At 35.2% G+C, this 136,361-nt stretch overlaps 21 protein-coding genes and 1 long non-coding RNA gene across 33 annotated transcripts; 8 read left to right on the forward strand and 14 right to left on the reverse strand.

Annotated features, from left to right (window-relative positions):
• The first annotated feature begins 2,903 nt into the window (after positions 1–2,903).
• On the forward strand, positions 2,904–6,225 carry LOC18614662 (transcription factor bHLH130-like). 4 transcript variants are annotated; one of them, XM_018114258.2, is made up of 8 exons: positions 2,904–3,280; positions 3,443–3,600; positions 3,747–4,341; positions 4,798–5,141; positions 5,234–5,398; positions 5,575–5,640; positions 5,741–5,809; positions 5,906–6,225. In XM_018114258.2, the coding sequence occupies exons 3-8, from the start codon at positions 3,762–3,764 to the stop codon at positions 5,975–5,977; spliced, it is 1,296 nt and encodes a 431-aa protein (XP_017969747.2). In that variant the 5' UTR covers positions 2,904–3,280; positions 3,443–3,600; positions 3,747–3,761; the 3' UTR covers positions 5,978–6,225. The 4 variants fall into 4 exon arrangements, with proteins under 4 accessions (XP_017969747.2, XP_017969748.2, XP_017969749.2 ...); XM_018114259.2 differs by having other exon boundaries at positions 2,904–3,267; XM_018114260.2 differs by having other exon boundaries at positions 2,904–3,172.
• A 499-nt stretch (positions 6,226–6,724) lies between these two features.
• On the forward strand, positions 6,725–8,619 carry RABA4C (RAB GTPase homolog A4C). Its single transcript, XM_007052521.3, has 2 exons — positions 6,725–7,253; positions 7,796–8,619. The coding sequence occupies exons 1-2, from the start codon at positions 7,027–7,029 to the stop codon at positions 8,244–8,246; spliced, it is 678 nt and encodes a 225-aa protein (XP_007052583.3). The 5' UTR covers positions 6,725–7,026; the 3' UTR covers positions 8,247–8,619.
• Positions 8,620–8,946: 327 nt separating this feature from the next.
• On the reverse strand, positions 8,947–10,052 carry LOC108663557 (Bifunctional inhibitor/lipid-transfer protein/seed storage 2S albumin superfamily protein). Of its 2 annotated transcripts, XM_018128601.2 has the most exons (3): positions 9,807–10,052; positions 9,163–9,411; positions 8,947–9,051 (listed from the first exon to the last, which is right to left on the reverse strand). In XM_018128601.2, exons 1-3 carry the CDS (start codon positions 9,811–9,813, stop codon positions 9,035–9,037), a joined length of 273 nt encoding a protein of 90 aa, XP_017984090.2. In that variant the 5' UTR covers positions 9,814–10,052; the 3' UTR covers positions 8,947–9,034. The 2 variants fall into 2 exon arrangements, with proteins under 2 accessions (XP_017984090.2, XP_017984084.2); XM_018128595.2 differs by having other exon boundaries at positions 9,163–10,052.
• A 140-nt stretch (positions 10,053–10,192) lies between these two features.
• Positions 10,193–13,558, reverse strand: LOC18614664 (2-oxoglutarate (2OG) and Fe(II)-dependent oxygenase superfamily protein). Its single transcript, XM_018128579.2, is given in 8 exon segments — positions 10,193–10,469; positions 10,471–10,542; positions 10,625–10,750; positions 11,347–11,553; positions 12,014–12,082; positions 12,165–12,257; positions 12,363–12,536; positions 13,081–13,558. Coding segments are annotated over 8 exon segments (1,053 nt in total). The 5' UTR covers positions 13,342–13,558; the 3' UTR covers positions 10,193–10,418.
• Positions 13,559–14,671: 1,113 nt separating this feature from the next.
• NOXY38 (tetratricopeptide repeat (TPR)-containing protein) lies at positions 14,672–26,500 on the forward strand. Its single transcript, XM_007052523.3, has 29 exons — positions 14,672–14,845; positions 15,652–15,887; positions 16,323–16,384; positions 16,595–16,784; positions 16,859–16,999; positions 17,102–17,258; positions 17,368–17,561; positions 17,672–17,773; positions 18,125–18,260; positions 18,939–19,067; positions 19,277–19,676; positions 19,820–19,924; positions 20,192–20,310; positions 20,598–20,706; positions 20,785–20,928; positions 21,399–21,524; positions 21,611–21,781; positions 21,923–22,009; positions 22,145–22,276; positions 22,570–22,725; positions 22,958–23,026; positions 23,455–23,613; positions 23,810–23,866; positions 23,952–23,992; positions 24,164–24,283; positions 24,444–24,753; positions 24,836–24,943; positions 25,091–25,162; positions 25,594–26,500. The coding sequence occupies exons 2-29, from the start codon at positions 15,662–15,664 to the stop codon at positions 26,056–26,058; spliced, it is 4,287 nt and encodes a 1,428-aa protein (XP_007052585.3). The 5' UTR covers positions 14,672–14,845; positions 15,652–15,661; the 3' UTR covers positions 26,059–26,500.
• A 744-nt stretch (positions 26,501–27,244) lies between these two features.
• On the reverse strand, positions 27,245–33,218 carry GFA2 (gametophytic factor 2). The gene is made up of 18 exons (XM_018113799.2): positions 32,867–33,218; positions 32,678–32,771; positions 32,387–32,461; positions 32,191–32,276; positions 32,016–32,099; positions 31,894–31,932; positions 31,670–31,759; positions 31,066–31,119; positions 30,884–30,971; positions 30,502–30,566; positions 30,353–30,427; positions 29,948–30,020; positions 29,330–29,421; positions 28,444–28,515; positions 28,298–28,354; positions 28,123–28,171; positions 27,701–27,767; positions 27,245–27,577 (listed from the first exon to the last, which is right to left on the reverse strand). The coding sequence occupies exons 1-18, from the start codon at positions 32,948–32,950 to the stop codon at positions 27,475–27,477; spliced, it is 1,347 nt and encodes a 448-aa protein (XP_017969288.2). The 5' UTR covers positions 32,951–33,218; the 3' UTR covers positions 27,245–27,474.
• Positions 33,219–33,348: 130 nt separating this feature from the next.
• On the forward strand, positions 33,349–34,093 carry LOC18614667 (Thioredoxin superfamily protein). The gene is made up of 2 exons (XM_007052526.3): positions 33,349–33,592; positions 33,673–34,093. The coding sequence occupies exons 1-2, from the start codon at positions 33,448–33,450 to the stop codon at positions 33,927–33,929; spliced, it is 402 nt and encodes a 133-aa protein (XP_007052588.3). The 5' UTR covers positions 33,349–33,447; the 3' UTR covers positions 33,930–34,093.
• Positions 34,094–34,175: 82 nt separating this feature from the next.
• Positions 34,176–38,454, reverse strand: SYN3 (Rad21/Rec8-like family protein). Its single transcript, XM_007052529.3, has 13 exons — positions 38,265–38,454; positions 37,622–37,883; positions 37,482–37,528; positions 37,316–37,365; positions 37,149–37,213; positions 36,633–37,042; positions 36,421–36,532; positions 36,165–36,301; positions 35,571–36,076; positions 35,100–35,139; positions 34,937–34,982; positions 34,710–34,845; positions 34,176–34,597 (listed from the first exon to the last, which is right to left on the reverse strand). The coding sequence occupies exons 1-13, from the start codon at positions 38,386–38,388 to the stop codon at positions 34,499–34,501; spliced, it is 2,034 nt and encodes a 677-aa protein (XP_007052591.3). The 5' UTR covers positions 38,389–38,454; the 3' UTR covers positions 34,176–34,498.
• A 3,948-nt stretch (positions 38,455–42,402) lies between these two features.
• PSRP2 (RNA-binding (RRM/RBD/RNP motifs) family protein) lies at positions 42,403–44,874 on the reverse strand. The gene is made up of 4 exons (XM_007052531.3): positions 44,431–44,874; positions 43,827–43,928; positions 43,440–43,739; positions 42,403–42,791 (listed from the first exon to the last, which is right to left on the reverse strand). Exons 1-4 carry the CDS (start codon positions 44,749–44,751, stop codon positions 42,753–42,755), a joined length of 762 nt encoding a protein of 253 aa, XP_007052593.3. The 5' UTR covers positions 44,752–44,874; the 3' UTR covers positions 42,403–42,752.
• A 1,274-nt stretch (positions 44,875–46,148) lies between these two features.
• On the reverse strand, positions 46,149–49,634 carry LOC18614670 (FT-interacting protein 1). The gene has a single exon (XM_018114361.2). The coding sequence runs from the start codon at positions 49,488–49,490 to the stop codon at positions 46,338–46,340; it is 3,153 nt and encodes a 1,050-aa protein (XP_017969850.2). The 5' UTR covers positions 49,491–49,634; the 3' UTR covers positions 46,149–46,337.
• A 4,082-nt stretch (positions 49,635–53,716) lies between these two features.
• Positions 53,717–56,824, reverse strand: UPM1 (urophorphyrin methylase 1). 2 transcript variants are annotated; one of them, XM_018127653.2, is made up of 5 exons: positions 56,066–56,824; positions 55,834–55,914; positions 55,665–55,734; positions 54,630–54,907; positions 53,717–54,214 (listed from the first exon to the last, which is right to left on the reverse strand). In XM_018127653.2, the coding sequence occupies exons 1-5, from the start codon at positions 56,615–56,617 to the stop codon at positions 54,068–54,070; spliced, it is 1,128 nt and encodes a 375-aa protein (XP_017983142.2). In that variant the 5' UTR covers positions 56,618–56,824; the 3' UTR covers positions 53,717–54,067. The 2 variants fall into 2 exon arrangements, with proteins under 2 accessions (XP_017983142.2, XP_007052596.3); XM_007052534.3 differs by having other exon boundaries at positions 55,834–55,911; positions 56,066–56,822.
• Positions 56,825–58,082: 1,258 nt separating this feature from the next.
• Positions 58,083–61,603, reverse strand: LOC18614673 (O-fucosyltransferase family protein). The gene is made up of 6 exons (XM_007052536.3): positions 60,794–61,603; positions 60,429–60,597; positions 59,793–59,882; positions 59,339–59,622; positions 58,959–59,217; positions 58,083–58,719 (listed from the first exon to the last, which is right to left on the reverse strand). Exons 1-6 carry the CDS (start codon positions 61,417–61,419, stop codon positions 58,492–58,494), a joined length of 1,656 nt encoding a protein of 551 aa, XP_007052598.1. The 5' UTR covers positions 61,420–61,603; the 3' UTR covers positions 58,083–58,491.
• Positions 61,604–72,864: 11,261 nt separating this feature from the next.
• Positions 72,865–76,768, reverse strand: LOC18614675 (beta-glucosidase 12). Its single transcript, XM_088809175.1, has 12 exons — positions 76,590–76,768; positions 76,359–76,417; positions 76,183–76,258; positions 75,379–75,456; positions 75,164–75,251; positions 74,667–74,919; positions 74,376–74,491; positions 74,050–74,267; positions 73,886–73,917; positions 73,687–73,789; positions 73,474–73,582; positions 72,865–73,291 (listed from the first exon to the last, which is right to left on the reverse strand). Exons 7-12 carry the CDS (start codon positions 74,411–74,413, stop codon positions 73,123–73,125), a joined length of 669 nt encoding a protein of 222 aa, XP_088665301.1. The 5' UTR covers positions 74,414–74,491; positions 74,667–74,919; positions 75,164–75,251; positions 75,379–75,456; positions 76,183–76,258; positions 76,359–76,417; positions 76,590–76,768; the 3' UTR covers positions 72,865–73,122.
• Positions 76,769–78,979: 2,211 nt separating this feature from the next.
• On the reverse strand, positions 78,980–81,165 carry LOC108662065 (uncharacterized). 2 transcript variants are annotated; one of them, XR_001927846.2, is made up of 3 exons: positions 80,920–81,165; positions 80,757–80,841; positions 78,980–79,227 (listed from the first exon to the last, which is right to left on the reverse strand). It is a non-coding gene; the product is annotated as an uncharacterized LOC108662065 (long non-coding RNA). The 2 variants fall into 2 exon arrangements; XR_016024162.1 differs by having other exon boundaries at positions 80,757–80,846.
• Positions 81,166–83,835: 2,670 nt separating this feature from the next.
• On the reverse strand, positions 83,836–86,599 carry LOC18614676 (HIT-type Zinc finger family protein). Its single transcript, XM_007052540.3, has 5 exons — positions 86,325–86,599; positions 86,013–86,220; positions 85,433–85,501; positions 85,134–85,266; positions 83,836–84,999 (listed from the first exon to the last, which is right to left on the reverse strand). Exons 1-5 carry the CDS (start codon positions 86,536–86,538, stop codon positions 84,412–84,414), a joined length of 1,212 nt encoding a protein of 403 aa, XP_007052602.3. The 5' UTR covers positions 86,539–86,599; the 3' UTR covers positions 83,836–84,411.
• A 1,572-nt stretch (positions 86,600–88,171) lies between these two features.
• Positions 88,172–92,448, forward strand: LOC18614677 (Protein kinase superfamily protein). 4 transcript variants are annotated; one of them, XM_088802910.1, is made up of 8 exons: positions 88,172–88,317; positions 88,881–89,372; positions 89,883–90,048; positions 90,140–90,190; positions 90,296–90,478; positions 90,614–90,698; positions 90,919–91,640; positions 91,750–92,448. In XM_088802910.1, the coding sequence occupies exons 2-8, from the start codon at positions 88,909–88,911 to the stop codon at positions 92,119–92,121; spliced, it is 2,043 nt and encodes a 680-aa protein (XP_088659036.1). In that variant the 5' UTR covers positions 88,172–88,317; positions 88,881–88,908; the 3' UTR covers positions 92,122–92,448. The 4 variants fall into 4 exon arrangements, with proteins under 4 accessions (XP_088659036.1, XP_088659037.1, XP_007052606.3 ...); XM_088802911.1 differs by having other exon boundaries at positions 91,753–92,448; XM_007052544.3 differs by having other exon boundaries at positions 90,922–91,640.
• Positions 92,449–96,881: 4,433 nt separating this feature from the next.
• Positions 96,882–102,238, forward strand: LOC18614679 (protein EMSY-LIKE 3). Its single transcript, XM_007052546.3, has 10 exons — positions 96,882–97,221; positions 98,955–99,163; positions 99,254–99,363; positions 99,475–99,727; positions 99,829–100,050; positions 100,127–100,195; positions 100,743–100,985; positions 101,105–101,173; positions 101,253–101,316; positions 101,692–102,238. The coding sequence occupies exons 1-10, from the start codon at positions 97,194–97,196 to the stop codon at positions 101,733–101,735; spliced, it is 1,311 nt and encodes a 436-aa protein (XP_007052608.2). The 5' UTR covers positions 96,882–97,193; the 3' UTR covers positions 101,736–102,238.
• Positions 102,239–102,933: 695 nt separating this feature from the next.
• On the reverse strand, positions 102,934–107,238 carry LOC18614680 (protein N-terminal asparagine amidohydrolase family protein). Of its 2 annotated transcripts, XM_088807006.1 has the most exons (11): positions 107,014–107,238; positions 106,453–106,641; positions 106,299–106,328; positions 105,576–105,640; positions 105,391–105,490; positions 105,246–105,284; positions 104,952–105,143; positions 104,448–104,626; positions 104,132–104,251; positions 103,369–103,662; positions 102,934–103,207 (listed from the first exon to the last, which is right to left on the reverse strand). In XM_088807006.1, exons 1-10 carry the CDS (start codon positions 107,086–107,088, stop codon positions 103,518–103,520), a joined length of 1,134 nt encoding a protein of 377 aa, XP_088663132.1. In that variant the 5' UTR covers positions 107,089–107,238; the 3' UTR covers positions 102,934–103,207; positions 103,369–103,517. The 2 variants fall into 2 exon arrangements, with proteins under 2 accessions (XP_088663132.1, XP_017969672.2); XM_018114183.2 differs by lacking the exon at positions 106,299–106,328 and having other exon boundaries at positions 107,014–107,237.
• A 253-nt stretch (positions 107,239–107,491) lies between these two features.
• LOC18614681 (proline-rich family protein) lies at positions 107,492–111,603 on the forward strand. 2 transcript variants are annotated; one of them, XM_007052553.3, is made up of 7 exons: positions 107,492–107,883; positions 108,077–108,129; positions 108,225–108,270; positions 108,380–108,457; positions 108,867–108,986; positions 109,817–109,896; positions 111,152–111,603. In XM_007052553.3, the coding sequence occupies exons 1-7, from the start codon at positions 107,548–107,550 to the stop codon at positions 111,258–111,260; spliced, it is 822 nt and encodes a 273-aa protein (XP_007052615.3). In that variant the 5' UTR covers positions 107,492–107,547; the 3' UTR covers positions 111,261–111,603. The 2 variants fall into 2 exon arrangements, with proteins under 2 accessions (XP_007052615.3, XP_007052616.3); XM_007052554.3 differs by having other exon boundaries at positions 108,870–108,986.
• Positions 111,604–115,347: 3,744 nt separating this feature from the next.
• LOC18614682 (ecotropic viral integration site protein) lies at positions 115,348–116,511 on the forward strand. Its single transcript, XM_088805530.1, has 3 exons — positions 115,348–115,537; positions 115,978–116,085; positions 116,215–116,511. Exons 1-3 carry the CDS (start codon positions 115,427–115,429, stop codon positions 116,446–116,448), a joined length of 453 nt encoding a protein of 150 aa, XP_088661656.1. The 5' UTR covers positions 115,348–115,426; the 3' UTR covers positions 116,449–116,511.
• Positions 116,512–117,104: 593 nt separating this feature from the next.
• LOC18614683 (uncharacterized) lies at positions 117,105–118,393 on the reverse strand. The gene is made up of 2 exons (XM_007052557.3): positions 118,203–118,393; positions 117,105–117,417 (listed from the first exon to the last, which is right to left on the reverse strand). The coding sequence occupies exons 1-2, from the start codon at positions 118,346–118,348 to the stop codon at positions 117,201–117,203; spliced, it is 363 nt and encodes a 120-aa protein (XP_007052619.3). The 5' UTR covers positions 118,349–118,393; the 3' UTR covers positions 117,105–117,200.
• A 616-nt stretch (positions 118,394–119,009) lies between these two features.
• On the reverse strand, positions 119,010–126,430 carry ATCS (Citrate synthase family protein). The gene is made up of 20 exons (XM_007052558.3): positions 126,289–126,430; positions 125,975–126,031; positions 125,802–125,864; positions 125,375–125,416; positions 125,017–125,082; positions 124,793–124,858; positions 124,566–124,679; positions 124,407–124,470; positions 124,217–124,299; positions 123,366–123,415; positions 123,199–123,276; positions 122,479–122,607; positions 122,263–122,305; positions 121,984–122,070; positions 120,976–121,077; positions 120,402–120,509; positions 120,246–120,296; positions 119,642–119,715; positions 119,458–119,509; positions 119,010–119,374 (listed from the first exon to the last, which is right to left on the reverse strand). Exons 2-20 carry the CDS (start codon positions 126,023–126,025, stop codon positions 119,282–119,284), a joined length of 1,416 nt encoding a protein of 471 aa, XP_007052620.1. The 5' UTR covers positions 126,026–126,031; positions 126,289–126,430; the 3' UTR covers positions 119,010–119,281.
• Positions 126,431–136,361: the final 9,931 nt, after the last annotated feature.

The raw sequence follows: 136,361 nt of genomic DNA on the forward strand, positions 1-136,361 counted from the left end.
AGTAGCAGCAAGCACTGCATAATTAAATTAGGGAGAAATTAAAGCTTACTACTCGTCAGCTTGTTTGTATGTGTTGAAGTGATCACAGTTTGCTGGAAAAATGCATGAATCATGGTAAAAGAGGAAAGTTTCCAAGAAAATGGAATGTGAGACGAGCGGGGAAGGAGTATGACATGCACTACGTACGTACTTAATATCATACGCTAGCTTCAATTTGAAGGAGTCGAATTGGACGAATGACTAATATAATTAATTGTGGAGCCAAAGATAATCAAATAATTGGCCTTTTTTTCTTTTTCCTTTTTGGGCTGTTTTATCTTTTACATGGTCATGGAATGACCTTATTATTTTGTAGAGAGAAATAATAATAATAATAATAATAAGTCTTGGGGGGTAAAAGTGAGACTGACCAAAGGGTAAAGAATCGTCTCAAGATGTGATGTATATATACGGGACTTGGTCGTAAAATGTTTGCTGTGCATTGGTGGTCGTCAGGGTTACGTTGAATTAGATTAGCCTCTCCTGACCTAATCAATGTTTATGTCAAACCCGAATGATTCGTTGTTGGGTATTAATAATTTGCTGAATAAATTCATCAAAACTTGTTAACAAGTTTTATATATATATATGGTCGCTGAAAAAATGATATAATGGGAAACTCCATATATAAAGTAGTTGTTTGGATCTTTCCTAAACCGTAAATAACCAAATAATGTCAAAGGAAACTGGTAAAACTAATTACTTGGGTATGCCATTTTCCAAACTTCAAACCATGTCTAGGCGCCACAACTTTATTGAAATTTAAATGGTTTAAACCTAATTTTGACTTCTTGGCAAGCTGTAATTTGCTGGATGTAAACCAGCTAGCGCAGCTCTGTATGAAGAAGAAGAAGATGAAGATGGTCAAAGGTCGGTCGACGACCCCCCCTTTTCTGTTCTGGGAACTTGGATGAATGTGTGGATCGATATGACTTTGTTTCATCAAGACTTGAGAGGGTTGACATTTGCATGCAAGGTCAACTGGTGCAGGAGCCATCAGCCATATATGGACAATTCATTGAACATAAATAACTAAATAGCTAGCTAAGGTCACGAGATTAGCGTGGGGCTTAATTATTTTGAGCACTTTGGTGATGGAAATAGCTTTAATTAATAGTAGCAATTCTCCTTTGAATGTTGATTATATATGTAATGCAAAACCACTTGTAAACTATTCTTTCATTAGATTAAACGACAGCACCGCTTTTGCTTAATTTTGGTGTGATAAGTTAAGGGTAGGGATCAATTAATAATTACCTTGACCAAGACCCTTTCTTATTTTGTCCTTTTATCCTGCCAATGCATTGAATCTTGAATCTTTGTGGGGTGCCTATATATATTATTATTAACAATTAATAATGTCTACTCTCAACAAATAAATATCCAAATGGAATTAACGTATGCTATATCTACACCACACAATAACTAGACTTTTTGCCTAAGAAAAATAATGGTCAACGTATACAATCAATGTGAAGTTCGTTTTTTGGTTTATTTTCAAGATATGTTCAGTTTATATACATATATATATATATAATAATAATAATATGCACCTAAGAAGTTCTTAATGTATTGCTAATACATGTGAATCTTCCGAGCAAGAGCGGAATTTCTTTTCTTTTGACCCATTAGATATCGATTTTAATTAATCATATATGTATTTGATTATATCAAGTTGATTTTTGATCAATGCTAGCTTTTTTCTTTTTGGTTGTATTTTGGTCTAATTAGCCCTTCATATTTCTCTCCGGAAAATGATTACTACTCGATCCATATACCATTTCATTTCCTGAAAGCCCAGAAATCATAGACAACCAAGGAATTAATGTGGCCTGAACCTGATAGATATAAATGGAAATGAAGTTTTTCTTCTTTCACAATCATATTCCATTTATATGTATATATTAAAAAGAAAAAGCAGACAGTCAATCCTTGTTGAGTGTGAACATAAAGCTGGGAGAGGCTATTAACTTGAACATGTGGGGCTGCAAGGAAGTGAGGAATAGTAATACTATTACGGACTCAAGTACTAAGTTGTATTTTGTACGTTTGGCAGTCGACCAACAAAACCCTTTAGCGGTATGTCAATACCACTCCCCAGTTCCCATGCTTTTGTGAACAACTCAAGAACAAAAAAGGAGTTTTTATCGTTTTATTTTATATAAAATATTGCATGCATAATATATATTCTGATCGGCAGTCAGCAGGAACTCCCAAACCAGGTTTTACAAAACCACAGAGTGGATGAGTTTGATCTCAAAACCGCTGTGAATACAGCTCATCCAAGAAACTATGAGCCTGCAGCAGAAATTTGTATATGGATAAGGCTGCTTAATATTATATTCCTAGTAATTACAAGAGTCCTACAATACAAGAGTCTAATGTGCAGCAGCACAGCTGCTACAGATTGAGGTTCCCTCTTCCTTTGACCCAAAGAACACCACCAAAGCCGTCGCTATTAATTGATACGGCACGTTGTAGTCCCCACGAGCATTTGCTTAACCCTCCATCTTAGACTTGAGACGCCTGGCTTGACCCATAAGTAAAGCATCATATGCTTTCAAGCCTAGATAAGGTTGTTTTCTTGAGACTTTGAAACAAACCCACCACACGAAAATAATATAGCAGTAGCAGTACCGTATGCACAAAACATCACTGTCTGTTTCCACAAACAGATGCTGGCTGGCTGACATATCCTTGAAACGGCTTAACCCAGACCCAGTAATTTAAAACTCCATTTCAGGGTAGTTTAGTCAGCCTATGCATCTTATCTGCTTACATTGCATTACATGTGATGTTACAGGGACCACATTACATCATCAATGGCTTGTCTGCTATAAGTACCCCATGTTAAGGGTGTTTAGGAAATAGTTTAGTTTATAAGTGTACCTCAAGGGGAGACAAGATTGTTTGCCTCTGCCGCTCTATGCTCTCGCTCCCTGCCCTTTCTAGTTCTCCTCTCTTTTTGGTCTTTTATTGATTTCAGTGTTCTCTGCAGAAAAAAAAAAAGAAAAAAGGGTTTTGGAGTTTAGATTCAGACCCACAAATCTGAAGGTGTTTTGAATGATCAAAATCCAATTTTTTCTTTGGCAGTCAAGTGCTGCTTCCTCTTGTGGAATACCTGAACATACATGTACTTTACATATGTCTTCTTTTCTCTTCGTCTTGAAGCTGTTTTCATGGAAAAGGAACAAAATTCAAGAAAGATCCTAATCTAATGAAAAGCTGGTTTACTTTTCTTGTACACTTTTCCATTCATTCCCTATATGTTTTAGTGTTTAATTTAGGAACTTAATCTTTAACTTTGAGCAGTAGTATCTCAGGGCTGGTGTGGTGTGAATGCAACAAGTTTCCATGGGGAGTCTCTCTGAAATGTCAATTCTTTTACCTTTTCTTTTGGCAGCTATTCGGCCAATTTAGCTTGAAGAAGCAGGTTTCCTCTTGGGTTTTTCCTCCAATTTTGAAGAAGCAACCTCCAGAAGTTTAAGCAAAGTTTTGAAGTTGGGAACTTAAGAAGATAAAGCAACCTTCATAATTGGAATCTTTTATAGAAATTATCAGGTGTGGACATTGGATACGGTATTACTTTCTTTTTCATTCATTAGTTAAAGAATCGGTGCTTCAAGCTTAGCATGTAATCAAACACAAAAGGAAAAGAAATGGTTGGAGCTCAATTATCATTGATGTATGTTTTTGGTTGTTCACAGGAATCCTCGAAAGACATGAGTGTTTTATACAGCTCTAATTTCAAGTTTCCAGATGGGGAATTGAGAAAGAAGCAAGAATTCACGGATTCAAGTTACTATCTTCAACAAAATCACCAGCATAATGCTGGTCTAATGCGCTATCGCTCAGCGCCAGGCTCATTCCTTGAGAACCTTGTGAATGGTGGTGTCACCGCAAGTGCAATCGGATTCGAAGATTATCGCGATGTCCGATCTTCAAGTCCTGAAATGGAAACATTCTTTATGTTGTCCTGTAATGGTTCGGGTAATTCCAGTTGTCATGATATGCAAGAATATGGAGAGAAATCTGTGAAGCAAGAAGAGTCGCTGCCTATTTCTCAACAGAATGGATGTTCTAATAGTTCAGAAATGATGTATCAAAGCTTACCAGTGCATAGTTTGGCAAATGATAATACAGTTAGTGTTGCTAATAGCATGGAGAGTTCATTTGGTCTTAGTAGCTCTTTGGGATTGGAGAATTCGATGCAAGCAAAGCCGGGTAATGAAAATGGCTCCAATCTTGTTAGGCAAAGCAGCTCCCCTGCAGAATTTTTCTCCAACCTTGGCGTAGATAATGGTACTTTCCTTTCACTCTCGTTCTTAATCAAGTTTGTGTGATTATTTGTTTAATCTTAATTTCTTCTGATGCTCTGTTTCTTGAGAAAGTTGCCAATCCATACAAACTTTTGCATTGCTTTGATCTCCGATGTGATTGCCTGGGAGCAATGCTTCCTTCAAGCTACAAAAGATGGATATTTAATGAAAGTCTTTCTGTTATTAGAGTTGACTTTTGCTCTTTGTAGTCTGAGAAAGGAAATGTTTATTTTGCAAATTCTTTGGATGAAAGGATGAGAAAAACTATAAATAGAAAGGAATTTGGGTTGGGGTTGTTCTAAATTTAATATAGATGCTAGCTATGCAGAGAGAAATTTGTAAATTTCTGGTTCCCTATGCTTTGATTGTTTCTTAACTTGATCCATCTTTGGTGATGCTATGGTTATTAATCATCACCTCGATTCTTAATGACCGGCAGGTTTTAATGTAATCGGAAAAGCGAGCACTTTCCGGGCTTGCAATGGTACTAATGATGAAACTACATCTAATGGTAGCGGTAGGTTGTATAATAATCATATCAGCTACTCCTCTGGGCCATCTTCATGTTCAAGGCATATGCCTCGAATCCCTGAAGTTGAGAGTGAAAGCATGGGGGTGAGTGGTCCTGAGACTGGAAGCTTGGGCAATGGTAATGGTAGCAATGGGCACTTCATGTCAAACTTGGGGACCGATTCTTGGAATAATGCTTCACTCAGTGGCCTAAAGAGAGCCAGAGAAAGTGATGGGGACTTATTTCGTAATTTAAGCAGATCACAAACTCAGGTAGCTGGCACTTTCAATTCATTGCTTGAGTTTTCTTAATTCTGCTAACATTTGTTTGAATACTGATATTATTAAACTTTAATCATAATCAGGATTACAGGGACCGTTCTACTGCTTTGACACACCATTTGAGTTTGCCTAGGACTTGTGCGGAGATGGCTGTTGTAGAGAAGCTTTGGCAGTTTCAAGGCTCGGTCCCTTGCAAGATTCGAGCCAAAAGAGGCTGTGCTACTCACCCACGCAGCATTGCTGAGAGGGTATATTTCATCATTTAAACATTCTTCATTCATATTCTCAGTGTTTCCAGATTCATAAGCTTACTGTCCCACTCCCACCCAAACAAGAAGCAGCCTTGGAAAATGTTCCAGAGTTTTTCATATTAATTCATGAGCGGGTCTTTAATTCTCTGTTCATTGTGGTATGCAAACTCCAGGTGAGAAGAACGAGGATTAGTGAAAGAATGAGGAAACTGCAAGGTCTTTTCCCGAACATGGAGAAGGTAGCTTAGACCCTGCATCTGTCATTCTACACATGCTGACTATAATCAGAGCTTAGTAACAAGATTTAAAGGGACTCAATTCTCTGTTTTTTGTTGGCAGCAAACAAATACAGCAGATATGTTAGACATGGCAGTTGAGTACATTAAAGATCTTCAGAAGCAGGTCAAGGTATATAATAAAAGACACAGCCTCAAAAGAAAGTTTTCACATGAAACTCGAAGCCAGAACACCTCCTCACAAAAATGCTGTTTCTTTTTCTTGCAGACACTCACGGATACTAAAGCAAAGTGCTCGTGTTCTAGTAAACAGAAACACTACTCTAACCTTTCTACGTGATTAGTTTCTGTACAGATAGCAATAGTTGAGAAGGGGGAGAAAGTGGGTAACTAGTCATTTGTAGCGCATTGGAGAAATAATAGAAATGTTGAGAGCTTGAGCATGTGAAGTAGGTTGCAGCTATAACCTTTGTGTGAGACCCTGAGCCAGATCCAGATCCAGATCCAGATCCAGTAGGCCGATGTCTTATTGATTAATGTATTCACATTCAAGTCTCTCAATAATATATAGTTGAGTTTGTTCTGTAATTTTATCATTTCAACCACAGTTGACCCATCCAGCCGTCGGGCAAGATCAGTATATACGCGTCTCTCAAAGTAATGCTAGTCAAGTTTTGTTGATTTTAAATGACAAACTGAAGGGTGGATTTGATATATATGATGAACTCATGGCCATGTCCTAAATCAATTGATGAGACATGACGTAATTGGTTATGAGCATGTTACTACCAGTAAGAAAAGAACTTTTTAATAATGTAACAAGCCTAGTAATCTGTTATAACAAGTCCCGTCGACCACAGCAATACTAAACAATGCTTGATACATTCCTATTGAGATATATATATATGTATATATATTTACACCCCCAAAAGCTTTTAATTATTTATTATTTGTGAAAGATGCTGTTATTTTTGTTTTTTCTAAACTAGTATTAGTTATCTTTGAATAGTGACATAATTACCTTTGCGAATAGTGAAAATAATAATTTATAAAATATTTACTATTCCTATATTATTGTAAAGAATTAGCTTTGAATTTGCCCTTTACCTTTTTGGAAGAGTCTGTCTGATTCTCTTCTTCGGCCTGCCTGCCACATCGTCGATTGTCAAAGGCTCAATTTTCTTTCTCTTCTATGTTTGCCTTCAACTTTCCTAGAAAGTTAACTCTCTGCCTCTGTGATTGTTAGCTCGCTCACAGGGTCGGGTCGGGTCCAGTAGTAAATCCAGCGAGCGAGCGAGCGAGCGATCGAGTTTTTTCAAGTCGGGGCAGAATCTTGAAATTTTGTGTCAAGTGAGAATTGTTTGATTCGTAAGATAGATAGAGATAGAGATGTCGAGTTTGCAAAGGGATTTCAATCAGAAGATAGATTACGTGTTCAAAGTGGTGCTGATAGGAGACTCAGCAGTGGGGAAATCGCAGCTCTTAGCGCGCTTCGCAAGGAATGAATTCAATATCGATTCCAAGGCGACGATCGGCGTCGAATTCCAAACCAGAACTCAGCTTATCGATCACAAAACCGTCAAGGCTCAGATTTGGGATACAGCTGGTCAAGAGAGGTATGTAACCTCTACCTCCAGAGTTCTCATAAATGCATCAGCATCCACTGTAACAAGAGGACCACTTAAGCTTTATTAAAGCAGAAAACATGAATATGATTTACTGTGTGTGGGAATTGGGATGATGCCCATTGTCAACCATTGAGAACTTGCCTTTTCCTACACTGCTTTGATCATCTTGAGATTGAGCTGGATCATACCATGAGCTTATAGTTGGTAGCTTATTCTCTGTACTTGTTCATTCTCCTGTGATCGTTTTCTTCTTCAATTGTCAAACCATATATGATTCATGGATGTATTAAGGGCTAAGGAACATTCTTCCTTTACATATGATGGGTAGCACATGAATGAGATGTAAGTGCATGTGCATATGGAAAGGATTTTGTTGCTGAAAAGCTATCACACTCTGTTAGGTGATCAAACAGAGATGAGTCCCTTAATTCTTTCTTTGCAAATGTGTTCTAATGCTTTACATGATTAAAGCATCCTAACATCAGATCAGTTTTTTCTTGTTCGATGTGTGGTGTTGGTGGTTCACCCAGGTACCGGGCAGTTACAAGTGCATATTACAGAGGAGCAGTAGGGGCAATGCTGGTCTATGACATAACTAAGCGTCCATCATTTGATCATGTTGCAAAGTGGTTAGAGGAACTGCGTGGACATGCCGACAAAAATATTGTGATAATGCTTGTAGGCAACAAGTCGGACCTTGGCTCCCTTCGAGCTGTGCCCGTAGAGGATGCTAAAGAATTTGCACTAAGGGAAAGCCTCTTCTTCATGGAGACATCAGCCCTTGAGGCCATCAATGTGGAATCAGCTTTCCTTACAGTTCTAACAGAAATATACCGAATCATCAGCAAGAAAAACCTGGTAGCCAATGATGAACAAGAATCTGAAGGTAATGCATCACTTCTCAAGGGAACCAAGATCATCGTCCCTGGACAGGAGCCAGAAACAGGAGGAAAGAGTTCCAGTTGTTGTGTGTCATCCTAGGAGTTTCGCCTTCTTTCAACTAATGCATATGGGGAATGGTGCTGTCTCTAGGGTTAGGAAACACCCGTCTCTAAGTGCCCTCTCTTCCTTTCAGCGAGTCTTATCCATCCAATTTTAATAGCATCATACCATCTTTATGTGTCTGGCCAGGGATCCTTTGCAGAGATTTGGTGTATCAAGTAGTCACATTTCAGTTGTTACTGTTGATTGGTGTATAGGTTTTGGTTCAAACCTGCGATGATGTAATGTATTTTACATGAAGATCTGGCTTGTAATCTATATCTGACTCATAAATTCTCACATGGTTCGGGGATTGTTTAGTTGCCAGTAAATTTTCTCAATTATACAAAGTAGGCTAAATTGCAGTTTGTGATTTGTATTTGTTCAAGTCATACTAGCGGTACCTGTACTCATTTTTAGCTTCCACATGGTAATAACTAATAACAAATTTAATGCTAGAAGTATGCATTTAGCCTGAATAAAGGCTGGGAAAGCGTATCTTTCTGAATTTCTAAAAACGTAGCATAGCTCCATAGAGCAAGAAGACACATTCATATAATAAAAGAAAATAGAGCCAATGGACTCTAACCAAACGAAACAAACTCTAATCTGCAACCAAACAGAAACAAGAAGAAGAAGAAGAAGAAGAAGTTTGACAACACAAGCCCACAAGCTTACATATACTACTTTTCATCTATCCTTTATTTTGGGCAATCTACCAATAGTACTAATTGGGAAAGGCACTAACGAGCTCTCCACAAACTTATTCATAAAAATCACACGTGCATCTACTTCATTATATCACCTGCATCAGAAAAAGGTTTTAAGGAATCATTAATTTGCTGGCATAAGGAAAAACATGAACTATAATATCCTTTTAGGATAAGTATTAGAGAGGGAATGAAGGAAAGAATACATGGTTCAAAGTTGGCAGTGCATTTCTCAGGGAGCTGCAGGGCCATGTTCCGATCAACACCAGATATGGGAGGGCCATTTACAAGTACACACAGACAAGGTTGCCCCAGAGCTTTGATGGCATTGCAGCAGGCCTCATTTGGTGGAATAGGGCTAAAGGGGGCAACTGCTGCTCTGCAGGGTATTAGCTGCACGAGCGCTGAGAAGAAGGTGCTGCTACAAGCAGAGCCCTCACTGTGCTCCAGCAAACCTGTTAGGACAGACACAAAAACCAGAAATGGCAGAGCCTTGGAGTCAAAAAGCTTCATATTTAAGCTCTACTTAATCACCCTTAGAATGCTTTCCTCTGACAAGGAAATTGTCTTGCCAAGCAGACATCTATATATATGAAAGCCACTCATGTCATGCGATTAGGTACCTCTATCCTAACCACAGATCATACATTTCGTGCCATTTCTGTGCTGATTCTGCTTTTGATCTGATTTTCACAGAGAAACTGACTCTTTTAACTTTTAAAACAGTTAGTAAACCAAAAGTTCATGACTCTTTTATCTTTTAAAATTTTGAGTAATACTGATATTGGTTACTGAGAGCTAAACCCTGCAAAAGATATGGATTATGTTAGTCAGCTGTTCTCAGGCATACCTGTCATGGTCAACTTTGCTGCATCAGAAATCTGTGCCACAGGATACAAAATGGCTTTCCTTGATTTTCCAAACACTCAGTAAATTACCTGTTTCTCATCATCAATTGGCTGTATGTTGACCATGCCACAAGCTAATCAGGATGCTTTATAATAAGAGGTTGATATGCACTTAGCATAACTGCTCCCACTCCTTCCCCACACCCCAACCAAAAAAGAAAGAAGCAAAACAAATTGGGATCCATGTTATTAAAATGGTGATAATTTAATATTTATGCCCATGCCATTCAACAGTGAAATGACAGCATCATTATTATTTAAATGAACAATGGCAATGTAAAATTGAATTTATGCACTAATACAATCATTGAGACAATGAACATAGAAATTGAAAAAGCAATGTTCTATATTTTAAATGAATTTGCAAGAATAAACAAAAATATTACACCATGTAACATTTTAAATACCATAATGTCGACCACCTTTCTTGCAAATAATTTAAACCAAATACCCTTTAAATGTTATTTGCATCTTTGGAACAACAATAGTGTACGATTTATTATATAATGAGAAACAAATTTATAATGATTCCCCTTTATTTCCTTTCAGATTAATTACTGCAAGCTCTTGTTCAACAAATTCTCCTGCACATATTGGTGGATATTTGCTGGCAAGGGGTGATTCTGCAAAGTGGCCGAGAGGCTTTAACACTGCATCCGAAGCTATGTGTGCGAACAACTGCACAAGACCAAAAAATATCTCATAACCGTTGTTTGTCAAATGCTAAATTGATGGCTAAGATATGGTTCAGTTCACTCACTGTCGAGGATACTCTCCATAAGCTATGATTTTGCTCTGATGCCAACTTTATAGCATCAATTGTCCTCTTTGTGACAACAACTTCATGCATACCAGCTGTGCACTCACCAGCAGTCAACCATTCTATCTGCACAGGACAGAGGAGTGACAATGAAATAATTATTGTGAGTAATGCATGATGCTTAATTCAATATACCAAGGAAGAAGTTAATTAAATCACTATCCACAAAGTTTCAAAAATTACGGGCAAAAAAATGATGGAACTAAGACAATTTAAAAACTCCAAGAATTTCTAGTTTTTCATTCTCAGTCCAATGGCTGAGGTATGCAAGGGTAGCTCTAGCTCATGCCCAAAAAGCTGTGCTGTTCTAACTGCGCACTTTCATTTACATTTGTATATTCTCTACCATCTATGGTACTAGACCATTTACAGTGAGCAATGATGTCTCTCAATCTTAACGTACAAAGAATTACATATGCTTTCTATAACTAAGACATGAAGGGAGATGCCAATGAAAGAATATCAGTCAGAAAAATCACCATACAGAATATTAAACCAACTTTTCTGACCATTAGAACAGGGCATCTAGACATGTGACTTTTTTTTTTGGAGGATATTTTACATCATTTACCTAGAAAGACAGCAACTTGGTTGGCCAACTAGTTCACAAGCAATAACCATCATTATCATTAAGCAATAGACATCAGTGCTCACATTCTTACCTGCTTTCCGGTCTGAATTAGAAGACATCCTACAGGAACCTTCACCTCAACCTTTTGCCCATTCCTTAACCAAATGTTCAGACCAGGGAACCTACTCCTTCCATGAATAGTTAAAAAGTTAAGGTCATAGTGGTAGCCTGCAAACACAGTGCCCTCGTGCCCATAACATCTGAGGTCACTCCCTGTTGGAGCTAGAAGATGTGGCCCCTGGATTTGGAAGGAAAAATGATTCCTTGTCAAGTGCAAAATATAGATAAGTGATAAGCTTCCCAGTGAAAAATGAAAAAGTATATAATGTGCACCATGACTCTATTGCAAACAAAGAATATATAGCATGACACACCATGACAAAAAAACAAGATCACTACCACAAAAAATAGTGAAACAAAGAACCTCATCAAGGTAGCACTAATATTGCTTATCCCACAATGAAAAAGTAGAGATATATGGATCCCACTAAAAAAAGGGAAGAAAGGGAGAAAACCATGAAAAGTAATTGGTGGGCCTGCAGGCCAACAAAGCTTTAAATAGACCATTCATGATCTTCATTTCTCATTCCCATTATTCCAGATACTTTATATCACAAGAATGAACAGCAGTAAGTTGGAAGGAAGATATTGATGTAGGAATACTAAAAAAGTTCAATCTGAAACTGATTATTTCATACCTGCTTCATAAGGGAAGTAAATGCATCTTTTGGCAGCCCAAACCCAATTGCTGCCATTTCAGCAACAGCCTAAGCAAGAATAGCAACATACTAACTTTAGTCTTCAGATAAAATGGATCACATAAAGGCAAGCAAATCAACAACGACTCACCTCTATTGCTGATATCATTTTGTATCCCCAAGTGTCCATGGTCTCTTTCCATTCAGGGAAACCTTCAGGTATGACAGGTTCAGAATTAAGTTCCTGCAATGGAGGAAATATGAAGAGAATGAAATCAGCATAAACCTTCATATCATTTGAACATGTTTGCAAGAGAAGAGAAGAGAAGAGAAGAGAGAGATATGAGACCTGAAACCGGGTATTCAAAGGGCGAGGCCCCACTCTCCACATGTATCGCCACTTGGGATCGGGCCCCTTGGGAGTGTATGGTTGGTGCTCTTTGGGCATTGCCCTTAACTTCTCTTGCATTTCTTTATCGACCAAGCTTCTTGGAACTTCCACACCCTCCGGTGTTACTCCTACCTGTAATCTCCATTTGGATAAAAAGTTAAATCAAATATTTATATTGTTTTTGCTGAAACAAACAAATATCCGAGTAAGAACTAAGAAACCAACACAATAAGATCTCCCTTGATTTTTTTATGGAGAATATATAGGTGGAGATGTAAGCTTCTTTTGTTTCATTGCGAGAAACCAAAAGAACCTAATTGAGTCAACTTATAATATTTAAGTACTTTATAGGGCAGGACCTCAATAAGCCGCTGAGAAAAAAGTTTTAAAGTATACATATAACTTTGAATGTTCTCCCAAAATCTTATCTGCGCAATGAAGTAAGCATCTTCGACTTTTCAGAAATAATTTCCACTCTTTTCCATAAATCAGTCGAACTTGTTTCGCTTTCCACCACACATTTCAACCAAACAACACAACACAAAAAATCTATACGGCTAGTTCAAAATTCTAGCAAGCATCCAAATTCCAATGAATGTTCTTCAGCGGCCAAACAAATCAGAAGAACAAAAATTAGATAATGAAAGATAATTACAGGGAAAGAGAAAAGGCGGACCTGGTAATGCAAATACGGACGCTCCTGCAAGCGCTTGAACTCGGCAGGCTTCTCGAAGTACTTCTCCATCATATCAATGAACCGATCGTTGTCTTCCGCCGTACAACGCGGATCCTTAACCAGTAATGCCCCCGTTTCCTTAAGCAGTCGACTCACCTCACGGCACAACTCGCTGAGTCCACTCGCTCGCTTAGCTGACTCACCATCCCTATTCCCAGCGATCTCCAAATACGGTGCTAGATCTATCACCGGTAGCTCCATTTGTCAATTTATTTTCTTTTCTTTTTTTAAGAATATTTGGTGTCGAATTTTGGATTCTTTATTTTTTTCCTCTTCCTTTTAAAGAGAGAATACGTGCAGTTTAGTTTAGAGAGGAGCGAGAGAGAACAAATACTGTGGGCCGTTTCGTGATGGCGGGAGAGGGGAATCATATAGGGTGCGCCGGGGCGTACGATTTGGAATTTCCTTTTTTAAGTTGGAAGAATTTATGCAGTAACTAGTTTATATTTCTTTTTGTCAAAATAAAAGGGAAATTTTTTATTTCTGTGCATCGTGGGAGGCTAGCATTAGCGTATATATTAATTAATGAATCTTTAATTATTAGGTTACGGTATAATTATAAATACTTATTTCAGAAATAAAACCGGAAATGAATTATATTAATTGCTATGTTTATAATAATTAATAATTGATTCAAGCACATTAATTTTTAACTATTGCAATTTCCGTTAAAAAGTCTTTAAATTCATTTTCTATCTTATTGCATTGTTGATTAATTTTTTTAATTGATTATAAGATATGATTCAAACTTTAGATACTAATATAATAAAGCAAGACGAGTTAATCAAAATCTAGATAAAAAATATGTCATTGTTATATACGGATTATTAAAAGTAAAATATAAATCACAATTTGTAGTAACTAATATATAGCTTATCAAACATTGTGGTGCTTTTGGTTAATCTTCAATTTCGTTTTGAGATTGTATTCATTGAAATATGTGAATGCCTTCCCATTAAAATAACTTAGGCATGCGCTGGTGCTTATGGTTAGTATTACACAATTCTTGAGAGTGCTAAAAGTTAAAAGTTAGCGTCTCTTTTTCTCCTCTAAACTCTAATATCATATGTACCAAAAATCAACTTATTTTAATGTACAAAATTACTTGACACTTAATGATATCGTCCGCTTGTTACTAGACATATATAGTAATTATTTACTTAAATCATGTACGAATGTGATGGGTTGAATAAACTTGTTTATGCATTTTATGACTGATTTTAATTAAAAAAAATGGTTCAACTTAGGTCCCAAAAGAGTTTAAAAGGTTGCACCGTTAATATGTACGGTGTATGTTTAATACTAGGCTTAGGCAAGCACCTGGTCACGTGCGCTGCGCATGACAAAAAAAAAAAGAGAAGCAGCAGGAGCAGGAAGGAAGGAGAAAGAAAAGGCCTAGGCCCCAGCCCAAGACCAAGCCCAAGCCCAAGCAGATTGATTGGGTTCTCTGTCGGTCCAAACGAAGTCCTATCCAATAACAATAATGGACGGTCTCATTCTCCCTAAATAATCATTAATAAGGCGCAGGGGGAGAGAGAGAGCAATCAAAAAAGGGCGAAATTTCGCCGCCTCTGAGCCATTGCCCTCTTTTTTTCCCCTCCTAAAACCTCACTTCGTTTCCTACTCTTTCTCTCTGTTTTTCTTTTTTTCAACTTTATACAGGAACACAGCGTTTGCGGTTGAGTTGCGATTGGAGTTCCTTTAGGTAATATGATACTAGTTTCATTTCTCATTAGACCTTTACCCACCTCTTGTGTGCTATGCTACCATAATAGTATTAGTAACATTAAACTCTCAACGAAATGGAAAGTTTCATCTTTTCCTTTTTCCTGCTTTTATGTTTTGCGTATGTGTAAATTTCTGAAAAATGGTACTGAGTTGCAACTCAGAAATTTAGTGGATTGGGCTTTCATTGTTCTTTGAAATCAGTCTTATATATACACACACTCATGAACGTTTAATGCATTCAATTTTCTTGTCCTTCCTTTACTGTTTATGAGTTTGTGTAATACATATACATACATATATACCTGGAAAGTTTAATGCATTCAATTTTCTTGTCCTGCTTTTACTGTTCATAAGTTTGTGTAATATGGAATTTGCCTCTTATTAGGTGACATGGAGATTCCCTTTTTCTTTCAATTCTTTTGAAATTTGTTATTTAGAGTTCAACTCTATATATGTCTTATGAGCATTCATAGTAGTGTATCATTTGCATGATTTCAAAGTGATAATGGTGCTTTATGCTGCATTCTGCCTGTTCAGGGTTTGGGAAAATTCCTTGTTGTTTTGTTCTGCCGTCTACTTTATTCAGGGGTTTAATAGAATTCACAGCATATGTTTGCATATGTAGTTATTTTCTTTTTAAAATTTAAAGGATATTACACACACACACACACATGCGCATAATATTTGTATTCTCTGCCTCAGATTTTGGGTGTAAAACAGCCAACGCATTGTAGAACTTTTCTGGACTCTTTATATGCTAATGAATTAAGGTATTGGAATCAGGTTGGTGCAAATGGCTGGCAAATCTAATAAGGGAAGGAATCGGAGAGGGTCAAACAATTCTACAACTTCTTCAGAGCCAGCTGTGTCATCTGATGCTCCCTTGAAGGATAATGTAACTGCTTCTGAGCCTCCCAAAGTTGAGTCTAATGGAGTTCCAGACATGGCTGAATCATCTGGTCCCAAGTCAGAATTGACAGAGCATGAAAGTTCGAATTTATCAAACCAACCAAAGCAAGGTGAATTTGGATATGCCATTGTTAAACTATTATTATTATTATTATTTTAAAGTTTTAACCGTTCATGAGCACATCCACGTCACCTCAAATATCTTATGAGAATTTACTTTTTCAAGAGATTTATTACCATAATGGTTTAATGGAAGAGCTTCAATATTTTTCTATTTTGAGAAAGAATGGCACGACATACATTTCAATGATTTATCTACATGCATACACGTGCATTTGCCAATTTTTGCCTTAAACAATTTTAAACAGACGAATCTTCCTTATCAGTACCTTTTTTATGTTTTAGACGCATCCAACTTAGGTTAACAATGTGTTTTCGACTGTTGTTTATGTGATATCTTGATTTTAGTATGTTTTGTGGTTCTGATGAATGCTTCTTTAGATTGTTGTTGGGCTCAATCGTTTCTTTCCTCCATGCTAATGCAGGTGACCTTCATCTTTATCCAGTGTCTGTTAAAACTCAAAGTGGGGAAAAGCTGGAGCTGCAAGTGAGCCAACTTGATTGTGAAACTATCTCTTCTCACTCCTTCTCTGGTTTACATTTGTGTGTTTGTATGGTTAGGTGTCCATATGCATCCGTGTGTGTGTGGATTCATTCTCATTGAATTCCGATTAAAAATTGAATTCTCTATTTTCATAGATACCTTATTGCTAACGTGGTTAAAATCCTGAATTGAGTAGTTTATTTGAATATGCAGTTGAATCCTGGAGATTCTGTCATGGACATACGACAATTCCTCCTTGATGCTCCTGAGACCTGTTACTTCACATGCTATGATTTACTGCTGCACGTTAAGGATGGTTCAACTTATCATTTAGAAGATTACAATGAAATATCAGAAGTAGCTGACATTACTATTGCTGGTTGCTCCCTGGAGATGGTTGCTGGTATAGTAGCACTGCTTTCCATTTTATGGTTTAAGGTCTGTATGTGGGCTCTAACCTGAAAATTATTGTGGCAGCATTATATGATGATAGATCTATCAGAGCTCATGTTCACCGCACAAGAGATTTGCTTTCCCTTTCTACACTTAATGCCTCACTCTCAACATCGCTTGCATTGCAGTATGAGAATGCACAAAGTAAACCTCCAAATTCAGGAGGTTTGGAATTGGACCTGAAATCACTGTCCATATCACTTATTTTATTTGTTTTACCAATTTATAGACTTTAGGATTTTGACTTTCAATTTTATTGTTGTTTAGATGCTGCAAGGACTGATGTTCCAGAGCTTGATGGCCTGGGCTTTATGGAGGATGTTGCTGGATCATTAGGTAAATTGCTATCTTCATCTTCAAAGGAGATCAAATGTGTTGAGAGTATTGTTTTTTCATCCTTCAATCCTCCACCAAGCTATCGAAGGTAAAATGCTGACATTTCTTTTCTATAATTACTTCTGTGTTTCACCTATTTCTTGAGCTTTTTTTTTTTAATGAGTATCAACAACATATTGTAACCTTTGTTGGGACAGGCTTGTAGGGGATTTGATCTATTTGGATATAATAACATTAGAGGGTAGCAAATACTGTATTACGGGAACCACAAAGATGTTTTATGTCAATTCAAGCACAGGGAATGTTCTTGACCCCAGACCAAGCAAAGCTGGTTCTGAAGCTACAACTCTCATTGGGCTCCTGCAGAAAATCAGCTCTAAGTTCAAAAAAGGTAACAGAATTTGTAAAAAATTATATTTAACTGTTGTTGAAGGTTGAAATTTTCTAGTATCGTTTACCGTTTCTCCAATAATTGTTTCCTTTTGTGTTCTTGTATTGAAGCTTTCCGGGAGATTATGGAGCGGAAGGCTTCTGCACATCCTTTTGAAAATGTTCAATCTCTGTTGCCACCAAATTCATGGCTGGAATTATATCCAGTTCCTGGTAAGTTTGACTTCCTAAAGTTTGATGTTTAGCTCCTGCACATCCTTTTGAAAATGTTTAGCTGTCTGACATTGAGGGTAATTTTTTTGTGGTAGAATATATTTCATCATTTTTTAATTAAATAACAAATTTAACAATGATGCATTGCAACAGAAGTATAGTAGTATTTGCTACAAATGTGTCTGTTGTTATGGTACTTTGAGGTTGACTGGAATATTAGCAGGACCCTTAGAGGGATGATATGGCTTCTTTTCCTTTATTATTATTTAATGGCACGAGTTTGGAGGTTAAAATTTCATAGTTTGATCCTTTTCCACATTAAGTTGATTCTGTTGTTTGTGCTGCTTTCAGATCACAAACGTGATGCAGCCAGAGCAGAGGATGCATTGACTCTCTCATATGGGAGTGAGTTGATTGGTATGCAAAGAGATTGGAATGAGGAATTGCAGTCTTGTCGAGAATTTCCGCATACAACCCCTCAAGAAAGGTACATAATTCCATGGACCCCCTTATAATTAATAGTTGCTAATGTTCGTAACTCCTGATTTGTCATTTTTTTGTTTTTGAAGAACTTAATTCGTTCTTTAGCTTTATGCTACTTATTTATCAATAATTGGCAAGTAATGTTTCCTCATAAAATAAATTGTTAGAATGTCTAGCTGGATGTATGTATTGCCTATCATTCACCTTCATAACAGTATGTTATGTGTGAATAACATTTTTTATATGCTTATGCACACTTTAACAATATGAACAAGTACTATATGATAACTGCAATAGTGTTGTACCCAAAATTTAGATTTAATGTGCCATATTGAAAATAAATTTAGTGTCTTTTAATCTGATCATGTTAAGTGTTGTAATCTTGGGAAATGAACCCCAAAATTCATGTGTGTGATTGAAGGGGAAATTTAGAAATTTCTTTTTACATTTGTCCCATGTGTCGTAATCTTAAGATTAAGGAGTGCAAAATAAACTAATCTAGCATGTTTTCTTTTTAAGATTACAAAGAATGAAAGGGAGTATTCTATAGTTTGAAAGTAAAATTACCATGTCATAAATGATATTGTTCTTTTAACCATATACATCCATGCTACTCACAAGCTTTAAGATGTTAGCAATCTTTGTAGAGTTTCTGCTTATTATGGGGATAATTTTGTGGCAGGATCCTGCGGGATAGGGCTCTTTACAAAGTGACCTCTGACTTTGTTGATGCAGCAATTAGTGGTGCTATTGGAGTCATCAACAGATGTATACCACCCATAAATCCAACTGATCCAGAGTGCTTTCACATGTTAGTGTTCCATAAAAGATCTCTGTATTTGTTCATTGCTTTCCAATATATTAGTTATTGATGGTTTATTTGAGGAGTGATGTGATCCTGTTTAACCTTTGGATCTCTTCATTTTGTGATACTGAAGTTTGTTCATATTGCACTATTATACTTCTTATTCTTCTCTATCATTGAGATAAACTTGGTACTATGTTTTCTTTTTATTTCAGGTATGTTCATAATAACATATTCTTCAGTTTTGCTGTGGATGCGGATCTGGAACAACTTTCCAAGAAACGTGCGGCAGATACCAATTCAAACAATCAGAGTGCAAATGAATCCATTTCATTTTGTTCATCTGAAAGGGTTGCTAATGAAATGTTGCATGGAGATAGCATGGATTCAAATGGGGAAAGATATCGTGGATCAAGTATAGGAGACAGTAATAATGTAAAAGAATCAGGTCAAGTGTCCGCCGAGACACAGTTGGCTGAGAGTGAGCAGGCTACGTATGCCTCTGCAAATAATGATTTGAAAGGCACCAGGGCATATCAGGAAGCTGATGTCCCTGGACTTCATAACCTTGCTATGGCCATAATTGATTACAGGGGTCATAGAGTGGTAGCTCAGGTGAAGCCATCTTTCTTCATTTTTTTAGTGAGAAGCTGTTGATGCCAGAGTTGTGTTCCTTCGTCAGCCTAATTCTTTTTTGCTTTTTGGTGTCTCTGTTTTTCTAAAATTTTGTAGCATAATTTGATACTTCTCTTTTGTAGAGTGTGTTACCTGGTATTCTCCAAGGGGACAAATCAGAGTCTCTCCTTTATGGATCTGTTGACAATGGCAAGAAAATTTGCTGGAATGAAGATTTTCATTTAAAGGTGAGGAAATATGAAATCTGACATTTCCTTAAAAGTAAAGTACTTATGTCAGGTTTCTCATATGGCATGTTTATTAGTTGTCTCTTTTGGGGTAGGGCATCAATTTCTTTCAACTGTACAATTTGTTTTATCTTGTGGTTTTACTTTCATATGTTTCAAACATGTTATTGTAATGAAAGTCTTGAGTTCAAATTTTTTTTTATCACATTATTAACTTTTTTGCAAAGAACAAATGTTTTAAGGGTGCTGACTTCTATATTTCTTTAGGTGTTAGAGGCTGCCAAATGCCTTCATTTGAAGGAACACACAGTACTTGATGCGTCTGGAAATGTTTTCAAATTGGCTGCTCCAGTGGAATGCAAGGGCATTGTTGGTAGCGATGACAGGTGATTGAATTTTCTCTTGTGATTTGCAATTGAATGAGCTGTATTAGAAAGTGGTACTAGTATTTTAGTTTTCAAAGATGTAGACTTTGCTAATATATTTTGTTTTCTACTTGCATCATCTTTGTCTTGATGCCTTAATGATGATTGTCAATGTTTTTGTTGTCATGGCACCGTCATTGGTAAATCATGTGTTGAAGCATGTTTTAATTTGTGCTTAGCCACATTGTCATCTTCATCTTCCTTTCCTTCTGCATTCCTTTCCCCCCTAATTTCATTTTTTGTTTTAGGCATTATCTTCTGGATTTGATGAGAGCAACTCCTCGTGATGCAAATTATACTGGACCTGGATCCCGATTTTGTATATTGAGACCAGAACTAATTACTGCCTTTTGCCAGGTATAACATTCTTACATTAACATCAATTTGCAACTTGTTTGAAGTGCTCCATATCTGATGTTGTCTGCTTAAATGAAGAGGGCTCAAGCTGCAGAGAAATCAAAATCTGAGCGTAAATCTGAGGGAGAGGCTAATGTGACAACTGATTCATCAAAGGTTGCTGGTGTAGAAGTGCCAGTGGGGACAGAGGCCCATGAGGCTGCAACTTCAGATGATAACCAGGCAAGGATCTCATAATGAAGAAAGATATTTAAGCTATTGCATTCTTTTTCTATATCCCCTGGTTGGGTATTTTTAGAACTCTCCTATATGCTCTTTCTTTTTTGTTGCCTGATGTGCCAATATGCCCCCCTCAACTTTAAAAAAGTGTCTGTAGTAGTCACTGAGTAAGTCAAAGCCTTAAAACTTTTCTGCAAAGGGCAATTGGAATTCTTATGTAAGGTATTAATCAGGGGGAAACTTTGAAATGGTTGTATGCATTTTTATTTTTTATTTTTACGTTGTATGTGGATTAGGGCATTGAATGTGAATGGTAACATGCCCATGTTAGATATGAATTTTTGGACATTGAATGTAATGCTTGATTATTCTCAGTTCTATCACCTAATTATTTTAGCAATAAAAATTATTTTGGTCTGTTTAACATGTGACTGTGCTCATGTGCTCAGTAATTTTTCTTCCTGTGACCACAGGGTATAACCAAGGAAGGTACAGATAAAGAATGTGTTTCTGCATCTGTTAAAAGTTGTGAAACATATGAAGATATATTCTTTAATCCCAATGTTTTCACTGAATTTAAATTGGCTGGGAGTCAGGAGGTGAGTCTCATACGTCTGCAACTTTCTTTATTTTGGAATGCTGTTAAAATCTGGATTTTCTTAGATTTTTCCTTTGTGCACACCAGGAGATAGCAGCAGATGAAGAAAATGTGCGGAAAGTAAGTTCTTATCTTCTAGATGTTGTACTTCCTAAGTTTATACAAGATCTTTGCACCCTGGAAGTTTCACCCATGGATGGCCAGACATTAACAGAAGCACTCCATGCACATGGAATTAACATCCGGTACATTGGAAAAGTAAGCTTTATGTATTATGTTTGTTGCTTGATAATTTTTCTATTTTGGTATTAGCATATAATAGCCGCGGGCTTACTCTTATAGATCAATAAAATTTGACAAATTAATTAGTCAATCAGCCATTTTAACACAATTTTACAGGTTGCTATTGGGACCAAACATCTACCTCATCTATGGGATCTTTGTTCTAATGAGACTGTAGTCCGGTCAGCAAAGCACATCCTTAAGGTGAGATCATGTTGTTGTATACTTGAACATCTATTTCCTGTTTAGATAATGCTTTTCTGCATTTCTCTTTCTATTGTCAAGTTTTTATTTGGTAATGGTTATTACCCCTCATGCCATCTATTTCTTGTTATGCAGGATGTTTTGAGAGATACAGAAGATCATGATCTTGGACCAGCAATCTCACATTTTTTGAACTGTTTCTTTGGAAGTTGCCAAGCTGTTGGTGCAAAATTAACTTCTAGTGTACAGTCCAAAAACCAAAAGAAAGTATGTTTAATCTAGATGAATTTTTCATCCCGAGTTACTTTAATATAAGTTGTTTCATATGTGTTATTTCAATAAATGCTACTCTCAGGGCCCTTTGTAGTATAGAATGTTTAGTGTGTAAATGATCAAAATCTATTTAAGCTAGAGATTCCATTGTCTAAGGGGAACTGCTTTCTAAAAACGGTTGTTTACTGTTCTTGTAAATCAGTTTTGCACTTGTATCCTATGGTGATGGTAAATCTAGTCTGGAATAGAGTGCCTGGGGTCTGTATTTATTTTCAAAATATTTGCAGGAGCAAGCAAGTCATCAATCGTCAGGGAAGACTTCGAGGGGACCTGCCAGATGGAAGGGCAAAGCATCTGCTAGGAAGAATATTTCCTCCCATATGAATGTTAGCTCAGAAACTCTTTGGTCTGACATTCAGAAATTTGCAAAACTGAAATATCAGGTATTGATTTGTATTATTTTGTATGGATATCCTATAAAGTAGCTAGATCATCTCATCTGTGGTGAAGGGATGCTATGTATTATGAATGAATGCTCATCAGCATATCTTTTTTATTAGTGCCCCAAGGAAACAAGATGTGTGAATCTGGGTTTTGTTGGATCTATGAGTATTTTGTACGTTTGAGTACATTAGTTTGTACTATATGTATGATTTTGGATTTTCCTTTCTGTAGTTTGAGTTGCCAGAGGATGCAAGATTAAGAGTGAAGAAAGTTTCTGTCTTGCGCAATCTATGTCAAAAGGTAATAATGGGTTCTTTCAATTTGCCATTTCTTATTTGACTCCCATCTGTCCTTGTTATTTGTTGATGATTGATTGCTTTTATGGCCTTTTTTGTTCTATGTAAAAAGCACCTTAAGAATTTTCTTATTTGCTTACATTGCTGGTGCATGCTTTGAAGCATTTCTTAGGAGATGCATTTTGTGTCAGGAGCAAACTGCATAATATTCCTAGTGGTAGTTTCTATGATTATGCATCTTTTTTATTAATGGTATTAGACTTTAGGTGGTTCTAGCTTGGACTACCTTGCACAACCTTTATAAACCTTCTACCCTTAATTGTGTTGCATGTGCTGAGTAATTTACATTGCAGCTGTGTATTATCTTCTGATAAAATAAACCTAAATGTTCTGATTTGTCCACTGCTTACATTAATGTGGTTCTCTATTCAGGTGGGCATAACTATTGGTGCTCGCAAGTATGATTTTAACACTGCAACACCTTTTCAAACGTCAGATATCTTGAATCTCCAACCTGTAGTGAAGCATTCAGTTCCTGTCTGTTCAGAAGCTAAAGATCTTGTAGAGACGGGAAAGGTCCAATTAGCTGAAGTAAGCACTGTATTCCTCATTTACTATAAAAATTTTGAAAAAATTTTCTCTAGAAAAGAGGAAAATTGAGGGTCAAATTTTTCTGCTATTGCTCATAGTTTAATGGTTGAATTGGATTGGATAATTATGTAGAATTTTTAGGATGTGTAATATTTGTGACAATTTTGAGAAACTCGTGTTTCAATCTTTTTCTTAGGGCATGCTTACTGAAGCATACACAATGTTTTCAGAGGCATTTTCAATACTTCAACAGGTAAGTTAAGCCATTTTCTTGGTTTCCACGTATTAAGAATATTTAAATATCAGCTTTTCATGATCTTCTCCTGAATTAATTTCAGGTCACTGGGCCAATGCATCGGGAGGTTGCCAATTGCTGTAGGTAGTTATCACAACTCAAACATTTTACTGATTTTTTTTCAAGTCATCTTTGTATCTTTAATATATATAGTACTCAAGGTTTTGTACATTTTGCTTTATATATTTGATCAAACTAGTGACATATTTCTTCACCTCCAATCTTTGTCTTAATGGTTTTCACTTCCATATTCAGGTATCTTGCTATGGTTTTGTACCATGCAGGAGATATGGCTGGGGCCATAATGCAACAGCACAAAGAACTAATTATAAATGAACGTTGCTTGGGTTTGGACCACCCTGATACTGCTCATAGGCATGATTTCTTTGCTCTATGTTTTTCATAGTGTCTTAACAATCTGAATATATCTCAATTGCTATGATTACAGTAGAAGTATTATGAATTTTGTTTATAGAAACTTATTGCCCTTTTCATAGGTCTTAATTCAACTTAATTTGCAATCCTCCTGCTGTAGTTATGGCAATATGGCTCTTTTCTACCATGGCCTCAACCAAACAGAGCTAGCATTACGGCACATGTCCAGGGCATTGCTCTTGCTAAGCCTATCTTCTGGCCCAGATCATCCTGATGTTGCTGCAACTTTCATAAATGTTGCAATGATGTATCAGGATATTGGAAAGATGAACACTGCACTTCGTTATCTGCAAGAGGCCTTGAAAAAGAATGAAAGGCTGCTGGGCGAGGAACATATTCAAACAGCTGTATGCTACCATGCCCTTGCAATTGCATTCAATTGTATGGGTGCCTTCAAACTATCTCACCAGGCATGTGTTACTGGAAGAATAATGTGTTGTCTTACACTCCAATATGATTCATTTAACTGATTATTGCTTTTGGTGCACACAGCATGAAAAGAAAACCTATGATATTCTCGTAAAACAGCTTGGTGAGGAGGACTCGAGAACAAGAGACTCCCAGAATTGGATGAAGACATTTAAGATGCGTGAACTTCAGGTAAGTGAATGGTTTTGCAATTACAGTGTGATATCAATCTATTCTAGAGTCTGATAAAGAGGAAATTTTTTTTTTTAACAGTAAGTTTAAGTCCATATTTGTATTTGTCCTTTGTGGTGTCTGAAGTTATTGATTTGGAATTTTCAGATGAATGCTCAAAAGCAGAAAGGCCAAGCTTTAAATGCAGCTTCTGCTCAAAAGGCCATTGATATCTTGAAGGTTCTTCAATTACCCTGCTCATTTCTTCCCTCCCTTCCACATTGTCAGTTCTCTAAGGCAGCTGCTATCAGAAATTATTTTGTTTTCATTTGGTTGATGCTTTGGTTGTTTGCTCTTTATTCTTTGGTTTTCTTTTTATTTTTTGTTTTTTGCTTTCTCATTCCTTTCCATTTTTTGCATAAAAAGCTAAAAGCAAAATGTAACATCAACCAAATGGAGCCTTAAAAAGTCATCTCTAGCTTTTGAGCATTTTTTTTTTTTGTTGCTCTGGGTTCCTTTTTCAGCCCAAAACCAAAAAAAAAAAAAACGGAAAACAATTAAGTAGATGCAGATATGTGTTATTTCTTGCTATGGTTAGCCATCTGACATTCTTCAATGAAGTATGGGTTTTCAACCTTTTTGTTTACCTGATTTATGATTTGGCATGACAGGCCCATCCAGATTTAATACATGCATTCCAAGCTGCTGCTGCAGCTGGAGGATCAGCGAGTTCCAGTGCTTCTTTCAACAAGTCCCTTAATGCGGCAATGATCGGTGAGACTCTACCGCGAGGACGGGGATTTGATGAAAGAGCAGCTCGTGCAGCGGCAGAAGTAAGGAAGAAAGCTGCTGCTAGGGGTCTTGCGACTCGCTCACATGGGATGCCAGTCCAAGCTGTGCCACCACTAACTCAGCTCCTTAACATGATCAACTTGGGGGCGGCTCCAGAGGCAGGTGATGGTGAGGAAGCTGGAGAAAAGGGGGAAGCAAACGGCCATCATCCAAATGGACCAGTTGATGCCAAAAATGATACAGCAACATCAAAGGAAGGAGAACAAGCGCCTGTTGGATTAGGCACAGGCCTGGCGTCATTGGATTTGAAGAAACAGAGAACAAAACCAAAAGCCACGTCTTGAGATTTTGACTGGCTGATTGTCGATGTGTAACTTGATGAATTTCAGGAACAATTGCCACATAGTGGGTGTGAGTGGTGAATGGGTACTCACATGCAAGTCGGGAGAGTAGAATTGCCAGCAAGAATTCAATTTTTTTCCCAATAATCTGGCTCACAGTGATGCAAAATAGGTATTTATAGAATTGTCAAAGAGTCGGTTCTTAGTTTTGTATTGGGCATGATTTGAAGGTAGACTGGTACAAGTGTTTGGTATTGTAGTGTAAAGGGTTAATAAATGGCCCTCCTGAAATGAGCTGTCCTAGCAATAATTTGATACTTGAATTTTAGGCTAGTTATTAATAGCAATTTTGTTTTTGCTTTTGTTTTTGTTTTGGGATTGTGGTGCTCTTAAAACTTGGAACTAGTCTTTTTTGATAAAGGGATTATTTTTCTTGGTCAGTCAATTTTGCTCACTATAATTATGCATGCTTTTCAAAGTAAGAAGTAGAAGAAAATTTAAGAGCCTGTTTGATTTGGTTTTTTTTTTTTAGCATAAAAGTTATTATGAATTTTTTTTGCAAAATAATAATTTTTAACTTAAGTTAAACTGTCAATAAATTATAAAAATTTTAATTATGATTAAAATTATCATAAAAGTATTTATGTTATCTTTAATTATAAATGGAATAGTTTTTAAATTTTATATAGGAATAATAGTATTAGATTTTTGTTGATTTAGCAAAAAATAAGATTTTAATGCTTCAATTCCATAACAAATAAGAAAAAAGAAAAAACGGTATGTTTAATTAGTGAAAAATACAAATTTTAGATTTTTTTAAAACTTCTATAAAAATAAAAAATTTTAAATTTTTTTATTCCACTGTTGAATAAAATTTTATAAAAATATATCGAAGAAAGAGACGTCTCAATTTGAAAGGTGACTTGCAGAAAACGAGAAAAGAAGAATTTCAGTATTTTTTGAAGAGTTTTACATTTTTTTAAAAAAAAAGTTTTTCTTTTAAGTTTTTTTTTTATATATTTTAGTAATTCATCAAAATGTTGAAAGGGTGTAATGGAAGAGCCATGGGGTCTAGTATTAAGGTTAGAGCTAGTTTACATGAAAAGCAGACCATACTCCTAACCTAGGCTTCTTCTTTTGTTGGCTCACCATACCATTCATACACACAAAGCAAAATATAGAATAAACGTATTAAAAAATTCAGCCATAACATACATATGTTATACCTAAATAAAAATTATATACACAATATCACTATTGGCCTCAAAAAGATGATGGATCAATCTCATCTGTGTGTGAAAAAATTACATAACCTTACAAAATGTTAATGCATTCCAAAATTTTCTCATACAAAGCAGGCAGGCAGCATATGACTTATTACTCAATAAATTCTATAAAAAATGCAAGTCAAGTCATTCTTCAGCCAGATGCCCCAGCAGCAGCAGCACCACGCTTCTCATCTTCACCTTGCTCTTCTCTAGCAAATTCTTCTATCAATTCACGCTGTCTTGGGGTCAGATTCCTGTACATTGCTTCATATGTGAGAATATGCTCAAGAGCACATTGGGCTGCCTCATAAATAAATATATATATATATATATTACAACCATTCACAACAATATATTTAGGCATCTACAACACTTACTTTGGGATGCTGACATTGAAATGCACATATTGATCACCAAATGAGTAAGAGTTCCTTGTTTTAATCCCTGTCAAAAACATCCAAATTTTCTGTCACCTCAATGTGCCAGATAATACAAACAAGGAGAAAAATGTACTGAGGAAGAGGAATTCAAATAACATGATTATACAAACATGATTATAAAGATGACCAATAAATTCCATATTCTAAAAATATGACAGAGTTGTCTAGAATTCAAGTTAAATTAGACTCTTTTTTTTCTGTTGACATCTATCTTATTCCCACATCTCTGAGGCCAAAATCTCATTACCAATGCTAACCAAGTACTTAACATATAAACAGAAAGGGACAACAAAAAGGAATTTTCACCATATACACACCACAGAGACCAACAAAACAAGTATCTCTCTAGTCTTTCTCACCTTTATTCTTCAAAACTACCTTCTGGCCAGGTTGAGTGCCAGGGCGGACCTGCAAATAGGAAACCACATAAATTCACAATTTTAGTGACAAAATAAGCATTCACTTCAACTACAAGAAATAATCAAAGGTCAGTTTCTTATGTTTTACATCAATCATACAAAATTTCCAACAAACCTTGAGCACAACATCACCAGTAAGAGTTGGGACCTGGATGGTTCCTCCCAAGATTGCCTGTAAAAAGCAATCAAAGTAACTCTGGTAAACCAGATAAAAGGACCAGTCTAAATAGTTTGTTTGAAAATATAAAATTTCATATTTACCTGATAAACACTCAAAACTGCATCTACGTGAATGTGGGCACCTTCTCTACGAAAAACCGGGTCTTGGCGGACCTGCAAAGAATAACATAATTAATTGAGATAATGAAAAATTTACCTTTAAGCAATGATGAAGTATAGACACTAGGCCTTTAATAAGTGCGTATAGACACTAGGCCTTTAATAAGTGCAAGGGTAAAGACCAAGAATAGTCAAAAAAGAAAGAGCAAGGTCAATTCCGCACAAGTGTCAAGGGTGGGACCATACGCAATTTTGAAAGAATTCAGCAAACTAAGGTACATAAAAAATAACAGTATTCATCTATTAGATTATGTTCCTAAGTACAAACGATATACAACAGCAATGAGGGCCATCAATTGTAGATTAATTTGAATTCATAATTTGCTATCACAACCAACTATTTATACTTAAACAACCTGCCTGAAGCACAGAGAATTTTCCACCATTAAATATTTGAGTTCTAACCCCTATTACCACCAACACCACCACATATTCACTACTTCACCAGGGCTTACTATTGCTTTGCCACACTCATTGTCACTGATCTTCTCAGTCAACATCAAAGCATAATTCTAAAATTCTTGTCCCTGCCACTGCTTCCTTTAGCAGAACACTATTTTTTTGTAAGTATTATCCTGGCCACCGGCCTACCATCTTTGCCAACTTCACCCACCATTCAACATTGTTTACATAAGTTGAGAAAAACACTCATCCAAAAACTTAACATCTTCTATTCAGTTTTCAAACAAGTATATATTGTGATTATGAATAAATTTTCACAAGTAAAAGGCTATAAATTTACAATTATTTCATTTCCTTGAAAGGTATGCAAACTGTCAAGATATCAAACAAGCCCTGAACAAGTTACCTTGATGGTAACATAAAGATCCCCAGGATGAGTTCTATCGGGATCGGCTCCACCACTTCCATAAACCTTCAATGTCTCATTGTTATCCACTCCTGAAGATGCAACACAACTTTGAGTCAACCATTTGATAAAAACAATACTAGAAGACCATGCCTTTGATACTGGATACAAATTTGGAATCGATCACTGAAAAGGGATCACCCTAACACCAATTTGTTGTTTGTAGTTCTGATGTTGAAAATGAAAATGTGATTGTTAATGCACTGTTATAGTCAACAAGCATTGAGAAGATGAATAAATCATGAAGAAAGATATCAGTAACATCACTTTCTCTAGTTCCCAACTCTACAGTCAAAAATGAGAAATGATAAAACTCATAGGAGATAAGAAAACAATTTAAAAAAATTATCAAAGGCAACATGGATAAGCTTATAGTTTGTTTCACTACTCAATATATAAAAGTTTCAATGCCTTAGTTTTAGTTTCAGTTTTTAAACACACACGCACACACATAGTAAGTAGAACAAGAGACTACAGACCCATGATACAATGCAGGACATAACAGGTTAAACCATTAGCAAAGCAACCACCAAATAGACCTTTAACTTTGCTACACACCTGGCATTATGTCCAATTTGACTGTTTTTGGTCCTCTCACTAACCTAGCTCCATTGCATGACCTGCAAAGCCTCTGTTGGCAGCAAAAAATAAAGGATCTTAAATGACAGTTGTGAAAGAAAATTCAAACTGGAAGAAGCTAAAATCATACAACATAAATTCGTCATGATTAATGCATGAATTAATAAACAACATTAGTTGCACACAGCATTTATCCATAGAAAAGAAAGAGAAGTCATCACAAAATCCACATTGAGAAAATTAATTACCACTGTTTAATCAAGAAAAAAACCATCATGCTAAAAGAACCCCAATAAAAACAACATAAAGCAACAACAACAAACTAAACATGACCAAACTAGACGAGATTCATCAAATATGAGATAATGTGGATGTATAACTTACTGATACAAACTGGCCAGTTCCACTACAATGAGGACAAGTAGAACGAATACTCATAAAGCCCTTGCTGATAGATATCTGAGACAGCAGCAAAACTATAAGTTAACAAGGAAAGAAATTAAGTCCCCTCCATAATTATCCATTAAACTAACCATGCCTGAGCCTCCACAATGCCGGCATCTTTCAGGTTTCACACCAGGAGGGACACCTTCTCCACCTGAAAAATGGAGAAAATAACTTGTCCAAATAAAAAAAAAAAAAAACTTATTAACTAAGGCTCTATTTGGTTGATGCTTTTCCTACTTGCTTTTTGCTTCTTGGAAAGTTGGTTTATACAATGTCATAAAAAGTGCACAAATAATTAAAATGTAACACTAATTCTTACATATTTAATCTATACAAAAGTAGAATTATGCATTTGGTTATCTAAAAAATTTAGATATTTTATCTATAATCTTTCAAAAGTATCTAATTCCAACATATTATTTTTATCTTTTCAAAAAAGTATTATTTGAGAGGAAAGATAAAGCATACCACAAGCTTGACAAAGCATTGGAGCTTGAAATGTCACTGTTTTGGTGCATCCCTGAACAGCTTCCATAAATGATAGTTCAACTGCAATCTAAGTAATGATAAATCCACACATGACCAGTCAGAAAGATAAAAATAGAGGAAAAAGCATAATCATTAACACAAAATTAGAAAATGATGGAAACCTTGACATCTTCACCGCCAATTTTATTTTTGAATATATCTTGAAAGTTGAATATCTGACCAATATGCATATTAAAATATCATATTAGAGCATTGAAAACCCAAAAAATAAAACAAAAAAAGTATCAAAAAAACCTACAGATAATCACATTCATTCCTCCAACAACCATATTCACATGCAAGAAACAACAAATCACAATGCTCAATTGCTCGCTAACAACAAAAGTGGTGAGCTCATACAAATACCAGTAAACCAAGCAGCAAGAATCAACCAAGTACAGGGCATTGATGCCTCAAATATCAATAATAGCATGAGAAAACATCACATATATACCCACTTGTCTACTGATCTTGACAGTATCTGATCATCCAATGACACTACAGTTCATGAGAAATCTTTTCATTATGAAATACTAATAGTACACTACCAAAATAGCACCTGGAACTAAAACTAAACAAAACAAAATACAAGATGGGCATCAGATATCATCATATTTCCAATTTCTAGAATTCAAATTCTTGAAAACTAGAATTTAGCACCATAAATGAGCATATCTAACCATATGAAGCTTTAGGTTCAGTAATTAACAAAAAGAAACAAATTACATCTTGAAAGTTGCTGAAATTGAATGGATTAAAATCTTCGTTAAAGCCGCCGCTATTGTTTTGTTGCTGCTCAAATGCATCATGGCCAACCTATAAAATTTTGTAGATACTAAGGTCAGCAACACAAACTATTACGAGAAAAAAATAGCATAAATGTTCAGAAAACAGTGTAGAAGCAAGAATATGCACAGGAAAAGAAGAATTGGTCGTAAATTTTACAAAACCTGATCATACTCTGCACGCTTGTTCTCATCTTTTAAAACCTACAAAAGAACAAAAAAAATGTTATTCCGTTAGGGATATTAACCACGCAAATAGGCAATAATTTGTAATGAGATAAACTTACTTCATAGGCCTTGGAAACTTCTTGAAATTTTTTCTCAGCTTCAGGATCATCTTTATTTACGTCTGGATGGAGTTTTTTTGCGAGCTACAAAATAGTAAAAAAATTTGAATACAGAATAGTAAGAAAATTTGAATTAGAAATTGATGGAAGTACAAACAAACTACAGAAAACTTACACCAAAATAAGCTTTCTTTATTTCAGATGCAGTAGCATTCTTGCTTACACCAAGTATATCGTAATAATCCCTAGCAGACATAGCAGCTGAACCAAACCAAAAGATAAAAATCAAGTCAAGAATCAAAATGAGAGAGAAGAGAGAGCGAATCAAATTAAGAATCAAAATAAGAGAGAAGAGAAAGCAGGTATAATACCAGTGCCATGAATTGACCGTGTTGCATGCAAGTTGACATTTAAAAGTCCCAAAAGCAAGCAGTTTTTAGTGTTAACTGCATTAAAAAACATAGGTTAACTGCATTAAAAAGCATGTAATTTAACACTCAAGAACAAACAAAACAAGAAAGGATTCTCTGATTAGTTAGGAAGAAATGTTGCAAAAGCACTGGAATGGTAAAGCCGACAACCGACAATGGCCGTGCCCAAACAAAGATGAGAAAGTGCAAAACAAAGCAGAGAAAGCAGAAAGGGGGGAGATGGTAAATTACCAAATTGGGGAGCGTGATTTCGAATAATGTTAACTGGATTGCAAAGTCCGTTAGTGAAACTCCTAAAACCCCCAGCAATCAGAGTCTTACATATCTACAATTGAAAACAATATTATGAGACCAAAACCAAGAGCCAATTCCGTAATTATATGAGAAAAAGAAAGATAAAATTAGAGAAGGAGGAGGTACAGAATAGGGCTGGAAAAGGTCGGACTGGGAGTAGGAGCGCCGGACCAAGCATTGCATAAGCCTAACGCCATTTGAGCCAACCATTTGCGACCTTTCTCTTAAATTCTCTTCTTTCTTTTAGGGTTCTTATCTATATTTGTATGTATATATCTCCCTCTCTCTGGCAGTAATAACTGAAGAGAAATCAAATCAAGTTAGGGCTTTGGGGACGTGAATAATAAACCCTCGCAAAACCCTAAAATTGATTGGATTGATAGATAGCTTGAAGCTTCTAGCGCTGTAGTTTATTGTGGTTTTAGGAATGGGGTAAATGACAACCAGCCAGAGGGCACAGCTAATGACGTATGGCGAGAGCCCAATTTTGCTGGAAATCAAGGGCCTTTTTATAGTGTTTGGGCCTTGTATAGCTTCTGCGGCCCATGAATAAGTTGGGCCAAAAAGAAAGCACAAGTTTTGAAGGTGTCTGCCACTGGATGATGAAATGTTAGTAGACTAGAACCTTTTGAAAGTAGCGCTGCAACTGCAACTTATCCTCACAAATCACAGAGACTTTTGGTTCCTATTTCCTAGTAGTAGAAAGGATGCCGATGAAGTCGGTGGATGCGACCGTTTCAGGCTTTGACAGCGTCTTTGAGAAATTCAGATCAGATGCGCCCAACAACAAAGCCAATCTCATCCTCTTCTTGGCCGATAAAGACCCTAGTACCTCTCTCAGTTGGTGTCCTGGTACTTTTTCCTTCATTTACTACTTTTGCTTAATCTACATGCAAATAAATAAAACTTTGGCCCATTTTCTGTGTGTTTAGACTGTGTGAGAGCTGAGCCTGTGATATACAAGAAGCTGGAAGCATCAGCAGATGATGTGGCAGTGCTGAGAGCTTATGTGGGTGACAGACCAACGTGGAGGAATCCGCAACACCCTTGGCGACTAGACTCGAGATTCAAGCTCACCGGAGTCCCAACTTTGGTTCGCTGGGATTGGCAGAATGATGCCGTCAAAGCTCGTCTGGAGGACCATGAAGCCCACCTTGAACACAAAATCGATGCGCTTCTCTCCGCCTAATGAATCGAAAGCGACCTTTGATGTTTGGGTTAGCTTCTGAATAAATATTATTTTATCATCCCATCACCTTCTTATTTTATCACTTTCCTGTCTACCTGATGAAATATTTTGTTTTACTATTAGTATCTTTCCTATCATACAATTCGAATTCATATTTTATTGAAGTGATTTTCAGAATAGTCAACAAGAACTAAATTAAAATGGTACTAATCAGAGGGATAAAAAAAGGTTTGCTACTTACGTATATAATTTAGAACCACCTTGTTAGGGTAAATTAGATTAGATTCCAAAACCACTCCAAGCAGTCGGAATGAGATTTTTACAAAAAACTTTAAAGCAACCTATCACAATTTTGACTATGCACAACATCCCTGGATTTTCACTTTTGTACAAAAAAACTGTAAAACTGTTTATAGCTCTCTACTCTACCTCTTCCTTTCTCCTCCGCAGGTCAATTACCCCTATTCCTATCAGCGAAACAACCTATACTTAGCCTAAGTTGGTCAAGTAGCGAAATGGAAGTACACTAACAAATATTACCAAGCACATTGCATATGACCAACATAACCTCATATTCCACACTTTGATAGTGTAGGAGTCAACTTCAGAGTTATATCACCATTAGCGTCATCTTGTCGTACATCAACTAGTCCATAACTCTTCAAAACCTGTGTTTTGGCCATGAGTGCAACATAGGCATTGTATGTAAACACGAACAGGAACAGGAACAGGAACAAAAGGAGATTCAGCTTACATCTATTTTGAAATGCTTTTACTTACCAATGTCTCAAAGAACATTCGAGCACATATTTTTCTTGTTTTTCCTTCTAAAATTTTGTTCAAACTGAGATCTCTATGAAGATCTTCTGAAATTGGGGTTATAGGGGACTGTTTTTTCAAGTATTTAGCCACTGCCCTGCACAGCAGCAATATAACCAAAAAATGAATCTGGTCAGTGGTAAAGCAAAAGGTGAATATTCTTCATTTAATTAAAAAAAAGGCAGTACCTTGTTCTCACAGATAAGGAACCCACCCCTTGGCTTCCTTGGGATTCTGCAGCAGAATGTAACAAGAAAATCTGTAAATCATGGAATTTTGTAACATTCTTATATTGAACAAGATAAAAAAAAGACAACGTGCACTTAGAAACTAAAAGCTTATTCAACTTACCTGTTGGTGTATTGCCATCTTCTTCCAAAAAATAAAGATCCTACAATACAATTCCTTGTGTCATAAGCATGAGCAAGGGAAGTAGATATAGGAAAGAACAATTTTCTACTGCTAATTATATCACCACAGTATTCCGTAACCTCTATTATAAATGTTATTATAAAGTGCTTTTTCTGCGTACGGAGTCAATTTTTTTTTTTATCCAAACTCATGGTGATTGTCATTAGATATTAAGTACATCATGCACACGCGCCGATGTTTGAAGCACTGCCTCTTATGTTAAACTCTAGAAATTTTCCTGAGTCTTATTTCAGGGCAACACACCCTCGAGGCACACCAGAATGGACCATTAGAATAGGACAGACCCTTAACAAATAACTATTGAAGAATAGGAGACATCGTTAAAACATTCAAGCAATAGACCATCACCACAACAATAATCTGACAAAAATGCAACATAGAAAAACATACTGCTTCAGAAGACCCAAATTCAGGAATAGCTGAAAACCCAGTGTTTTCCAGATGTGATTGCTCCTCCAATAATGTCATCGGCGTATCAATCCCAGATCCATGAGTTCCACTAAATGTTGCAATATCTGGTGTGCTAGTTGCTCCTGCCTTAGGTGCCAACTCTGACTGTAAACTGTTAGTTGAGAAAGGAGAGTCATCTCTTCTAAACGGAGAAGGCATGGATCCAGCTGGGATAGACCCAAATTCAGGAAAAAGATTGTCAGTGGCATTACTTTCATTACGTCGAAGACATTCAATTTCAGGAGCTGAAACCGGAGAAAATCCAACTCTTGGATCTGGGATAGAGGCATCATATTGCCCAATCCTCAGCTCCGAGATAACATCAGTTGTAGGAGCAGTAGACTGTAGTAGTGTAGGTTCTGGGACAACTTTCTTTGGTACCACCAAATGGGATTTTGTAGAGATATACTGCCCGTTGAACATAATGCATATATCAGCACACGACCCTGCAGGTATACAAGTTCCATGTTCCCATAAACTTATCTTTCGACATTAGAACCAAGCATCAAGACAAAATAAGCAAGCAGGATGTACCAGTAAATGAAGGCTCGTCAAAAACCTGTCCCATTCTTTGACTGCAATTCAACTTCCATACACCCAAAGCAGAAGAAGGAAGTTTCCTTCTCTTTCGTACTAGATCGCTACAATCTTCAAGTGCCCTCTTCATCAACCTTTTCATACATATATATCAACAATCAATACCAGATGAAAAAGGAAGGGAGAGAGAGAGAGAGAGGGAGAGATAGAGAGAAGAAGTAAAACACCATATCAATCATGAAATCAGCTATACCTATTCGGTAACACCAGTTTCTCATCAAAGAACCTCCTCCTTGGTATTCTTCTCTGTCTTGGCTGCTGCACTGGTGGAGATTGTTGAATGACAAGCTGAGGTGATGCACACCCTGAGACAGATTAAAAACTAGGATCATGTAACGATATCACTTAAAAACTGAAAAGGACAATTCTTTAGGCACCAATCTAATTTTCACGATAAGCACCCACCAAATGAAACCTCAGGAGGCCCTTTCGAAACAGCAGAAGTTGGTGGATCTGAGTGCTGCTGAAAAGGCATAGATGGCACACCAGAAGCTAACATGTTCAAACTTGGAGTATGGGCTTCCTTCTCGTTCAGGACTTCCTCCAAAGTACCGGTCATTTCAGGTGTATCATTTCTGTGATCTGAAAACACTGGGGGGAGGTTTTCAGTGTAAAAGTCACGGGGAGCATCACGGATCGTTTCAATTTCTGGAAAATCTTGAGAACTGTCATTGCTCATAGACTCAAGTACTTGTGACTTATTACTTGGACCTGGATCCTGAAAAGCAGCACTTGCACTAGGCACTTCTATCTGATTGTGTTGACCAGGGTCTTGAGAACGCACATGACCATCCTCTGGAGGACCATGAAGTTTGCTATAATCGTAAAAGGGAAAAAAATCATAAATGTGAACAAAGAAAAATGTATTGCTCTTCAAAAAGTTTGAAAATATAATCTTTAAAGATGAAATTAGGGACATACTCATTTATTTGTATGGACCCAGACTTTTGGAACACTTCCGGAAGTGATGCATCCCTCACGATATCCTGCACAATATATGTTTCTGTGGGTGAAAATGCAATTCTAGTAGTTTGAAACAAAAAATAAATCAATGGCAAACTTCAATTTGCCAGGGAGAAATGTCTTACCTCATCAAAAGTTATAGCAACATACGGATCCCCGCCAATAGGAATTTGATCTATTGAAAATATAAAGCACAAGTTACATCATCGCCATTAGGATAGAAATATGGACACGAGAATATAGTTACTTTTTCAGAAAAGTGGCAAATAGCAGTCCCATTCCATATAGTACCTGTAAGTGTTATATCTTCTTGATTGCTCAGATGATTATCTGAAGATCTGCGAATGAAAGTTCACATATCATATTACTTATCAGCCAGAGGCCCCAAAAACTGTAAAACAGAAAGAATGAATTTTTCTAAAAGCACTTACCCTTCGGTACACATATCACCATCCAATTCCATGGCATCCAGATTAAAGGTCTGCGGCAGAGTGATAGCTTGAAAGGGTGCCTGTCTTGCATCCTCAGGCAAATCAACTTGAACGGAAGCAAAGACCTTTCTTAACCCAATCAGGACGATATTGCAGTCATGGAAAAGATAATCAACTTTCTTAGAGTATATACGAACAACGCCCAAAAGAAGGTGGCCTGACATTCTTAGTGCAATGGGAACTTCTGGGAACATTATGAGATCTGCAGATTGACACGAATAGAATGAGGATGAGGAAACGAAAAAAACAGCTAGAGTATACTACATGCAGCTTCAATTCACACGCATAAAGACTAAGAAAACAAATGCCAAATGGTTTATTGTATTTTTTGATCCAATTCCAAGCAAAGTTTATAAGAATTTCATTAATGATTGAACTATTCAAAATTTTTAAGCAAAATGTACACCCGACACATTATAGATTAAAAAAAATCAAGGAATTAAGGAAACCAATTGGATAGCATCTGAAACAGGAGGGGAGGGGACGAAAAAAGCATCAAGCAAAAGAGTGGGCGAAACGTAATAGCAAGCAGTGGAAATAAGTGGCGAATTTACAGTAAGAAGGAAAAGAGAGGAAGACAGACCAACGGTGGAAGGGATATCGGCGGCGGTGTAATGAGACTTCTTGAGGCGGTGCTGGAGATGAGCGGCGCACCACACTGTTCCAAGAGGGCCCTTACGAGCCAAAAATGTCTGCGAATAAAACATGTTCCTTTTCCCTTTCAAAAATTGCTATTCATTCAGATTTCTGAGAGAGAAGAAACTTTATTTCACTCGTTGCGTTGCAGCAGAGCAGAGGGTTAGGGCTAAATTAAATTAACTAGTACAGCAAAACGGAAGAAATGATTCAAGATCCTATTTATATATATACGCCAACACTTCTTTTGATTTTTGGGTTGGGGAGCGGCGAGGGCGCGGGAAACAAGTTTAGGCGCCAACTTGACATACCACTGAAATTTCTTTTGTATTATTACGAAAAACTCCTTCACTTGAACAGAGATTTACGGCTGTTGCCATTGGACAACGAACTCCACTTCACATCACTAACCGCATACGTGGCGGTTAAATAAATGGTTCGTTGCCATTGTACCCACTTATTTATGGTTCTTACCTTATACTACATGACATACATGGGGACCGAGATGAGACAAAGAAACTTAGATTTTGTTGAGGCAATTTTACACACGACACCGAACGAATATAATACAAATTTAAATTCACAATAGTCACATTTTATAAATTCAATGTATCAAATTTGTTTAATGCATTTAATTTATTTAATTAATTATGTTTTTGTATTGATTCGTATAATTTGTTTATTTGTTTAATCAATTATGTTAGTGTATCAATTCGTATAAAATTTTATCACAATTTAGATAAATTTCATATAATTTAATAAATAAATTTTGTGGTATGAGAATGATATGTGACAATGATGAGATAGTCTTTGATCCTTCACTCTCGATGTTCTATTAAGATGATACATTATATTATTTGGATTTCATTATAATTTTTTTATTTTGATGTTAATGTTAGATTTTATCATGCTTATGTTAATATCAATGAATTTTTCACATGATGAATATTATTGTTTGGTTATACTCATTTTATAATTACTAATTTTAAATTTAAATAATAAATTTATATTATGTTAAAATAAAATTATAAATAAAATATATATTTAATTTAATTATACTAATTGTGTTTAAAAATTTAACTATGTTAAATATATTAACCATGTAATATCATATTAAATTCCTATTCGGCATAGCTTTTGTTTGACTTAAAAATTATTATTAAGCTCTTATGAAAAATAATAGTTTTTAAAATTAAGCTAAAATTGTTTAGTAAATTATTTAACAAAATAAATTATGTAAGCTCTAATTTCGATTAAAATTACCATAAAGGGTATTCATATAATCTTCAATCACCGAATAAACTATAATATTATGCTTCAAGTTTATATATAATTTCATATGTTAAAATCGAAGAAATCAATCAAAAAAATGAATAACTTTCAAACTTGTATAGTAGTAATAGCATTATATTTTTGTTGATCTAACAAGCAATCAGACTATATACTTTAATTCCCAAAAAATAAGAGAAAAGGGGAAACAATGTATTTAATATTAAAATCTTTTTAGGTGAAAAAGAGAGAAAATCTTTAAATAATATCTGAATGCAGTTTTGAATTTTAGATTTTTTTTTCTCTTAATCTTTGTAAGATAAAAAAAATTATAGATTTTTATATTCTATTGTTAGGTTTTTTGTTTTTTTTATTAGTTTTTGTAGAAAGAGGTAAAGAATAGGGAAATCGTGATTTACGTTGAATAATGGTAATTTGCAGAGAGAATAAGAGGAGAGGGAGATTAATTGAGAGAATAGTATTTTTTTAAAATTAATGTGTTTTTAAAAAAAGAGAAGAAAAAGCTCTTCCCTTGAGTTTTTTTTAAGCTTTTTTTTTTTTAAATTGTATTCTTAAAAAAAAACTAATTTTTTTTTTTAAGAACTTCTCAACATATTATGTTTTGCTTGGCTTTACTTTTAAGAGGTAGATAAATTGAAAAAAATGTAAGCTAAACATGCACTTAGTAGAAGAGAGGAAGTTCTTGTTGGCTGGATACCTCTTACCCTAAGCTGGGTGGTTTTGAATTCAAATGAAGCATTTAGAAGATCTGTCAATATGGCAGTAATAACGAAGTGATTTCTGATTCAAGTGGGAGCTAGCTCGGAGGTTTTTCTATAAGACTTGGAAAGGATCGATCTTTGGGTGAAGCCATCAAAGCAAGGACTTTAGGCCTCCAATTTGGGACAGTCCCAAATTTGAGAGGTTTTATAATTTAATAATAATTATAATATAATTAATTATATTAAAAATATATAAAAATTGAAAAAATATATAAGAAAAAATAATTCTAAAATTACTTATTTTCTCATTTCTCTAATTATGTATATAATAAATTTCAATTTTCTATCACTTTCTAATTTTTAGAATACTATTAATTCTCAACTATATTATCCTATTTCCAATCAATTAAGGGTTATATATATTTAATCATTTTCAACAATTATTTTATTCTCACTTATTTTTCCTGTGTCTCATCAATGTATTTAATGATTTCCAACCGCTATTTTTTTTCTCTATATAAAATTATTTTTTTAATATATAATATCTACTTAAAAATTTTTCTTTTCTCATTTGCTATTTCTTCTTTTAACTTCAATTTTCCTCCAAAAAATACATAAAAAAATTTATTATGTTATTATATTCATAATGCCATAAGCCTCATTAGCAATTTGCAATAAGCATTTAATAATTAAGTATTATTATTCTAATGTTTACAAACTTTTTTACTTTAATTTAAAGTTTATATTATATTGATATATTGTCTTTATCTTTTATAATAGTTGATTTATTTGAATTAAAAATCTTGATTGTTGATTTTATATTAGTCATTTAAAAAATATAAGATAATTATAATAGCTAAATATTTTTGTACTTCATAATAAACATTTGCATATGTCAAATCGAAAATATGAATTTGGTTATTCAAAACTTAAAAGCAAAAAGTAGAATTGAAAGTTTAATAAAATATAAAAACAACGCATTTGATAAATTTTTTACAAGTAATAAAAATAATGAATTAGAAATTATTAATGAATATCCCTTAAATGAACAAGTTAATAATCTTAGAGAGTTAGATGATAATAAAATACTAGAACAAGAAGTTAATGAAAAGATTCAAAATGATCATAGAAATCATGATAAAGAGGATCAGTCTATTAATTTAAATGATTGCATTCTTAAAAATATTTATGATCCAAGTCAATGGACAAATATTGATACAAATTTAAGAGATTTATTAGTAGAAAAAGGCACACGACTTAGATTTTCCTAAAGATGGATTTTCAAAACATTTTTCAACTACATACTATATTCAGGAGTTGGCAAATGAGAAGATGCATGAAAGAAGATGGTTAGTTTATTCAGAAGACTTTGATAGAGTATTTTGTTTTTGTTGTAAATTATTTAATTTGGTTTATAGTACAAGTAAACTAGCTAATGTTGGCACTAGAGATTAAAAAAACCTTAGTACTAAACTTAAGAATCATGAAATACTTTTTTTAAATATTTCGTTTTAAGCTTTTAAACTTATTCAGTTGCTCTTGCACTTGGAATATGCACAACCTACCGAGCAGAGTTGCGTGAGGTGCCTATAAGGGACTATGTTTAGCTTGGGAACTTGGTTATCGGAAAGTTGAGCTACAAGTGGATAGTAAATTAGTCTTGCAGGCTGTCAATTCATCTCACTTTCAGCCACGGACTAACTTCGATATTATTCAAGCCATTCAACAACTCCTTCAAGGCCAACGAGGAAGTTAAAACACAACATAATTTTAAAGAAGGAAATGTGTTAACCGACTAAATGACTAACAAGAATTTTGATATAATTGATGATTATGTGTTCTATGATGTTTCACCACCTGATATTAAAAATTTTCTGATGAATGATATATTGCAAATATGTTCCTCTCATTTGACTAAAATTTAATAAATTTTGACTCAAAAAAAATTAGTAAACATATCATATTATATTATTATATGTTTAATAAAGTTACGCATAAAAGTATTTAAGATTAATTAATCATATTGTATTTATATTTCTCCATATAAATATTAAAACTTTATATTTACACAACACTTCAAACATGAAACACGAATTCTTGGGTCTAAATTTTTCCTCTAAGAGGATTCGCATTGTATTATTTAGAAGAACAGAAGGGAAGCGTTGAGGACATAGTAACAAACCAACTTCGCGCTTTGGAAAAAATCACACATTCATCAACTTCCCAAACGAAATGTGTTCATCCTCTATTCCCACCACTAGCTTCTGCCACATATAATTACAGAACTTCATGACAGAAATAAGCCAGAATTTTCTATAGCAATAGCACTAACAAAGTTGATTTTACAATCAGGAGAAACAACCACTCCAATTTGCAATGAAATGGATACAGGATTAGATAAACCACCCCCTCTAGCCCCCATGGAGCTGCCAGTGCCAATCATTCTATGCCTTGTTTACACGAACTTGTTGCCCTTCCAACAACTGCAAAAAGAAACCATTTTATATCAGTAAGAAACAACTATATATTGCAGTTGCCCGTCCATGTGAATCTTACCAGTGAAATCAAAGAACTAAAGAAGCTCATCACAGACTTATTGAGATGCATTGTGCGTACAAGAACATAACATCCAATGATTACACCATTTGTGCCATAACTCATCGCATGTTATGAAGGATGATCCAAAGACTACATAACAGGCATGAGACAAGAGGCATCAACTGACTAGACTTAAAGATCCATAGTATGCCGAACTAGATGAACACACATGCATGCACAACAGATTTCCAAAAATGATATCAGCAGAGGAATATGTTTGATAGATTGAGATTATCAAATGAAAATTGCATGTTTGATCAAGACACAATAAGCAAAAAGGAGATGGCAACTGCCAGGCCAATGGTTATCACCAACAAATCAAGAGTTTTCTTAATAAATCCGGGAATCATAAATTCTCAAGTTATTGGCATAAGCATAAACAGTGTTATAATAACAATAAGAAGCAAAAACAAGATTGCACAAACATGTATGTTTTTATGGAACCATTGCATATCAGCGTTGGTGCACAACAGGGGGTATTTTACAAATCTAATGTCCAACAAAAATCAAGGCAAAAGCGGTGAACAACTTACAGAATTGTTAAAAGCAGAGATGGCAGCTTCAACTTCCTCTTCTGAAGAGAATGTTACAAACCCAAATCCCCCGGATTTTGATGTCCCTGGAACCCGTGAAACCTTAGCGCTAAGTACCTTCCCTTTCTCAGAAAAGAACTTCTTGAGTGTATCTGTGGTTATTGTCTTTGCAAGATTTCCCACATAAACTTTGTGGGGACTATCAACAAATTGGGAATCCTCATCCTGAAGGAGAGACAAATCCACTTGTGGCAGAGGTTTCTCAGTGATGTTTACCTTGATCTCACGCTGCCCAATTTCCTGCAATAAATGATCACCATGAGAAAAACAGAGAACAACATATGTCTTCTCATTATTTTGGAACAATAAAGAATGATTAAGGCTTACAGTGCCATTTAGTTTCTCAATTGCTGCATTTGCATCCTCCACGGTTTTCATTGTAACAAAAGCAAATCGGCGACTCCTTCCAGAGTACTTGTCATACATCACCTACAACAAAAACATAAGCACACAACCATTTTCAGCAAGACTCGAACCCTTTTTCTGTCCTCCTTTTTCTCATCAAGTGATACTATAACTCATGTGGCTAGTCAAGTTTCAGCAGGCTGCACACAGTCCCAACATTGGCTATTAAGCTACATATATTCAATGCTAAAGCTAAAGGTTATAAACTTATGGTGCTATTTTATCCTTATATTCTGCCAAATACAACTAATTTAGTGCCTCTCACATTCCAATTAGAAAAATCCACAAGAATCATGACACATCCTGTCTGCGCTCAGTAGATGGAGCTAACTTCAAAAGTCAAAGTGAAAAATATTGAAAAGTTCCGTGCAGGTCATTGAATTCTAACATAATTTGGGAATAAACACGCAACATCCATTTTCCGGCCGCAAACTGGGGAAGAAAGGAGGGGAAAAGAACAGTTTTAACACAATGGCAAAACAAAGTAACATGCACAAGGCAGGAGGAGCAATAGAAAAGGAAGCACCTCCGCTTTTTCAACAGCGCCATGTTCTTCAACAATCTTTGTGAGCTCGTCATTGTTAACAGTTCTGGGAATATTGCCAATGTAAAGCCTCCTGGCAGCCTCAGAAGACGGGGAGGAAACCACTGAGGTTTGCTCTTCTGCGACCGCAAACAACCTAACTTTCTTTGGACGTGAATTCAAGAGGAGGTTTTGAGGCAAATTGGCAAATGGATTTGTCGTTGGTTGGAGGATTTGGAGAAAGAGTTTGGATTGGAGTGTGAGGGAGAGTTTCGCGGGATTGGGGAGACCTGGTGGTGATATTAGAGATGATATTGAAGCCATTTTCTCTGCTTTGGGGAACACTATTACCCTCCGGTTGAGGAGAGGGAAGGGGTTTTATCGCATTATCCGCTGAGGGGCTTTGGCTGTGACTCACCCGCCTGTAACTCTTACCTTCCGCATAATGGGGCAGAAAATAAAAATACTATAGTATATTTAATTGTGTAACGCTTGTAACTCAAATAATATATATACATGTATGTATATCTTAAAACTTAATTTGATAACATAATTAAAATATAAAAGAAAAATCAAATTAATTAAAATAGTATGGATTTAAGTAGGAGACAGACGTATGGAGTATAAAATAAAAAAAAAATCAATATGCTTAGAATATGAGTAAATAGGTAATCATGCCCAAGGCGGCCCAACAAGTTCAAAGGTCTAAAGCAAAATATTCAAATGAGATTTTTTTATTAAAATTTTATTCTTCTAACTTTTTGAGATGTAAAATTTTTAATTAAACTTTTATAATCAAGTTGTTCTAATATTTCTTTTTCAATTGATAATATAGTCAATCCATTTAATCTTTCTTGAGATATTGTTGATCTTAAACAAGATTTTATTAATTTTAATTTTGAAAAACTTTTTTTTCCTGAAGTAACACTTATTGAAATTATTAATATTATTCTAAAAGTAATATATACATTTGAAAAAGAATCGAGTTTTCTTATATGATTAAGTATGTCAATTAGACTGTTGTATTCCTGTATAATTTCTTTTAAAATTTTTAACTTTGAAAATAAATCTAAACAATCAATATCAAAATAGTTGTTATATTTTAAAGAACATTCAACATTAAGGCAATATTCTTTCAAATGAGGCTCACAGTTTTATGAAGATAATAAAAAAATATACTTATTGTGTATTCTTTGAAGAAAAATTAAAATTAAAAGAAAAAAGAGCAAATGAGAAAATAAGATTTTAAAAGTAAATATTATACATTGAAAAAAAATAATTTTTTTTATATATATAAAAAATAGCTGTTAGAAATCATTAAATGTATTGATTGAAAATAAAAAAAATAAGTAAGAAAAAAATAACTGTTGGAGATGATTAAATACATATGACTGTTAGTTTATTAAAAATAAAAAAATATAGTTGAGAATTAATAACATTTTAAAAATAAAAAAGTAATAAAAAATTAAAATTTATTAAACATATAATTAAAAAATAAAAAATAAATAATTTTATTAATTATTTTTTATTTTTTATATTTTTAATATAATTAATTATATTATAATTATTATAAAATTATAAATCTTTCTTAAAATTGGGGCCTCAAATTGGAGGCCTTGCATGGGTGGCTTCACCCAAGGGCCGGCCCTGATCATGCCCATCCCATCCAGCAGCGGTACCAGATCTAGTACCCCATGTTGAAGAACAGGTGAAACAAGATGGAGATAAAAGTCAAGAGTGAATAAGTTATAACTGCAACTGCAATGTAGGGGAACAATTTATGGAAAAATAAAAATATTAGTCATTATTTTAGGACCAACATTTGTTTAACTTCACACAAGAAAGCAGTTAATCTTGGATCGATGTTATCCTGTAGGCTGTAGCACACGTTGAGACAACTAGTATGGATATCACAGTAAGCTATCTGTTCGAGCGGGCAACCTCTTGAAGAAATTGCTGGGTACAGATGGCAGCTTGCTCCGGAACCTGGGGTGCCGCAAGTAATACAGACCAGCAAGCAGAGCTACCACTCTAAATGGGGTCGCATACAGCACAACAGCTGCACAAAGACAGAAAACAATGAAAAGACTGGTAGCTCGGGGGTCTCTCCACCCCAGCAGAGACTGAAATCTCTCCCCTTGTGTTGCTATGTCACCCACAACAGTTTGAATCCTCCCTGCAACACTTCTAAGCCGATCATATCTCATTCTAACTATATCATGTGATTTGGAAGTTGGAAAGGTATCAAATTCTTCATCTAGCTCATCTGGATGTACTGCCTCTGCCCATGAAAGTTTTGTGTCCATATGGGGCGGGTACCTTGGGCGGAACCTGTAGTTCCATATTCCTATGAGGAACATGTACAAAAATAGAGTCGGGAGAATCAACTCCGGATACCAAATCAGAATTAGAAATAGAATATGAACTAGGACAGATGTGATGGGGTTCTTCCAATCGCAAACATCGCCAAACCATCGACCCACAGAAATCATACCAGAGAGGAGTGACATGATCCGGAGGAAATTAGCTTTGCTTCTTCTCATGCTCCACATGTGAGAATCTACATCTAACATATATTCCACCACCTCTTTTCTTAAAGGTGGTTCAGCTCGGCCAAGCCGCATTGCAACAATATTCATGGCTTGGTATCTCAAATTGTCTACTTGATTGACTGTGAATGGATGTAGATAATGCATTTTAGGCAGCAAGGGGTGCCCATAAATGTAGATCATGTTAGCAAGTGACAGAGTTGTAAATCGAATTGCTAGTTGGAGCTCGCCCATTTTCTTCACTCCATGTGGGTGTAAGACGAGCAGTGGATAAGAATGTGTATAAATCCGATGGGCTTCTAGAGTTGACAGCCGAATTCGTACCTTTCCAATTCGTGAATCTCGTGCTGCATTGCTCCCTGTTGGTTTCTCACCACCGCCCAAGTGGCTGTTGTCAAAAACTCCCAATGTTATCACTGTGCAAGGATCATAAACTTCCCACGTATACTGCTCGTTCCACTTGGGATTGAAAGTGTCAAGAATGGTTCTGGTACGAACCCACTTCTGGCCATACTTAGCGGCGCAATAGGCATCTGTACTCCCTAGGCCATCCTTCATTTTCATTGGGAGGAGCCCTTGTGCACCCAAAATGCCCACTTCTAATATCCCAACTGGTTCTTTCCAAAGCTGCCTTGCCGTTGGTCGTTGATCACTAATGTACATTGTTGACTCATCCAGCACATGGTATCCACCTTCAAGACAAACTCTCAGGTGAATCCTACTGGAAAACTTGAGTTCTTTCCTCCTATCAGCTTCCAGGGCACCAAAACCGTATTTCTCGAGATTGAACCAGCGAGATTGCACTGGGCGGTGGTCTAGCCGCTTCTCAAATGCGCTGAGTGGTAGGTTTATCTTCCCTAACACATCCTCCTTTGAAGGGTGTACTCGATCCTCAACAGTGATGAAAAGCTGTTCCTCAAAAGGCTCAGCCGTTACAAAAACTAAATCTTCATTCCAGAGTGGGTTGGCTGTGCGAGTTGGGCATATCTTGGTTCGCAGCACTTGGTTTCCGATCTGTGCTTTTACAAAAACTTCTGGGAGGCGGCTTCTGTCATTGGGCAGCACATCCTGCGCTTCAATCACATTCACCCTTAGGTACCACAGTTTTGGTGACACATAAACCTTTGATCGGATGTTAGAAATACCCTCTCCATAGACTGAGGCAGCATCTGAGTGCCATGCATCTGGCAATGCTTCATCAGCTTGAGTTCCCATCCAAACTGCAAGCATCACGTCTCCCCTTACCTTTCCTTCTCTACGCCTGTCCTCTAGTCTGTACCATTGAGGAGCCAATGGGCTGTCGGGTGGAACCCTCGTTGGAATCTCATTCAAATCGAAAACTACTCTTCCAAGATAATCATCTCTGCCCACCATTTCTTTATCCTTCACAAAAACTTCTAGTACTGAGGATTGAACACGGTCCTTTGAGAAGGCAAACACTTGGTTCCATTCAGGGTTCATTTTCCTCTCAAAATGCTTTGTTCTTCCTTTGTAGTTCCCCAGCTTTACTTCCACATACGGATCGCAGCTTCCAGTTACGGAGCTGGGAGGAAGATCTTTAGCTTTTACGACCCTCACATACAGATAGAACATCTGCTCAACAAGATCGTAAGTGCTCGTGAATCTCTCGCCACTAATCCATCCTCTTCCTCCATAAGCTCCACCATTAGGCCATCGCTCACCAAGCTGGGGACTGGTGTCCTTCAGATTATAGTCCTCTTGGTAACCAGGCTGGGCTTGTGCATTCACAGATTGCATGGTGAACTGCACGCTGTGTGCCCTTTTCTCCACTGGTAGGCTTGTTTGTTGCAGTACTTGGTGTTTATGTACGTACGGAGTTGTCTCTACTGTCCCTTCACTGGGTTTTTTGATCTCTTCCTTCAGAGCTTTGGAAGGATCACTACCTCTCGAACTGGTTGCTGCAATAGGAGAACTGGATTTCTGAATCGGAGCAATGGAAGAACTAGCTTTGGCAGTGCCAACAGCAACAACTGCTTTTTGGTGAGCTACTAAAGTTTTGCAGTTGGTGTTATCTGAAACAGGGGCTGAAGTTGGTGGTGATGATGGTAGTGGTTGATTGAACAGCGGGGTTTGTAGTGGGGAGGGAGGAGGGGACTTTGTTTCAGATTCTGATGAGATATAGACTTTCAGGCCAATCTCACCTTTGACAGATGAGAGAAACCACTTTTTTTCTAGTTGAAATTGTTGATAGACTTCCTCGCCTTTTCTGACAATGCTTGAGCAAGGAATTGTCACCCTACCAAGGAAATTTCGACCTGGAACAAGTCTCCTTTCATTGTAAACAGAGACCTCTAGTGATTGGTGATTGGAGTCATTGGTTTCATCAAAATCGAAGAAAAGTTTCTGATTCCAAACGGGGTTGAGGTTTTTAGGAATGGTTTTAGTTTTGCTTTGTTGGTTTTGGAAATCAACTTCCACAAATGAACTAGCAGACCCCTCACCATCTTTGGGCATAAGATTATGAGCATCCACAACTTCAACAACCAGCTTCATACTACTTTTTCTGGGTTGCTTGCTGCCGCAAGAAGCTAACGTAGTAGCTCCTCACAAGAAATCTCAAACTCGATTCTGAAGCAAAGAAGTTCTAAGTAGGAAGGAGAAGATAAAAAAGAAGGAATAGTTAAGGTTCTCTGCTAACATCGTCTTTTTGAAGAAAGGAATGCTTTGTTGGAGAAGCTTACTTTGAATTCAGTGGAACCCTGCTGATTGCAAGTAAGAAAGGAGGGAAAGCATAAAATCGAAGAATTGAGAAAGTGAAAGTTTGATGTTCCTTTTTGTCTCTGCAATAAATATCTGGCACTTTCTAACTATTTGTGAATGCTCGTTGTTGAAATTCTTTGAGTTTTTACCACTCAGTGACAGAACGTTGAAACGTGTAATTAAGGTCAATTGAAGCCATATCTGAGATGATAAAGAGATACTTTGCTTAGTGAGATTGACTACTGCACAGTACCTGTGCCAAGGGCTGAAACTGATCTTATTTCGTTATGCTTTTGCCCTTTTCCTCCGATGTGAACAAGGTTAAATTGTTTCAGAGATTGTGATTCTCATAACTCACATCCAGGGCTGTTGTCTGAGGAATACTACAATTTACAGCATAGCTCCCCTGTTGATAGCAACATATAATTAACAAGTCAGACAATTTCAGATTTATTTCTATTTGCCAATCTTTGAAACAATATTCTACTGTGAATCTTTTTAGCATTTAGTCAAGGTATGCTGGCCAGTAGAATGGAAATAAATTTAAGAATTTAGTTAGGTCTGATATGGCTTATGGGCATTCCTTTCTTCCGTGCACAGCAAAGACAAATGCAACAAAGAGTTATAATAGGTACAAAGTGAGCCGAAAGAGAGAAAAAGCAAGGAACGCCTAAGCCAAAAGACGCCTTTCGTGTCATTTAATATGTATGTTCTTTTCTTTTCTTGTACTAGCAACTAACATTGGTTTATTATTGTACTTTCAGATCTGGTCCAACCTGAACCAGTGTCAAAATGTGTTGCCAACTTAGTTCCATCTTTGATTAAGTTAGCCTCACCCTCATAATGACTTTCCTCAGGCTGCATAATTAAGTTGTTTGATTCTAAGAACAGCCTTAATTAAAACGAGGCAACCAGCTGTACCATGAAGAAAAGAAGGGTGGAGAGGTTTTTAAGCGATTATGAGTTCATCTCGCACTGAAAAAAAAATGCAAAAGAAAAGAGTGCACAGAAGAAGTTTCCTTTCAATCTCGATGGATTCCAGTTTCGTGATACTTTGCTTAGAGGTTAGAGCCATTTTACAAGGTTGGATTCTGAATATCCAGCTGTCTATATATTTCCTAGACCCATCAACCAAACACAGGGAGTTCTCAGCAGGATTTTAACACAGAGGATGTCAGGGCGAGATTCTCTGCTTGCAACTGAAACCCAAAACGAGATATATATATATATATATATATATCTATAGTTATCAGCATCATCATGCAATTGCAAAATGATTTTGAAAGTTAAGGAAGATTTATGGGTTTATTGATCACAATGATATGCTTCAGAAGTCAGAAAAATTGGAAGAAGATTGCTAAATATAATACTACTGTAGTACACCAATAAGCTAACGAGATGACCATGCCCTAGTAGAGAGAAAAAAAGAAGCAAAAAGCATCAGTTCAGTTGAGAGTTGAGACAAGCAACGGTTAAAGAGTTTTTTTGATCGGAAGTTGACAGTGTTCCTCGTCCCAGACTCGAACAGATGGATAGATTCGCATGTTTCCTAATGATGTTTTAGTGTTTTAGATGTCCAGTCCAGTGAAGCTGCTCTATCACGTGTCCTTGGCCACTTCGGTCTTTTGCAATCATTAGACAAGAGGCAGAAGCAGTTGGCAAAAGTCAACGAAAGCTTGATAGTTTAAGGAAAGGAAGGGAACCATCTTGGAACGTGGGAAACATTATCTCTCTAGTCTTTAGCTTGTCCCGCAAGTCGCTTGAATTGTAACACACACGCCTCATCCCACTATATATTAAAATCAATCAAGGAGCATCTCTATCCATCTCCCATTGTTTTCATCTCCATCTAAGCATCCAAAACCTTTCACTCATTCATATTCCGCAACACAACACAAGCAAATACCGATGGTTTTCTTCTCGCTCTCCGCCATATTCAGATGTTTGATGCCATCATCACGAGTCTCTGACAATGCAAATGGCGCAAATCTTGCCAAAAAGTCTTCTTCTTCTTCGAAACGAAAATCATCCAAAGCTCCAGTCATAGTTTCCTACTTCCCTGCCAATCCATATATCTCTCGCTTGTAGTTGTACCAAGAAGATACTTATTCATCATGGTTGTTCAATTCATTCAGACTGCAACTCATGCTTCATGGTGAATGGCTCATCACTGACGCAAATCGAACTAAGAATATGTTGGCGTGTAAATGAGAACCTCAGCATCATATTGTAGTCTTTGTTTAAATTGTATTTCTCTAAATTTGCATCGTGTTTGTGTATCCTGATTTCACAAATTCGAAAATAAATTCAAAGACATTTATTTTTTCTTTTTACTTAAAATTTCTGAGGTAGACAAATTGCTTAAATTCCTAAATTATGACATAAAATATTAGTTCCTCGGATAAAATTCTTGCTAAAATCATTCTAAAGCAAAAAAGCCAATTTGAGTATTATATTGTTATATACAATATTTTGAAAAACTATATCGTATAAATCTTGATAAGAATCAATTGCAAGTTCAAACTCACCATTCCAACGTTACATTTATTTATGTTAAAATAAGGATTGAAGTGTCCAAACATGATCAACATATATATAAATATATAAAAGTGGAGAAGCTTGTCAGAAATCTGCAGTATTTATAATATCCTTGACTAACTTGCCAAATGCTGTTTTGCATAAACTAAATAATAATTAGAAAGTTTTATAAAATTAAGATAGATAAACTGAACCCAAAAATGAAATTTTGAGTTGTAATTGCCAGTTGGTGGCAGTATCCAAGTAAATTGTGATTGACATTTTGCAGGAAAAGTTGTTTCTTTTGATCATATCAAATGCTTGTACTGTTGTTCTTGACAAATTTTCTTGACCAGACAAGCAAGCAACTCCACTTGATGCATTATTTACCTTGCAATGCGACAAGAGAGTGTTAGGAACTTTCGTCCTAACCACACTGGATCCTTGACTTTTGGTCAAACAACGGCCGCAGCTGACAACAAGCCTTGAACCCCAAGGTGTTTGGTGTTTTTTCCTTGGTCTGCAAGCATATCAATTATCAACAACATTTCCATTTTTAATTTCCCTACAAATAGAAGACTTTACCCCTCAGGTGTCTGCAGCTCAGTCTCTCGTCCCTGCTTTTACTCATCAGCTAAGCAAAGCAGTAAGCACCCACTTCATCAATTCAATTCATTCAACAAATTAATCAACATTCACGACACGCACCGCAATGTCTCTTTTCTCAGTCTCGGCTTTGTTGAGTTGCTTTCTGCCAAAGCCTCCTCGCGAGTTTCTGATGATGCACAAGTTGCCAGCATGAAGAAATGGTCATCGGAGAAAACTGAAACCAAAGTCAAAGGAGCTCCTATTGTAGTGAGCTACTTCCCCGTTAATTCATATCTAACACGCTTGTAATCAGTATTTCTGGAAGAGTGAGTTGTGAAGATACCAGAAAGACTTTGCATGGAGTTCCACATAGCAGACTCACGCAAAATCTAACGATTCTAATTGGGTCAAGTGGAAGTCGTTTTTTTTTTTATGGTCTGCTATTGGTTCTAATACTTGGTATCGGGTTTTTTTTTTTTATCAACCTTTCCTTTTAGTCTGCCTGTATTGATTCTTCTGTTCAGGAACAGATTGTGTTTCGTTCGTTGTTGTATTTAAGTTTCTTTGAATGTATTATTTAATTAAAGAAAGAAAAGAGAAGACAAAAACAATATATTTGTTGTAGACTGTAGACTTCGGCTGAGCCCACTTTCTACAGCTGTCAGCAGAAGGCAGGATCTTTGTAAGAACTAAGAAACAAGAGGTTGCAGGACACAAGCTCATATATTACTCAAGTTATTGTACTTGCTTTAAGAGAACCAAACGCTGTGCAGCTATAATGTAACAAAACAGCAGAACATTGGCTTAACATTTGAGTATTTTTAACTTTACAAAATTAACTCAGAACAAAGATCGTGTAAATAAATTTATGCCTCAACAACAGTTACTCAGTAACAAATGTTACAACTCATTGGTTGAAAGTACAAAATTTTATGATATTACTCTTCATTCAGAAGAATTCAATTGCAAAATGTTAGAATAGATGGCTACATTTTCCGGATGACTGGAGGCAGCAACGCAACCAGCTCTTTTCCATGAAATATATAAATTCCCAGAAAGAAATTCAACTGATTTTCCTAACAAGATTTGTACCAATATTTGGTGCTGCTTGTTAAAATTAACAAGTCCTAGAAATTCCATAACTGCTTGTGCCTACATCTTGAAGCAGCCGAGAAATTGACCTCTCACTTGTTCTTTGACATCCCAAAATAAACTGATCAACCTCACAATTAGAACCTTTTAAGCTGCTGCCTCATAGACATCGCCTAGGCCTCAACCAAACAGGATTCTTCTTTCAAAGACTGCCGCCAGAATGGTGAAAGTGCAACAACCTTCCCAATAATGATTAGTGTCGGTGATACTAACTCTGCCATTTTAATTTTATCAGCAAGATCCTTCACTTCTGCAAAGACCTGTATCATTGCAAAAACAGCTATAATTAGTTGGCACCATCAAAACAAGATTTAAAGTCTTATGGAAAGTAGACTGGGATTTTATTCTATTTTTGATAAAGTAAGTAATAATACAAAATTTATACCAATGTCATTGTACCAACTATATTTCCAATTTTATACAAACATAAAATAGATCGGGAATTTATTCTATTCACTAATTATGTAACTATACAAATTTTATGTTGGTATAAAATTTTATATTGATCATGCACATACTTATACAGGGAATTTAAGAGTCCCCTCTGACATGGTGTTTAAATGATTCAATTGATTTCTCCCCCCCTCAAGGTTGTAAATCAAATAATGGACATTTAGTTTAAAAGTTTGAAATATCAATTGGAAAATACATGCATGACATATAACATATGCTTACCATGCGCTGTTGAGGTGTGGTTCCTCGCTCAACTGCAGCTGCTGGTGTGTCTGGTGGTAGACCATGATGCATCAACTTTAATGCTAGAGAAGGGAGGGTGGATAAGCCCATATAAACCACTAAAGTTGAATCAGGGTCAGCTGCATTCTCTGCAACAAAAAGAGGATCTGTTCCCCCTTTTCTTGAGTGACCTGTGAGAAATCTTACACTATTTGCAACACCTCTATGGGTTAAAGGAATACCCAACTCTGCAGCTATTCCTGAGGCAGCAGTAATACCTGCACGGCAATAAGCATATATTAGAGTTTAAAGACATTTCTGATAGATTCAGTTCTATAATATGATTTTCAATACTTCTTCAACGAAAAACATCTTTCTTAAACCAGAACTCTGAACAGGACCTTCAGGATTGAAGAAATTGTCTATAAGTTTTAATGCTTTTGAGCATTGGGTCAAATGCATGAACCATCATACAAGTACCTCAAAAAGATGCCATACCCCGTGAGAAAAATATTCCTTTCCTCATCCAAAACATTTTCTAGCATCTATATTGAAACTATTTTCAAACAAGCTAAGTAAGAATATTATGAATACAGCCTCTGGGATACAGGACATATGATCAAGACATCTCTGCTTTTACCCTCTCCAGGCGCACTGTTGTTTCAAGCAAAGCAAAAAACAATTCATCTCCTTTGTAGTTTCTCCTTTGAGAAAATTGACAATTTTCATTGAGAAAATTTGAAAAGCTAATCAAGGGTTAGTGTGATAAAAAAGCCCGTTGAAAAACAAAATGTTAAGGTAAGTCCACATCATGAAAATCAATAGACAATGACAGCCGCTATTCAAATTGAGGACATGAAATAAAATGTTCATCAAAATGGTACAATTACAGTTTTTAACAGTCAGTCAAGGATGGTTAATTCTTTTCCATCATCAAACTTTTTGCCTCAAAGTCATTCAATTTTAAGAAACAAGGAAATCCATCCATGACAAATTGCTAATGCAGTTTAAGAAGATTGGTGTACAGTGCCGTACCAGGGATAACCTTGACCTGAATCCCTTGCTGTTGTAGAAAGTCCATTTCTTCCCCACCCCTTCCAAATACCTAAAATTCGCAATAGTTGTTCCAAAAAGAACCAGACTTGATAAGGCATTTCTACTAATTTAAGGGAAAAAATTGTTGGCAATTGTTTGAATGACTCACCAGTGGATCCCCTCCTTTAAGTCTAACAACTGTAGCTCCAGCTTCAGCAAAACTCAGAAGCAACTCATGTATCTCTTCCTGCTACAACAGCGCCAAAATCAATCTTTTCCCAGTTGTGAAACCGTAGGGTTCAAAAGAAATCAAGAAAACACCAGCCCGCAACTAATCAATTGTATAGGAAAATCAGAGAAATCCAATAGACATAAACCATCGAGAAATTGAATAAGTTTACCTGAGTTCGGCTATGATAGCCAGCAGTTTTGCCGACATAGAGAAGCCTGGCATCAGGGCCAACCAAATCTAATACAGCATTAGAAACCAACCTATCGTACAATAAAAGATCAGCATTTTGTATGACTCTGACAGCCTTTAATGTCAAGAGGTCGGGATCTCCAGGTCCTGTCCCCACCAAGAATACATTCCCTGGCCCGTTCCTGGATACTTGGCCCCCACAGCTCTCTCTCTTGTGTTTTAAAACTTGGAGCAACTTCCTGAGCTCCGGCAGCTGCAAAGCGATGTCATTTAGCCTGATGGAGTGGGTATCGGGCGGGATGGAGCAAGACCCAGCATGGTCATTATTGTTAAGGGACAGCCGCTGGTTGTTGTCGTAGACCCAGCGGTCCCTTTGGTATCTCTGGAATGAGTGCTTCTCCGTAAATGGTGAGGATGAAACACTAGAATTACACTGTAAACAACAAATGGGTTGTAAACGTGAAGAAATAGGTTTCCGTGAAAAGAGAGAAGAGAGCGAAAGCTTATAGTGATGGTTATAGGGCAGGGCCATTTTTATTTGGTGTTGTTAGATGGCAGAGCAGAGATTGAAATCGAAAACACAGACAGTTGCGTTCCGCCTAGAACAGAGAAGATAGGAGGAGCGACAGAGGGAGGGTTTGGGTTTGATCAGGATTTAGGGGAGAATGGATTCTTTTATCGGGTCGTGTGGACTTTGGGGAATATGAGGAGGCACGATAGAGATTAGAGGGTAGCTTTTTGGGGCACAAGGGGAACATCTCTTTTTACTATTAAGTCTTGTCTTGTCGTGTCTTGCCGTCTTCGGAGTTGGACAAGGCGTAGTCAAAGCAAGGGAGAGGCCACTTTAACTAGAGCCATGCCCATGTGGAACTAATTATATTTGGGTGGGACACGTGTCAGCAGATGGTTAATTTAGTCTTCCAGCTGCAGCAACAGTTGTCGACCAGACGAGGAGAGGAGGCTGGTGGATGCGGCGTTCAAAAACGGAGGGCAGCAGCCACAACAACGAGTGGACGTGGCTGCTGAGGGCCCCGCTCCTAATACCTTTTCATTAAAACAATCGAAACAAACAAAACTAATGCCACTTCATTAATCTGGTCTCAGCTTCGGTCCATATTCATTCTAGCTAGGGGCATATAAGGAATGTAACCATAGTACGGCCATAATATAATAATATGCATAGGTTAGAGCCTAGAGGTCAATTTGGGCTTTGTTCTGCTCGGATTCGCATGTTCGTTGGGTTTTGGATTTTCAGTTCAAGACTGTGTTAAAAATTAGCAAAGCCCCAAGTGCCCAAGCCTTAATCTATTGCGAGTTTCCACCTCTCTGACTCTGATTGCCCATAGCAACTAGTTCCCCAGCTCACAACTACTGCAACGATGCTCCAAATTGACTAAACATAACTTCACTGACATAAACGGTACTTTACGATTAAACAGAATACTTGAAGCATGTTTCTAATCACCTTTTTGTATCAACTTCCAGGGTAATGGCAATTGAGAGCCCAACAGCCAAGCAATGGGTTACTGACTATATGTGTAAACCACTACTACAAGCTCTCCTCCGGTTACCAGTGTGATAACGAGCTTCAAGCATGCTGGACCAGAGTAAGAACGAAAGAGCATGCAGACAAAAGGATGAACACTGCTGGCCGGTCCTGCAAAAGCCATAAGATTTAATCATGACCATTATGCTTATTTGGGTAACAGCAGGTTTGTGGCATATCTGTGGATTAACATTATGACCAACATATAATCATTTTCGTCCTGATATTTTCCGCCTACTTTGGATATTAGCCCCTAGTGCTTCACTCCAAGGAGCTCAGTCTTCAGAAACACTAGTTTAACTTATGGCATTAAGGTCAAGGGTTACAGAAAGATCACAGCACCATAAATCTCCTAAAACTGGTTCTGTTCCGCACAACATTATCCTCGATAATCAGACAAGAGAACTTCAATTATGTGAAACCGCAAAGAGGCTAGACAACAAAATAAGGGTGCTTTCAAGGAGGAAACGCTTTATTAACAAATATACATGTATAACAAGGAGGTACATACACTCAGTGGAAAGAATGAAAAAGTAAAAAACCTATTCTTAAAATGGGAAAAACTCTTCCTGTAAAGAATTAAAGAATAATAGACTATCATATATATATTCTCATTATATGTGGACATCTTTCTTGCCTCGAATACATACACATGCAAGTAGGATGGTATATGCAAAAGACCAAATGCAAGTACTTGCAAAAGAGGGTGACCAGGCTGCAGTCGCTCTTGAAATGGCGCTCCAAAGAATCATCATTGCCCCAAACGTCATTAGTATCAAATTTTAAGGGCTCAAATTCAGGTAGCACCAAGAATTCTCAAATCTCAATGGAGCAATCTGTCAAGCTACAAAGTATCATATTCAGCGGGTATGTACATTGTTGCACATGCACTCGGGAACTGGATACTTAGTTACATCCCTTCCAGCTTTGCTAGCCCTGAGTTCTGGCTGCCCTAAAGATTCATGGTGCAATTCCTTTATGATCCTGCTGAACTCAGCTTCAGGGAGAGAGGAGTTCAGAAAATAAGGGAGCATATGCCTTTTATTCGGAGTTATATACTTTTTATGCCCTGCATACGCTCTTTGTCCCTGTATCAACAATCAACGATAAATTTCAGTTTTAAAATTAGCAGCAGAGAAGCATATGCGGTTTTAAAAGATAGATATATTATAATTCAGTATGACTTGTCAAGAGCGAAAGTAAAAAACAAAATAAAAACAGAGTTAAGAGTTATATGATTGTTTTTTCATAGTTGAAGGTCCAAAGCACAAAAACTGGAAAGCAACAGGGGAACCAATGCTAATAAAACACTATGACGGCCACATACCTGAATTGCATGGCCCATATTTCCACCATGAGATGGCATGAAAACATCACTTTTCTGAGAAACTATGTAGTCAATTGCAGCCATAAAAGAAGCCTTGTTAGCAAATGGTTCTAGTTCACCAGGAAATGCAAGATCTTCCTTATTGTAGAAGTGGGGAAATTCTCTGGTTAATGGTGACAAGGCTTCTTTCCCACCCAGTGGTTGCCCTCCAGCCCAGTATATTTTTGCACTCCTTGGAGCCCCTAAAGCTTTAAGCAGCCTAAAGTGTACAACAACAAAAATATAACCATGCAGTTCATTAGAAGATTGTTCAATAAACAAAAGGTATCAAGTAGAGCACATAGAATTGCACAACTTTGCATAACAGAACTCACTCTTACCTAGTCACCTCAAAAGCATTCAAGGGGCACAGTCCTGCAAGCTTTCGCTCATGATAAGTCATGTTTGATCTTGCAGTGAGAAGCTCAGGGCGTCTTCTCCTTTCATTATGGATCATCTCATCATACTCCTTGCTCAAGCCTGGAAGGCAACCGGTCCTTACCCATACATCCTTCTCCATTCGAAGATGAAGAGCAAGGTAGGGTCCCTTGCTCTGCATTCTCTGAGCGAGCTTGTTACCAAGTTCAAGGATTGGTGGAGCAAATCTTAATGCTTGAAATGCCACCTGATATTAAACATTGAAAAATTGGAATCTGCTAAATTTAGACTAGTATATAATGCTAGAAGAAACAATAATAAAGTATCAGAACATGGTATAGAACAGGGCAAAGTTCTGCAAATCACAGCGTAAAAGTGTAGAAATGAACTAGAAGCAAAGAGTGAGAATTTAAGTACCTTGCAGCGAAGCTTTTGAAGATCAGGAGGAAGATCTTTAGAGAGCCTTGAATCCAGACCTCGTAAAAGCAAAACTCCTTCCCTGTTTATCTTTAGCACAAAGAGAATCATGTCAATATGTGCAGTTTAACAGAAAAGAAAACAAAAAGACAAGCAGTTCACATTCAACGTGTACAACATATCTAATTGATCATAAGACTTTTTAACTCCTAATCTTTAACACAGTGAGTCACAATTCTATTAAGAAGGCATATCTGTTCAACCACCAAAATCATTTGGCAAATACAGGACTGTAACCAGAACTAACATGGATGACAACCAGCATATGTTAGAGTGACCCCAAGAAGAAAGATGAATTTGTTTCAAGAAGTGCAATTATTGATAGTGGTTAATCAACTGAAGACATGTATCCAAGTAGGAACAAATTAGAAGCTTCTTCAACTACCATAAGAGAACCGCAATCTTAGTTCATTCTTAATAAAAACATCAATGAACTGGTGGGGCATAATTTCCGGTTGAAAAATACACACCTCCAAGACTTGTTCTTATTACACAGCCAAGCTTTAAGAGACAAATAGGCAAAAAGAAACAAATTCTATTGCTTGCTGAAATAACATAGAGGAAAAGGATCCATACCCGCTTAAGATAACGTGCACGAATCCATTGTGGCGAGACATGAAGTGGAGTCCGTTTCTCCTCTACTGGCCTTGTCATTATATGTGTAGAAGGCAATGACGACAGTATACGCACATCATTGGCAAGAACCCTCTTGAAATGAGCGAAATCGAATATATCAGAAAATTCACTGCAAGCAACAAAACATCATCACCCCAGATGAAACGAGAAACGGATGATACATTAAATTAAACTAAAAAATGAAGCTTAGGTCAGGGAAATATTTAGTAATATCTAATGTAGCAGGATGAAAATTGAACTAATGTGGGTTAAATTGATAACTCCAAATCAGCAACAGAAGAGAAGAGAGGTAGGTATGAATTTACCTTTCATCACCCCAGATGACATTGACTTGCAAGATGGGAACAACTAAAGCAGCTCCAAGAATCCTAGCAATGACAACAGCATCCACAATCTGATTCCTTTGCTGATTTATGCCACCTGAAACGACCACCAGCAAATACTTGCTCCTGTTCTTCACAATGGCCTCACCTGCTCTTCTATACTCGGCACTGAAGGCCAAACACGGCCGGTAGCCCATCCCATCAGGCTGCTTCCAAAACTCACTTTCCGAATGAGAATGATGAGAAGGTTGACCGCTATTATTAGCGATCAGAAAGTCGTCTTTCTTACCAACTTGGTCAATGTTGGAAGCAAAACTCTGATGCGGTTTTGATTGAGATTGGAGACAGGGGTAGGGAGAGAATGGGATCAGAGTGTCAACATTCCAGCCCAACCTCAGCATGCCAACAAGGCCGAAGAGAAAGAGAGCAAACAACCAAACCCTGGGGCTTCTGCATGAGTTGTAGCCAAAAAAGAACCTGTTTGAGTTCTTTTTCTTTGGAGAAACGAGGAGAGACTGGAGAGAAGAAGAGGAGAGAGAGTTGATAATCTGAGATGGAACTGAAATATACGACTGCTTCTTGGCGTTACAATTTTTTGATTTTGCCATTGAACATAAAGACTAAACCAGCTGGTGTTTCTCGTTCCTTGATTTAAGTACTTTTGTCTATTAAACTAAGAAGAAGAAGAAGAAGAAGAGAGATGTTTTACTTTACGTTTTCCTTCCGCAACTAAATGTTTAAGACAAAGGAAATGAAGAAGAAAGAATGGGCGGCGGGAACGCGAAGTCTGAACAATTCAGTACGCGGTCTTAAAAAGGAGAGAAGTTTGGACTTTTCTTTTTAGAATTATAGAATTTTTATTTTTTTATATTAATAATCGCTGATTTGACTATATTAGTAATCTTTACTCGCTTGACAGATGTGTGTTGAATTAAACTCATTTCTTTCCGTGATGACAATTATGCCCTTTTTGTTTTGGTATACCATCTCGATAATAAATATAATACTAGCTACAGCCCCGAATAAGCATATATATATAGTGAATGAATACTAGGATCCTAATACTTGAATTGCATGACTTGAAAGCATGGAAATAATATAATGAGATTATATCATCGCTAACTTTTCCTTCAATATTATTGCTGCATCCGTTGAAGTTAATATGTTACTGTGAGTCCAGGGTAAATGAGTTTGAATTTTGAAAAAGGGCGATATGATTGAGAGGCCAAAATGGAGATAAGGGGTGAAGAAGAGGGTGGTGTCGTGATGCGGTGTGCTGTGGTGTGGCCAGGCTGTTCCAATAAACAAATTTTGCAGTGAGTCAGCATGTGACCTGCCGCCATTCCACTGCCCCTCTGGCCTTGTACACAGAGACAGCCTGTTGTTTATTGCATTTGCCCCTAAGCCACGCTTGCATTACAAGTTACACCCCTCTACTCCTCGCCAACATACATTCTTAATACAACATTAGGGAGCGCGCTTTCAGAGGCAGGCTAGACTCCCATCGCCAGCTGGCATGCACTGCACACGCTGGCACTTGTGCCACGTTGGCAGATAGTGACTTCTCAGTACCTGCCTCGTGGGTCTTCTCTCCCTTTGCTGCAGCTTTTGGGAATGTGGTCCCATGCCGCTTCTTAGCCTTCCTAGGTATACATAAGTAGATTACTATTACCAATTAGTAAGTAGATGAACAGGGGCTTGGGGCAGAAGCACAACATAACATCTCACTTGTCTCAGCTGAGAAGGGGGAGTGCATTAACTTGCTGCAGAATTCTTCTTTTTGCTACCACTTGTACCATTCTATAAGATAAAAAGGAAAACAAATTGGTAAGTAAAGTAGGTGTTTTCAGGCTTTTCCAAGGATTTGACGCGTGGCCATGCAAGGCTAAGTATTGAAGATATGACTTGATAGTTAAGTGATTAACGTTTGAAATCTCAATCACGATGAGTTGAGTTTGGAACTAGGAAGATGATATAGGGAATTATTAATAATTACTCTGACTTAGATGTGGATTGATGACAACCAGGAATGATTACCCCGGAAGAAGAAAGGGTTAGCTTTTGAGTTACGGTAATCGCCACCAGGCACCAGGTGGGGTGCAGGACAGAGGTTTGTACGGTGGGGTGTCTACTGAGAGGCTCAGGGCTAAGGCTCCAGGCTCCAGCTGTAAGACGATTATGTCAGATTAAGTGCTGTTTCTTTCATTCTGATCAGTCATTGGTCCGTCCTTTGTCTAAAGTTTCCGCTTTCCCATTCAATCATCATTCAGCACTGCTTTGGGTGGGTCCACATTGGTTTCAAATTCCCCTTGGCTTTTGCTTTTTATGACCATATATATTACTTACTGGATAGATACATAAGGTCAGCATGAGCATGTTAAAATGGAACCAAAAACAAGTCTCACATTCTCATCCTAGCCACTCAATCAGAGGATTTACTTTTCATATATATGGTGTTGGTATTTTAGAATTCCATTTGGTTTTGTGATGCCAGGATATATATATACACGTAAATAAATCACATTCCTAATAATGCAGCATGAATAAGAGCGACTCACCAACCGCACCATATTAGATATAGACTAATATTCTCCGGTCATACAAGTTGGGCCAAATAGCATTTCAATTTATTCCCATGTATTTGTTTTTCTTACTATTTTTTAATCTTTCTCTTGGTTTATAGCCAACCACTATTTACGTAATGAAAAGATATGCAAACTACCATCAAGAGCTTTTCTTCTTAAATTACTTTCATTTTTTCATCAATAGAATTTAGAAAACAAAAAAAAATCAGTACATATATATATATATATAGTAAACTACTTTTAATTAAAAATTTACCACATCGTCCAAAAGGCAGGGGCAAGTGAATGCCAACAAAGCATCCTCGTAGTTAATTTAATTTGGACAATACTCCAATGTAGTATGTTTAACATACATTCAATCAAACTAGCTACCATGTCACGAGTCTTCATCGTTGGCTTTTGCAAAAAATATTCCAAAAAGTCCAAAAAATGTCTTTGATTGCTTCCCCTTTCTCTCAAAATATTTAAAACATAAAAAAAAAAAACACAAGTTTAAGCTTTTAAAATTTTACTATATTTATAGAGTAAATAAATTTAAGATGACGATGGATGGACGCAAGTAAGTATATATATAGAATAGGCAGTTGAAGGGTAAGCATCATGGCATTATTAAAAAGGATGTATCAACTTATTGGTAATAATTATCATAATTATTTTTATGATTGTGCAATATTCTACGGATAAGCTACAACTGGATGTGCAAGCATGTTGTTCGCGAGTCACGAATCACGATCGCGATCATAATTTATTTAGCAACATTTTAATTTGGAGCAATTGATTATATATTTGGTGTAAAAGGAAAAGTAAAATAATTTATTTAGCAAGTTCCAAGTTCCAAGTTCTTCATTTGTTTTGTTTTTGTAGTAGTTGTCATCATTGATTGTTTTCTAATTTATAGTGGAAAGGAATAACAATAGTTTTGCATCAGAAAATGAGAAAATGTAATGGGATATATTTGGGAAACGGAGAGTTCAACCCCTGCCCTGCCCCTGGAATACCATATTTATGATCCTTCCAGATTTCAACAACATTACAAGTAATTTTCCTGTCAACTCGAGAAGATCAAATTAAACTTGGTTTTGTTGGAGAGCTTAGGAGATTAATTAACAATTGCAGATTATGATATTTGGGATCTTTATTAAGTAAGCATATATAGATAAATTTGAGTTAGCCACAAGTTCAAAAAATGTTGATATTTGGGTTGTACAAGAATAATATTCAACTTAACACACGAGAGGCAACTATCATACCTTAACTACTTCAATAATGACCCGCTGGTTTTATTATCTTTTAAATTAAATGATTATTGGGTCCATGTCTTATTATGATCACTTGTAACAACTATAGCTTAACCACTAACAACTCTTAGAATCATACCCTTTTCTTTGGTGCAAGTAGTTAGAAATTAATTACCTAGTTCAGAAATAAATTACCTAGTGTTGGGTGGAAGTCAAAAAAACAGTTGGCATTAATTAGTTTTAAGCTCTAGTTGTTTTGTTCTTGCTTGGGTTTCATTTGATGTATAACGTAATTGGCAACAATGTCATAATATCTCTAGAATGTTTTTCCCGAAAGGGACTATGGGAAAGCGGAAAAAATTAAGCAGCAGTTGGATGATTATCATTGTGAAAACTAGAAGTTGAACAACCATATCATTCACGATTCAACCATCAAAAGATTAAGCTTTTTGACCAAATCTATAGGTAATGGGTGCAATATTTCATACATTAACTTGTTTCGGATTAGAAATACAGGACTATTGTCATGTTTTTCTTCTGAAAATTGGTAGCTCATAAAGCTAAGAATCAAGTTTCTAACCTTGTTCCAAGGACATCATACTACAACTGACTTGGTGTAAATCTAGCATCATATGTCTATCAAAAAAGAAAGAATAGAATGATGCATCATAATTTCATTGAGTAGGCTAGAAGGATCTCGTTAGTTTGGAGTTTTCAATCGTCAGATGTCAGAACCATTCAAATGGTGGAAGCCTGCTTGGTCCCCACCACAACCCAATCTGAGCTTTAAATAAGCACTGGCTAGTACAAATTTAGACATTAGTTCATGGATCGTCCACGTGATGGGTAGAGACTCTGCCTACTCGTGGCAGGTGCTAACCTGATTCATTGATTAATTATGCAGCAACTACTCACAAAAATTACAAGTCAAGGTGATGTCATGGTAAATACAGGAGGCAAAGTATAATTAGAATCAGCCTCTTGCCCAGGAGTCCCATTAACAACGAATCTCTTTAAAAAGGATACATGCTGATGGAATTATACAATACTATACTGTTCCTAAACAGGTGTTAACACTTAAAATTAATAATAATAGGCCTGCCTATGTGCTTGTATTATCGGTGCAATGGTATATATTCTCAATTTGTTGAATGAAAATATTTTCTTAAATAATTAATACTCTTCATTAGGTATTTTTTAGTAAAGCATTAATTGATTGTATGTTATAATTTACATCTACTACGTTGAATAATGTAGAATTAGTAAGTATTGGATGATTGGATCCACAGTGGCACCCATCTTGTTGGACAAGCAAAGAGCCACACGTTAATGCACTAAAATGAAGCTTGTTATTTGTTTATTTATTTTTGGGCAATCTTGAGATAGAATTGTTTGTGCTGCTACTCACACATCATGAGAAAAGCAAAGAGCGGGTCACCATTTTATACACTTTTTGATACAGAAGCAACTGTTTCCTTTCAAAGCCATCCCCTACGGCGTGCAGGTTACAGGCTACAGCCTACATTATCCATCCTTGTTTTTGGGAATTGAAGGAGATCAAACTACACTCGCGCGCCCATCAACCTCAACTTGAAAAACTGGCCTTTTTTTTTTTTTTTGTGAGAAACGATAATCACATAATTATTGGCCCAGAAGCACAAAACATATAAATCAGTTTGAGGTTGGGAATCAAACCAAATGGCAAAGAGTGTAGAAATTAATTACAGTGTCGAGGTTTAAATGCATGCATGACGCTAGCTGCATTTGTAAAACAAATTTTAGCAGCACATGATTAACTCCAACTAATATACTTGAGAACCATTATCTTCTGAGAAAGGAAAGCTCTCCCCAAGGCCTGGTTTTTGCCTCAAACTACAATTATGATAGGGTATAATTAATGCCGGTGAATATTTGCCACCATATATAAATATATTTATATATAAACTTTCCAAATTGTCATAATTATTAAATTTGGCTTGATAATCAAGTGAAATAATTGTTTTCCTTTGTGTATAAAACAAGTTATTAGTAGTTTGTGTTGTAGTTGTTGTGACGTTACTATCAGAAAAAAAAATAATAATAATAAAGCAAAGAAAGGGAAGTCGTTGCAATATTTTTGAAGAATGGCATAACGATACATGCATAGACTCTAGGTGTCCATTTTCAACATTACATATATATAATCAATCATTCATGTACTCTCTGATGATCAATACTGGACTGTTGAAGCATAGCAATTTAATTTCCTCAAAAACCATAAAAGGGTATCAAAGTGCTGGGACCAACCCCCATGTGACAACTGATGGAAACCAATGTAGCTAAACTAGTAAAAATGGTGTCCACGATTTGCTATTTTGCTTTTCCCCGAAATGTAATTGTAAGTGAGATCTTGTAAAGCATAAAAAAAATAGAATATGATTACTGAAAATTCATAAAATTAAGCAGAGATAAACTGAAACCCGGGTTCGGGTTGTGCCCCGTATGGTGGACATGCCATTCACCAGGATTCCTGCATGGATAGGAGAGCTTGTGGATTATTAATGCCAATCATGGGATCGACAGACATGTTAGCAAAACTGGGATGTGGGTGTCTTCTCTCGTTACGCAAACAGGGCATCATCTTTTCTTAGAAAAAGACTATATCATCCCCTTTCCCTTTGCCAGCGTGCGTCCTACAATATTCCTCTTTTTTCGTTGCAGCCTAGAAATGTCCACTGAGTCTGAGAGGGCGTTCTTGCGTACATGTATAATTCAGACACAAGGGGTCCTGAAATTAATAGAGCACATGAGGCAGAGGCATTGTGTTGGTAATAGGACTGACTGATCCATTAATGATTTGACCGTCGTAAAAGGATAAGATAAGTCGAGAAGAAGACTCCAAAAATACAAAAAACCTATAATTAATTATAATATAAAGAAGATCGGAGATGGCTTTGAATATAGGAAACAAACCTAAAGAATAGCCCATGTTTCTTTCATGTGAGGCTTGTCTCTCCTCCCATGTGCATTTATGACCTCTCAATTTGGATGTTTATTTGACTCAACCCATCCACGCACCAATATCATCCTCATCAGCCTGCTTCTCCATTGCCTTTTGCCTCTTGGGATACTTTTATCCTCAACAAGATGGTTTGGCCCACCAAGTAGGGTCAATTTGGATCACCAAAGCTGAAAAGTGCCACAGTACGTTCAAGTTATTGTTTAATAACCCCTAATTCATTTATTTAGGTTTGCAGAGTTATCAAGTTGAATTCTGTAGAATAACAATCCTAAAATAATTTTAGTTCAAAGTAGCAGTCATCATCATCGTCCTACTTGCTACTTGTTCAAGTGCGAGAGCTTATTGACATATTAATCCAACATGAATAGAAAAACCCTCCAGAACCAGAACCAGAACAGATTGTGTTGCCCAAGCCCAATTGCTTGCTTACAGGCTTCAGCCATGGATCCGTTTCGCTAAGCCTAGAATACTGGGCCTTACTGCAGATACGCCTAACATACATATTATGTCTGGCTTGGGCCTCAAAAGTTCAAAACCATGGTGGGCCTGGCTTCACTATTCAAGGCTTTGAGCAATGAGCATCAGCCATGGCCCATGGGCATTGTTAATGTAATGGTGTACGTTTGTATGGCATCGCAGCAGGATGTGCTGAACTAGGATTAAGTCGAGGAAACGACATGGATGGCGTGCCATATATATGATAATGAACGTGTTACGTATATATCCTCTTCCAGTTAAAAGTATATGAGGAGTTGAACGAAATAAACTGGTATCGTAGCTAGGGAAGCAGGCTGGATCGAGATGTTAATATAACAGATAGATAATACTTAATTCCAATAATTGACCGCCTAAAATAATATAGGCAAATCCTCTGGTCTGCTATTACCATTTACGAGAATAAATGTGAAAAAGAATGAACCTATATTTTCGTTATGTATTGAACCTTGAACCCTAAACCCTAAATCAAATAAAAACAAAACCTACCATTCCATTAATTAATTTATATCCTCGTTAAGAGACTACTCTATGTACGTATGCCGGTGAGGTGTTGCTACTAGTTTCTTATCTTTGACTAGTAATTATAATTTAGGGCTTGGCTGTTCATAGTTAAAGCATTATTTTCGATCCATGATAGAGTGATGGACTGATGGCATGTTTGGTATGGGGAATAACTATGTTATTCCCCCTCTATTCCCAACCAATTCCTAAACCCTTGTTTGGTTTAAAAGTTGTATGAGGAATAGAAATTCTTCAGGAATCAGTATTCTTTAAAATGGGGGAGAAGTCTGCTTTAAGTATTTTCGACTTTCCCCCTGATTTTATATATTCCGTGAATCATGTAATAGCTTTGAAATGTTTAATGACTAAAATACTCTTATTAGATTTACAACTTGGTCCATATAAAATAATTTTTTCTTCTCATTTTCCCTTTTTCTTTCTTAGGGATGTCAACGGGTACCCTATTATAGGGTACCCGCGAGTACTCTACTCGGTTACACTGGGTTAGGTACTCTATAAAAGGGTTCAGGTAGTGATTTCACTACTCGAATCAGATTCGGGTAGGGTTCAAGTACGACACATTGGATACCCGTTACCCGAACCTAATTAATATTTATAAATATTTTATTATTATTTTAATAATTAAATTAAAAATTTACAATTTCCATCAACTTTACAAGCAATTTTTTTTGTTAAAAACTAACAAATATATGAAAAGTATGGTTACTCTAGTTATTAATATGATGACATTAATATATTTAAATTAAAAAAATTATTAGATTGTTAATTATGTTTAAATAATTTGAATATTATATCATATTATAAAGGAATATAATTACTATTATATATGTATTTTTAATATACATATATTTACTTTTTATTTTGTGTTAACATTACAAAAATTATAACTTATAAAATTATTAATTATAATATATATACCAGTATTTATATAATCTTATAATATATATATTAGTATTTATATAATCTTATAATATATATACCAATATTTATATAATCTTATAATATATATACTTAAAGAAAGCTTTTGAGATTAGAATAGTTTTAGAACCTAAATGTTTTTTTTTTAATTTCATGAAATTAAGAACAAATCCTTATAATTAATTAAATTAATTCATGAAACTATTATTATTAATTAACTTGTAATGTCTATTAATAAATATAGTTTATATATTGTGTTAATTTATAAGAAATATAATTACTATTTTATATATTAAAATATTTTTATGTATGCGTGTGTGTATATATATATATGTACTTTAAATATAAATATATTTACTTTTTATTTTGTATTAACATTACAAAAATTATAACTCATAAAATTATTAATTACAGTATATATACATTTGTTTATATAAACTTATAACATATAAATCTAAAGAGAAGTTATGAGATTAGAAAAGTTAATTGAGTAATTGGGTACCCATGAAGAAGGTTTTAATAATTTTTTTATTTAATTGGGTATTTAAAAGGGTTAGGGTAATTATAGAGTAGTAGGAATATATTAGGGTTAGGGTTAGGGTAAGTAATTTTTTAATTATTTGGGTAGTTAATAGGGTTAGGATAGTTAATTTTTAATAGGGTTAGGGTTCGAGTATCTCGAAATTATAGGGTACCCAACTTATTGACATCCCTATTCTTTCTCTCTCTTCTCATGTTCTTTCCTTTCTCATTCTTCCTCTAAGTGGAACTCAACATCGGAGATGACGTTGGTGACGGCGACGACGATGGAGGCAGCAACGGCGACGATGGTTTCACGTCCGAATATGGTCGGACAAGATTCAAACGGAGATACAGCCGGATCTAGCACTCAGCGGCTAGATCTGGCCGTGGGAAGCATCGGATCTGGTATTTCCCGACCAGATCCTACGGTTGGATCTGGCACTCCACGGCCAGATTTAGCCACGGGGAAGCACCGATCTGGCGTCGTAATGGCCAAATTCGGCACTCAACGGCCAGATCTGATCGCGAAAAACACCGAATCTGGTGCTTCCCGACTAGATCTCACGGTTGAATTTGGCACTCCACGGCCAGATCCAGCCATGGGGAAGCACCGATCTAGCGTCGTAGTGGCCAGATCTGGCCACATGGTGCCCCAGATCGGTGTTTTATTACACCAATCGCCTTTTCGGCGATTGACTTATGAAGAAGGAAAAAGGAAAAGGAAAAAATAGAATAAAAAAGAAAAAATTATTTGTAAAATTTAAAATATTAATATTTTATATATAATTTTAAATATTATTAATATTAATATGATTAAAATATTAATATTTTAGGGTATTAATGTTTTTATTAAATTATTAATACATTAAATTTTTAATGAGTATAAATAAAAAATAAAAAATTTAATATTTTAATCATAATAATATTAAATTATAAATAAAATATTATTAATTAAAATATTAATAATTAAATTATACTAAAATATTGATATTTAAATTATTAATTATTAATATTTTTAATTAATTATAAACTATTAATATTTTAAAAAATAAAATAAAAATAAATAATTATATATATAATAAAGGGTATTTTTATCTTTTTATTTTCTATTCATTTCTTATTCCAAAGTTATTGTTACCAACCAAACACTGTAATAAGTAATAATAATTATTCTTACTCTATTTTATTCATCATACCAAACTACGTAATACTTATTATATTCTATTTCCACTTCATTCTATTCCCACGCAATAACTATTCTATTCCTATTTACTCCGCGAACCAAACGTGCCATGAGTGTTGGCCCTTGGCCTGGCCTCGTCGGTTGCACAGGCAGGGACTAAGATGGATTCAAAATTGTTTTTACTAGAATCATAATTAAAATAATAGTTAAAAAAATAAATATATTAAAATTTTAATATTAAACTTAAAAAATATAAATTCAATACATTCATTTAATACTTTAAAGTAAAAATATCTAAAAAAATTATAATTGTTCATGATAATTTTTCATATTTTAAAAATACTATATGATAGTATCAGTAAAAACACTATTAAATATATTTTTTTCAATATATGTCACCAATAATCATTCATCTACTCATCATTTTTTCGATTGTGTAATTTGTGTTTTATAATTATGAATCTAAACTATCAAATTAATCAAAAAAATTTAAATATGAAATATTTAAAAACTTAACTTGAATTGAAAATTATTTACAATTGAAATATAGTTGAGTTGTTTTAAGAGAGTGAAAAACACAACTAAAGACTGAGAAGAGGAAAGTCACGATAGGTTTTAAGGGTAAGATTTGAATTTTTGAAAAGAAAAAATAATTTAAGTTTTGACTTTTTTTAACAAAATCTTAAATTATAAACAAAATTGTTAACCTTTCTATATAAAATTTAAATATTAATATATAAATTATTTTCAATAAATATACTTTTTTATAATATTAAATATTATCTTTTAAAAAAATATTTAACTGTTATTAATATATAATATTTTTAATAAATCAACCTTTTGACCTTGCTTTCTATATAATTGTAAAAAAATTAATAAATCGATAATATTATTAAACATAATTTTTTTTTAAAAATAATATAATAATAGTTTTTTATTTGACAGCACTTTCATGAATACGGATCCGCCAACGTGTATAGGTGACAAGATTTGATTAGAGAGACCCACGCGCAATAAAAACAAAGACAAGTTTTCAGTCTTTAAATCCTCATCACTCACCCCTTTTATGTCTATATCCCATCCACCGACCGTGAGTAGAGAGTACTACTTATTAACCTTTGTCGCTTTGCTTTTCTTTTTTTTCTGGGCCAAGTATATTAATTATCTGTTGTCTCTTCTCTTGTTATATATGTGCACTAAAAGGAGCCACGTATTTATCCACAAGACGTTTATGAGCACGTCAAATTGCATGCTTGACTTCGACAATTTACCTACCTGCAGCAGGCAGCGGCTCCGGTTATAATGAAATTAAACGACATTGATTTAACTCGCCTTTCTACTTGATTTAATTTTGAAGGTTTATCAAAATTAATGAGCAACAAAACTATATATATATATATATATATATAGAGGGAAAGAATTAATTAATGAGAGGAAGCAAAAACAACAGTAATATCAAAAGCCATCCTGAGAGGCCTTCTTATTAATTAAATTATAGAACATACTCGGCAGTCTTGAAGAGTTTTGATAGCTCATAAACTCTCTCAATATGTTCTTGAACCTTATACTTAATGCATTTTGGACTCTTTCAAGACCTGAGAGTATTACATGCATTGCATTACAATCGTACTAGAGTGACGGCAGTGCTAGATGCAATAAGTCCTAGCACACATTAGAAAGATAAGAGTACCTTAGTCAACATACATATATCGAAGCCCGTAAACTGAATATAAAGCTAGGAAATTTCTTATTACAATTGCCAAATTCAAACAGATGATCAGCTGACAAGTTGCTGGGAAGAATTTCCCTCTGGGCGCGGATGATCAGATCAGCTGCATGCAGGTTCACTTAAGGAGGAACATCTTGAGCCAATAGGCTGAATATTTGAGGTATCTTTTCAAATTATTCTTGAAATCAATGTACGTGAGGCCAAATCTGACGGTATATCCAGCATCCCATTCAAAGTCATCCAAAAATGTCCACACATAATAAGCCTTGACATCAACACCCTCCCTGCCAATGAATTAAGTCCAATCGATAATTTTCACTTAATATATTATTTATCCAATATCCCTAAAATTGAACTAGCAATGTTAAGATTAATTAATTTGCTGCTTTGGTCTTGTTTTTCTCCCTAATTAATAAGTTAGATATATATATATATATCAAAGATTGAGTTTTATAAATGGACTCACTTGATTGCTTTTAAAAGATAGGTGAGGTGGCCATGGAGGTATCTTATCCTCACATTATCCTTAAGCGCATCTTTAATTGGCAACGAGGCATTGTTTGCATCAGCCACTCCTGCAAAATTGTAATATTGGTGTCAGTATTGAACGAGTGAAATATAGTACTGATCAATCATGTTTAAAAATATATAATTAGTATAATATTTTAAAGTTAATTACCATTCTCAGTAATGTAAATGGCTGGATTGTTGTAATTCTCGTTTATATATAGTAAAAGCTCTCGCAATCCCTTAGGATAAATGAAAAGCCAGCTCAAAGCCGTCTGCAAAATCACCGACATCCTTTGTTTGCTTAGTAAATTACATGATTACGTATATTCCTATATATATATACTTGAGACCAAAATCTAAAAATTTACCGGTAACCCAATGGAAACTCCCTTCTTTTCAGCTGTCAAAACAGATGCATGAACATATATATGATTATATATTCAAGTACAAATTAAGAATATTTCTTTTTTTTTTCAAGATAAAATTAAAGGGTAGAGCAAACATTAAGGATTAGTGCAAATTTTGAGCCTACTTGTGAGCTTGATTCTTCTATCATCAGCATAACTAAGGTTGACTTTGTTGGACGAAGGAGCATTTTCTACATAATTTGTGGTGCAGTAATTGACACCAAGAAAGTCGAGGGACCCTTTTAGCATCTTGGACTGAGCTTCACTGAATTTGGGAAGTCTACTTCCCACCGCTGATCGCATGCTCTTGGGATAGTCACCAAAAGTTATGGGACGTACAAACCTTCAAAAAGATATAGGAAAAAACAAGTTAAATATGCTAATTATTTAATTGCTTGCACTGTTTAATCCATTGCTGGAAGAAAACTAAAAGGGGAAATACAATGCTCACCATCCGAAAAAGAAGTCTAGAGCTCTGGAAGTGGCCATGCGGTTTGCAGCAGTATTAGATATTGGCTTATACCAATTGGTCACTATTGTAATCCCAATTTTCCCCTTTTGAGATGCCTGTACAGATATATATATATATATATATATATATATATATATATGAATATATTTAGATTTAGGTTACGTAATATATATAATGGGGGCTATTCCTAGGTACGTACTGCATGATCAGAAACCAATGGTTGTCTGAAAACAAAGTAGCTGGAAATTTTTTTGCTAACAATTAAATCACCTGATACTTTTGCTTATACAATTTTACAGCAGCTGCGTGGGAAAGAAGCAAGTGGTCGGAAACGACGTAGGGTTCGGTTGCGGAGTCACCAGAAGAACAATTTCCCACGTAGCTTGAACATCGACCAGGAGCGAAGCTGCCACTATTGTAACCATTAGTGCTCCATCCGTTGGGTTCATTCGTGGTGACCCACAGCTTGACTCGGTCCCCAAATGTTTTAAAGCAAAAATCCGCATACTCTTCGAAATCATGCCTGCATGCATCTCCGACCTTTTATTTATTTTACATATGCCTGGCTGTTCCTTCAACATTTATTAAGTTTGTCTTTAATTTGGTGCAATTATTTGAGTGACTCTGTACCATTGATACCCTTCCCAAGGATCCAGTACTATTTTTGACCCAACAATTAGCATTATAGAAATGTATAATCATCATCATTTCCACAAAACTCAAACCTTAGCTGCGTGAAAGAAAGAGAAAAAAAATGATTAACTTACACTATCTTAGAACTCAGGAAACCACCATACTCATCTTCAAGAGCTTTTGGAAGGTCAAAATGGAATTAAGTAACGAAGGGTTTTAAACCTGCTCAAAATAGTTGAACTTCATTAATTTGTAGAGTCAATATGGAAATTAAAGCCAAATCATATAGGCTCTGGAATAAAGAGTCTGAATATTTGTCCAAAAAAAAAAAGAGAGATTTGAAGATAACCGTTGGCAAGGAGCTCGTTGATGAGGTTGTTGTAAAATTGGACCCCTTGTTGGTTCACCCCTCCGCTAATTTTCCCCTCTAGAATATTCAGTTATTAGTATATCACACAACTCTGTTGCAATTAAAATTAAAACAATGATACTATAAATATTCTAAGAGATCTATGATCAATACATGGTTATTGGTTAGATATTAGAAACTTAAAATATAGGGTAAAATACTTTCACTCTCTTAAATTTTAATAATAATTTTAAGCAAGTATTTTATTTTCAAAATGAACACTCCTTTTCAAAAAACTATCTTTTGCTAGACATATGAGTCCAACTGTAATTAGTTAACCGTTAGTATTTTTGTTTGTTTGATGACGTGGTATTATAAAAAGATAATTTTATCTTTTATTAATTTTAAAAATTACTATTATATAATTTTTTTTGTAAAAAAAAATAACGAATCTACCCTTCATTCTCCTTTCCTTGGGAAGCACTTGCAGTGGGGTGGTCTGCCGGCAAATGAGAGCATTTTAATCATCTCATTATTTCTGTTAATAGTGTTTATACTTTTGAAAAAATTAATAGACTTGTTTGAAATTATGATTAAAAGTTAAGAGTGAAGGTCTTTCTAAAATATATGAAATTAAGCATTCCAATCAAATTATATATTTTGAAAATTAAGGATGGTTCTAACTACTTGATTTTAGTACATTTTTCTGTGAAACACTATTTCAGTATTTCTGGGGGGAATGCTAGTTAAATCATTTCGATGGCGATAGTGATGTTGCAGGTGATAGATGAAGTTCAAACTTACTAGGTAAAATTCTGGTCCATGAAATGAAGAATCTGAAGGAGTCGAAACCAAATTTCTTCATCAACTTTATGTCCTCCTGCCAGGGATGGAAAGTGATAGAATTGCATGAAAAAGAGTTTGAATTCGAAAATATATACTAGGATACTACAAAGGAGTGTAGATCTGGTAAAATGAACCTTGTATCGATGATAAAAATCAACAGCAACATCTCCCGTACTCTGATCCGCTATTTTTTCTGTCATATCAGATATTATATAAATGAATTGTGCTAAATAAAACCAATTACTCTGATAGAGAATTCTTTGGACCATCTAATCGCCAAAGCATGCATTTTGTTGTACTTGTTAGAGCGACAGATTGAGCTTGGTGTCCTATAAAATTAAATGGGGAGAAAGAGAGAGAGAGACCTGGATGTTCCCTAACAAAAGTTTCCCATATGCTTGGTCCTCTTCCATGTTCATTTGCTGCTCCTTCACACCGGAAAGCATAAACAAATGCGGTCTAAGAAGTGTTTTGTGTTATCTCATTTCACCTCCAACCCTTCACTGTTTTTCCATTTTAATGCTGTTCTTATCGTCTTGAATTAATATACAGAGCATACCTGGTACGCTGCTGATCCGGAACCAAAAAGGAAACCAGCGGGAAAACTGTTGCGATTGAATTGCCTTAAGTAACTTGGCTTTGCAGCATGGGTGCAAGTAGCCAAAATTAATGCGAACAGAACAAGTAGGCAGAAGAGAAAAGAAGCTCCACTGCACATCGGGGCCCGGCGCATCCTTGCAGTTGTAATCTGCCAAGCACTCCCGACCTCCAATATATACACGACTTACAGGCACTGCAAGCCAAGCTAGTCTTTAATTTTAAATTACTGAATTATTCTTAAAATATTAATTGCTACTAGTAATTTAACCACATTCTCCACGTTAGCTTGAATACCAACATTTTGGAAGGCAATGACAAACGTGGGCGGACCTACCTTACGGTGAGTGGTGTCACACCACATGACATCACTCATTTTTCAAAAATTTTATTTTATATATTATTTATTTAGAATTTTAAATAGTTAATGATATTAATGAATTTATTAATATTTTTATAATTTTATAGGGAGTGAAATCAAAGATTTTGAGTCAAGGTAAATTTATCAAAATGTAATTTATATATTAATATTTAAATATTATATGGAAAGATAATTTTTTTTATAATTTAAGATTTTATTTAAAAAGTCAAAACTTAAATTACTCACTCTCTCCAAAAGTTCAAGTTCTACTCCTTAGACTTGCAATGATGTTTCCTTTTCTTGGTCTAGGCTTCAATTGTAAGTAATTTTCAACTCCAATTATATTTTTAAATATTTTATCTAAATATTTTTTGATTAGTTTGATAGTTTGAGACTCAAACAAAATTTAGCTAATAAAAAATAGTATTGCATGTTAAACAATATTTTAAAATTATGAATCTTTTATTTATTTTGTAGATATATTATGCGATTATTTGATTTTTGTATTTATCGTTATGTTGTTTGTGGATGTTTATGCTTATACTTAGTTTTGATCAATAAATAGAACTTTCTCAAACTGTTAGTTGTTGAATCTGATAATTTGTTATACAAGATCGTATTTTATTTAATTTTAATATTTTAGTTTATACTAATGAGAAATGAATAGTAATTTTTAACAAGTTTTTGGATAAATAGGTTATGAAAAGATATTTTAGAATACAAAAAATTGTCTCACAAGACTTAGGTCGTGGACGATAACAACATAATTTTATTAATGATGGTACTTAATAATCTTGTAAGTAAAGTTGTGTTGAATTTGATATAAGTATTCTCTCGACAAATCTTGGATTGAGAAAAAATTTTTAATTATTATTATTATTTTAATTATGACACCATTCAAAAAAATTTCCCTGATGACAAACCACTATCAGTTGGCAATTTGAATGTATTTTAGTACCACATTTGCATTCCTAATGAATGCAAATTGTCTATCCACTTATTGTGCCCCATCCGTGTCTCCTCTTTATTTTTTTGCCATTTGTCTTGTCTCTTTTTATGGGATAATAAATAGTTAACAAAACTATAGAGTTAAATTCCACTAACCCGCTTTTATGTTTTTATTTTTTTTTGCACTTAAAAGTATTGTTTAAACATTAATCAACAAATGAAAAAGTAACTGAAGATATGGTTCTTTGCCACAAGGGTCATGACAATAGATATTTGATTTTGAGCTGTTTAGAGAAATTTCTGTAGTTGTTGCACAATTGCTAGAAAAATCTCTTTGTATATTTAGAATTTGGGTAAAATACACAGAACTCTTCAACTTTTAGTAATAATTTTACGTGAGTTTATTAGTTTTCAAAATAAATACTCAACTCTAAACATCTAAACGATGTTAACATTTAAACGTAAAATGTTTAAAATGCCTTTTTTCATTTTTTACTCTTTTCTTTCTTTACGGTCGGCTTGTGACATTTATTTACTTCGATCAGCCACTAGATTTATGCTCCCTTGAAACACCACGATGAGTGCTTTTTAGGGAGCACCGATCTAGAATACCACAATCGGTGAGTTGTCATGGGCCGAAACTTAAGTCCAACTTCGTATGGTCTTAAGCTTTGAAAATAAAGCTTAAGTAAGCCTACATATCATAGACCCACTGTCACAACCCAATTTTTGGGCTATGACCAGCACAAGGGACCAATGGGCTCAGCCCACCAAGCCCAAGCAAGCCTATTTATATGATCTTATACGTTAATCTATATTCCTTTAGAATCTGAAATTCATAATGCTCAATTACAATTCATTTGAAAACAACTCATAAAACCCAGTCATGTATTCATAATGGCATCATCAACCATTATATACATACATATAATTTGACAAGTGAATCTCAGCATTTCACAACAAATAGTCATATACACGTAATTAGAACTTGACCGTCAGTAGAGTGACTCTGGATGGGAGATATGATTACTGAATGTCAAAGTACCTGCCCAAAAGATGGGAGTATGCAGACACCTCAATCTATGTCTCAACTACCTCTGAATATGAAAACATGAAGTTGAAAACGTGAGTATAAACTCAGTAAGTGAACATAGGAAGAGAACAAGCAATTACAAGGAATGATTTAGAAATCATGATGCACTTAAATTCGAAAACAGTGCAACCTAGTTCAATTTCTTATTAAAATCCTTCCATCAACCCCGAGTTATTAAATCATTTCATAATGAAGGAACCATATTTAGCAGGAAATCGAAAAGAGAGAAAATTTTCAGCAATCATCCAAGCAAGGCAGTATAAACAGAATGTTCTTGTTGCAATAAAATCAATTCACATGTAAATGGGAAATTTTCAAGATTTATCATGCCATATAATCACATATTATAATCCTAATCTTTTTATTGCATATACATATGCTTAAGCATATATCAATTAATAAACCACCACACCTCATCCAGCTCATGTACATCATCACCGGCATGTGCACTGCCCACTCCGCACATGCACGGTTGTAATTATCACAACAGCATCATTACCGGCATGTGCACTACCCACTTCGCACATGCACGGTTGTAATTATCACGACATCATTATTACCGTCATGTGCATTGCCCACTCCGCACATGCACGATTGTAATTATCACGACAGCATCATTACTGGCATGTGCACTGCTCACTCCACACATGCACAGTTGCATTTGTCACGCAATGGAACCATTTATGACATAGTATATATATATATCATTATACAGAAACATATGAATTCATCACACTATCCATTTCATAACATAAAAACATTTCATAAGGGCTTGTTCCTGTGCAAATTTTTGAAGAAAAACTAATAAAATGTTTTAGAGGATTCAATCAAACATAAACGTGTATATCCCAAGACATTTTAATGCAAGTTCACTCACTTGGCAACAATGAGATTTTAAGTCGCTATTTGTTCGGAGGTATCTCTAACTATTTTCATTGACCGGTCGCTCGTTATTTACTCCGACATGCCACCACAGTTCTCTAACTTTATTTTTGCACTTCCTAGCAATAATACGAACTCAATATATTTAGTTACATACGTATACGGGCAGCACTTCAATCAATTAATCCTTACTCAAATTTATATTTTTCATCCTATCATGAAACCATCTTCAATTAACTCACATCTTAATACATTTTTACTAAAATTACTTATATCCATTGCTTACGTAATTCCTTAGATTATATCACCGGCAACTTATTTATGATGTCACGTGCCTACTTCAACCTTTCTAAATAATTTCTGACAAAATCCATCTTATATTTCCGCACATAATCCACATATATGGCAGCAACAATCATTCTCACTTTCACTCGATTATTTCCTAGTTTACATGCATCGTTATCTATCTAACTTTCAATACTTTGTTTCTCAATCCTCCATCCACAATATTCATTTTTCATTTCTTTCAAACAACATGCCATACAATCTTAATAATTTTCAACTAGCTTAGGCAAATAGATCCTTTCAACAACCGTAATTCCTCACAATATTCAACTAACCGTAGGCTTTAAAACATAATGTTAAGCTTACCATTTTTCTTTTCCACTTTGAGTCCTTCATGTACCCATGGGTTTATTGGCTTATATGTTACCAATTTTTCTCCAATCAAGCCAATCTTTGCTGCCACAAGACATTTCTCTAAGTCACTAACTCATTTTCAAAGACTACTCAAGCCAAAAACAAGAATTCTTACCGTTCATTGCTTGAATCACCAAAATCAAGCTTTTTCTTCCTTTCTCTCTTTTTCTTTCTTCTCCTCCTAGGGTTTAGATGTGCTGAAAATTGGGGTTAAAGGTTGTAAATTCAGTGCTCAAGAAGTTTGGAGAAGAAAGGAAAATAAAACATGGAAAGGAAAATGAAGAAAACTTGGTTTCATGGTGGACAAAGAGAAAATGGCATGGAAGCTTCAAGAATGGTGTGGAGCATGGAGGAGAAGAGGAAAAATCTTTGCTGGAGGAGATAAGAACGGTTTTGGGTTGAAAAGAATCAAAGTCAAAGCTTACCAAACTTCACGTAAAATTACTGTTTTACCCTTTTTGTTTCTTTTCATTTTAATTTAGTCTTCCTAACACTCATTTAACTCCAATTTCCTTTATTATCTTCTTCTACACATGTACAAATAAAGTATGAAGTTTGTACTCCAATGCAGTGTCCCCGTAATATTTAAAATATTTATTTACCCGCGTTATCTTTACTTAATAAAGACACGCGGCCGCATTAACGTTATTTTTTCTCCAAAATTTTCTCATTCTTCTTCTCCCCCACTTAGATTAACTATATACTCCTCCTTCATGAAAAATTCTGACACTGAATAAAATATTAATATTTTAATATTATTTTATTAATAAAATAATATTTTATTCCAAAAATTTTCTCGTGTCTCCTTTTGTCTCCTTGGTACCCAAAATACCTTATTATGCCTCAATTCACTTCCGAATCACTTTTTATCTCATAACTTTTTTTTCGATAAAATATTATTATATTTTATCTCAATTGTTCCTTTCATCTTTCATCACTTTTAAACATTATAATTAACCTCAATTGGCATCCAATAAGCTTTATTAGTCACCACATCAAGTACAGGGTATTACACCCACGTTCCCAACTAAAAAAAATTTTTGATAGGTGGTGGAAGACCTACATTTATATACTTAAGACTCATTTCATCTCTTACTGATGCGATATTTATGACATTTTACCTCACCTAATTGTGCAATGTGTTTAGGGAGCACCCATGATGGGTGACTTATCACAAGCCAAAACTTAAGCCCAATTTTGTGAGGCCTTAAGCTCTGAAAATATAATTTAAGCCTAGAAATCACGGGCCTAAGTTCTCAACCCAAGAGATATATCTGATGAGTGGTGGAAGGCTCATATTTTTATACCCATATTATCTCTTACTGATGTGAAATCTATAACATTTTACCTTATCCAATTGTGCAACACTTTTGTTACACTAGCTCTTTAAGACATTTTACCTTATCCAATTGTGCAACACTTTTGTTGCACAGGCTCATTACCCATATAAGAGAGAGACTTTTACATTAGTCTGAGTCTACCTTAACCCTTGTATCTCTCATGGGGGCCCACATCAATGAAGATCTGAGTCGACTCTGATATCACTTGTTACAGATCGAAACTTAAGCCCAACTCTGTACAATCTTAAACTTTGAAAATAAAGTTTAAGTAAGCCTATAAATCATAGGTTCACGTTCTTAGCCCAAAAGACATATCTGATAGATGGTGGAAGGCTTATATTTATATACCCAAGACCCATTTCATCTCTTACTGATGTAGGATCCGTGACATGAGCACCCATGGAGTGGTCGACCGACGGGTGGAGGGCCGGCAAAAGTAAAGTGGGGTTTTTTTAAAAAAAAAAATTATAATTTTATAATTTTAAAAATTAATAAAGGATAAAATATTATTGACATGTCATTAAATTAACGGAGTTGATTGCTTTTAAAAAAAAAAAAATGGTTAAACTTATATGTCTAGCATAGATATTCTTTTGAGATGAAATGTTCATTTTAAAAACTAATAGACTCGTGTAAAATTATAATTAAAAGTTGAAAGATTATGTATATTTTACCCTTAAAATTTAATGTGTTGTGCTATCATAAGTTGGATTTCATAAATCACACATTTTAAAGAGGCATGATGATCATTTTAAATTAAGCTAAATCAGGTCATCTTTAATTTGTCTCTACGGAAATACTTCAGAGATCTCGAATTGAATTTTAAAATTTATGAAATAAAAATTATTACTTATGATTATATAATCAAACATCATCATGTACAGAAAAAAATCATGTTTAAATATCAGGTATTGCTCTGCATCTTACTTATCAGAATCAGATCATTAGTTGTTTCATGAGCTTCCTTCCCCTGGGTAAGCCTGCTGTTGCTGTATGTTGCTTGAGTGAAAAAGACGATAAAAGAAAATTTTTAGCGGCTGTAATGTATTTACTTGATACTGACTAAATTGGCGCATTCCTGGTTGTCATTTCCTACTTTTGGTGTTTTGATAAAGCCATAATTATCTTGGTCGTGTTTTTCTACGCACCAGCATTCACCTGCTTTCATCACAGAGAGAAACAGGTTAGAGCTCCCTGTTTCCCTCTTTAAAGGGCACTTGATCTGCTACAATTCTGATTCCATCATTTTCAGAAAGTCTGTAAACTCCCGCCCCGCATATTGTTGTGTGTTTAACCTACTCGCATTTTCAGAAAAAACACGTAGCAGTCTAGATTCAACCTACCATCTCTTGAATCATGACATGCGTTGCTCTGGCGCCACTTGTTTTAGAGATATATAGGGTTTCATTTTAGTTGGTTTCTCAAATCAAAATTTTGTCCATTACTTACTGTCTATTTTGCATTGCACTGACACCTATCAAGCAAAAAGCCTGCTGCACATTAGCATACTAACAAGTAACTCTAAATCTTTTCCAAGTTGTAAAAAGGCAGGTCGGAAAAGAGAAAAAGGACTAAAGAATAAATAATTTGAATCTATGATGAATAAAATGTAAGTTCCAAACCTTAACTGAGCAATTGTTCATCTTGGAATTGCAGTTTATATGGGAACCCCAAAATCTCAACAACCACTGTTACTTCCAACTGTTGCTCATTTAACCAAATTATCAGTCAAAAATCAACTCGAAATACAATTTAACCGCCTCAAATAACCATGAGAATCCCACACCCTGCACTAACTCAATGAATCCAAGACCCATTTAAAAGGGTAACACAAGAGACTCATCAGGATAACAAATGCCAGGCACTCATCTAAAAGGGTAACATGAATCCAAGACCTTTTTAACACAACAAAACAAGCACAACTTACCCCGATGCCCTCCCTTTCAACCTGTCAATATAGTAAATAGATATATTTTTCCTTTCAATATGAATAAAATATTATAACAGCTAGTGAATTTTCACAAGAAAGTCTCAGGTATCCGTGCATTTCTCTCGATCTTGAGCATTACCAGGTACTTGAGCTACGTTCCTTATGAAGCAAACTGTGTGATTCTAAATGCCAAAGAAAAGCAAAGTTTGCTCCATAAATATGACAAGCTGGGGCAGATTGTCAATGAAAATTATGATAAATAGTGAGCAACAACTCTTCGAAGATTCTTCTTTGCAACCATGTTCCTCTGTGCTTCCCGGGAAAGACTGACTACCAACTAATCTACAATCTCCCCTTCCTCCAATTCCTCAGAAAAAAAATCTCCCCTAGAGTTTGAAAGGTCTCTTCTATGTTCTGTTTCTGATTGCTTAGCAAATTCACCTTCCAAATCAAGAAAGTCATCCGGATTAATTTCAGCAATGAGGTCAGAATATGCATCTATTAGGTCTTGATCGAAATCAAACTCCATGCCCTGAAAAACTCCAGAGTCCTTGGTCTGGGAGCTGGAATGCACCCTGTTGCCTGCTCCAGCTTTCTCAGATTTGTTTTCATAAGGGATTTGATGCATTGGACTTGAAATCACATGCTTCATAAGATCAAAGACCTGAGGGTCTAAAGAACTATCATCTTCTTCTATTTTCTCCTCTTTGAAGGTAACACCTTTCTGAATTTCATTATCAGCACTGCCAGAATCTTTGACCTCTGGCCTATGAGTGACGGAGTGATTCTCCCTAACAACTTCAAATTCATAGTGCTCTGAAGGAAGAAAGACATGAATTACAGGATACTCCAGAATAACAGTATCAGCTAATTGTTGCCGTATCGGGGCTTTCATGTCCAGCTCCTGAAAAGGTGACTTGGGCCCCTACAATAATCAATGGATTTTTCAATATCCAAAATAAAATATTCATCACCCACATGCTCTGACTGTGTGCATGCAGGTTTATATAACTCAGAAGACAAAGAAGAAAAAGAATGAAACCCAGAGGCCAAAACAACCTTAGGATATTTTCGGATAAAAAACTTGAGGCAGTCCAGCTGCTCCTGGCAGAATGGCCTTAGAGGATGATTCCATGGGCCAGGTTTGAGATGGTTCTCAATTACTGAGCAGAGGGTTGTATCTTCATGTACTCTGCAACAATAATAACGCATCAATTCTCCAATGTTGCTCAAGAAGATTGCTCAAGAGAAAGATTGTGGGAGGGGGGCGGGGGGGGGGGGGGGGGGGGGGGGGTTGTAGCAGGGTTGTTTGACACGATCGTTTTGTCAAGAAAATCAGGCGTGTTAGGGCAGCTCACCCATGGTCAAACAAAACAACATCTGTTGAGTGAAACCGCCACTCAATTGTCCATGAAATAAACTTCTTCCTGGAATGAAAATGCACAAGAAAAAGAAATGCTTAACTTGCAAGAAAGCAGTTACGAAGCATTAGTTTTCCAGTCTGAAATTAAAAGACAGAGCAAACTTAAAAGGAGAGATTTGTTTGAAAATTAATTTTGACATGTTAACAACTGCAAACCAACAAGCGTTATTCGCAGGACAATGGCATGAACAGCAGAAGTGCACATAACTCAGATGTCATGTGGGGATGACCCAATGCTGACTCACAGACCACTTCACAATATTCAGCTCATTTAAAGCTATCAACCATCATTTGAGTTTGGTTTCGGCAAGCTTGTTATAAATGAAGGCAAACTACAGAAATACAAAACCCAGCATCATTTAGAAGAAACAAAAACGATCCAATTGCGTCAAGGAAGCCATCCAACAACATAAATAGGTAAAGCAATTTATTCATAACTGACATGTAACCAACTTATAATATTAGCAGGTTTTCAAAATTCAACGGAAAAAGAAAGAAGAAGAAGAAGGCAGAACCTCTGATGAAATCGAGTTTGATTAGTTTCCCTCTTAGACATTCCAGCAGGGAGAAACAAAAGCTTAGTTCTGCGAGAGGCAGCGGCAGCGCGGAGGGTTCGTAGGACAAATGGTAGCTTAAAATGAGGAAAATAGTTACTACATAATTTGGATCTTGTTCTTCGAGCAGATTCAGCAACCCTCTTTGTTTCCTCCAGCAAATTATAATCTAGAACCAAAACATACGTACATATTTATAAAGAGTAAGATAGAATGGGACAATTCTATTTGCATGAATAAAAGGAAAAGGAAGAAGAAGAGAGTAGCAGCAACCGGAGAGGAGGAGATTATCGTCGAATTGAGACAGAGGAACGAAGCGAGTGTTGTTCCTCCTGCCGTTGCAGCCAGTGCGGTGCTTGTGAGCATTGATGCAAGGGAGGCTGCAAGTGCGGAGGTAGCAACCTGGGCACTTATACTTTGATGCCTTGTTTTTGCACTCTTCACAAACCCCTTTTGTTGAACTTTTTGAACTTTCTTCTTCCTCCATTTTTTTTTGCTTTTCTTCTCGGAAGGGATACACGCTTGCAGCTGGCTAGGGTTTTAATTTATGAAATACTATTTATACTTTTTTATTAAATCCCCATGAGCTTCTCGCCTATTGGTTTCAAGCAATTTCTCTTGTTTACCCTTTTTTGAAACGCTGCGTTTTCCACCCCAAACAACAAAATAATTGCCGATAAGATAAGATTTTACTAACAGGCCATTTTTTTTAAGTTATTACATTAGGTAATATTTTCTTCAACTATATTCATCACATTACTTTTAAATTATTAAATGTAATACAAAGATATTATTATAAGTATTGATAACTTAACTAAGTTTTAAGAATGCTTTTAAAAGCACAGATTAGCAAAACACTTATTTATATTAACAACACCATTATGATTGTGGTTCCATCCAAATTATTAAAATTACACAAAATACAATGCAATTAAGGAACACAATAATACGTTCTTAAGAAGATATCTTAACTTAACGGGTTATTCAAAAGTAACAAAATTACTAGTAAGTTTATATATATATATAAAAGAAAGAGATAATACTCTAGCGGTTAGAATTTGAAAGTTTTGGTTTAAATTGTCAAATAAACGGTATAAAATTTATGAGGTGCAAAAAGGTTATTTCTTATTTCTAACTTATGATCATGTACAAAACAAATAAAATGCATTAGTAATACACAATATTTTTATTTTTATGTGTTTATTTATTTTATTTAATTCATTATTAGCATACACACATCACACTTAATATATAAATTGAGGATATGAGTTTGTATCACGTCACTTTGTTATTACCTATCTATATCTATATAATATAACATATATAAAAGATAATGTTATAAAAAGAAATATTTTTGCTCATTATATTTTTAAATTATCATTTCTCATTTTTAAAAAAAATTATACAAATAATATTTACAATTGTACATAATAGTTGTTAAATGAGATAAAGTCTTATTCTATTTTTAATATTTTTATTATAAATAAGACTTATCTTATTTGTAAATAAATATTCTAATTGTATTAGATTACTTTTGATTAAAACAAATATTTTTTAATTCTAATAATATTGACTAGTTTATAAATCAATATTACAAAATTTAAATTAGATATACTTCAACAGTTATATTTTAAAAGTATTTATATTTATATATATATATTTATTAAAACAATTATTCACTTGCAATATATATGACAATAAATATTAATACATTTAAAAATAGTAAAATGAATTTGAGTAAGTATTATTCAACTAAGTAATTAATTTTTACTGTTTATGTCTATTTTGTAAGTTAAAAGATCCTTATCACCTAGTACTTTTTCTCTTTCAATTGTAGGTTAAAAGTCACCATAACTAAAAATTTACAAAAGAAAACAAATTTTAATTATTGAATTACATTATTTTGAGGAATAATTATTCAATTACGTGTATATATATATATATATAAGCTACTAAGAATGAGGAGAGAGGGTTCCTTTGGCAGACAATGTATGGAATACAGAGTATATACTCAAAATATAATGTATATGCATAGCAATGCGTATTCCTAATTAATTATTTTATTTATTATTAAGATAAAATATTTTTTAAGAATAAAGCAATGCGCAAAGACAAAAAAGCCTCAAAATCAGATCTTTAAGCAAAAGCAAAGCCTCACCTTCTCATCTCTTCTCGTTTCGTTGTTCAATTCTCAATCATCTATTTCTGTCAAGTAGTGGAGTATCTTTTCTTGATTAGCCTGCTGTGCTCGGCTTGATCTAACCAGGTACATTCCAGATATCTTCTTCTTTTTATTAAGATCGATTTGATAATTCTTGTTTCTTTTTAGATTCATTAATTTGATTTTCATACGTAGCTGCCGTGTTTCTGTTTCGCTATCCACTCATCGCTGCAGAAACAAAACTACGAATACCAATTAAATATAATAACTGCAGTGATTTTTGGTTCTGGATGGGAATTGAGATCCTGGTTGCAAGTTGCTTGTTTTGTTCTACTCCAGCATTTAAGTGTATTTAGATCTGCTGTTATTGTATTGCTAATGCTAGATTGATTCTATTTGCAGTCGTAAAACATAAATCATAGTAGTAATTCATAAATCATAGGTTTCATAGGTTGTGAAATGTTCATTTTCTTTTTAAATTCCAGCATCATCGTCATCATCTTCCTATTTGTTTTATTCATTTCCCAAATTTTTTATACTAGTACAAGTTTTCCGCTGCTCCTGTCCTGTTTTATATGCCCTTGGGATTTTTCATATTTCTCTTTTATTTCCAACAAGAACCATCTTTCGTTTCTTTCTATTATTAATGCTTTCCATCACTCCCGCAGAATCTTTTCTACCTTCATTCTACCAACTATGTGGAGGTTCAAGCCATTTATGCAAAAAGAGCCAGCAGGGCTCGAGGGCAAATCCCTTGATGTGTCCAATCTTAAACTTCATGTTCGCAATGCCATCGCCGAGGGGGGCTTTTCTTGTGTCTACTTAGCTAAGGATGCTCTACATGCTTCAAAGCAGTACGCCTTGAAGCACATCATATGCAACGATCAGGAGTCCTTGGATTTGGTCATGAAGGAGATCTCTGTCATGAAATCACTACAAGGACATCCAAATGTCGTCACACTTTATGCTCATACTATTTTGGATATGGGAAGGACCAAGGAAGCGCTCCTTGTCATGGAATTTTGTGACAAATCTCTTGTTAATGTCTTGGAGACCAGAGGAGCTGCCTATTTTGAGGAGAAACAGGTTCTTACCATTTTTAGGGATGTGTGCAATGCAGTCTTTGCAATGCATTGCCAGTCCCCACCAATTGCTCACAGGTAGTACTAAATACTAATGCTACATATTTGCCTCATCAAGTTTTTAGGTTTCCCGCTTTGATGCCTATTTTAACCACGGAAAAAACATTTAACTTTCAATTGAGCTTTTTACTCTTCCTCGATGTTCAATTTTAAAAACTGCTGAAACTTTTTGTAACTTCTTATTGCTTTATATTTTTTTTATGCAGTACTGCTACACACTAGCCTCTTTTTTTTTTTTTTTTTTTCTTACGGAGAGTTATTTGTTCTTGGCAACTTCTTGCTATATTTGACTTAGGATGATACTGTTTCAATGATATTCCTTCAGACTAATTTACTCTCTTTGACATGCAATGGGAAGGATCAGATCAAATAAAATGCCATGATCCCTTTTTATTTGGCCCAAAACTGAAATCCTGCTTGTGATTTCCCAAGAAGTTATTTATCAGTGCTATATATTTTGTGCTTTTCCTAGAAGTTGTTTCTTACTGGTGTGTGTTTCCTTACTCCCTGTCATTTTGATTTTTGTAGAGACTTGAAAGCTGAGAACCTTTTGTTGGGTTCCGATGGAGTATGGAAGTTATGTGATTTTGGGAGCACATCTACCAATCACAAGCGTTTTGAGAAGCCTGAAGAGATGGGTATAGAAGAAGACAATATCAGGAAGCACACCACACCCGCCTATAGAGCCCCTGAGGTTGAATGACGAATTAATTTTCTTAGAAAATTTTTATGTTTTATGGTGTTTAAAATGTTTGATTTTTGTCTTCATTCTTTTATTGGCATAGATGTGGGATCTATTTAGAAAAGAACTTATAAATGAAAAGGTGGACGTATGGGTAAGTCAACTGCATCTTGTATTTCCATATGAAATCTAGAGACAAATTAGATTAGATATACTCTTAAGTGTAAGCATAGACTGAAGCTGCTCTGTCATGTTGCAGGCCCTTGGGTGTCTTCTCTTTCGAATTTGCTACTTCAAGAATGCATTTGATGGTGAATCAAAGCTACAAATCTTAAATGGGAACTATCGTATTCCAGACTTACCTAAGTACAGCTCTTCAGTTAGAGACCTAATCAAAGACATGCTTCAAGCTTCACCTGTTGACAGACCTGACATCACGCAGGCAAGCGCTTTGCTTGATTGGCCATTCATCTCCATGAATTTAGGTTAGTTTTAGATCATCTATGTCCATGGTAATCTTTGGCAGAGATCTAACATTCTGCTCACTGATCTTGGGATTTTCTTCCCATGATGGCAGGTCTGGTTTCGTGTTAATGAGCAGTTGCCTGTTGGTCTACAGAAGTCCTTACCTGATCAGCCACCTGATATGCCATCTATTGAAGGTGAACATATATACTACATTAACAGTTCAGTTGTCCATTGAAGGTCTAATACTTGTATTAAATTTAACTGCATCTTGCTATAAAGTTGCTGGTGTTTTTTTTTTTTGGATAAGCCGTTGCTGGTGTTGTGAGATGAGTTGTAGAAGACTGTAGATAGAAAAAGTTTGAATATTAACATTAGTTTTCATTGAACTTGAGTTGATGCTTTGTGCCAATTTAGCAGGTGTTCCAAGGTCTGCAAGTAGGTCACCTCAGATGCCTCGTAGAAGTCCTCCACCACCACCATCTGTGGAACCAGGTAGAAATACATCACAGCCTGGCTCAAGGGCAAGTGGCGGACAGCTTGGTGCTTTCTGGTCCACTCAGCATGCAAAGGACTCAACTGTTGCCGAAGACAAGAGCAGACCCAAATTTGATGAAGATCCCACTAGCTATAGCTCAATGAAACATGACAGGAATCATCCTGAAAATCACCCTTTACCCAAAAATAGTAGCCCTGTGAGAGGGGAAAATATACAAACTCATTCTATACGAAGAAGTGTGCCTGATAAATCACACAAACTCGATGATGGCCCTTCGAAAGATTTTGAAATAAAATTTTTTGAGGATAAAGATACCACCACTACTTTTCAAGACGAGGCCTTTAACACCTTTGTTGCTGAATTTGATACCAATAAGATTAGTTCTGGAATTAATGTTAAAAAAACAGGAAAAGAAGAAGCATTAGAGGCTGAAATAGAGAGGCTGAAAGAACAGCTACAGCAATCTAACTTGGAGAAGGTTGAGATGACTTCCAAATTTGAAAAGTTATCTGCAATCTGTCGATCTCAGAGGCAGGAGATACAGGAGCTCAAGCAAGCTCTAGCTGCTAGAACTCCATCTCCAAATAAAAGTACTTCAATAAAGCAGAACTTACCTGGAAGTCATCATGCTGGAAGTGTGGTACTCTTTTCTTCATTTTGTTGCCAATTTGTTTGCATATAGTTGAACTTTTTTCAATTGAATTCGTACCTGTTACTTATGTTCTTGATAGTACCAATTCTTTTCATAGCAGAGGGAGAAGGTTGAAGGAAAATTGTGGGAATTCCCACAAGAAAAATCTGCTGAGTGGACTACTGCCAGCCCAGAAGCAAAGCCGTGGCAGGCTTTTTCTGAGGATGCCAAACTGCAGCAGCAGTCTCTTTCAAAGGATAATGTCCGGTCGGTTAGAACCAGAAATGGTCACTCAAACAAGCATGTTGCTGAAGCAACTTCTGGATTGGACACATGGAGTTTTGGCACAGATAGCTTTACAGCTGCTCCTGCTGCCAGTCCCCAGAGATTGAAACCAATGAGTGAAGGAAGTAGTTCTCAGCGCTTTGGTGAGTCAATGATCAAGGAGAATCATCCAACTTCCCAACCTGCTGGGTGGGCTGGTTTCTGATTTAGTAAGTTATGATTTATGAGGAGTTGTCTCCTCACAATGTTATGTTTAATACTTGTGGTTGGAAAGATGAGGAAAAAGAGAATTTGAATTGTGTGGCTTGCCGCGCTTGTTTTTTACTGTTGATTGTCTGTGTGCAATAGAACATCTGCACATTTTTTCTGGGCGAAGCAGCAAATACAAAATGTATACTTTTTCTGCATGTCTTGATGTTGATTGTTGTCCACGGATAATAACTAATTTGTTTTTGTTGAAAGTGGTGGCGTGGGGGCAGTGGAAGGAGTTCTCCGGTCCTCTTCCTGCTTTCCAACTCGGTGCTTCATAATATGCTGTTGTTTTCTTGATGTGTAAAAAATGATGGGTCTCAGAGAGGCTATTCCGTGGGGGTATATAATTGTTAGGGTCAGGTAGAAGCATTGTTCTGATATCTGGTGTCCATCACATTAATCACATTAATGTTGCCTCAGTGACAAAGCGAGTTCATGTCATAGATGACAGTTATTTGTCAACTATGTCAGATGTGATCATCTTAATAAAGTTCATCTAATCCAACGGTGTGACTCAAAAGTGATTGTTGTTTTAAAACCTCATCCTTGTCACAGTCATGGAATGCAATTTTTGTATATATTTATTCGATGTGTTAAAAGTAATAAATTTGAGCAACAAATTAATAACCCTTTCAATAGTTGAAGTCAAGATTTTTGTAGCATTTGGTACGAGGGAAGTGAGAGAATATTCTCGTAATGTATTTAATTAAATTATATTACAGTGTTTGTTTTACAATAAATTATTGTAATGTAAGATTGCAATGCAATCACATTACACTTAAAGGATATAATGTGATTGTAATAGTTTTAAAATGCAATCACATGACATTGTATTTTACAATATTTTTAAATACATTTTTACCTTTCAATTTTAGTATCTTGTTAAAAACATTATGTAATGTTATAATTAAAATAAAAAATATTAAAATAAAATATATAATATAAGAATTAGAATTTAAAATAAAATAAAATATAAGAAATTTAAATTTATATAATATAGGTAAAAGAAATTAAAATAAAATATATAATATAAAAAATAATATTAAAAAAATAAAAATAAAATATATGACATTAAAAATATATTTAAAAATGATATTATATTAAAATTAATAATAATAAAAACAAGTATATTAAATTTATATTTTAATAAATAGAGATAATTTTGAAAATTAACATTACATTCCTAATAAAGTACTTGTAAATCAAAAGCTGTAATGTTATCTTTCTTACATTTTAATCATTATTTTGCTTATATATCAAACACTGTAATGTTATTTTTTCTCTAATCACATTACTTGCAATCACATTACTTGTAATCACATTATATTATAAAGTACCAAACACTTAAAGGTCAATTTGCCCTTTATTTATTAATGAAAAATATGATTTTGTTAAATTTGTAAAAGAGTTGTTTTCGTCACGTACGAAATGTTTTAAGAATCTATAATCTTTTGTTTATATAAAAATTAAGTCTAAAATGAATAATTTGTTTGTGGAGACATTTGGGAATTATGGAATCCACATTGAGACATCTGTCACAAGGATGATTAGCAATGTTTCTCTTTTTTTTGGCCGTTTACTTGGTTAATTAAAGTGCCCAAAAACTTAAAAGAGACAAAAAAGTTTTGACCGGAAAGTATTCAACTCTTTCCTGCTTTGCCTAGCGTGAATGCTTCTACTTGTGTATATAATGTTCTCACTTGCCTTGTTATTTGATATTCATATTCTAGTGAAAAGTTCTGCCGCCTCTTTTGTTCCAACATGCCCTGGAGCTCAGAAGAGACGATAGGAAAACCAGAGAGGGAAGAAAAGTGTGTATTTCTCATTACTTTATCAGTTTTTGCAGCAGAGTTTATATAGATATATATATATATATATATATATATATATATATATATATTCAACTGACCAATAAGAAACCAGCTAGACTACCTAACTAATTAACTAAAGTAAAATAATTACGGTAAAGTGCTAAACAGTAAAAGTAAACCATACTGCTAATAAAAATAAAACACGTGTCATATCATTCTTCCTAGTCTTCAGGTTGAGGCTGCAATCTGCATTAAGAGCCGCTTCTTTCTTCTTCTCTTACTTGATGACTTAATATCTTTCTCCAAGTGAATGGGATGAGCTTGCCCCGGCAAGTTGCCGCTTTTAAATGGAAATGTATGTTAAATGCTTCAAGCGTTGGGTGCGTCAAACATAATTGTTCCTCCCAATCTGACTTAGAATTGGATTAAAAAGTTTTATATGGGATGGATCATATGCTACGTACGAAGCTTTCCACACACAACCAATCTTCTCACCTTGTTCGTACTTGTGCCCTGTTGCATTTTCCTCCTTTAATTAATCAAGACACCTGAAGAAGGTTATTACGAACCTGAGTGCCCAGCCAAAAGGAGGAAAGTAGTTGTCCCAGCTGCAGTGCTGCACCCTTTTCTCAGTAGATATCAGCAGTGTTGAGTGACTGACAATGAACACCACAGATGGAAAGAAAGGTCCAAGGACAAAATTTTGGAGCATCAAATGAATCTTCTTTTGATTACGCAGCCCTTCTTCTATATTAACTCATCCATTTCCCAAGCAGCCTTCAGTTCCAGACACGGGAAAGGTGTTCCGGTATCAGCTACCGCCTACCGCTACCAGCCATAGATCAAGAATCAAGGAAGCTGAATCCTGGTTCATCACCTAGTACATCTAGTGTTATGTCTAGTCATTTTGCAGCACCGACTTGAGCTTTCTATGCAGCTGAGCAATACATGGGGATTCCGCAAGGTGATTATTTTATCGGTGGCTTATTACCTGCAGATCATTCCCCGGCATCAATATAGCAAAGGTACTCAACTAGCCTGTTAGATCAGCCTCCCAAGTGTTTAATCAAAATCAAAAGCCATAGAGAATCTTGAACTTCAATCAGGAGTGAAGTGTCATCTAGAAAATAACGAATACCCCAGAAGTTGTGAAAAAGCATTTCTTGCTTCGTACCAGAATTTGCCAACAAGTAACCTTTTTCCACAACAGAAGAAAGCAGAAGATGATGAAGAGGCCATCCTGTACCAAAGGCAAAGCCATGCTAGCATTAAGGATCATCAGGTGACTGATTTGTGGAGAGAATTCTAGTGAATCTATATATATATATATATATACACTTTTTACTTACATTTATTTACTTATCCAATTAAATTAAAATTAATATATATAGTGCGTGCGTATATGTATTGTAGAATGTACGTTGGTGTTGATTGGAGCCTTGCTGTTGGTTTTCTCACTGTACGTTCAGGTTGGTTATCATTTATCCGGCTCCCATCCAAGCTTCTGCATTCAGGCAGAGAAGCATGTTCGAAATCTTCCATATGGGCCTATAGCTATTAGCAACAACAAGTACAAGTAGAATGTTCCAAATCCAAGATCAGCAGTGACCAGTAAAACGACAATAAAATGGACTCAGGATCTTCACAAACGATTTGTGGAATGTGTAAATCGTCTTGGGGGTGCGGAGAGCGAGTGATGATTAATGGGTTCGATCCTGATCTAATATCTCCCTCTAGCTGTAGCCTATAGCTAGCATTGCAAATGAAATTAGATCATTAATGATTGTTTCTTGTAAATTTTCCTTGCCAGAATTATCCTACTGCCAAGCACATTCCTGAATCAAATGATTGAGGAGGTAGAATAATATATATTGTAATCTTTAATATTGAACCTTCTGCTAGATACATATGTATATAGTTGTCAAGCTAGCTAGCTAAGCTTGCTGCACTAATTAATCAAACATCCATCCATCTACGTACAAGCACTCATACAGTAATTCCATGGTATATTTAAATCTTAGTTACTGGTATTTGGGGTGGGGGCCAAAACAAATACGTACTACTTCCTTTGACATCCAGCCAATGAGCTCCCAAATTTGAATTTGATTGAATGCCGTTAGTTTTAATATTGTACATGCTACGTTGGGTTTATATTATATTTTATATGGAATGGAACTCCAATTCTCTCCGTGCTTAGCAACGGGATGTTTAGGGTTATTTCAGGATTATTTCTTTCAATTTCCTGGTTTTTAGCTCTTATTTGGCTTTATAATTCCTATTTATATTTATTTTTCACTATATATATATTCTCTTAATTGATTTGAAGACGTTGAACATACATATAATTTTCTTTTATTCAAATTGTTTAGCCATTTAGTAATATTGATTGTAATAAAAAGTAATAATATTGTTTCCATTTAGTTGTTAAATATTGTTATCATACATCCTATTAATTTAAATAATCAAAAGTAAAGCCTTTTTGCAAGACCTTAATGTAATCAAAATTTTTAATAATTTTCAGTTGCAAAGAGAAATTCCAAGCAACAACAGAGTATTTACAAATAACTAAAGATGGAGAATTAAGAGACAGAAAGAAAAGTTTTAAAAAACGGAAAATTAGGAATAGTGATGAGAACTCGAGTAACATACATAATTCGTCTTTACAATGTAATTGAAATTTCATTTAAACATTTTAACAAATCAAAAAGTTTATAAATACTATTTTAAAATAATTCATGATTTATAATAATAGATATATTATTAGGTTAAATGTTTTATTTATTTAATTCGCGTCCTAGTATTACTAGTAGTCTAGTACTACACTAGTATTATTATACATGGAGATATACAGAAGAGAAGAGAATAATAGAAGTAGGTTTTTTTATTTTACGTAAAAAGAAAGAAAGAAAGAAAGAAAAATAGTAGAGGTTTTGGATTGTTTGATGTGATAGTAATAATAATAATTTAGTGTTAGAATTGAGCTGAAAAAAGCCTTGAACTGTTGTTGAAACTCAACAAGGAAAAGCCTTGAATCCAAGTAGCAGCAGCACTAGCAATTGTGATAACTACTTTCCAGAAATCAAAAACCTACCTTTGCCTTTCTACAGAACAACATACCCCAATCCCTCAACTTTCTCTGCTCTCTTCGCTCTTAAATTTAGGGTTTCCACTTCCTTCTTCTTCCTTTTAATTCTTCTCCAACGCAACGCTGGCTATGGACTACGAGCCCTATGATAGCAGTGGTCAGTTTCCTATCTTGTTTTCTTCCTTTGCCTTTATGATGATTAGGGTTTCATACTAATATCATTCTTTTTTTTTTTTTCAAAATTTGTGTTGATCATTGCTCGCCCGCCTACCTTTCTCCACACGATGTGGTTAGAGTTTTCAGATAGAATTCGTGTTTCAATTTGCTATACTCTGCTGATTCCTTAGTTTTTTCCCCCTTACAGCCGCTGCTTTTTATTGTTGCTTTTACTTGTTCTTCAATTTCAATTTTTTTTTTCCAAAAGAAGAGAGAAACTTTTGGTGCACCTAGGGAGCTAAAACTGCTTTCACTTATAATCATGTATTGCGGCACTAATTTGTGAAATTCTGCTGATCCACTCGATTGATTGATTAAACTGTATGCCAAAGGTTCAAATTTGAAGGTTATTCAGAGAATGAGAAATCCCTCATGAAGCCCATCACTTTCCATCTATCAGACATCTTGTGATTAGGCTCACTAACAATAAATTTGTTTGCTAAACAGGCTGCTTGATACACTTTTTTCTTCATTCTGCATTCTACTGTTTTCCCATTGTTATTTGTAATATCTTTCTGAGCATTGGCTTCGCATTTTAAACTAATGTTGTTAGGTAACTTGGTTTCTACCACGTTATATGCTTTTGTAATTAGTTCCCTCTTGTTTATTGGCACTTGTCACTTTATCCCTTGTATTTGATAGTTACTCTCTTTCTATGAGCTCCTCAGCTTTTGCTAGCATTTATTGTGATGTTGCTCATTGGTTTCATATATTGCCTGCGTATCACCTATTTGTCTTTGTATATTAGCCCACAATGTATTAACATAATGTATTCATTTTTTCCCATTTACTGAGCTCACTACACAAAGACCTTTTGATGTAATGAATTGGTGTGGGATGACAAGGGGAAACTAGTGTATTTGAACTAGGGTCAGACTTTATGAGGGGATGTGTTATATGACTCTCACACTAGTCAATCCCAGGAGAAGAAACTCTCGTGCATTCACTAGTTTAGATCTTAGAACAACTATCTTCTGATATTACCTTCTTTTAGTTCTAGAGAAAACCAAAACAAAGCTAATATAGGTCCTGCAAGGCACACTTAATAACACCATAGATGATCCTCAAAAGTTAATGGATAAGCTAATTAAATGAATAAAGGCGACAAAAGCTCCTGCAAAAGACTCAAGAAACCCTACCAATTGAGTTTGGACCAACAAATTGAGAACATGAATAAATAAAGTTTTCAAGTTGCCATGATAGTGCTTACTGAACAGTACTGCTAAAGTTTTGTGCAAGAAAGCTTAGCACAAGGCCCACTTCAAAATCAACACTTCAGGCTTCTAGATATAGCTCTTGTATTTCCTATTAACTGGTGCTACTGTGATTCTGTGAATGAATGAAATGATTATGCTGAAAAATTTTTTTTGCAATGTTTTCGACCTGATCTCATAATGTGAATGGTGTTAAGCTTTGTCCTGAAGTGCTCAAAGAACATTCTTTTCCCCCTTCCTAGGGCAATGAGCCATCCTATTTGTTAAGATGGGACTTCTATTCTTTGGACTTCCAATTTTAAACAGTGACTTAAGATATGTAGTTCACGGCCTTATGTGTGACTTTTATGTGATCTAAATAGTTTAGTTACCACTATTGATCTATGAAGACAAATATCTTTTCATGAACACTGCTCAAGCTGCAATTCACTTACACTATTTTATTTTGAAACAATTGTAGGAACTGATGATGATCTACCACCATCACATCAGAATAGAATTCCTAGAACTGGACGAATTGCTGGGAATGGAAGATCTGCCGTAGCTTCAGTGCCATATCCTAGGATTTATGGCGAAACTGATATGGAGGCCCAAATTCACCAGCTTGAGCAAGAAGCATACAGTTCAGTTCTAAGAGCCTTTAAAGCTCAAGCTGATGCCATTACTTGGGTACTTTATTAAAATTGTTTCATGAATTTAATATCTGTAAATTTGTTTGATTAGATTTAAATGTCTGCTTTGTAAATGTATTCTCTTCAGGAGAAGGAGAGTTTGATAACAGAACTTAGAAAAGAATTGAGACTATCAAATGAGGAGCACAGAGAGCTTTTAGGCCGGGTTAATGCGGATGATGTCATACGGAGGATAAGGTCTGCATTAGCTGAGACAAATATTGTTTATTAAGACATGAAATCCTTTATAAAGCTTCAGTGCTTGTTTTTTTTTTCTTTTATTGGTAATGATCCTGTGAATGCCATTAGGGAGTGGAGACAAACAGGGGCACTGCAACCCAGCATGCTTAATGCTGGTCAAGCTGTTCATGATCCTGTGCCTAGTCCCACTGTGTCAGCATCTCGCAAGAAACAGAAGATAACCCAGTCAGTGCCTTCACAATCCTTTGGTGGGCCATCCCCACCATTTCACCCCCAAGCTGTTGCTCCATCTCACCAACCATCTTCCTCGGCTGCTAAACGAGGACCTATAACTGGCTCCAAGGGCAAGAAACATAAACCAGTGAGTTAGAATTATGAATATTTCAAGTATAATATTGAAGTCTTCAAAACAATAATAACTCCGTTTTGTCTACTTCAATTGCATTCATTGTAATTTGACAGAGTTTACCTGGTGCGCCTTCCATGAAGTCCATGCAGTACCCCTCCACAGGTCCAGCTGGGAGGGGTCAAGTTGTTAATAGGGTATCCTCTGGTACTGCCCTTGTGAGTGAACCTGCTGAAGGGGCAACATTTGATCCATTAATTGGGAAGAAAGTAAGGACAAGATGGCCTGATGATAACAATTTCTATGAAGCTGTCATAACTGATTACAATTCAGTTGAGGTTTGTATGGACTAGGATTGTGTATAAAATTTAGTTCATACTGGTTTTTAGCCTGATTTGTTCTAGTCCTCGTTAGGGACGACATGCGCTGGTCTATGATATTGGTACCGCAAATGAGACATGGGAATGGGTTAATCTCTCAGAGGTACATCTGCTATTTGGTCTTCATGATCCAATTTGCTTTTCCTATTGAAAATCAAAATCCTCAGATCTAGGCATGCCGAACTGTTTAAACAACTTTCATGTTGATAAATAACCTCGATCCTTGTTCTATTCTTTAGCCATTCATATTAACTTATTAATTTCGTCAATATGGTACTGTGAGCTTGTCAGATGTATTGCAGACACTGAAAAATGTTACAAGTTTAGCAAATCTTTAGTTCTGGACATGAGGATTGCGTTTCCACAGTTTGTGGAATTTGATAATTTGGTGATCCAATAAACCTAATTTCAGAAACGAATGGCTTGATTCTTTAGTTGAAAGATTATCTTTGCATCGCGGAAGCACCTGTTCTGTCATTTATTTAGTTTAGCAGCAATATATTTCACTAGAAGAAAAATGTTAGCACATTGCATTCTTCTTTTACTTGCATGTGTTGATACTATGACATTTTGTTTAGTTTCTTCAATTAAATCAACCATTTTCTTCATGATTATACTATAGTCACTCAGTCTTCTGTTTTTTCATGCAGATTTCTCCTGAGGATATACAATGGGAAAGTGAGGTCCCTGGAATTCCTCATCGTGGTGTTTATGGTGGACCTGGTCACGGGATGAATAGATCTGTAGGTCGTGATGGTGTGCCAGGTGCAGGAAGAGGTAGAGGTTTTGCAAAGGGGCCATCAAGAAAAGATTTTCTACCGTCACAGAATGGCATTGGAAAGAAAGCACTAGATGATATACAAATTCTTCACACAGATACTCTAATCAAGGAGGTAAAAGAAAATAGGTTGTCATCATGTGGAGTTTTCTGTGAAAATAGTTTATCCACAGCAGGGTGTCTTGATTACTTAACGAACAAACATGTGCATTATTTTTTTTTGGACTTGGGCAGGTGGAGAGGGTTTTTGGTACAAACCATCCTGACCCCCTTGAAATTGAGAAAGCAAAGAAAGTGCTAAAAGTAAGAATAGTAGCCATGTGAGTACCCTCAAACATGTCAATGTCAAACTACATCACTAATTCTTAATTTTCCAATACAGGAGCATGAGCAATCGCTTATTGATGCAATTGCCAAGCTCACAGATATATCTGATGGTGAAAGTGGTAATTTTTTTCTTCTTTTACCTTATTCTTTAGATTTTATTGTATATCCATGGTCTTAATTTTGGAATGATAACATTTTATGGAGGGCTTGCTTCAACATCATTTAGATGTTATATTCTTCTTCTTCTTCATCTTGTTTCCATAATGGCAAACTATCTTCCCTAGAATGAAGTAGAAGCTAACAACTGCTAGGGCAAACTTGTTTGTCATTTGGACCCTCTATGGCTTAAATATATGGCTATATTTATGATTTTGGGTACTAATTTTGTTTTCCTGTGAAAATGCTTGTATATTGATTGACATCAAGAAGCAGTTGGTTTTATTACAGCTGTTTTCCTGAATAGGCTTTTTTCTTTAAAAAAAATAAAATAACAGATGAGGGTGGCCTCCAGTTTGGGCAACCAATGGATCGAACATGATGAAGAAGCAGTTTTTGTAGGAAGACAAATAGCTTATCCATGTATCCTGATAGAATGGTCAGAGGTGAATGGATGAATGCTTGAGTTGACAGTAAGATGGGTAGCAGAGACAGTTGCTGGTGGGAGGGTAATTCTTGTATAATACACTTTTTCTAACTGTATTTTCCTCAACAGGGATAACTCTAGGTTTGTGGGGGTGGATAGGTATTACTGTAAGAGGGAATTATTTGTTGTAGTTGTTTGCTAATTTCTTTGTAATTGATTAGAAAAAGAAGAAGAAAATAGTAGCAGGCTGATGTTTGATGTAAGATTATTGAGTTAGCAATTACCGTGTGTTGATTTAGAAATGTATTTTTGTTGGTACCTTTCGGCAGCCCTCTCGTCTGTTATCAGGACGTTAAAACTTGGGAGTAAACGCAATGGTAGCAGCACGCATTTTGCCTTGGGGTCCTTGTAGCTACAGAGATTTGTATTGTAATAAATATCTTTCTTGGCTTCTTCAAGTATTGCTCAAATTCATCTTGACAAGCATTTTGCCTCAAAATTATTAAATATTTGTCAAAGAGGGAGTGTGCCTCTGGCATGGATTGGTCAACCTTTGGCACCAAACAGCTTTTCTTTGTATTGACACGTGATGAAGTTAGGATCTTCAGAAACCCCGCCAAGTTCAGCTAAGGGAATGATATCTCCGAGTCATTATCTGGTAGATCACGTTCAAAAGAAATATTTAGCTTTTTTCTTTTTTGTTTTATAATTTTTAGAATTTTCAATAGTTTAATAGAGAAATAAAATTTAAAAATTTAAAAATGTTCAGAGAATTTGATTATGTCATCTAAATTAAGAATACATTTTTTATATTTAAAAGAATGGAAGCAAAAATTATTAACAAGCTGGAATACCTTAGTTCGTTAGAGCGTGCTTTAACAAAGCTACAAAGATTAGAGGAAGCTCCTAAAATCTATTCCTTTGCCCAAAAAATGTGCCTCAAATGGTTTCTCAAGACTCTTATATATAGATTAAGAAACAACAGAAGCTCGCTATCCTCATCATGTATAGCGAGATAGTAGATTTCCTAATACATGTTTAGACCATTAATCACAGTGAAGTTTAGTGACAATCAAAAGTGTAAAACAAAGCTACGAATCTTGCTATTTTCACTGTTGTTGTGCCGTGCTGGTCACTTCCATTGCTCCCTGTATAGTCACTTTGAAATAATTTTATATAATATTAGAGAGATAATATGTCAGTACACAAAATCAAGCATTTCCTCAATTCAAGCATGGATGTCTCCACAATTTTTTTAGGGAGGTGGAGATGCTTAAAATGGGAGTGGTGATCAATGGCTACAGTAGCAAAAGCATGACACCAGTGTTTGAAACAATTGACAATACAATTATCGGAATATAGCCTCAGTTTCTAACCCTGCTTCCATGTTGCCAGTTATTTACATGTCGTCTCTTGAAGCTATGTCTCTGGAAAAACAAAAACCAATAATCAGGGTATCTTGACTTTGACGTGCTCAAGGAAAACATCTAAGTGTTTTTTTCTACCAAGAGACCCGTCAAAATTTTCTCCTGCTCAAAAGTTAGGAGCACCAATTAACCAAAATTGAAAAGGGAAAGCTGACACTTACCTCAGACTTAAGCTGATAACATTGTCCATAGAGATGTGCTCATGGGGGCCTGGCGTAACTCAATGATGTATACGGCAGAAAAAGAAGCTTGCATAGACTAGTAGGCTACATAAACTAAGTGGAACCTTCAATGTTGTTTGCATTATGAACTATGATTCGTAACCAATATCCTTATCCTGGTGCTGAGAATCAGCACGTTTCCAGCCTCCATCAGCAGTCCTCTCAAAGACATGCGGTTGCCTCAAGGGAAAAGTTTTTTTCCAGTCTGGATGTTTAATCAAATAGTTCCACACCCTTAAAAGATAACAGGTATGCCACTTAGAACAACTCATTTCCTTATGTGAAAAAACATTATGCAAGTCATCGCAGCACTATCGTATTTTCTAGTTGATTATCAATCTAATACACAGGTGCAAAATCATACAGGGAACTTCTGTCTGTGTTTAAAAGATTTAGTATTAACCAAAAACATTAGGGGAAGATGTCATGGACTGCATATACACCAAAGTTTCTACTTCTTTCCCATACAATCTGTTTCCTTGTCCTTGTTACTTGGCATCTAAAATGCAAATCATTTAATTCTAAACTAGAAGGCTCTTGGCTTAACCTCTCTTAATTGCTAACATCTTACAGCCAAATTCAGATAGTAACCAATGCAAAGGCAATGTATAACCATATGTAACTAGCTGTCCAAAAAACAAAATCATGTGTAAAAACTATTGAGAACCATATATATGAACGCTTCCTTTCAAGATGTGCTCACCTTCTTTCATTATCCACAAAGTCTGGACCCTCAGCCGAAGGTGAAGTAGAGCAAGTAGAAAGGATTTCAGAATCAGAAAGATTTTGCAGTGACAAAGCAATTTGTACTAGGCGTATGGTCCTATGTCAACAGAAAAAACAAGAGCAACAACAATAAATTTTAAGTTCATAATATAGTAAGAGAATATTTATTTTAACTTTGCAAAGAAAATAAATATAGATAAGGTCAGAGATGTATAATGTAAAATCAAACAGACTTAGCACAATTGCTGTTGTCATAAATAGCAGAAAGCATAAGTTGTTAAACAACATTCTACCAACTGCAAGGAGCAATAATGAATCGGTCAGTTTTAGTGTCATAAGTATCCAGTAATTTCCTGTGCCAACTGGGGTCTTCATATGAAGCAGAGACTCGAAGTCTCCGGACAATTTCATCTGGACATTGCGAATTTCTATCGAAGCTGGCAGGGATGAGGGATCCAGTAGAACATTCTACCTGAATACATGCAAAAGAAAATAATGTTTGATATGTTTATAGTGTATTAAAAAGTTTCAACAGCACAAGCGACTAGAATCAATCTGAAACAGAGTGTTTTGCCATCAGACTATAAGAATTATCCATTTACCTTGTAGGGGATTTAAACATATGATAATTCTATTAAAAAATTTTAACAACTAATTGAATTATTGACTGATATAATAGTTTCAATATTGCTATTTCAGAATCATGAGCTGCTAAAAAAAGGATATAATGCTTCATTAAACTCTTCACTTCCATTTTCCCTTTCAAATTCAAGAAAATGTCAAAGCTGGAAAGTTACCAGGAACCCACTAAAAATGGGATATGCATTTCCTTGAGAATCCGTTTTGGTGTTATGACCAAGAACACAGAGTGTCTGAACGTGAAAATTTTCCTGTCTCTTCTGCAAAGTTTCAACCATTTTTGTACACAAAGGAAAGGAAAAACCATCCATTCTTGCATTTCCCTCTGGTTGACGGGTGCCTTTAGCATGCTGCATACAAAGGTCGAAATATTCAACTTAATCATTCTTCTTCTGAGCAGGTTCCTATATCTCTAGAAAATCAACAACACATGAGAAGACCAAGGGCCAGACATTTGGTGAAACATCTTCAAAACCACCAACTAGATGCACCTGCATTTAAAATTCAAAAGATTTAAGTCAAGCAAAAGATTTATGTTTCAATTATGATAAATCACCAATGAATTAACAAAAGTAAGGGAAATAGAATGAAGAATACATCCAAATCAACATGAGAATTGTGATCAACAACTAGTGATAACATCTGGATGATGCCAATATCTACAAATTTTGGAGAATCCATATGGGCAACAGAGGTCCTGAATTCAAATCACAAAATCCAAATTACAGATCCAATAAAAAGAAATTCCATCAAGCAATTCGAACTTTCTTGCAAATTCTTACATCCCATTTTCCCGGTTCCGAATGACAAGACCCACACATGTTGTTGCTTCATCAGTGCCAACGTACTTTTTATGCAAGGAAGGAAATAAGGTGAAGGCATTCAATATAACTATAGAATCAAGAAAAAGAGAGGTGTGGTGAATCAAGGCAAAACATGTATTATAAATATGTCCAAAATCGAACAGAAATTCCACGCCTAGAAAAGGCACAAAGCTCTTGAAGGAATCATACATTTACAATCTGAGATAAGGAGCATTCAAGATCAAGTCCACAAAATAACAGTGAAAAGGGTTTGTTCAGTTGGATTTTGGAAAAGGGAGTGGAGATCCATGCTACGTTAGCAAAATGAAAAACAATGACCAAAGATCATAGTGTCTCACTTGCTAATCATTATCTTTAAACATATTAAACAGCCCACAGGATATTCAGAAGACCACTTGAAATAAAATACAATAAATGAGATTGCCATCAGTTCTTCAAGTCTTCAGATACCAATTTTCCCTTCCAGCTGAAATATACAAGCAAATTGATAACCTTTACCCTCACCATGACATTTAACTCCCAACTGATGCAAGAAAAGTAATTGGCTAATACTGAGGCTTAACATTGCAGGTTGAACATCACAGGTCAGAACCTGGGGATATATTTGTCCACTAAATGTCATATTACAATGTTATTAGAAACAAGAAAACATGAACGATTTGCTTCAAAATTACAACTGACTTTTATGTGAAGCAGCAGGAATATTGAGATCTGAATTGTCCAAGATGCGAGGGTACCGAGTTTGAACGAAATGCAAAAGGCCATATATCAGTTGTTACCAAAAAATGGGTACCGAGTTTGATATGCAATTGCAGGAAGTAAAGTGAAAACATACATGGACAAGCGCAGGATCAACAGTAGCATATTCTCTCTGGAATAAGTAGACATATTTAGGGTTATTTGATGATGTTGTTAAGTCAGAGTCCATGGATGCGGAGACTCTCCTCTCCTGGATAGACTTGAAAGAATGTGAGGCAGACACTAGAATGGGGTGTTCCATCAATGCCATCAACAAATTCATTGGCTGTTAAAAAAAAATAAAAAACAAAAAATCATCAGTCCTTGCCTTAAATTCATTATGACATATTCCATTATCCATTATCATCATCCATTATGTATACTGTTAATAAGGTAGCAATCAGTGCGATGAGGTGTAGATGAATTAAATTTATCAAAGAAAAAAATGAAAAAATGAATAGAAAAATGAGGAGCTTTGACTGACATCATTATCATATTGATTAAAAAAGGTTTATTAGCATCAAATACAAAGTTGGATTTACTACGATAATATGCTTTGCATTTTTTACATGATAAAATAAAATAATACTAGTAGAATTATAAGAATGAGATATCTTTATCGTCATATTCTATGAAAGGGTAGATCGAAGGAAAATACCTGAGACTGAGACGATGGCGCTGACGAAGAAGAAGAGGAGTTGGAAGAAAAGGGAAGCCCACCCACAAAAATCATGATGACGATGATTCAACTCAAATCCTTCACTCCTTTAGCACCCGAATCAAAACTCTCTATACTCTGTTGAACAAAAAAATGAAATAAAATCAGAGGAATACTAGACCAGAGTTAGACTAGACTATTTAGAATCGAGTTCTGAGCATTGACCATTGACCATTGCCCTTACTCCCCCAGTGCTCGCTGTGTTTTACTTATGGGCTACTTCTGGGCTCCGACCATACCCAGCCCATAGAGTATTAGATATAGGGCGCTCTTCTATATGTCCTGTATTCTAGTATACGAATAACATATTGTTTTTGCTCATAAGTGGACCAAGATTGAAATTAATCGAAATCGATCCAACGCAGTTTGGGCCGGAGGAGCACACTCATTCACTACTTATAGATTTATATTCCATCTGGTTCTAATCCTTTAGCTTTTAGAATTGAAAAAATTGGGGCGGGTAGGCTGAGCAGAATGTCGAATACAAGCTCGACTCCGACAACCACAATTCGGCCTTCAAGCAGCAGCACAAACGCAGCAGCAGCAGTGACGATGAGTATGAGAGGGCCATGCCCAACAACGTCATATCAAGAGCAGCAATGTCCAACAACAGCAGGAGTGATGTACCCAGTAGCCTCCTCTGGAAGGGGATTCCTTCCAACAAACCACCCATGTCGCCCTCTCCTGCCCTATCATCATCATCCTCATCACTTTGCCAATCCCCGGCCACCGTCTCCATCCCTATCCCTTCCCCATCCTACTCACTTCCATCCTCCTCTTAAGGCCCTCTCCCTTTCTCTCCATCCCAAGGTTCTTACTCTCTTTTTCTCATTATTTGATAACATGGATTTGCAAGGACCATTTGCTTCTTTACATTCAACGTTTAGGGTTTTTAATCGTACTGGAATTGCTTTTTGATTTCTTTCATCTTGTCCTTTTTCGCCTTACAAATTAAACTTTTATTTTTATTAGTCCTAAGCGAAAGGTATAATACTTGTTCTAGGTTGCTCCATCGCCATCTTCACTTTCTGAAACTAATGGCTATAAAAATGTCAGGTAATCTATGTCATCTTTTCCCTTTTTCATTTTTTTCGTTTAATTTGCATATCTCGATGTCAACATTCAAGCCTCTTATCACCTGCTTTCTCCAGGGACAGAACCAAAGACGACTCTCTTGTCAATGTTAGGGATCGAAAGGTAATCTCTCATGTCTTATTTCTCTTGTACGCCGGCTCATTCACTGCATTTTCGTTTCGCTGTGTTCCTACACTAACTTCCATTGATTGCCTTTGAATTTCTTTTGTAGGTCAGAATAACAGATGGGGCTTCTGTTTATGCCCTTTGCCGTTCATGGTTGAGAAATGGATTTCCAGACGAAACTCAGGTTTGCATCTCTTTTGCTGCAAATTCATTTAAAGTTTACCTGCCTTGTAACCATGCTATATTATTTTTTTGAGTTACTACCTATTGAGATCTTAATTTACTCAGAACAGTTTGTTCTTACAAAAATATATTTTTATCTTGAATCAGAATATCAACTCAGCTAATTTTAGGCATGTAATAGTGGTTTTAAGGATATCACAATGAAACAAAGCAATTCACTTGTCACATACCAAAAAAAAAAAAAAAAATTCAATTGTATGCAAGATTTGCTTATTTTCCCTCTTTTTTGGGGTAGGGCTAAGGGGCTTCAAAGTCAGATCTTAAGGTTTTGTAAATTAGACTAATCAAACACCTATTTTTTTGTTTTATTTCATTCCTATGATTATGCCTAATAAGCTTAATTTTGTCAGCAGCCACAATATGGGGATGTTAGCAAGTCTCTTCCGCAGCCTTTGCCTATACCAGTCACGGATAATTTGCTAAAGGACACAGAAGATGAAGAAGAACAAGAACAGGAAGATAAAAAGGAGGTCAGTTTCCTTCAATTGTTCTTGTTGCATTGCCAGCTTTTGCATTCACATATTTCTCAAGTCTGATAATGATCTTACTAGCCATAGTCAAAAATTAATCATTATTGCAAGTAATAAAATGATCTGAGAAATATTTGCAAAGTTGAGTGTGTGTGTGCATGCATGTGTGCATGTGTGTGAGAGAGAGCCTGTTGGTGACTGGTGCAACGGTAACTAGTTAAGAGCCTTGGGCTGGCAAATATAGGAATGTCCATAAATTTTGAGGGCAGCTGCCTTTATGCAAAATTGCTAATAGGTTATAAATTTAGAAGAATAGAAGTTTATATAGCTTCCTGGAACCTGGTTGCATTATCTTATTTATGTGACAGTCTTGTAAGGGTTTGTTCAAATGTTTCATTAAAATGAATTAGTCAACATCACAGCTTTGTCTTTAACTTAGGTTCTTCTTAAAATAAATAAAGTGCCACTAGTACGTGGTATATAAATTGCAGTCGCCTCCCTTTTATTTCATTTTTTGGTATTTTTCTTACTTGAGTCTGAGTTTTTATAATTTTGATGTTTGTCCATACTGTGTTCTTCTGATTTTAGTTTTTACTATCTTTTTAGTTTATATCTGAGTTAATTTGGTTGGGTTGCATGTGATAAGCACTTAGTGTTGCTGTTATCAGTTAATCTTCCATTAACTCCTGAATCTTTTGCTTATTTCTAATAAATGAGGATAACTGCATGTTTGTTAGCAGTGCTGCAATAGTTCTTAAAACCAGAAAAAGCAACTTGGTTTGTGTTTTTCTTTCTTAGAATGAGCTGAACTTCCTTTTACCTGCTTTTAGGATGAGCAATCTGTTGAGAATTTATCAGCACAAGATCTGTTGAAAAGGCATATTGACCGGGCTAAAAAGGTTAGATCAAGGTAAGTTTCTTTCATTGCAATTTTGTGTTTTTCAATGAAATGTAGCTGTGATAATCATTTTACATCAGTGATAAGGGCAGGTTGGACTGCTTTATGGTTGTCTTTTATGTTAGCCAACTTGAAGCATACATATTGGTGCCTGAAAAGTCAAAACATTAATCTGTAATTCTTGGTCTTCTGAATGGAGGTATTTATAAGGACCAGGGGTGCGTGCTTTTTACTATTTTCTTTTATATTAGCTCAACTTGAAGCAGGAACAAAGGTGCCTCAAAAGATAGACCATAATTGATTCCTTGTCTTCTTTTTTCAGTATGGTGTATGTCTTTGTGTTTTGCTAAGGTGACTCCAGAATCAGGGAGTCCATCCTAGACCATCAGAATTTGATCAAGAAGCTAAAAAACATTTTCCTTTATGACCTGATACAAGCCCTACATAGTATTTGAGAAATGAAAGTTTTGTATGAGTGTCTGTTGGGAGTGTTATTGACAATATAATAAAAATTAACTTTAAAACCTTAACTACTTCCTCTATTGTGTATTGCATGTCCTTCTGGCATTCACTTTTGGGTAATACGACAAAATACCCAATCTTTTGATGTAAATCCTGGATTATGCTAAAACATCATATCAATGAACATTCAAGTAGCTGCTACATCAATTTGCAAATAATTCCCCTGATGGATAGGGAAAGACTTTTTTTGTTTTTTTTTAAAGGGGGCAGATGGTGAGTGCAGGTTAGTATATATATTTGCGCATTGGGTGCATAGATGTGCGTCGATATATTCATGGCTTGACTGCCCAAAAATAAAAAATATAAAACAAAAAGGAGCAGTGTGAAGTTATGAAAGCATTGTGTACTTTTATTCAGTGTGGATTGACCTTTCACCTTCTTAAAAGATTCCATATGAAATTATTTACATGGCCTTAAATAAAATGGCATTGGAATCACAGTTTGTGCTATTTCACCCTTCCAAGCTAAAGGCAGAGGTTAAGTTGGCAACCAAGTAATGGAGGGACCAAACCTGGCTATTCTAATTACATACTGGTATGAACAGCATGTTCGGATAATGGGTAGAATCTAACTAACTGTTGAAATGACCTGTTTTGTTGACAAATATATTCCTATGGCTTCCGGTTTGTTTTTCATTTTTCCTCAAATAGTATCTTTATAGTTTTCTCTAAATGCTTAGTGTTGAACTCAAATGGGTATATAGAGTGCAGAGAATGATATGGCTATGACTGTCCTTTTGTCACAGGTTAAGACAAGAACGTTTAAAACGAATTGCGAGGTACAAAACTAGGCTGGCTCTTCTCCTCCCTCCCCTTGTAGAACAGTTCCGAAGTGATGCTGCTGCAGGAAACTGATCCAGAATATCAGCATCAGAAACCAATCACACTGGGGCACCCTCATGGGCTTCATGCCATAAGTATATAGTTGTTCTTTTGCAACCTAGTAGTAACTAGAGACTCAAAATTGTTGCGGGGTGGTGGAGCCAAATTTAATGCAGCAATGAACAAACTGTTTTGTCTGTTTATAAATGAATGTAGAGATTCAGATATGCTACAGATATTTCATTATATGCAGCTTGGGTTAGAGTTTTGAAAATGTTGTATTTATAGCTCATGGATGGTCACTATGCGAATTCCGGATTCCTTGTGGCAAATCATCAGAAGAAGATGGAGTGAACCGAATCCTTTATTTTCTTTATATGTGAATCTTGTTATTGTCCACGTTATCTGCTGATTAAACTTGATTGAATCTGACATGGATTCATGAAGGTCATATAGTTGGTGTGTTAGACATGTTGTACTGCTGTGTAATCTAGAGGGATGAGGATGTTGTTGGGTTTTCCCATTTCATAACCATCCCCGAGGTGCATGGATTTGGTTCACCAAAGAAGCCCTTATGTTTAGAGTGGTAAGAGCAAATAAGTGGTCTGTCAGAGGGGAAATGCCAATTTTGTTTGAGTATCTTGGCTTTTGAATGGTGAATTCCACAGAAAGCCCCAGCCTCTAAGTCTCAGCGGAATATGATTGTGATAGGACTAATAAGCTAATTACACCATCCAAAGTGGAATTCAATAAATAAAATTTCAGAACAACAATTTTTCCACCTATTAAATATCATAATTAAATAATTATATTTTAATAAAGGTTTTTTTGAAAGGAAAATCATGATCGTCTGCAACAACAATATAAAAAAATTAGGCGGTAAGCCTTAATCTAACTTTTGTTTGATTGAATTCCTAATTTCCTCAAACAAATCATTTTGAAATGAGTAATGGTCCAAACAAAAAACATTATACATAGGTTGTAAAGCCCGATCTTATAAAATACTATTCATGACATACATGTGATAATAGTATGATTGCATGCTAGGAGAGTCTCGAAAAATTTACAAAAGTCGGTATTGTACCTAGAGGTACAACAAAGTTTATTTAATCATTGAACTAGATCAAATAGGAATTTTAAGGTGAGATTAAGAGTTTCACAGTTCATGGATGACTTAAAATGGTAATTTGGAGTTTGAGGATCAATTTGGAGTCAAATAAGAATTTTCACTAACCAGGGGCAAAATGGTCATTTGCCACCTAAGGATAAAATGGAAATTTTAGAAAAGAATTTTTTGGCCCCATTTGATTTATTGGAGTATAATTTGACTTATTGGAGTATGATTTGAGGTTTAGAAGTGAAAAATTTTAATTTCGGTATAATTTGGAGTATAGGGGTAAAATGGTAATTTTATCAACTCAGGGGCAAAATTGTAATTTTCCACCACAGGATATTTTTTCCAGCACATGGTCTTCCTTTATCTTCATTTTTTACCCTTGACTAAATATGTGGTGGAGATAAAATGTTTAAATTTTTAAAATTTTAAAAATGGATCAATTAGAAAATGTCATGTGTCAAGCTTAGAATATTTTGTTATTTAACTTAAAAATCAGCACAAATCAGCCCATTATTCCCCAAATATTTGGCCAAGCAAGGAAGAGAGGGAAAGAAAGGAAAAACAAAACCTAGGTGAGGAATTTCAAGAGAAAAAGTGTGGAAAATCAAGGAAAACAAGTGAAAAAAGTAAAATTTTTCAACTTAAGCTTGAAATCTATTTTCCTTAAGCATTTCTCTTCATTTTCCATGCTCAAATTGCATGTTTTTATGATGAATTGTTGGCTGATCAAAATGGGTTAGGAGAGAGAAAGTTGTTGGATTTATTTGATTTTAATTTATGTTAGTGTTTTTAGTTAGTTTAGAATATTTAGAAACAAAACAATAAGAAAAAAATTTATTTTCTCCCACAACCATTAATGGCTGAATTTACCATGTATTGAGTGAGGATGAGTTTGATTTTTATTCTAGTATAATTGGTTAAGAAATGATGAATTATGAGCCTAGAAAAATAATGGAAATTTTCGGAGCAAAAATATGAATTTTTACCCACTAGGGGTATTTTCGTAATTTACTATCGAGACTAATAATTTGCACCACACTGAGGGACATTAAGTTAATTTGGGTGCAATTGAGGTATAGAAACTGAAAAGAATTAAATTGGAGTTTAAACGGACGTGTTAGGAATTTAATCGAGTAATAAGACGAATTAGGCCAATATTGAGTTTAGATAGTTACCAGTGCATTTTTGCATTCCATATCATGCATTGGTAGTCGAAATTAGTTTAATTTTGATTTAGTACCAATTTGGTGAAATTCTCGATTTTGTATTGTGTCAAGATGGTGAGTCTTCCGATAAAGGCAAGGAAATTGCATCCGAAAACCAGTAGACAGAGTGCTTCGAAAGTCTGCATTCTAGACATTGTGAGTAAACTTACTGTCATTTTAATTATCTAGGGTGGTTTTTAGATGCTTTCATGAATTATATGGAAAAAGAAATTTAAAAAGGTAAATTTTCATGTTTTATGAATAAATGAGTTTCAATGAAATTAATTTATAAATTGTTTTGGAATTAATAATGATTTTGAAAATATAGAGTACACGGAGACTGTTAATTGTGGCAATTTGATTGTTTAAATTGACTGGTTTATGATAAATCGAGCATGATTGGCTAGTTGGCAATTGTATTGAAATGTGAATTGTTTGGTTGCCTTGAAAAACTGCGAATTACAAAATTGTCATATCATGTTATTGAGTTTTATTATATGATGGATTATATATTAATTAATCACTGCAGTAGGGGGTTTCTGTGGACCAGCCTTTTAGAGGGGCACGGTAAACCCCATTATATTCTTACCTCGAACGGAGAGACGCGTACGGTATTTCCTAGGGTAAAGTTTAGGGTTCACTTCACGCTAAACCACCACGTGAGGGGGAACTCAGCCAACGCCAAAGAACAGCTATGTTTTCAAAACAAAAACACGATTTATGTGAAATGTGAATTTTAATAGCCTTAGCGGTCTCGGTAGAATGCCTCGGCCAAGGTGTCCCCCAGAATGGATTTATGACACAAGCCTATATTTTTATGAGATTCATAAGGCTCTTTACGTGTTTTGAACAAAATGTGTTTGTTATAACTCAGTTTATGATGATTTACTTTATTGTCTCCATGTACTCAACTCTAGATGTTTCTGATGATGTCTGTTTACTCATTGAGATTTTATAATCTCACCACCCTCCTTTCCACCCATTTCAGGTTCAGTATAGACTGTAGATAGCTGATCTTATCGAGGACTACCTTTGGATCTGTATTTTTTCAAATCGTAAGTTCACAGTCCTCTTTACTTTTGTTTTTTCGGGGACTCTCTTGTTATCGTAAATTAAATTAAATATTTTGGCTTACTGTATTTAAGTATGTATAAATTTATTTAACTTTTACGCTATAAAAATTATTCACGTATAACTCTATAAATATTGTTTTATAAGAAAATAGAATATTTTACTTAATATTTTTTTTATTTTCTTATTATATTCAAATAACCATAATTTCGTTTTAAATGAAGATTTTAGACTTTTAAACTCATTTTGAATATGAATTATGTGTTTTGTACTTATATATTACGTTTTAGCCAGTTTCGAAAATTTTGAGAAAAATAACCAAAATACCCATGTGAGACGAAAAATTAATATTTTATTTGTTTAAAGTTGGAAACAGCTTAAAATCTTTTAGAACACGATATTTGACAATGGTTGCTCACAAAAGAACAGAGAAACTGATTATAAAGCCTTGCGGGGTTTCGAGTTGACATTTCGAACAATGAGTGTCTATCGAGACATCGCGGCGATTGTCACGGGCTCGAAGGGAATACCGGGTCGTGACATAGGTCGTGGAATAAAAATAATATGCCCCCCAATTTTAGGTACCATTTTGTCTTGTTCATTTATGGAGAAAATTTATAGTTTGATTTTAAGGTGAAATAAATACAGCATATAGATTCAATTTTTTTTTTAATGTTAAAATATTAGTCTTATAAGAAGTAAAAACCCCGTGCACACCTTGATCGGCCACGTGTAAGTGATAGAATGTTTAAGTGAAAGTGAAGAGAGACGGGAGATTCAGTCAGACTTGAAGAGAAAGTGAAGACATGGGAGATTCGGGGTTGGGAAAACAAGAAAGCAAATCAGAAATGGCCGCGGAAGAAGGGAAAAGAGCAGATGCGCAGTTGTTCCACCTCCTTTCCAATCTACTCCATCAGGTATCCTTCTAAATTTTTTTACTTTCTTTTTTTATTTTTCAATTTCCTCTTCACGGATCGAAATTCGCTTGATTCACCATCTGGGTATGATATTAAAAAGAGGGTTCCTTTGTCCATTTGATGCAATTTAATTATACTGTTACGTGCTTGCATTGCATATGATTTCCTTTACTGAATTGCAGTGAATTCTTGTTTCCATTAAGGTCCCAACTTGCAACCGGATTCTTATTGTGGAATACATCATATCGCTGATGCGCAATGATTGGGATCCTCTAAGAACGTTAATTGATTCTTTTCGCATGCCATTACCGTAGCTATTGCATAATATATAGTTTTGGGCTGTGTGTGAAGGTGGAGCGGACATATATACTTTCATACTATTGCATTAACGGGAAATTACCCATGCATTACGGTGCATATGTATGTATGTATGTATGTAGGTAGAAACATTGACTAATCAGGAAGAAGTTGAATTGCGTTCCAAAATTGAAGCCCTTGGATTGGAGGTTACAAAAGTTCCATCCAAGTCTACACACGGCCTTGATGAGGTATGGTATTGGTATAACTCAAATGTTGAAACACAAACTACCCAATCCTCTATCATCTTCCACACTTTGGTTTCTGCGAACCAACAGCATACTGTTTGATCACTCTTGTCCTTCTAATCTTTCTATCAGCTGGAAATAGCCAAAGAGTTGGACAAATTATCGGCTAAGTTGGATGGTGTGGATGAGATGATATCCTCAGCCATGGCTGCAGACCCCCACGTGCAGTCGCTCCTGAGTGGCACCGCTGATGTATGGATGCCAGTTATTACTGCCAATGCTGACGAGCGACGCAACTTCACAGCATCAATGCCGCACGATAAGCTTCAAGATAAGCCTCAAGGCGACGAGAATCTTTCCAATTGATATGTCATATATATGTACTTGAAAACAAAAACAAAAAAATAAATAAATAAAGATTTCTCGCCACCCTACTTGTATTATTTGCATTATCTTTCTGGATTAACATTTTTTTAGAAAATTTTTTTTCTTTATTTAGCCGTAGCCACAGACATTAGATTTTATTAGTAACCCTACCAAGGAGAGGACATACAAAATTTGGTTCTGGAAACATGTATGTTAGCTTTAGCCAGCCTTATGCGTGACAATAATCGTCATTGCTCGAAATTGCTTATTGTGGTTGGTAGGTAGGTAAAAATACTGAGTGACATCTCAACTTGCTCAAGTAGCATATATATTCTCTGCCATTTGGAAGAGCACTGAAATACAGCTTTCTCCAGTCAACGCAAAGGCACTGTATGAAACTAACCTAGAGACTACATGGAGAAATGGTTTCTTTCTCCTTTTCTTTTTGTAAAGAAAGAAAAACAAAAGGAAGAAATGATGGAATGGAACAGATTTAAGTTAGGCAAGCAACATAAATCTGATGAGAACAAAATCAAGGGAATGTATACGATACGTTTACCAAGTCATATGAAATAATATCAGTCAGTTTACTCGGAAAGTTAGCCTGCTGGCGCCATATATGTCTAGTTAGGCGAATCCATGAAGCCAGACCAGAGTTTATAATGCATTTGCGTTAATTTACGGCCTCAAAATTAAACACACCTGTTTGCATTCATTTGTTTTACATTGAAAAGATAGCAAACAAGCCGCCTCTATTTTGGAGGAAACTTAACTATTACACCAATCAACCACATTATAATGGATCCAAGCATCCAACAAATGAGAAAAAAAACTAGAAATCCTGCTAAAATGGTGGGGAATGGGGGGCCTTGGGCAGTATCACCCGATTTTTCTGTGATGGAATCTCCACTAGGCGGATTAGAACAAAATAACCTTAGCCTTCTTTCAAATTTTACAGTACCATTGAACCTGCAAGTAAAACAATAATGACAATCACACTATCAACTTCACTATGGCAGCAACATTTCAACTATAGCATCAAGGATACTACGAAGCATGTAATACATATATACTACAAACTCAAGTATATTTTATATATGAAGCTTGAGTAAACAATGGCCTTATTGCCAACTGATTGGGTTCCTTATGCTGCACAATTATTAGAATTCATAAATGGTAGCCAATGTAATGCATGTAACCTAGCAGAAAACGTTTAATAAACCCTCTACAGAATAGGAAAGGAAAGGAGGCTGTAGATTTCATGGTAATATTGTAGTTTCCGATCAATAAAGCAAAGCACAAAGATGTGGAAAGACGACAGATTATGCAACTATTTTCCGCAAGCAAGTTTAAGTTGGGGAGCAGGCCCTAGTTTGACCGTACGCTAGGACCCTTGTAACATCCAGTCTCTAGCTAGCAGCCCCAACAGTAAGAACTCCATCTGGACATATATTTCCAGGAAGATGCCCTTTCAGTCAAGCCATCTTTTTAGCCCAAAAAGCGATCGATCTATGATCTATCTATATTATCTGAGTCAGATAAGCTTAGTTTGACTGGAAAATCAGCTTTAGAAAAAACGGAAAGCAGTCCGCCAAGACCAACATCGCAAAAGAATGCAACTGTCCAGCGCACTCAGTCGTCTTTCAACTAGAAAAATGTAAAAGCTGCGTTTGACATGAATTTCGTTCGGAGAAAACAAGTAGTCACTGGATACAATATGAATTAAAAGCATGAATCAAAGTTGAAATGCATACCTCAACTTGAAAGTGGAAGCGCTTGGCGGGATTCGTTTGGGAGCAAGTTTAGGTCTGGGGTTTAGAGGCTGAAATGCTAGATGTGATTCGTGGGAAGGTGACGCGGATAGAGCAGCAGCGCAGCTACAGGGAGCGTAGTAGGCCATTTCGATTTTCCCTTTCTGTTCATCTGGGCAAACCAAAGGCAATTGAAGTAATTGATATATGCCTCAGATTTTGGATCAACCTGGTACCACAATACCGAGACCTCGACTTGGGTTTATGCCACGTGGAACGGATCAGTATAAATTAGAGAATTCTGGTTGAATTAATTACTCGTGAAAAATCATACAAGATGGATCAAATTTTTCACGCCTTGAATCTTCAAATTTCCCAACTACGAGTTTAAAATTCTTCACTCAATTCTCATAGCCACTATTTATTGACTAATTGGTGATCTTATTATTATTTGGTGAACCAAGTAATCGCCCAGGGTTTTCTTTCCTCAAAGATATCAAGTGAACGTTGGAAGATACCATACGCTGAAGATGTTAGATGATCAGTATAATCGAGCTCCCTTTAAACCTATCAGGTCACAAGTCTTTTAACATCCCAAGTTATTGGATTTAACTTTAAAATCTTGCCTTGCGTAAATAAACATAAGATCCATAAAATGTAGTACAGTAACGATAAAAAAATGTATTGCGACAGAATCTGCATCTACCTAAGACATCCATATCGTATAATCAAAAAGATGTGGGATTAGACATAATTTCATGCCTCCACACAATAAAATGATGAATAACAACTACTTAACGGCAGTATCGATTGCACAAGGTGCAAGCCTGAAACTTACATTTTATTGGAATAGCTCGACAAAATTCTTATCCAACTGAAAATAATACTACAAGCTCATGACCAAACGAGGGTTGAAATTCAAGTTTTCTGTATGAAACAATCAACATTTTCTAGTCCTTCCAGCAATTTGCTACAAGCCAAACAGCTTGTCATTGACTCTGGTAAATTGCTGCTCCACTCACAAGACCAAAGCTTTGTGAGCACTTATTACTCTTAAGATATCAGGCACCAACTTTTTTAAGCTACTTTCGCTTCTTGCAGTAATTTTCAAGCCATTCCATTGTAACACTTTTTGGCCTTTCAAGGGGCAATCCTAGTGCTCGGTCCCATATTAGCTGAACCAACACAAAAGATTATAGGTCAAGCAACGCCTGGTGATTCACATAAATGCAAATGAAATATCGCAGCAAAATCAAACCTGAGAGCAAATTCCAATACTTCTTGATACACCAAAAAGAACGGTATAGTATCTGTCCATCAAGTTATAAGAATATTTAATCTATTGGGAAATAATAATTACTAGATCGAAAAAGCAACAACTCTTCACGCTTTAAAATAATTTAAGTGATCAAAATATTTGAAAGAAAAACTTCATATCGTACCTTGCTTCAGTTAAACCAAAATAATTCAGTAGCACCCCACTGTGTGCATCAACATTGGGCCAGGGATTTTTAACCTACAAGCATCCAATATTACAAATGCGGGCATTAGTTTCCATTTCAACATAATAGAAATGCTGCATCAGTTGGCTAATCTTATGCAGGTTAAAGTTTCAGTGCAGCCACCAATCAATAACCTAATATTCAACAAAAAAAATATAACATAAAAATAGTGATAAATTTCAGTTTCAGTTTATTTCTTACTATGAATTAAAAGCTTATTAAACTTGAAGCAATGCAAGTTAATCAAAGTTCAATAATATATATAATAAATAGTTCAAAATCATAAGTTCTAATGACAACAGCCTTCAGACCATGGTTTCTTTCTTAACCTAATTTCCCAATTTTACCATTCATTTCAACTAAATAATAATAACTGAAGAAGCTAGCAAGGATTCCAAATTCTATCAATGAAGTATTAAACTCCACACGCTCTTCTGAACTTTACCACTGCACTCAAGGTTGTTCATCTATGATGTATTAGAACATATAACATTCACATATTCTTTAAAACATCTGGTCAAAGGATGTAAATGAGAAAAATTACCTTGCCTAACTCAGTAAGAATAGGAGGCACCACTTCATAAAGCTTAGAAACCTGCAAGAATGAAAATTATATCACCTTAGCAATAATCTCAAAGTGTAAACAATAGCAGACAAATGGCACTCATTAACATTCTGTCATCAAAGCATGAGTGAGAACCAGCTGGAACAGCGGATCATCAGGTAAGTGCTTCAATGCAAACTCTCTTTGACAAGTGTATCTTGGATCAGTTTTACGCAACACTCCATGACCAAATCCAGGGACAACCTGCAGATAGAAAAGTACACTGAATTAAGACAACAAAATTAAAATAACCTAACAAATCTTCTAACAAAAATTAAAAAGACAAACTGTGATACTGATCATACTAAGGCATCAAAAGCAACCACAACATTCTTAAAAGCACTGCATTATTCAAAGAAAGGTATAGTGCAATCTTAGTAAAATAAACTTCAAAGAAAGGCATTAAAAAGCAGAAAATAAATAGAATTTTCAAAAGCAACCACAACATTCTTAAAAGCACTGCATCCTTCCCTTGCCAGTTCAATAAGGGTAATGAGTTCAGATGAAGCATATCAACCAAATTATCATGAAGCAGGAATGACAAGTTACACATCTTCCAAGATTAATAAACCAGACAGACAGGTGCTCTAATAAATGTTTGAGGCAGCAGCATATCCAAAAATTTATTAGCCACACTTAATGTCAAATTTGTATAAACCTCAGACAATACCTTGCCACTGTTTAGTGTTTTCCAGACATAGTCTTTCAGCTGTTCTTTGGTTATGTTCTCTCCACACTCATCTACCACAGATTTGATCCAAAGCAACACTTCCTGAAATGAAAATAAGAAGGAAAGACAATGTGGCAACAGTTACCAGGATTCAGACAGACAGTGAAATCATCCATACTCAGGAACAAACTTCAGCATAATGTTCAGATTCAGAAACTCAAGAAACAGCAGTGATGGTAAATTAATCAAATTATATGGGTTGAAATTATTACTGGCAATAAAACAAGAAATCAGGAGGGTATTTATGCTAGCCCACACTGCTTTCCTTTAGGAATTAGCTGATTCCAAGTTGCAATGGTGGTCTTGCAAATAAGTTTATAAAGCTCTGATAGCATATAGAGTAGTAAGCTACAGAAACTATACAAACATTTCAACTGTCTCAGATATAATAATTATAAGTAATGTAGGGACAGGTAATTGCACAGAAAGCTCCTAGGATTTAGTAACAGCCAGACCCCAAAGAGGTATACAAAACCTATTATAGGTCTTGAAAGCACATTGCCCTTGTCATGCTCTTTTTTTTTTAGAGCATATAAAAAAAGGTGGAATGGGATGCAAAAGACAGAATGCATCCATCTATAAGGATTGGGCATAATCAATACAACAGGAAGTTTATGAATTATAAATATCACTATTATTGTCATCTATCAAGAACTTACTCTGCCTGGTTCAAATAGTTGACTACAACTAATGTCCAAGATACAAGCAGGTTTGAGCTTTCAGCCACTCCCCAAAAAGACTAGGCATAAGTTGACTCATTTGAATATTTAAAACCATTACAATCAGGTAAACACCGATAAAGCTTATAGAATTTAGTTACATGTTATTTGACTACAGCTTTGCACAAATAAGATTCAGAAGCAAGCAAGCATATCTTTGCTAAAACCTAGATATTGAAAAATTAAAATACAAGAATGGTAGACAGCTCAAGTCTGGAAGATTTGATACCTGATTAGCCAGACCATGGAGTGGCCCAGCTAACCCATTCAATGCGGCTGCAAAGGAAAGATAAGGATCTGAAAGAGCACTACCCACCTGAATTCAGACCACCAATATAAGAGAATACAAAAACAACATTGGTCAGAGAAGCATAAGTTTAAAGAACTATCAATGTGTTTGAGAACTTGAAAAAGTGCCCTCGATATAAGATAGTAATAACCAGAGATCAGAAATACTACAAATTAATGGCAACTCAAAATGCTTAAACCAATAGTCATAAAAACTCACCAAGTGGCCGGTATGGGCACTAACATTTCCACCTTCATGATCACTGGAGCCCATTATGTAAAACCACGTCATTAACAAAACACATATAACTTGGCCAAAACATTGACAGATATGATAATTTAAAAGAAAATCCAATAATGGTGAAAATGGATAATATACACTCAAAATCGGTATACCATAAGAAATATGCTCAATAGGAGAATAGCATAGACAAACCTATGAATGGTGACATAAAGCCTCATAAGCTCTTGCATCTGGGGACTTTTGAATCCCAACATGTGCGAAAAATTTCCACCATAATCCAATGAGTCGTCCATGGCAATAAAATTTCCATCTTTATATATCCTTCAAAAAAGTGACAGGAACTTAATTTAAGAAACCACAGCAGAATTTTACGTGACAAGGCAATGCAGCTGTGGTCAGGTAAGTCTCCCAACACATCAGTCTGGTTGGTTCATAACATTGAAATGACATGCTTATTTATAGGCCAAGCCAGATTTAATTAAACAAAATTTCAGAAAAACTCATTGATGGAGAACCAATTTACGCTTAGGGTCTAACTTTGATTAGTGATATTTCGAATCATAAATTTGTGTCCAGGTTTTATGGCCTCTACCTATAAGCTTGGTGGGCGTATTTTTAATTGAGATTTAAATTATTGAAATTTTGAGTCTCGAAATCTTCTCTTCCTTGGTTCTCTCTAGTTCCATTCCCTTGTTTCTAACATCTTTGCCGTCTATTTTCTCTGTTTCACCTTTTCACCCTCAGATTCATCTATATTCACTATTTTCTACCTCTTCCCTCCCCCTTGTTCTACATCACTCATTGTAAACAAACAAATAGTTTCAGAACAGTAAAAGAAGAAATTCGCAAACCAAACTCATCCAACAACTTAAGTATCTGTGCTATAGACAAGGTATCATATGCTACACTAACCTTCGATAAACGTATGAAGCTACTAGTGGCACACGAGCAATCAAACTAAGAGCATCTTCATATGTCGGCTCCCAATACCTAAAATCAATGTAACATCAGAATAGTTGCACAACCACTAGAAGGTTGATTTTATGACATCAAAGTATGACTGCATGGAAGAACCTTACTTTGATTTCGGAATTCCCTTCTCATATGCTTTCTGAAATTCACTTTGAACCTGAAAGACGATCTTATTCACTTCAGCTATATGTACAGAAACTTAACAAGGCAAATTTATAGTTAGTTACACCACTCTTAACACCTACGATTGCCACTACAGATTTTAAAGATTATATTTAAGCCCAGACGGACTTCTAAAAATGAGACTCGTTACAAAAAGAAAGCATGGACAAAAAAATCAATCTCTACTAGAATCTACAAAGTGTAAGAGAAAGAAATAGGGAAAGACAAGCAGTTGATAGCACCAGAATTGAACAGTACTAAAGATCTACTTCCAGAAACACAGAAACATCAACCTAAAGATTATCCAGTTAATTCTCGGACAAAATCTTGTCATCAGAAAAAGAAAGTGTTTCTGATAAACAGGAACTTGCCTAAAATGACAATCTGTCCGTTAAAGAACGTATGCATCTTCAAGCAAAAAATAGTCGAAACCCAGCTTGTTTTATGTATTAAAATACTTAAATTGAATGCATTTAAACTCCAGAGCAATCCTAGTTAACAATGAGCTTGTAGAATTTTGAAGTGGAACAGCTGCTGTCAAAAGTCATCCGGTTCCTCTCACCAATATTAGATGATTAACAAGTTAACCAAAACAATGAGGTTGAGGAGTTGCTTTTTATTTTTTATGATTTTATCTTTATGAATGAAACTAAATAACCCAAAACTTCTAACTTCTTCACTTAATTTAACTTTTGCAAAATCAAAATGCATTAATAACTATACAAGACCAAAAAGAAGTTTAACTACAGAACAGAATGGTTATGAAAGAGAATATAAGTCTAGAACATATATCAACCTGGAGTGCCATAACACCAGTTGCAAACTGGGTCATTGGATGAGCTGAGACAGGTAGAGCATCAATGGCCTTGAACACATAATCTGCAACCAAATAGAGAAATCCAAGAGAAGTAAGAATTCAACTGCTTCATTAGAAATAGGTAAGAGTAATTTCTACAGGTTTCAGGAATAATGCAGAAGCTATAAACCAGGAACAACAGCACGGCTACGCAATTCCTGAGATAAAGCATCAACCTGAGCTTTGCTTGGAACCTGAGTTAAAAGGAGGAAAGGGGTATATTGTCAAGCATTACAGCCCCAAAGAGGATATCCTGTCAATACTAGAAGCTTCATATACAACTACCCACCTTTCCAGTCAAAAGAAGCCATAAAAGACCCTCAGGCAAAGGTTCTCCATCAGGCTTTGCAGCTGGTAATAGTTTTTGACACTCAGGAATGGACAGACCCCTAAAGCGAATTCCCTAGAAAACATAATCCACCTTTTAGTTTCTGCAACTTTATGTTCCCGTAATTCAGTAACTGAGCATAGATGTCTGCTTAAACCTGTTACAGACGGTAAGTTATTGAAACATACCTCATCTGGGTCAAGTAATGAGGTTTCCCAAAGCAGCCCTGTCATTCCTCTCATTCCACCAAGTACCTTTCAAACACAGTGCAAAAATCAGCTATTGAGAACCCCAAGATATACTCATAAGTCGATTAAAATCTCCAACTTCAAATTGAGAAACGAAAAGGCAAAGGGAAAATAAATTGTCCTTTTCCATCACTGCTACACTAGAAAGACAAAATATGTTTTACCATATCAACAGTAATATTCCCAAGTTGCACTTTTCCATGTTCTGCCTTCAGTTTCTTCAGGCGCTCCTGGAAAATAAATATTGAGAAGCCATTCAAAAAGGAAAATTTCTAAACTGGCTATGATCTTGCATATAATCATTGGTGGAATCACACTGATGATAGAATATCCACCAGCTGGCTAAAATAATAATAAAATATAGGATTAAAACTTAGTACTGGGATTCTTCAACAACTTAAAAATGGAGTGATGTAGATAAAAAGTGGAAATAAAATTAGCCAGTGTTTGCTCAGGCTTAACTCTATCTGCACCTATCATTAAAAGGGCATATGAAATCCCATTGAGACTACCAAAACAAACCTGTTGTTCTGGAACCAATTCCTTTAACTGTGAATGAAGATCCTGAAATGGCCCAAAAATAAGTTATTTAGTGAATATAAGCAGTGGCCATTACAAGCAAAAACTCAAAAGACCAAATGGAAAAATAGTAGTAATTCACCTTTTATTTCAAGTCCAAATATGCAACTAAATAGTAAAGAAAATTAAAAACAGTCACTTCCAGGCGTCAAATGAAGACCACTGTCCTGTCAACAGGGGCTCAGCTATGGTGCTAGTGCAGACATAAAAGTAACCGTATAATGCCTATATATATGCGTTCCTAATGAAGTGCTGATCTCTAACATATGATTTTGTTCTTCTTTTTAAAGGAATAATGTGTGTTTCACGTACAATATAGACAATAAATTAAAAAAAAAAAAGTAGCAAGAGAAGAAAAATAATAGCTTACAAGATCAGAAGAGCTCTGCGTTTGAAGCCATCTGACAGAGTTGCTGAGACTAGATTGTTGGCTCTGCAGCAAAAATAAATTCAATATATAAGCGCTTAAGCACACACCCTATTACAGTAAAAATTTGAAAAAAAAATTGTATATGGTAAATCAGACAGTCGCATTCAACTTACAACACGGGACCGCAGCCTAGATAATGCTGCTACACCCCTCAAAAACACCATTGTGCACTGCAAAAAAAAAAAAAAAATCAATTACAAATGAACAATAAATATTCTTTTTTTTTTTGTTTTATTTTTGTTGTCAAAAGCAATTATAATAATAATAAATAAAAGATAGCAACATATAAAAAACGAAGATGCATGATCAAGGACTTGATCTGTAATCAATAGCACCAACACATAACAAATGTATAATCTGCAAAGATCTAAGAGTCTTAGGGTTTCGACGTATCGTGAAGAAAGGTAGATGATGATAAACAAAATACCTGGTAATTACACGACTAAAAAAGATACTAGGAAGTTTTTCGTTGCGGATTTGATGGCAGGGAGAATGTCTGGTTAGTATGCTGATTTAAGGATTGAGGCTTATGTTTTTGTTTCTGCTGTTTTTATGGGGTTGGGTCTTTGAATTGTGTTTTGTTTTTGTGGAATTCTTTTTGTAAAGTATACAGGTTTGGGGGTTTGTCCTGCGGAAATGTTGCAGGATCTGAATTTCTCTTACAGCGCGTTTGGTTGGGGGAATAGCTATGCTATTCCCTCTATTCCCATGTCATTCCGTTTCCTTGTTTGGTTGTCAAATAAGGAGGCAGAATAGAAATTTCGGAGAAATAAAAATTCCGCAAATATGACTTTGGGGTGGGAATGACTAATACCCGCCCTCCCGGTATTATCTATTTCATGATCGAGAGAATAAGTTTAAATTGTAATTTGACTAAAATTATAAAACCTGACCCTATAAATACATGTCATAACATATATGTAATGAGTACTATGTTATTATGCTAGGAAAGCAAATAAGAATAAACGAAACTCGGTATCGTACCTAACGGTACACTTGAGTTGATTTAACCTCGAACTAGTTCAAATAGGAATTGTAGGATGAAATTTAATATTTTATAATCTAGGAATGACTAAAAATGATTGTTCGGAGTTCGAGGGTTCATTAGAGGTAAAATTAAAAATTTTGATGTTCAGGGGCAAAATCGTCATTTTGCCACCTAAGATAATAATTTGATAATGGAGTGAAATTTTTGACCAAGATTAACTATGTGGAGTATAATTTAATGATAGGAAGTGAAAAAGTTTAATTCTGGTGATTTCTGAAGTGTAGGGACAAAAGCGTAATTTTGCCACTCGCGAATAAAATTTGAGATTTTGAGAGAATTTATATCAAATTTGACAAATTGGAGAATGGTATGAGTATAAGGGATGAAAAATATGTCTATGGGCAATTTTTCAATTTTTTGGGCAAAAATATAACTTTTCACTTTTACCGGGATAAAAGTGTAAATTTTAAAAATTACTCCATCGCGACTTTGGATAAGTCTGAGAATTTTATCTAAGCTATGGATATGTGGGATAAGTGTATGGTGAAAATTTGAAAATAAATGGATGAAATTTTAAAAATGGGTCAATGGAAAAGTGACACGTGATATTTTTTTAATGATATAATATTATTTTAATGAAAAGTCAGCCCATTTAAACCCCATTTTAAGTGCTGGCTGGCCATAAGGGAGAACAAGAGAGAAAATAGAGAGGAAATGAAGAAAAAAAGAAAAACCAAAGAGAAACAAGAAAATTCAAAGGGAAATTCGCGTTTTTCGCCCGTTTATGCGTCTAACGGTAAGATTTTTTGACTTTAGCTTGATTTCTACCTTTCCTATGCCTTTGTTTCCATTTAGCATGCTTGAGGAGAGAGATCTAAAAGTGACATCAAGGGCTGGACGAAATTCTAGGGGAGAGATTTTGAAATTTTTAGGTTTTGATTTTTAGTTAAATTGGTAGTTTTAGTTAGTTAAATGTTTTTAGAAATTAAATTGGGCAACAAAGCATTAAATTTTCACAATACCCACCCTTGGCTGAATCTGCAACGAGGTACAATGATGATGATCTGATTTTTATTCTAAGAAAAATGAAGAGAAAATGATGAAAAATGGTTAAATGTGATAGAAAAATAAAGTAGAAAATTTATCGAGTTAATGTCTCATTTTTGGCTGAATTTTTCAAGGAGGAAAGTGAACTGATTTTGGTGATTTTAGAAGGTTATTGGCTGATATTTAATGGTTAAAAATGTTAGAGAGAGAATGAGACGATTTAGACCTAAAATAGAGCGCGTTAGCAATTTATTGGGTAAAGTGTCAAAAATAGGTTAATACCGCGTTTAAGCCGTTTTTGGCTATTGCATTTCATACCATGCATTAGTATAGGATTTAGGTCAAATATATAGTGATTTAGCATTAATGTGATGAATTGAGTAAATTTTTGCATTGTGTCTAGGAGGAGAGCCTTCTGGTAAAGTCAAGGAAATCGTACCCGACGAGTAGTTATCGGGGTACCTAGAAAGCTTTTAGTTTGTACAAACGGTAAGTAAACCTATTATTATTGTGAATTATCTAGAGTTTATTTTAAAAATGCTCTTTATATATTTTATGAAACGAAAATGAGATTAAAACAGGATTTTTGATGTTTTAGAAATAAATGTGACAAATAAAGATATATTGTGTTGATTATGAAATTGGGTAATTAGAGGTTATTAACTGTCTTGAAAATTATATATTTTCCTATGAATGGATTATGAGATATAAGTATATGTGGCTATATTTTGTAAGTGCATTGGAAAATTTATGTAAGTTGTTTTTACTATGCAGGCTGGATAAATAAATAAAAGTCACGTTATACTGTCGAAATTTTATTAAAATTGGTGGGTTAGTCACTGTAGTGACGAGTTTCCGTGGATTGCCTATTAGATGGGCACAGTAAACCAGGTTATATAGTTACTCCGGTTGTAGAGGCGAGGAGGGTAACTCCCGGGGTAGTATTAGAGCTCACTTCACGTCGAACCCCCACGTGAATGTGTAACTCGGCCAACGCCAAGGAACGACTTGTTTTAAAAATAAAAATGTGTTTCACATGTAAATGTTATAACAACCTTGGCGGACTCAGTTAGATGTATTGGCCAAGGTATCCCCAAGGATTAGTTTTGGCTTGAGCCTTGTTTTCTTTTATAAAAGACATAAGCCTTAACAACTGTTTTGGGTAAATTACAAATATTTTATGATTTAAGAAATAAATTGAAAACATTATGAAATGGTTTGTAATTTGTTGTTTAAACTTGCCTCCCTGTTACTCGCCTTTAGATATTTATGATAATGTTTGTTTACTCATTGGGATTGCAAAATCTCACCCACCTCATTTCCAAACATTTTAGGTATGTAGTAGCTTGTAGATACCCTATTTTGTCGATGATTTCAATTGACATCTCTACCACACAGACAGTAGGTTTCTAGCACCAACACTAAGTGTATTTTGGGCCACTTGTCATTGTAATTATTATTGTACATTATAACTTTGTAAATTATACTATGTATGAATTTATTTTGTTCTCATGCTACAAAAATTTTTTATGTATAGTTATATAAAAATTGTTTTATAAGAAAATGAAATATATTATCAAATATTTTTATTTAGTCTAGTTAGCCAACTTTTCACTATAAATGGATGATTTAGATTACAAAAATTTATTTTAAATCAGCAGTGGATATTTTTCTACCATACGTTGTATCTTTATCAGGTTTCAAAATTTTTTAGTAAAAATGACCAAAATACCCCTATATGGCGAAAATTTTATTTTGATTGTTTTCGATCTAAAATAGTTTATATTTTCTTAAAACTCGATATTTAACAACAATTGCTCACAAGAAAGGAAAGAAACTGATATGTAAGCCTTGCGGGATTTCGGTTGGCATTCCGGGTAATGAGTGTCAATCGGGACGTCGTGGTGGTTGTCATGGGGCAGAGGGAAGTTTCGGGTCGTGACAAAAATACCCTCAACTGTTTAATAAAATCACCACTTTGTCCCTATAAAAAGTAATTTTTTTTCTCTTTTCCCCCTTCCCCCATCTTCCTCAGTAGTTTCAACCTTCACTCGAAAAGCCTATTCTCTCTCAGCCCACTGTCTTCCTCTCGTCTGTCAGTCGCACTTCCCCCGTGTTCATCTTCTCTCTCAACTAGTCGTCCTTCCTCCGTCTTCATCTCCTCTCTCAGCTGGTCGTCTTCCTCTCTCTCAACCGTGGGCTTTCCCCTCGCTCTCACCCGTGGGTCTGCCCCTCTCTCTTAGTCGCTCTCACCCGTCTTCCCCTCTCTCTCCGCAGTCCATAGTGGAGGTAGTTGCTTCAAATCCTTCAGGCAATAACATTTTCATTTAATTGTTGTGATTTTGTGATTAATTGTGATTGTTGTTAGTAGATCTCACTCTAGGGTTTTTATTGTTAGTAGATCTGAAATATGAAATGCTGATTTTGTGTTATGATTTTGATGAATTTTCTTTCTGAGTTGTTGAAATTTTGGGTACTTGTTGTTTGAATTTTTTTGATTTGTTGATTATATATATACAAGGCCCCAAATTCATTCCCTCATTTTGAAGCTACTGTTAAGCTGAAAATGGCAGCTTCTTCATTCGGGTTTGTTAGGTCCATGGTTGCAAGGGAGAATTTTTTGTAAGGCAATCTGAACATGATAACCACACCAATCTGGCTAGTATCCTATGAAATGAAAAGAAAGTCTGTTGTAAGACCATATTCCAATGTTGTTTGATCAGTTTTTGGGCAATGGATGTATTATTATAGGACGACTTCCATTTTCATTCTTCAACATGATTAATTATTATTAGTAACTTGGTGTGATGAAATAATAAAATTAAGATAAGAATATATATAGAGATTTGATAGATATCAGAGCTCAAATTAATTCCTATGTGCATAAATATAATCAAAATTGATTGCCTTGACGAAAACTTAATTTTAATGAATCAAACGTACAATGCAAATAATAATTAAATCTTGTTTCCGCTAATCAAGCTTTTGGTTTTTGCAAAATACAGTAACAAAGGAACATTATTGAATAAACTTGTTTGTAACTTGTTTATTATAAGCTCTTTTGGCCTGTGGTTGCAAAGTTGATTATGATATCCTTTAGTTTCCTCACTTGACAAGGTATTTTCTTTTCTTATTTTGCAGTCAAATTGTCGCTAGGGAGAAGAAAGGCAAGCACTGGGTGATGCATGAACAAAAGTAATAATCTTCATTTGCTGGTAGAGATTTTAAGTAATCTGGGTTCTTTGTAATCTCTACTTATGGTTTTAAACTATTCTGCTATTATATGGTTTAAAGTAGTTCTTTAAACCCACAAATTCAGTATGTGAGGCAATGTTTTGTGCTCGGTGGTTGTAAAAGTCAAGGTGTGGTATGGATAAGATTGTGGTTTCACTGTGGTTCTTCTTCATTTTGTTTTGTGGTGTGAAATTTTATGTTGAGGACTTTTCTGTTTTTTCTTAATGTTTGGGAATGATGCACGTATTGTCAATACAGTAAGATGTCAAAGTTTGGTGTTCTGTTTTACCATATCTTTTGTGATAGTGTCTCTTGGCTCTCTTTCTTTCCAGAACTGATTTGTGTAATGAATTTTAGCGTTGTTCTTAATTAATGTACGATGTATTCCAGCTCAGAATTAAAAAGAGAAGTTAAGAGATCAATCCATTGTATATGGAATTCATGAATCATGATAAGGGTTTGCCAGTGCGAGTAATAACCTAGAGCCATAATATATGAAAATGCTTTATAATATATGAAAATAATTCATAATATATGAAGAATTGGCTAAAAAAAATTTATACACAAATTTAATTGATTATGATGGATAAAATATAATATAATTAAATTATATTTTTGAATAATTATCTATTTATAAAAATATGTGACTAAATTATAATTATTTTTAGTAATTGGGAGAATATATAATTATGATGGATAATTGTCTTTTGGGATAAATGTGTATTTAAATGATAATAAGGATAATTTTATTTTTTTATGAAAATAATTGTTAATATGGTCAAGGGTATTTTTGTCTTTTTATCACCATTCCTTTCTTATTCCAATTTTATTTCTATCAACCAAACACTGTAATAAGTTATAATAGCAATTCTTGCTCTATTCCATTCACAATACCAAACAAAGTAATAACTATTCTATTATATTACCACTTTATTCTATTATCACAGAATAACAATTCTATTCCATTCCTGCCTATTCCGTGAACCAAACGTGCTGTTAGGGGGTTTAGTCTGATGTTTCTTGGTTTATGATGGTTGCGGGACAAAGTTAGAACGAGAGGAAGAAAGTTAGAACAAAAGGAAGCTTACTGGTCAGAGAAATGCTACGGAGAAAAGAGTCCAACACGAAGATTTTGGAGACCTGGCTTTACATTCAAAACTTTGAATTTGTATATATATAGACATTCGGTGTATATAGAAGGTAAAACATATATTAAAATTGTCCCTAGACAGGTGTGGTAATGACACCTGTCCAGGGATATAAACGTCTTTTGCTTTGACTCCAAACCATGCATATGGAGCCTTAGAGGGCTCCACTGTGACCTTAACTGATTTAGAACCCATACATTGTTAACAGTTAACATCTACACAAAAAACTAAAACTATCGCACGCTCTAACTTTGATTAATGGGTTTATATTTGATCTACAATATATAATTTTTATATATTGTCAATTAAAAATGTGACTATGGGTTGGCTCAGCTTAACTCGGTCCAAAACATTATTAGTTGAAAAAATATGAGTTGGGTCAGGATAATTTATTTTTGACATGGATCATCAAAATTTTAATCCAATCCATCTCTTGCCAGCCCATGGATCAGGTTGAGCCAGACCACTTCTTCTTTTCAAAAAAATATTTATTTTCACAATTCTATTTAACAAATTTCATATTAATAAAATTATTCTATAATTTAATCTATAAATTGAATAATAAAAAGAAAGAGAAGGCCTGTGAATATATTTATAGTGATTTTTTTTAGTGTTTGTTAGAGTTCATCAATAAGTAATGTTAGTAGATTTGTTTAATTTTCAAAAAAAATAAATTGAATAATAAAAACATATTATAAACAAATAAATTACACAAAATATAAATAAACAAATAAGTTACATTAAACATAAATAAAGTTTCAATTTTTAACATAAACTACAGTCCCATAAATATAAATACATAACCAAATAAATAGAAACTTCAAGACTCATTTATGTTTTCCTCAATCCTTATCTTCAAGTAAAACATTTAAATCTTATTTGGACAGTAATGATGTCTCAATGTTTGAATCATTATCATCTAATATTCATTGTAATTAAAATTATTAATTTGATAAGAAAATATTAAAATATATAAAATAATCAATACTATTGATAACTAAATTATTACTTTTATATAACTAAATATTTAAAATTATTAAATTAACTAATCAGATGGGTTGACCTATTTAGACTCAATTTATCTCTCTTTTAACTCCTTACCCTTCTCTTTACTTATTCTTCTTTCTTTTTAACAACAATAGTCAATAGGGCTGTGTAAACGGTTAGTTCGGTTAATTTGGTTACTAGATATCCAGTAACCGAACTAACCAAACTCTTATATAAAACTAACCAAAACCAAACCGAAGTAAATAACTAACCAAACTAACCGACACTGAACTAACTCGGTTAGTTCGGTTCGGTTACCGAAAATCGAACTTAATAATTTTTTTTTGTTTGTATACAAATATCAATCCACCAATGATTTTAACACCCCCTTTACCTCTCTCATGTAGATAAAAACATAGATAAATAATTAAAAACATAGATAAAAACAACAATAAATAGTTTTTGAGCAAATAACAACAAATTATTAACAGTATTTAACTAGATAAAAACAACAATAAAGTATTCAACAACAGAGGGGTGTTCAGATGGAAGAAAAGATGCAAGAGACAAGGGTGGTGCAACAAAGGGAAGTGCAATGACAGGTGCTTGGGATTGATTTTCAGCAGCAGCCAGCAGGCACATTACTAACATTAGCACCATAAGCACTCATTTCAGAAGTAAAAACCAATACATGCTCCAACAACACCCCCATATTTTCTTCTGAATGTCACAAAAATTTTAAATAAATGAATATCTCTTCTCTTCTTAATCATAGGTTCTATTTAAATAAAACAAATCATCATATTTTGATAAAATTAATAGGCTATTACATGGAAGAATACATGTATGCAAACAAAATAATACAGCAATAATAAATTAGAATTCCAAAACTAGATATATGTTGTTGTTTTCTTCCCTAATTCTATGGTCGGTATATATAGAAGGCTTGTGCTTAAGTGTGGTAAGGGAATTAGAATCGCTGAGCAGAAGGTGATAAGTGGATGGTGGAAGACTAGAAGTTGAAGACCAGAAATAGAATAACTAGCCTAGACAACAATGTAACTTCAAGTCTTATTCTTTTACAGAATCAAATGCTTTGCTTAGAATATTTTTGGGTTGATATTACTAGTAGTTTAGTATACATAGCATCCTCATAACTCAATTCTATGCAAGAATATAAATATTATAATTTGTAAAGGAATAATTAGGTTAATATCAAGATAAAGCAATTGACAAAAACAAAAAGCACGCATACAAAATTTTCAAGAATAAAGACTAAACATTACTACCAGAAATAGAAAAATGAAAACTAAACAAATTATCATCAATAAAGACTAAACTTTTTCAAGAATAAGATAATATAAAATTGTTAATTTGATAAATATTTAGGAGTATATTTATCAAGTACTAAACATTACTTGATTACCTTAAAGATTATCAAATACATTGTCCACTATAATCTTTAACAACTTTACAGTACATAAACAAGAAAGTAAGAAATAAAGCAATAACATATTAACAATTGAAACAACAAAAATGAAATGATGATATAAATAAAATACTTACCTTCATCAACTTTCTCAAGCTCTACCAAATCATTCTCAATGTCATAAAGATAATAGAAAGGTCCACGTTGCCAATCTTGAGCACAACTAAGAGCTTGCATCATCTTAGGCATTAAAGAACTCTTATATGCATCAAGCACACGACCACCAGTGCTAAAAGCTGATTCTGAAGCAATTGTTGATGAAAGAATCGCTAATACATCACGAGCTAGTAGGGCAAGAGTAAAATACCTATGACTATTGAGTTTCCACCACATGAGAACATCAAAGTCATCACTATCGGTTGCATTAGGCTCATTTAAACTCAAATACTTCTCCAATTTCCATTTATCCTCTTCCATACCAATTGCAATCTTATATCTCTTAAATTCATTCAAAAGAGCAACACTAGCACTAGAGTCAACATCATCATCAAATTCAGAAATTTGGCTCACTTGGGATTGGTTACTGTCACCAATTTTCTCAAGAAGAGGTGTACATTTTTTTGGTATTCAACAAGCAACTCTTCCATTGTTTTCTTCAAACTCACGCAAATCGATGAAGCCTGCTCATTCGAATACATTTTCCTCAAACAAAACTCTACAAATATAAGTTTCTTCCTTAGATCAGGAACAGAGGCAACATAAAGCAGCTTATTCATTTTTTCTATATTTCCCCAATACTTATCAAATTTCTCTTTTATTTTCTTTGCCATTGTTTGCAACTCAACATTAAGATGCCTTTGTCTATCTCTCAAAATGCAATAAATACCACAAATATCAGTAAGAAAAGTATTAATAGTGGCATAAGAAGTACTTGAAACTTTTACTGTGAGTATGTAAAAATGTTTCAAGAAAAGATTCAACCTCTTAACATTTTCTTAATCCTCATGTTAAGGTATCACATCTCCCATCAACAAATCAGTTATATACTGAGAATCAGCTTCCTCAAATAAATTAAAGGCTTTTGCAAACTTTTGAGTTGTTTCTAACATCAAGTAAATGGAGTTCCATCGAGTACTAACATCCAAATACAACAAATTTTTTGATTGAATATTTGCAGACTCAACACATTCTTTGAACTTTGCTAACCTAGCAGGTAACTGTCTCACGTATCTAACTACCCCCCTAATACAAGCAATTAAATCATTCATTTCCTTTAATCCATCAGTGACAATGAGATTAATGATATGTGCAATGCATTTCATATGTAGAAATTTGCTTTCTAAAAAGCTATTTCTTGCTAAGTTCAATTTTTTCTTCAAATGTGCTATTGCAACATCATTAGAACTAGCATTTTCAATAGTAATAGTGAAAATCTTACTAATTCCCCAATCACGCAAACATTCATCAATCATTTTCCCAATGGCCTCACCTTTGTGACTATAAATGGAACAAAAGTTTAAAATTCTTTTGTGTAATTTCCAATCATTGTCTATAAAGTGAGCTGTAAGACACATATAATTCTCTCTTTGAATTGATGTCCATGTGTCTGTGGTCAGAGAAATTATAAAAGATGTTCTCAATATATGCTTAAAATGGTTATTTCCATC

This window comes from Theobroma cacao, chromosome 1 (assembly GCF_053813885.1).
Source record: "Theobroma cacao isolate CCN51 chromosome 1, ASM5381388v1, whole genome shotgun sequence".
NCBI classification, from domain to species: domain Eukaryota; kingdom Viridiplantae; phylum Streptophyta; class Magnoliopsida; order Malvales; family Malvaceae; genus Theobroma; species Theobroma cacao.

Bases quoted from the DNA above. Each gene is read 5' to 3' on its own strand.
- LOC18614662 (XM_018114258.2), top strand. From the start codon at position 3,762: ATGAGTGTTTTATACAGCTCTAATTTCAAGTTTCCAGATGGGGAATTG. The intron at 4,342-4,797 runs GTACTTTCCTTT...AATGACCGGCAG, and splicing joins CAACCTTGGCGTAGATAATG to GTTTTAATGTAATCGGAAAA. The intron at 5,810-5,905 runs GTATATAATAAA...TTTTTCTTGCAG, and splicing joins ATCTTCAGAAGCAGGTCAAG to ACACTCACGGATACTAAAGC.
- RABA4C (XM_007052521.3), top strand. From the start codon at position 7,027: ATGTCGAGTTTGCAAAGGGATTTCAATCAGAAGATAGATTACGTGTTC. The intron at 7,254-7,795 runs GTATGTAACCTC...TGGTTCACCCAG, and splicing joins GATACAGCTGGTCAAGAGAG to GTACCGGGCAGTTACAAGTG.
- LOC108663557 (XM_018128595.2), bottom strand. From the start codon at position 9,469: ATGAAGCTTTTTGACTCCAAGGCTCTGCCATTTCTGGTTTTTGTGTCT.
- NOXY38 (XM_007052523.3), top strand. From the start codon at position 15,662: ATGGCTGGCAAATCTAATAAGGGAAGGAATCGGAGAGGGTCAAACAAT. The intron at 15,888-16,322 runs GTGAATTTGGAT...ATGCTAATGCAG, and splicing joins ATCAAACCAACCAAAGCAAG to GTGACCTTCATCTTTATCCA. The intron at 22,277-22,569 runs GTATGTTTAATC...AAATATTTGCAG, and splicing joins AGTCCAAAAACCAAAAGAAA to GAGCAAGCAAGTCATCAATC.
- GFA2 (XM_018113799.2), bottom strand. From the start codon at position 32,950: ATGGTTGGCTCAAATGGCGTTAGGCTTATGCAATGCTTGGTCCGGCGC. The intron at 28,516-29,329 runs GTAACTTGTTCA...TATTCTTTGCAG, and splicing joins ATCTTTATGTTACCATCAAG to GTCCGCCAAGACCCGGTTTT. The intron at 27,768-28,122 runs GTGAGAAAGACT...TGTTTTTGACAG, and splicing joins GGTAGTTTTGAAGAATAAAG to GGATTAAAACAAGGAACTCT.
- LOC18614667 (XM_007052526.3), top strand. From the start codon at position 33,448: ATGCCGATGAAGTCGGTGGATGCGACCGTTTCAGGCTTTGACAGCGTC. The intron at 33,593-33,672 runs GTACTTTTTCCT...CTGTGTGTTTAG, and splicing joins CTCTCTCAGTTGGTGTCCTG to ACTGTGTGAGAGCTGAGCCT.
- SYN3 (XM_007052529.3), bottom strand. From the start codon at position 38,388: ATGTTTTATTCGCAGACATTTTTGGCTCGTAAGGGCCCTCTTGGAACA. The intron at 34,983-35,099 runs GTAAGTTGAATA...ATTCTGCTGCAG, and splicing joins AGATGGCAATACACCAACAG to AATCCCAAGGAAGCCAAGGG. The intron at 34,846-34,936 runs GTACTGCCTTTT...GCTGCTGTGCAG, and splicing joins TCCTTATCTGTGAGAACAAG to GGCAGTGGCTAAATACTTGA.
- PSRP2 (XM_007052531.3), bottom strand. From the start codon at position 44,751: ATGGCTTCAATATCATCTCTAATATCACCACCAGGTCTCCCCAATCCC. The intron at 43,929-44,430 runs GTGCTTCCTTTT...TTTTTGTTGTAG, and splicing joins GCGCTGTTGAAAAAGCGGAG to GTGATGTATGACAAGTACTC. The intron at 43,740-43,826 runs GTAAGCCTTAAT...CATTTATTGCAG, and splicing joins TTGAGAAACTAAATGGCACT to GAAATTGGGCAGCGTGAGAT.
- LOC18614670 (XM_018114361.2), bottom strand. From the start codon at position 49,490: ATGAAGCTGGTTGTTGAAGTTGTGGATGCTCATAATCTTATGCCCAAA.
- UPM1 (XM_018127653.2), bottom strand. From the start codon at position 56,617: ATGGCCCTGCCCTATAACCATCACTATAAGCTTTCGCTCTCTTCTCTC. The intron at 55,735-55,833 runs GTGAGTCATTCA...TGCGAATTTTAG, and splicing joins TTAAAGGAGGGGATCCACTG to GTATTTGGAAGGGGTGGGGA. The intron at 54,215-54,629 runs GTAAGCATATGT...GCAATGATACAG, and splicing joins CCACACCTCAACAGCGCATG to GTCTTTGCAGAAGTGAAGGA.
- LOC18614673 (XM_007052536.3), bottom strand. From the start codon at position 61,419: ATGGCAAAATCAAAAAATTGTAACGCCAAGAAGCAGTCGTATATTTCA. The intron at 59,623-59,792 runs GTACTTAAATTC...GTTTAATATCAG, and splicing joins TTCAAAAGCTTCGCTGCAAG to GTGGCATTTCAAGCATTAAG. The intron at 58,720-58,958 runs GTATGTGGCCGT...TTGTTGATACAG, and splicing joins ATATGGGCCATGCAATTCAG to GGACAAAGAGCGTATGCAGG.
- LOC18614675 (XM_088809175.1), bottom strand. From the start codon at position 74,413: ATGGCCACTTCCAGAGCTCTAGACTTCTTTTTCGGATG. The intron at 74,268-74,375 runs GTGAGCATTGTA...ATCTTTTTGAAG, and splicing joins CTAGACTTCTTTTTCGGATG to GTTTGTACGTCCCATAACTT. The intron at 73,292-73,473 runs GTGAGTCCATTT...ATTCATTGGCAG, and splicing joins TATCTTTTAAAAGCAATCAA to GGAGGGTGTTGATGTCAAGG.
- LOC18614676 (XM_007052540.3), bottom strand. From the start codon at position 86,538: ATGGAGGAAGAAGAAAGTTCAAAAAGTTCAACAAAAGGGGTTTGTGAA. The intron at 85,267-85,432 runs GTGAGCTGCCCT...TTATTGTTGCAG, and splicing joins GTTGTTTTGTTTGACCATGG to AGTACATGAAGATACAACCC. The intron at 85,000-85,133 runs GTTGTTTTGGCC...TGATTATTGTAG, and splicing joins TTATCCGAAAATATCCTAAG to GGGCCCAAGTCACCTTTTCA.
- LOC18614677 (XM_088802910.1), top strand. From the start codon at position 88,909: ATGTGGAGGTTCAAGCCATTTATGCAAAAAGAGCCAGCAGGGCTCGAG. The intron at 90,479-90,613 runs GCAAGCGCTTTG...CCATGATGGCAG, and splicing joins ACAGACCTGACATCACGCAG to GTCTGGTTTCGTGTTAATGA. The intron at 91,641-91,749 runs GTACTCTTTTCT...TTCTTTTCATAG, and splicing joins GTCATCATGCTGGAAGTGTG to CAGAGGGAGAAGGTTGAAGG.
- LOC18614679 (XM_007052546.3), top strand. From the start codon at position 97,194: ATGGACTACGAGCCCTATGATAGCAGTG. The intron at 99,364-99,474 runs GTCTGCATTAGC...GAATGCCATTAG, and splicing joins GATGTCATACGGAGGATAAG to GGAGTGGAGACAAACAGGGG. The intron at 99,728-99,828 runs GTGAGTTAGAAT...GTAATTTGACAG, and splicing joins AGGGCAAGAAACATAAACCA to AGTTTACCTGGTGCGCCTTC.
- LOC18614680 (XM_088807006.1), bottom strand. From the start codon at position 107,088: ATGATTTTTGTGGGTGGGCTTCCCTTTTCTTCCAACTCCTCTTCTTCT. The intron at 105,641-106,298 runs GTCAGTTGTAAT...TTGCATAAAAAG, and splicing joins TCCTGCTGCTTCACATAAAA to TACGTTGGCACTGATGAAGC. The intron at 105,144-105,245 runs GTCTGGCCCTTG...CTTTGTATGCAG, and splicing joins TTGAAGATGTTTCACCAAAT to CATGCTAAAGGCACCCGTCA.
- LOC18614681 (XM_007052553.3), top strand. From the start codon at position 107,548: ATGTCGAATACAAGCTCGACTCCGACAACCACAATTCGGCCTTCAAGC. The intron at 107,884-108,076 runs GTTCTTACTCTC...TACTTGTTCTAG, and splicing joins CCCTTTCTCTCCATCCCAAG to GTTGCTCCATCGCCATCTTC. The intron at 108,130-108,224 runs GTAATCTATGTC...TGCTTTCTCCAG, and splicing joins AATGGCTATAAAAATGTCAG to GGACAGAACCAAAGACGACT.
- LOC18614682 (XM_088805530.1), top strand. From the start codon at position 115,427: ATGGGAGATTCGGGGTTGGGAAAACAAGAAAGCAAATCAGAAATGGCC. The intron at 115,538-115,977 runs GTATCCTTCTAA...GTATGTATGTAG, and splicing joins TTTCCAATCTACTCCATCAG to GTAGAAACATTGACTAATCA. The intron at 116,086-116,214 runs GTATGGTATTGG...TCTTTCTATCAG, and splicing joins CTACACACGGCCTTGATGAG to CTGGAAATAGCCAAAGAGTT.
- LOC18614683 (XM_007052557.3), bottom strand. From the start codon at position 118,348: ATGGCCTACTACGCTCCCTGTAGCTGCGCTGCTGCTCTATCCGCGTCA. The intron at 117,418-118,202 runs GTATGCATTTCA...TTTTACTTGCAG, and splicing joins GCTTCCACTTTCAAGTTGAG to GTTCAATGGTACTGTAAAAT.
- ATCS (XM_007052558.3), bottom strand. From the start codon at position 126,025: ATGGTGTTTTTGAGGGGTGTAGCAGCATTATCTAGGCTGCGGTCCCGT. The intron at 122,306-122,478 runs GTTTGTCTATGC...AATGGGCTCCAG, and splicing joins CTTTATGTCACCATTCATAG to TGATCATGAAGGTGGAAATG. The intron at 119,716-120,245 runs GTAATTTTTCTC...GGATGCTTGTAG, and splicing joins TTCTTACTGAGTTAGGCAAG to GTTAAAAATCCCTGGCCCAA.